This window comes from Salvelinus namaycush, chromosome 5 (assembly GCF_016432855.1).
Source record: "Salvelinus namaycush isolate Seneca chromosome 5, SaNama_1.0, whole genome shotgun sequence".
Classification (NCBI taxonomy): domain Eukaryota; kingdom Metazoa; phylum Chordata; class Actinopteri; order Salmoniformes; family Salmonidae; genus Salvelinus; species Salvelinus namaycush.
Genome location: NC_052311.1, coordinates 48052269 through 48183578, shown reverse-complemented (window position 1 = coordinate 48183578; position 131310 = coordinate 48052269). Strand labels below are relative to the sequence as shown.

The following is a 131310-nucleotide window of genomic DNA, read 5'->3' as shown; positions in this document are numbered from 1 at the left end:
TGTACAGGTAATTACACAAATATTGTAAAGTTCATTTTTAAAACGAAGGTTTTGAGAAAAATTGGTCCAATCCTTACAATACATCGATGACGTTATTGGCTGAAAGTACAGTCGATAGACATCATTGGACCAATGACTAATGTTACTGTATAATTTAGCTGTCCAACCACAGGATCAAAATTAAAGAGTGCAGCCCGCCCAGGTTTATCAGCCAGTAGTCTTGCGGATACAACTGTCATTTACAGTGGACATGGGGACGGTAGAGAAGCGCCAAAGATTAGGGAATATGTTTAGCTAACTGTATAAATTAAGTTTGTAAAACAACATATTTAAAGTTATCGACAAACATGCACAAAGAAGACTTGTTTTAGTGTTCTTCAGGTAAGTTATTGCAGTAGAATTCGCCTTTTCAAGATGCAAGATAACTGCGAGATTGCTGCAAAATGAGCTCGAGCAGCATACAAGCTAAAATTAAAGGAAGTTTATCCTCTGTTTTCCAGAAGCGGATATCTTGGCGATTTTTTCCCTGAAAGTGATACGAAGCAGCAGAATGTCAGTTCCCACCAACTCGCTTCAACAACAGTCCACAGTCAGACGTAGTAATGCAGGGTCCCCCAGTTTATCCAACAGCTGCCGTTTGCACCCCATCCGTGCTACCGTGCCCTACCAGCTCCTACGCGGGGGCCAGAGCAGCCCGACACGCTCTCTGCCTCTCTCGGTTGGAGGCAACAATGGACCGACAAATAGCCGCGGGTCATCTCCCCCAAGTGCGACACTGAATCTTGGAGTAAATTGCACTGGCGCCACGAGACAGAGACTGTCTCCTGAAAATAGGGTCTCGCACTCACCTGACCGGAGTCCAAACTCACCCGTTTGTAGAGGTAAAATATTTTTATATTACCCAGCTACCACATGCTACAATATAGATGTATTCAGGATAAATGCACCATTTTGCTTGCTCTTGGTGATGGTCAAGAGATTGCAGGCCTTTTGTATTCCTGTAATACAGTGTTTGCTATGCATTTTATAGCCTAATACATTTTTTAAATATTGATGGATTAATGAGACTGACTGGGCCCTATTCAGTCACCTTGCCATGGAAAAGGGCCCTAGGTTTCTAAGGTAAGTCAAACACATGATTTGTCTTTTTTCTGATTTAGGATTCATATAATCAATCATTTGTTAACCAACTCACTAGCATATTGGGTTTTGATTGAATATATGGCCCCAGAGTTACACAAAAGGGGAAGTAGGCCCATATGAAGGCCTACTACAGTACATCACATCACTAATAAGGAAGCTTATAGTGTCCTCTCCTCTTACACGCCTGCTGCTTCTGGACTATTGACAGAAAAGTGGAGGAGAGCATTGGCAGCAAGACATGCTGAAGGGTTGTAAAGGGGCCGTAGACCCTGAGAATCGTTGTTGAACAAACAGTCAGGTTACAGGTGTATGACCTACTCCCTTTCAACTGTACTGTATTGTACACATCGGGAACATATTGTGAGCCCTATGTTATGGAGAATGGAAGTGAGTGGTGTGACATTTCATGTCTATTGGTTCAGCCTGAGCCGTTGTTCCTTTCAGGTGATAAGGAGATGGAGGGTGGACTGAAGGGGGAGATGGAAGACTAGACCACTCTAAATCCTGTATCGGAGACAGGCTCTCCTGCCAAATATTGATGTTGCCGCAGGATGTTGCCGCGGGATGCTGGCCTTCTAGGCAGAGTTCCTCTGTCCAGTGTCTGTGTTCTTTTGCCCGTTTTAATATTTAATTTTTATTGGCTAGTCTGAGATATGGCTTTTTCTTTGCAACTCTTCCTAGAAGGCCAGCATCCCGGAGTCACCTCTTCACTGTTGACGTTGAGACTGGTGTTTTGTGGGTACTATTTAATGAAGCTGCCAGTTGAGGACTTGTGAGGCATCTGTTTCTCAAACTAGACACTCTAATGTACTTGTCCTCTTGCTCAGTTGTGCACCGGGGCCTCCCGCTCCTCTTTCTATTCTGGTTAGAGCCAGTTTGCGCTGTTCTGTGACGGGAATAGTACACAGCGTTGTACGAGATCTTCAGTTTCTTGTCAATTTCTCGCATGGAATAGCCTTCATTTCTCAGAACAAGAATAGACTGACGAGTTTCAAAAGAAAGTTCTTTGCTTCAGGCCATTTTGAGCCTGTAATCGAACCCACAAATGCTGATGCTCCAGATACTCAACTAGTCTAAAGAAGGCCAGTTGTATTGCTTCTTTAATCAGAACAACAGTTTTCAGCTGTGCTAACATAATTGCAAAAGGGTTTTCTAATGATCAATTAGCCTTTTAAAATGGTAAATTTGGATAAGCTAACACAACGTGCCATTGGAAAACAGGAGTGATGATTGCTGATAATGGGCCTCTGTTCGCCTATGTAGATATTCCATTCAAAATCATCCGTTTCCAGCTGCAATAGTCAATTACAACATTGACAATGTCTACACTGTATTTCTGATCAATTTGATGTTATCTAAATGGACAAAACATGTGCTTTTCTTTCAAAAACAAGGACATTTCTAAGTGACCCCAAACTTTTGAACGGTAGTGTAGATGTATTGTATCTTTCATTGTCAAACGGAAATATGGAGCTATTTTTATTTGACCGTTTCCTCAGAATTGTAGGCTATTTGCAGAAAACACACTGGAGGGAATTTGTGGTGAATTTGTGGTTTTATCCTTCGAGGCATCTGACAAATTAAGGTTAAACATTAAAGTGGACAATACATTGTGTCCTAGTCAGCCATGCAGCTTTGTGATTGGAACATTGGAGAAGTTAACTAGTGGGCATCTTCATTTCAGTCAGTCATCGTGTTCATTCGCATCACTCATCTCATCTGAGCTAGGTGGTGGGGGAAGGGTCGCAAGAACTACGGGCCAGGGTGAAGGCCATGGAAAAGGGTGACATTCCACCACATGATCTTTAGGTTCACACTATGACATCAGCCCCACACCAGGCCTTCCCAATGGTCTCAACAAAGAAACTCCCCCTCCCTGTCAAAGTGCCAGCTGTGCTGAAATGGCCTGCCTCATTGTCACACGTCCCCAAACTGCAGAGTAAGAGTAAATTGGAAAACAAGCTTGTTGTTAAACCTAGAACCCAGCTCAAAATCTGTCAACTTTGGTAGAAAGTTCACTATTTTTTGAAAAGGTTGATTAGAAAATAGTGAGAGTATGCATACTAAAAGCCAGGAAATTATCTGACTTTATTTTGCTCTTGAGAGCCTAAATTTTGCAAAGTGGAGAGACAGTGGAAAATCACTTGGGCAAAATTTGCATGCTGTGTTTGGAGAACTTTGGCTAGAACAATATTGATGGAAATCCACTCCCCTTTCCTCAGATATTTTACCCTAGGTCATTGGGTTTACTTTCTTAGCCAACATATTTTGGTTGATATGCTCAGACTTGGCTGATCATCTAGGCTTTAGAGCCTAGGTGGTGTGTAGTGGTATCGAAAATGAACACTGCATATGCACTTAGACAAGGAAAAGATTGAATGAAGAATGTGTACCCTGGTCACCTGCTTCACCCCTCAGGAGCTCTTTGATATGGAAAGCAAGGAGCTCTCATTGACTTTCAACAATCACAAAGCATAATACTGCTTACTAGCCTATGCTTTCACCCATTTCCTCCTTCATGTCTCCCTGCTTTAGAAAAACAGGGCATTTCTGTGTTTGGGTCTTTATTGTGAGTTACTGCAGGAGGAATGTTGAGTGAATGCAGGCCATATTGATGTTAATTATGGTGTGGTTGTTTATGAGTTCTTATGTGGGTGGTGTGTGTTTAACTACTTTGGCTGAGAGAAGGCAGCTCCCATGACATCAGACCGAGCTTCAACACAGCCAGATTAGTTAGGCCTAGTATATATCACTGTAGAGCACTGATAGTCAATAAGGTTAGCAATAGAGCCGTTTATGGAAAACAACAAGACGTTCCGGGCCAATTGTTCAGTATGACAGTGTGGGTGTGTCCTATCCTGACCCTTGCTCTCCCCTCGCTCCTGTAGGAGAGAGGTCCAAACTGCAGGTGCGTAGCTCCAGTGCTATCCGGCGGACATCTTCCCTGGACGCCATTATGGGGCCGTACCTCACAGGCCAGTGGCCTCGTGACTCCCACGGACCCTACCCTTCCTGCATGAAAGACAAAGCCACACAGGTAACTGTAGGCCAAAGGACCCCTAAAAGCTAATGATGCACATCATAATCATTTCTTTAAAAGCATATGTTTTCTAAATAAAATTTATATTCAGAAAAACACATACTGGGTTTATTTTGACTACAATTTTCCTGGGTAGCAGCCCACACGTCAGCACTGACTATTCTGGTCAATGTGATTGATCGTTCAATGCAGTTTGAGAATGGGCAGATTTTTGTGGTTATGAACCCATATTGAATATGTATGATGATTGCAGGGCCATTGACCATGGCCGCGCTGTCCATCCTAATAGAATCCTTTCATGTGGCTGAATGAGCGCCGCCCAGCCTCATTTACATGGCTTCATCCTTTAACCCTTCATTCACCTTGGGGCTCTTTGTTTACTCTTTGGTATGGGAGTGGGCCTCCAGGTTCAAGTAGCTACATATAGAATCAATGTTCCCCTAATGATGGTGTGGACTGCTTCACTTAAACCACTTCGATTAGGAAAAGCACAAACTCCCCAAGTACAGTCACAGACTAGCTACTTCCTGTTAACAAGATCTCCCAATACCCCAAATCGCCTGTAAAACTGCATCAGCAAAAAACCTGGGACAAAAAGTCTTTGTTGTAGCACACAATCTAGAGACAGGCTCTTTTCAGAGCTGTAATGTAGCTCTCTGTGGAGGTGAAGTTGTTTGCACCTGTCCCTCAGGCGATGGTTGGGGCTAGGAGAGGAATCCCACTGCTTACCACCTGGCCCTCGTGGCTGGCCCGTCTGCCTTTGTGTGGGAGTGAGGAGCGGAGGGCCATACATATGCTAATCACTGTTCCGGGATAGATCTGTCTGCTCTAGACCCTGTGGTTACAGAACACAGAGAATGTCTGTATGAAGATTACACACACACACACACAGGCATACCCACAGGCACACATACACGGGCACACATACACGGGTACACAGACAGAGTGCAATGATTTAGTCTGGTGTGTGTGTGCGCACACATATACACACACACACACACACCAGACTAAAGACTGACTTAATCTTCGTTTTTAGAATTGTGTTACACAGGCAGGATGTGGACGGTCTATTATCGATGACAATCAACTCAGCATGTTTTACTTATGAGTTGTCTAAAGTGAGCAGTTATGCATTACAACTCTTTCCATGTTTTTCAAGCAGCTTGAATCCATAATAAGCGTTTAGTCAAAGATATTTATCTATTCTCGAAAATGTTCCTCATGTTTTAGACGTGCATACTGTAAGATGGCTGTAGATGAGAAGACCAACAAGGTCACAGAACCAGAACGTAATGCCCTCATCAACTCAAATCAGACCAAATGATAGCAGTGGCATTCTATACTCTTGCCTCAGCATGTAAACTAAACAGACCAACTTGAATGCCATTGTAAATCCATTGACGTTCAGTATCCCTGCTGGGAAATCAAACAGGATTTTAAGTGGGGTGAGAATCATTTAACATGGGCTGTAGACTGTGAAAGTAAATTACCAGAGTATTATCTGGCACGACACCTGGCACACAACCCCACAAAACACACAAGGCAGGCCGGGAAGTGCAACAACTAAGTCGATGAAAGAGCCTTGAGGTAAACATAGCTGGGAGCTCTGTGAACAAATCAAATCAAATGTTATTGGTCACATACACATGGTTAGCAGATGTTAATGCGAGTGTAGCGAAATGCTTGTGCTTCTAGTTCTGACCGTGCAGTAATATCGAGCAAGTAATCTAACAATTTCACAACAACTACCTTATACACACAAGTGTAAAGGAATGAATAAGAATATGTACATATAAATATATGGATGAGCGATGGCCGTGCGGCATAGGCAAGATGCAGTAGATGGTATAGAGTACAGTATATACATATGAGATGAGTAATGTAGGGTATGTAAACATTATATAAAGTGGCATTGTTTAAAGTGACTAGTGATACATTTATTACATCCAATTTTTAATTATTAAAGTGGCTAGAGATTTGAGTCAGTATGTTGGCAGCAGCCACTCAATGTTAGTGATGGCTGTTTAACAGTCTGATTGATGGCCTTGAGATAGAAGCTGTTTTTTAGTCTCTCGGTCCCTGGTTTGATGCACCTGTACTGACCTCGCCTTCTGGATAGCGGGGTGAACAGGCAGTAGCTCGGGTGGTTGTTGTCCTTGATGATCTTTTTGGCCTTCCTGTGACATCGGGTGGTGTAGGTGTCCTTTGTGAGTTTTTGGTGACAAGCCAAATTTCTTCAGCCTCCTGAGGTTGAAGAGGCGCTGTTGCGCCTTCTCCACCACGCTATCTGTGTGGGTGGACCGTTTCAGTTTGTCTGTGATGTGTACGCCGAGGAACTTACAACTTTCCACCTTCTCCACTACTGTCCCGTCGATGTGGATAGGGGGGTGCTCCCTCTGCTGTTTCCTGAAGTCCACAATCATCTCCTTTGTTTTGTTGACGATATTTACCTGACACCACATTCCGAGGGCCCTCACCTCTTCCCTGTAGGCCGTCTCGTCGTTGTTGGTAACCAAGCCTACCACTGTAGTGTCGTCTGCAAACTTGATGATTGAGTTGGAGGCGTGCATGGCCACGCAGTCATGGGTGAACAGGGAGTACAGGAGAGGGCTGAGGATGCACCCTTGTGGGGCCCCAGTGTTGAGGATCAGCGGGGTGGAGATGTTGTTTCCTACACTCACCACCTGGGGGCAGCCCATCAGAAAGTCCAGGACCCAGTTGCACAGGGCGGGGTCGAGACCCAGGGTCTCAAGCTTAATGACGAGTTTGGAGGGTACTATGGTGTTACATTTTTTAAAATTTTACCTTTATTTAACTAGGCAAGTAAGTTAAGAACACATTCTTATTTTCAATGACGGCCTAGGAAAAGTGGGTTAACTGCCTTGTTCATGGGCAGAACGACATATTTTTACCTTGTCAGCTTGGGGATTCCAATGCTCTAACCACTAGGCTACCTCCTGCCTAATGCTGAGCTGTAATCGATGAACAGCATTCTTACATAGGTATTCCTCTTGTCCAGATGGTTTAGGGTAGTGTGCAGTGTGATTGCGTCGTATGTGGACCCATTGGGGCGGTAAGCAAATTGGAGTGTTAAAATCCCCAGCTACAATAAATGCAGCCTCGGGATATGTGGTTTCCAGTTTACGTGAAGTCCAATGAAGTTCTTTCAGGGCCGTCACGGTTTTCTGTTTGGGGGGGGGGGGGATATACACGGCTGTGATTATAATCGAAGAGAATTCTCTTGGTAGATAATGCGGTCGGCATTTGATCATAAGGAATTCTAGGTCAGGTAAACAAAAGGACTTGAGTTCCTGTATGTTGTTATGATCACACCTTGACTCGTTAATCATAAGGCATACACCCCCGCCATTCTTCTTACCAGAGAGATGTTTGTTTCTGTCGGCGCGGTGCGTGAAGAAACCGGGTGGTTGTACCGACTCTGATAACGTATCCCGAGTGTGCCATGTTTCCGTGAAACAGAGAATGTTACAATCTCTGATGTCTCTCTGGAAGGCAACCCTTGCTCGAATTTCGTCTACCTTGTTGTCAAGAGACAGGACATTGGCGAGTAGTATACTTGGGAGGGGTGAGCGATGTGCCCGTCTACAGAGCCTGACCAGAAGGCCGCTCCATCTGCCCCTTCTGTTGCGCTGTTGTTTTGGGTCGCCTACTGAGATCCAATCCATTGTCCTGGGTGGTGGTCCAAACAGAGGATCCACTTTGGGAAAGTTGTATTCCTTGTTGTAATGTTGGGAAGTTGACGTTGCTCTTATGTCCAATAGTTCTTCCCGGCTGTATGTAATAAGACTTAAGATTTCCTGGGTTAACAGTGTAAGTAATTAATACATAAAAAAACAAAATACTGCATAGTTTCCTAAGAACGTGAAGCGAGGCGACCATCTCTGTCGGCGCCATTACACTGTTGCAGACACTTCATTTGTTATAAAAAAATAAACATTTCACTTGTTATTACAATGATGATGGAGATAAGTAGCCTATGGTGTAAGCATTGCTATGTTATTGTACCCGTTTAACTATTTGCTGAAGGGTAGGCTTTAGTAGAACCGGAGAACTAGGCAAAAATTTTATAATACCCATATTAATTAAAACATCTCAATATAACTTTTTGCAGTTAGCACTTAGCATTGGAAACATTCCTTTCACTATTCATTCAGCCGTCAATGTTTGGCTCTAGCATCAAACACCACAGCAATACCATAGCCATGTACAAAAACACATCTGCCATCCAGCATAGTGGCCTCTTTATTGGAGCACAAGCACCCGTTTAAACCGTTTGTCCTTTCTGAAGAGCAATGTGCCAGTAGCCATAATGCTTCACTAGTGTTCTTCATATTACATATCATAGAGTGGGTCTTTTGTGTAACGTTGTGCGTTTATAGAGGATGTTTTGTTTTTCGACAAGGGTCAAACGTAAGGCAGTACGAGGACATTGACATTTAAGATGCTTCACCACGACTCCTTGGAGGACCAATGTCACTGTTGATATGCATAAACGAGGGGAAGTGCATCATGGTTGCATACATGCTTTTGAAACATCCTGTCTCTTTTTTTGCATATGTTTTACATAAGTTAACCATTTCATTATTTATGTAAAGGTTGCATTCTTGTAGACACTAGAGCACTTTTCTTTATCCGCTGTAGTGGAGAAAGAGCAGCCATTTCCCACAGACTTACCAGCTAGTAGTTAGTATGTAGTATGTCAGTCACCAACCACAAAGTAGCCTTTGGCAGTCTGTCCTAATTTGGATTGTCATTAAAACGGTAAGGATACAACTTTAAGTAGTAGCTATCACACATGTTATTACTGTTTTGTGCTTCTGGTGAGATGCAGCCATCTTTATCCCGCAAATACAATTTTTGACTCATTTGATTGTTTCCAGATGTGTGCATCTCTGGCGAAGGCACAGGGGTGATGATTGCTGTCACCCACCTCTCTTGTCTCTCAGTCTTCCTGAATTCCATACAAATGATGGGGACTGATGTGGGTGTATTTGTTTATCCACTGCTTAGAGTATGCATATTTATATGTGTGTGTGTGTGTGTGTGTGTGTGTGTGTGATTCAGACACCTGGTCTGTGGATAGAGGAGGCTGGAGGGGAGCAGGGAAGCCCACACCAGCGGTCAGCCTCCTGGGGTAGTGCAGACCATCTGAAAGAGGTAGGTGCCACACTCAACCTTCCTAGCATATATAGCCTAGCCTACACACTCTCTGCATGACCTATGTCCCTAGCCAAAACAACTGTACGGAGCGCTATCCTATTATTTGTAATCCAATACTGTAACCAATGTCAACACCATAACTCTCTGAGGAGTTAAACGTTAGACCAGAATAGCTGGTCTGTCCCAAAACATCCAGCGAGAGTTGTATTGTTGACATTATTGGATCTGCGCTGTATGTGCATAGTCAACTATACTTCCAACAAGTTTCTGTCAGGGCTTTGAGGTTCAGCCATTACTTGAAATGTGTTTTATTTGTCAGGATACGAGGTTCAGTTAAATATTATTCTCCTGAAGGTCGGTTTCCTTGCGCGTAGCCTGGCTGAATTAGTGGCTAGTTGGAGACCACATTGAGCTATTAGTTCTCTAGCTCTTCCAGACCACAGTCTTTATTTAACCTTCCTTTCCCTCTGTAGTCTAGTCCGTCGCATCTCGTTGGGCCTGGTTGTTTTGAGAGGGGGAGCAGGCACTGAACTTGTCTGCAGGGTGTAACAGCCATATCATTTCTCTCTCAGCTTGGCCCTGTTGATACTCTAGTGACAAGGATAAACCTTATCTAACTCCATAAAGGCCTAGTCCTCCTGCAAACAACCCATATATAAGCGTGTTACAGTCTGCTGGCTTTTGTTCAAGAGCAACAGAGCAAAACAGTTGTATTGAGGCTTTTGAAGTGGACTGACTTACATAAGATAGGCCTGTTGTTAGATGAGCGATAAACACTAAATGGATGGAATGTTCTTTCACTATGTTGAGATGTTTATTTTTGTTCTTGACATGATTATGATGATATGCTACTGTATTGTATGTACATGTAGTAACATATTGCAACATATAGTACATGTTTCTAAAGATACTAATAATCTAAGTTGATCTAAGTCACCCATTGTAGCATATAAAAGTAGCAATAGGTACATTTGGATTTGACATATGGTCTTACATATTGTCAATGAAATGTATTATTTTAGCTGACCCAGTCATATATAGCCAAAGGCCAAATCCTCCCACCCAACAGTGAGTGGTAGTATACAGTAGAGATGGGGGGGAGGGGGAATCAATACAGTAAGAAGGTGTATTAAAGTCTTATCCTACAAGGTCTGGATTTTCTGTTCTTCCTGATAATGAATTGCACCCATCTGATGTCCCAGGTCTAAATCAGTCCTTGATTATAGGGGAACAAAAAAACACATTGGAACTGGCTTCAAGGTCCAGAGTTTAGTTTCAATGCAGTAGAGTATCGCAACATTGTTTTTGGTGATTTTATATCGATACTGTTGACTCGAAGTATTGATTAAAAAAATACAAAATACAAGATAGCGTTAGCTAGCGCTAGTCAGGTGTACCTGCCCCAAAACTCTGGTATTTATCATCCTATAGCTAGTTCTTCATCTTTTTCATTGTTTTAAATGGTGAGCCAACATGTTTTGAGCACTTTTAACTCCAAAACGAATTTTGTCATGGCTTTCTCTTATCCGTTTGCAGCAGACATATCGTATCGCTCACCTAAGTATCGTCCTAAGTATCGTGATAATATCATATTGTGAGGTCCAGCCCTTTAATACACTAAGCTTTACACTACCCTGTTCTTTCTCATCTTCAGAAACCTCATATGCATTGCCTTGTCACTATTGACTCCTATCATGTACTCTCAAAGCAAGTCAATCCAGGCGAACCACACTGTACTGTTCTATAATAACCTCTATGTATGACATGCTACTGTTCTATAATAACCTCTATGGATGACTTGGTACTGTACTATAATAACCTGTATGGATGACTTGGTACTGTTCTATAATAACCTATATGGATGACATGGTACTGTTCTATAATAACCTGTATGTATGACATGGTACTGTTCTATAATAACCTGTATGGATGACATGGTACTGTTCTATAATAACCTATATGGATGACTTGGTACTGTACTGTAATAACCTGTATGGATGACATGGTACTGTTCTATAATAACCTGTATGGATGACATGGTACTGTTGTATAATAACCTGTATGGATGACATGGTACTGTTGTATAATAACCTGTATGGATGACATGGTACTGTTCTATAATAACCTGTATGTATGACATGGTACTGTTCTATAATAACCTGTATGGATGACATGGTACTGTTCTATAATAACCTCTATGGATGACTTGGTACTGTACTGTAATAACCTGTATGGATGACATGGTACTGTTCTATAATAACCTGTATGGATGACATGGTACTGTTCTATAATAACCTGTATGGATGACATGGTACTGTTCTATAATAACCTGTATGGATGACATGGTACTGTTCTATAATAACCTGTATGGATGACATGGTACTGTACTATAATAACCTCTATGGATGGATGACTTGTTACTGTTCTATAATAACCTCTATGGATGGATGACTTGTTACTGTTCTATAATAACCTCTATGGATGACTTGGTACTGTTCTATAATAACCTATATGGATGACATGGTACTGTTCTATAATAACCTGTATGGATGACATGGTACTGTTCTATAATAACCTGTATGGATGACATGGTACTGTACTATAATAACCTGTATGGATGACATGGTACTGTTCTATAATAACCTATATGGATGACTTGGTACTGTTCTATAATAACCTATATGGATGACATGGTACTGTTCTATAATAACCTGTATGTATGACATGGTACTGTTCTATAATAACCTGTATGGATGACATGGTACTGTTCTATAATAACCTGTATGGATGACATGGTACTGTTCTATAATAACCTGTATGGATGACATGGTACTGTACTATAATAACCTGTATGGATGACTTGGTACTGTTCTATAATAACCTATATGGATGACTTGGTACTGTTCTATAATAACCTGTATGGATGACATGGTACTGTTCTATAATAACTTGTATGGATGACATGGTACTGTTCTATAATAACCTACATGGATATAATGGTACTGTACTATAATAACCTGTATGGATGACATGGTACTGTTCTATAATAACTTGTATGGATGACATGGTACTGTTCTATAATAACCTACATGGATATAATGGTACTGTACTATAATAACCTGTATGGATGACATGGTACTGTTCTATAATAACCTGTATGGATGACATGGTACTGTACTATAATAACCTGTATGGATGACATGGTACTGTTCTATAATAACCTCTATGGATGACATGGTACTGTTCTATAATAACTTGTATGGATGACATGGTACTGTTCTATAATAACCTACATGGATGACATGGTACTGTACTATAGGAACCTGTATGGATGACATGCAGGGAAGGGCATCCTATAGAGTAGACATACTCTTTCTGTGTACTGTATAGCCAGGATTATAAGATCAGCATTAAAAGACCTCGCCTTAGTCTGCATTATAGAGCTGATTATGTTATGATTATATAACCAGTACGGAAACATAATAACCCTTTGACTTCACCTATGATTATCCCTTACTTATTGCTTTGTACCTTTTCTAAAGGCATATTCTATTGAATTATACCTCAAATATAGCCTGGTGGTCCAGTCTATTTGTGCTTTAGCCAACTCCTCTCTGCCATGTATGGCATGAAACAATAGAAGTGTTGGCTACACAGCACATGCAGTACATTCAAGGCTACCTTGAATGTCCATTGAGAACCATTCATTTTCCCTGAGGTAAACCCCTTGTCTTTCTCCAGCAGATTGCTAAACTCAGGCTGCAGCTCCAGCGCAGTAAACAGGTCAGCCGCCAGAGCAAAGACCGAGATCAACAGCTGGGACTACACACCAGCACCACATGCCATCCCCAGGTGAGTTATACCTTATTGCTGCCTCCCTGTGTCTGCCACCCAGATCACAGGGCATGGTACTAGTATGGTATCTGCCCCAATGCTATATTCACAGTGGCAGTGTCACCGTACCATGTACAACCTTAAATAAATACAGTACTTATTATGGATAATACTTGATTGTAAATGTATAGACTAGGGTTTTGGTAGCCTGGGTGCCAGGCTGTTTCTGCTTCAGGCAACATGTCCTTCCAAAACAACAATGTGGGTTTGCTGTAATGCAGAATTGTGCAGCACAATTCAAGCAATTGTTCAGGCATGTTTCCTGTCATATGAATGTGGTCAGACCACTTGTGTCTTGTGTTTATATATATAAACATAAGTGATCTGAGCACATTCATATGACAGGAAACATGCCTGAACAATATATATATATATATATATATATATATATATACATGTATATATATATATATATACGTGTGTATATATATATATATACACATACGTGTATATACACGTGTGTGTGTGTGTGTGTGTGTGTATATATACGTGTATATATATATATATATATATATACGTGTGTGTGTGTGTGTATGTATGTATATATATATGTATATATATACATACACACACACACGTATATATACACACGTACAGTGGGGCAAAAAGGTATTTAGTCAGCCACCAATTGTGCAAGTTCTCCCACTTAAAAAGATGAGAGGCCTGTAATTTTCATCTTAGGTACACTTCAACTATGACAGACAAAATGAGGAAAAAAAATCCAGAAAATCACATTGTAGGATTTTTAATGAATTTATTTCAAATTATGGTGGAAAATAAGTATTTGGTCAATAACAAAAGTTTATCTCAATACTTTGTTATATACCCTTTGTTGGCAATGACAGAGGTTAAACGTTTTCTGTAAGTCTTCACAAGGTTTTCACACACTGTTGCTGGTATTTTGGCCCATTCCTCCATGCAGATCTCCTCTAGAGCAGTGATGTTTTGGGGCTGTTGCTGGGCAACACGGACTTTCAACTCCCTCCAAAGATTTTCTATGGGGTTGAGATCTGGAGACTGGCTAGGCCACTCCAGGACCTTGAAATGCTTCTTACGAAGCCACTCCTTCGTTGCCCGGGCGGTGTGTTTGGGATCATTGTCATGCTGAAAGACCCAGCCACGTTTCATCTTCAATGCCCTTGCTGATGGAAGGAGGTTTTCACTCAAAATCTCACGATACATGGCCCCATTCATTCTTTCCTTTACACGGATCAGTCGTCCTGGTCCTTTTGCAGAAAAACAGCCCCAAAGCATGATGTTTCCACCCCCATGCTTCACAGTAGGTATGGTGTTCTTTGGATGCAACTCAGCATTCTTTGTCCTCCAAACACGACGAGTTGAGTTTTTACCAAAAAGTTATATTTTGGTTTCATCTGACCATATGACATTCTCCCAATCTTCTTCTGGATCATCCAAATGCTCTCTAGCAAACTTCAGACGGGCCTGGACATGTACTGGCTTAAGCAGGGGGACATGTCTGGCACTGCAGGATTTGAGTCCCTGGCGGCGTAGTGTGTTACTGATGGTAGGCTTTGTTACTTTGGTCCCAGCTCTCTGCAGGTCATTCACTAGGTCCCCCTGTGTGGTTCTGGGATTTTTGCTCACTGTTTTTGTGATCATTTTGACCCCACGGGGTGAGATCTTGCGTGGAGCCCCAGATCGAGGGAGATTATCAGTGGTCTTGTACGTCTTCCATTTCCTAATAATTGCTCCCACAGTTGATTTTTTCAAACCAAGCTGCTTACCTATTGCAGATTCAGTCTTCCCAGCCTGGTGCAGGTCTACAATTTTGTTTCTGGTGTCCTTTGACAGCTCTTTGGTCTTGGCCATCGTGGAGTTTGGAGTGTGACTGTTTGAGGTTGTGGACAGGTGTCTTTTATACTGATAACAAGTTCAAACAGGTGCCATTAATACAGGTAACAAGTGGAGGACAGAGGAGCCTCTTAAAGAAGAAGTTACAGGTCTGTGAGAGCCAGAAATCTTGCTTGTTTGTAGATGACCAAATACTTATTTTCCACCATAATTTGCAAATAAATTCATAAAAAATCCTACAATGTGATATTTTGGAATTGTTTTTCTCATTTTGTCTGTCATAGTTGAAGTGTACCTATGATGAAAATTACAGGCCTCTCTCATCTTTTTAAGTGGGAGAACTTGCACAATTGGTGGCTGACTAAATACTTTTTTGCCCCACTGTATATATATATATATATATATATATACACGTGTGTGTATATATATATATATATATGTGTATATATATACACAATCATAACAATTAATGAATATGCACCTGTGGAACGGTCGTTAAGACACTAACAGCTTACAGACGGTAGGCAATTAAGGTCACAGTTATGAAAACTTAGGACACTAAAGAGCCCTTTCTACTGACTCTGAAAAACACCAAAAGAAAGATGTCCAGGGTCCCTGCTCATCTGCGTGAACGTGCCATTAGGCATGCTGCAAGGAGGCATGAGGACTGCAGATGTGGCCAGGGCAATAAATTGCAATGTCCGTACTGTGAGACGCCTAAGACGGGGAGACAGGAGGAACAGCTGATCATCCTCGCAGTGGCAGACCACGTGTAACAACACCTGCACAGGATTGGTACATCCGAACATCACACCTGCGAGTCAGGTACAGGATGGCAACAACAACTGCCCGAGTTACATCAGGAACGCACAATCCCTCCATCAGTGCTCAGACTGTCCGCAATAGGCTGAGAGAGGCTGGACTGAGGGCTTGTAGGCAGGTCCTCACCAGACATCACCGGCAACAATGTTGCCTATTGGCACAAACCCACCGTCGCTGAACCAGACAGGACTGGCAAAAAGTGCTCTTCACTGACGAGTTGCGGTTTTGTCTCATTCACGGATTCACGGTTATCGTCGAAGGAATGAGCGTTACACCGAGGCCTGTACTCTGGAACGTGATCGATTTGGAGGTGGAGGATCAGTCATGGTCTGGAGTGGTGTGTCACAGAATCATTGGACTGAGCTTGTTGTCATTGCAGGCAATCTCAACGCTGTGTGTTACAGGGAAGACATCCTCCTCCCTCATGTGGTACTGTTCCTCCAGGCTCATCCTGATATGACCCTCCAGCATGACAATGCCACCAGCCATACTGCTCGTTCTGTGCGTGATTTCCTACAAGACAGCAATGTCAGTGTTTTGCCATGGCCAGCGAAGAGCCCGGATCTCAATCCCATTGAGCACGTCTGGGACCTATTGAATCGGGAGTGTGAGGGCTAGGGCCATTCCCCCCAAATGTCCGGGAACTTGCAGGTGCCTTGGTGGAAGAGTGGGGTAACATCTCACAGCAAGAACTGGCAAATCTGGTGCAGTCCATGAGGAGATGATGCACTGCAGTACTTAATGCAGCTGGTGGCCACACCGGATACTGACTGTTACTTTTGATTTTGACCCCCCTTTGGTCAGGGACACATTATTCCATTTCTGTTAGTCACATGTCTGTGGAACTTGTTCAGTTTAGAATCTCAGTTGTTGAATCTTGATATGTTCATACAAATATTTACACGTTAAGTTTGCTGAAAATAAACACAGTTGACAGTGAGAGGACATTTTCTTTTTTTGCTGAGTTTATATACAGTATATATATATATATATATACACAGATGTGTTCAAATTTGTTTGCACCCTTACAACTCATTGAAATATTGCTTAGTTCCTCCTGAAAAGTGATGAAATTAAAATCTATTTTATCATATATACTTGCATGCCTTTTGGTATGTCATAGAATAAAGCAAAGAAGCTGTGAAAAGAGATGAATTATTGCTTATTCTACAAAGATATTCTAAAATGGCCTGGACACATTTGTTGGTACCCCTTAGAAAAGATAATAAATAATTGGATTATAGTTATATTTCAAACAAATTTGTTTATTTAATTAGAATCACACGTCTCCAATCTTGTAATTAGTCATTCTGCCTATTTAAATGGAGAAAAGTAGTCAATGTGCTGTTTGGTATCATTGTGTGCACCACACTGAACATGGACCAGAGAAAGCAAAGGAGAGATTTGTCTGAGGAGATCAGAAAGAAAATAATAGACAAGCATGGTAAAGGTAAAGGCTACAAGACCATCTCCAAGCAGCTTGATGTTCCTGTGACAACAGTTGCAAATATTATTAAGAAGTTTAAGGTCCATGGAACTGTAGCCAACCTCCCTGGGTGCGGCCGCAAGAGGAAAATCAACCCCAGATTGAACAGAAGGAGAGTGCGAATGGTAGAAAAAGAACCAAGGATAACTGCCAAAGAGATACAAGCTGAACTCTAAGGTGAGGGTACTTCAGTTTCTGATTGCACCATCCGTCGCTTTTTGAGCAAAAGTGAGCTCCATGAAAGAAGACCCAGTAGGACTCCACTTTTGAAAGAAAAACATAAAAAAGCCAGATTGGAATTTGGTAAAATACATAGTGACAAGCCACAATACTTCTGGGAGAAATGTCCTTTAGACAGATGAGTCAAAACTGGAGCTTTTTGGCAAGTCACATCAGCTCTATGTTCACAGACGAAAAAGTGAAGCTTTCAAAGAGAAGAACACCATACCTACAGTGAAACATGGAGGCTTGGTTATGTTTTGGGGCTTCTTTGCTGCACCTGGCACAGGGTGCCTTGAATCTGTACAGGACACAATGAAATCTCAAGACTATCAAGGCATTCTGGAGCAAAACGTACTGCCCAGTGTCAGAAAGCTCTGTCTCAGTCGCAGGTCATGTGTCCTCCAACAGGATAATGACCCCAAACACACAGCTAAAAGCACCCAAGAATGGATAAGAACAAAACATTGGACTTTTCTGAAGTGGCCTTCTATGATTCCTGATCTGAATCCTATCGAACATCTATGGAGCTGAAACTTGCTGTCTGGAGAAGGCACCCATCAAACCTGAGACAGCTGGAGCAGTTTGCTCAGGAAGAGTGGGCCAAACTACCCGTTAACATGTGCAGAAGTCTCATTGAGAGCTATAGAAAACGTTTGATTGTAGTGATTGCCTCTAAAGGTTGTATTAGGTTAAATGTCCCATCATTTTTGTCCATGCCATTTTCATTTGTTTTATTATTTACAATATTATGTTGAATAAAAAATCTGAAGCAAAGTCTGATTTCTATTAAATATCTAATAAACAATGGTGGACGCCAATTACTTTTGTCAGTTTCAAGTTATTTCAGAGAAAATTGTGCATTCATCGTTTTTTGTGGAGGGGTACCAACAAATTTGAGCACGTCTGCATATATATATATATATATATATATATGTGTGTGTTTTATGGAGTGTTATATTTGATTTAAAGAGCTCTAGTTCATGAGTCCCTATTCTGACCAGAGACAGAGATGAAAAAGAGGAGGAGACATGTCTGGGCATGCCCAGTTCCCAGTACTTTCTGTGTTTGTGGTTCATTCATTAACAGATACTGAGCAACTGTAAACAAAGCACTGGGAAAAATAACATAAACTAACTTTAACATGGCATGACTTTCACCTGTCGTAGATCACAATCTAGCCTATATTATTGTTAACCTCACTTTAATGTCATTTAACTTGAAATTTAACCTCACATATCACATTCTATAGCGATACCATACACTGAAATACTGGGGAGAGCATACAATTGACAAGATGTCTGTTTAAAATGATCATAGAAAAGCTACAAAACATTTCTACCACTTAACAAAATATAACTGAACCCTTGGTTTGCCATGTTTTCCAGAATAAGGTGGTTTCCACAGCCCTATCGAACATCCCAGTGCCAAAGTCCCTCATATCGAGAGTGCCTAGCAGTGTGGAGGGCATCAACCACGAGCTGGAGAATGTGTTCATCAGAGAGGACTGGAAGCAGGGAATACAGGTGGACACACACACACACACACACACACACACACACACACACACTCTGATTTAAATTGCTGCGAGTTGAGTAGAGCCGTAAATTGTGTGTGAAGTAGGGCAGTAAACCTTGACAGGTTAGCGAAATGGGTCTCCCTGAAGCGTGTGCGTGAGTGCCCGCACGCACGCGCACACACACACACATATTTACGACCTGCAGCACAGCAAGCCTTCCTCTGCTCAGAATCAGCTGTACCCTACAGCACAAGCAGAAGGGCTCTGAACATTTTCATACAGTATCATACATTATCATCTGCTCTGGTATTCGCTTTTCTGCTTGTCATTCAAATACATCCATACATACTGGAGTTTACACGAAATTTACTGAAATTAACTGAATGCATTGAATTGACTTATGTATGATGATCAATAACAACTGTGAATTATATAGTGCCCTGCTGTGGTTCTCGCACTCCCCTCATCCCTTCATCCTTTCCCTCCATCTCCACCTCTGACCTCTCAGGCTTTGGACGTGTTGGACGGCCGCCGCGCCCCCTTTCAGCCTCATCGCTACGGCACTGGCGGTGACACACGGGACACGGACACCCAGGCCCCCTCTAGTGGCGGTTCCAGCCCCTGGCCCTTCACCCCTGACCCCCCCCACTCCCCAGAAGGCAGCCCCTGCTCTGCAGAAGAGCTTGACAAAGGTACTCCATTCAGATGTATTTTCTGGCTTGCACGATCTATTACTGTAGTTCAAGGCACACATTCAACAGTCTCCAGCCATTGCATGTCTCAGGAGCAGAGTATGTGAGGGTAGTTGAGCGGTTGGAAATCCCGCTCACCGCTCCATGTCCTTTCCAACCGCTCTGCTAAAAACCGTTCTACGCTCACGGGGAAAAAACTCCAGTTCCAAATTCGCGCCGTTCATTAAAATCAGATTTTAACCAACACCCATCTATTTTTGTGATTAACTGGACCTACCAATGGGTTTTTAAGTGTTGAAACCAAACCATATGGATTTGAATGTTAAACAGCATATAAACACTCTAAATAGGTCAGGAGCCAGACAGGGAGCCTAAGAAGGAACAAATGATTTAGGCTATATTATTTCAAGGCTATAGCCTACAAAGAAGTACGTTGTGAAGCATTTGTGAATTCGACACGATAGGCTGGTAGGGACATAAAGCGCGCAGCATTTAAACAACATTTTGTTGTATTAAGTCATTATAGTCTATAAATTGTGCATTTAGGCTGTGACTTACTTCGAATGAAATACAAATTAAAGGAAAAATGACTTGTTAGTGCTTTTGAATTCATTTTTAGAAACACGAGTTTGGCCAGTCTGTGGGTTCAGACTCATGCGATGGTGTCTGGAGAGCCAGCCGGCCGGCAGCGGAGAATATCCTCTCCACACTTGCAGAGCCACTGGGGATGCTAAACACCCTTTTGGCCACTCTTGCCAAGCTGGGCAGAGATGCAGAGTTGTCTTTACATTTATTTTTATAGGTAGGCCTCAAGGTTTTTAGGCAAAATAACCCAATCAAAACGGAAAGCTCCTTGAACGTGGGAATATGCCAGGCCTATTGGGCCAAAATCAATGATGGCCTATTGTATAGATAATAGAACAAAAATGAACGAAACTTTTAAGAGATCTGATTTTTAGTTTAGAAATACTTTCTACAATGATGCACTTAGTTATCTACCCACTTCATTCCTTTTTTTTAGCATGTTTACGTAGTAAGTACACATCACACTTTTGGGATAAGTGTCTTTTCATATTCCACAATGATTATTTAGTTGTGGACACTACAGCACCGCACTCCTTCTCTTGCTATTGGTCCTCATCTTTGTAAGTCACCTTGATTTAGAACCTGTGTGTTATCAGTTTTTTATGAAAATATTTAGTGAACTCCATGACAGTAGCTGAAGCATGGGGTTATTAGCAGCATACAAGTAGACTACAAATGCATGCAGGGGCGGGCATGCCCTGAGCTCGTGAAGTGAGCGCTACTGGAGCGATTTGGAGCGGGCGAGAAGGCCAGTGCTCCAGCCTTTGGGGAATCTTGCTCCACGCTCCAATCAAATTGGGCATGCTCCACTGACATACTCTGCTCAGGAGCCTAGTGATCAGGATTTGGTTAATGATAAATGGCTCACGCTATATTAATACTGTGCCGTATTATGTGAATCACCTTATTGTCTTCCACAGGCAACAGATCTCTAACACACGTTCCTTTATAGGGACATAAGATCACCACACTGACCTGCTTACATGTTTCATTCTGTTTTCAGACAGCGGCTGCGGCTCTCCCCTTCCCAAGTTTGCCACCTCTCCCAAACCCAACAACAGCTACATGTTCAAACGGGAGCCTCCGGAGGGGTGTGAGAGGGTCAAAGTGTTTGAAGAGATGGTGTAAGTCGTCTTCACTACGTTGAGGGGTGTTTCTAATTCGAATGCTTCTCAACTTGTTTATTTTTTAAATTGGTCTGATACTGTCCTTATGCTACTGTACAGATGTAGGATCTTCATTTAGTTCTCCTGCAACGGAATGATCAAATTAAGACCCTACATCTGTAGGACATTCTCACTGTAGGTGTTTCATATACACACTTTGGTATGTGATGATAAAAAGATGAAGACATTCTCCCTCACTTTTCCTCCCCAGGTCTGGTGTCTCCAGAGGCTTCCCTCTTTTTTCATGCCCAGACAAAAACAAGGTGAACTTCATCCCCAGGGGCTCCGCCTTCTGTCCCGTCAAACTCCTCTGCTCCTCCCACTTCACCACAACCTCGCCCAGCCCTGGTCTCCATGGAAGAAGCAGCACATGGCCCGAGGACGCCATGACACCCGCTAGTTCCACTACTCTGGCCTCCACTAACTGGAGCTCGTCTATAGGCACAGACATGGTCAGTAGCTCAGACACAGGCGTAGGCACCGACACAAGCACAGAGAACAGCACAGACAGTCTGAGCCCAGACACTAACACAGACACAGGTGAACTGACAAGCACAGCAGTGGTCCCAGGTGGCCTGTCTACAGATCCCTGCTCCACTACACACATCCTTCTTACCAGCTAGTTCTCAGGTACAGTCCAGCTTATGAGCATTAGCCTGGTCCCAGATCAGTTTGAGCTGTCTTGCTAACTCCTATGGTCGCAATGACCATAGAAGGTAGCAAAAGTAGCACAACAGCACAACAGATCTGGAACCAGGCTAGCTGAGTATGGCTCTTTAACGCAACATTAGCCAGCAAGGAGGGCCTATCCTTACTAACCTAGCCTTCTCTTCTGAAAGGTGTGGCAGGCAACATCCTCCAGAAAGACTTGTTTTCTATTCAGAGATTAGATTCGATTGTTTCATGTATTGTTCTTTAGCAATCAGCTTTATCAAAATCAATTCAAGAAATTGAGAAAAAAATAAGGGAATTAAGCAATGGGCAAGAGAAACATATTTTATTGAATTTTGAAAATGTTTATCTAACCAGCTTATTTAGCTGTTCTGTGTTGCTAGCCAATATTACAGCATGGATAAGCGTTTTAATATAAAATAAAATATCATGCCTGTTTATATTAAAAACCCTATTGGGATGTCCTACAGTTACAATACAATGCTCCAATTTTTCCTGAATGTTTACACTTATTTCAGGTCTCAATCCAGTTTATGTAAACACATGACGAAAAGCTAAAGAAAGACGATCTGAAAGTGACCAAACAGCCAGCTACAAAGCACAGTGTCCCCACATAGCCTTGTTTCAGGTCCCCTGAATAACCAATGAACTCAGGTCATTTGGAATGTACTACAACTCATGCATGAACTTTGACGGTTGTCTTTTATGGTTAATTCATGATATTACTCCTAAGACATTCCATAGTCTTTATACAAGTGCTGATTCTAATCTTTCAACACGACATATTAAAGGATTGCCATCAATAGAAATGATAACTTGGTGCACGGGAAATCTGTAAAGATAGTTTCAAGTGCTTAAAGAGACATTCCAGAGGACATATTAAAGGATTGCCATCGATAGAAATGATAACTTGGTGCATGGGAAATTTGTAAAGATAGTTTCAAGTGCTTAAGAGACATTCCAGAGGTTATTATATTGTAGCTCCACGATATCAGCAGTATTAGCTTTCAGAGCCTGTTCAAACTCCCTAGTGATGAAATTGATAAATATGAGCTATGACATTTTACCAAAATAAGGCCTAGATTCAATCGGATTAAGTGTTAACCAGCGGTGTCTTGCGTTTTGGTGGCGTCAGGTGTTACTGCATTGGAGCTGTCAAATCGGTGAACAAACGCACCTGTGATCAATTTCACGAAGCCACACCCATCTCACTCGCGATAGAAGTTCAGAAAGTGTAGGCTATATAGAAATAATGATGCTCAAATTGAAAATCACTAAACAAAGTAATGAGAACTTCTATCAGCCTAATCGTTTAGATTACATCTCACATTCCAGTGTTCGAACTTGTAAACAAGGTACATGGGATTTCTCTCAATGCGTCTCCATGCAGCCAATGGCAATGTCCGCTTTAGGTATAACGCCGGGAGCCGCTTGTGGATTTGACAGCTCTAATGCGGGTGTTGACTAGTGCGCATCTGATAGAATCTAGCCCTAAAAAAAATGTTTTATGCATCAACAACAAAAAAATTAGCAAAAAAGCAAAGCTGAAAGTTACTTAAAAAAAAAAACTAAATAGATAAGCAATCAACAAACACTTATAATTCTGTCAAAATCAGAATTAACATTGAGGCTAATGAGATATTTTCAAAGCACTTAATTCCAGGCGGGATAATATTCACCATATAATATTTTACACAGTACTATATAAAATGTAAAGCAAATCAGATAATGTTAAGCGTGCATCTTAGTGTTGATTTGACGTTCAGTATGGAGTAAAATATTTCATGAAACTGGATTTAATCCTTTAAAAAACGTCGCCTTTAAATATAAATCGAGCTATAACGTGGACCTCCCCCGATTACTTCTACGATACGGATTGAATCCAGTCCCTAAGTATCTTCAGTACATTACGTTAAAACCCCCTAATATAAAAATAAAACAATTCAAGGAAAAACAAGCAAAACAATCCACTCAAACCTGATGTATATTTTGTCGGTAAAGATGACCGCTGCTCGATGACTAGTTTGAATCATACTAACATTTTTTCCGAAGTTCCGCAAGGCTTGCCATGTTCGGCACTAATATTCCATGCCTGTGTATTTCATGTTTTATATGTAGACCTTGTGTTTTTACAATAAAGTAAGCGTTAAAATCACACTTGATGTTTGTCTCAATTTTTTAAAGCACTAGCTTCACATTATTTTAGATGTTAGTATTTGAACCACTTTAGCTTATTAAGCCCAGGCTTCCAACAAGACAGGATTTTGGAAGGCTGGCCACGTGAGACTAGGCGTTCGATTCAATCCGTATCTCTGAAGTTCAGCACTATAGCACAAATTTAATTTAAAGGCAATGTTCCTGCGTTCGCAGAGACGGCATTCACCATCTCAATCAGAAATGTTATTTTAAGCATGCTATAGCGCTGAACTTCTGCGATACGGATTGAATTGAGCCCTAGAACCCCTTAAAACCTGGCTTATTAGTTTAGTTTCATGGTTCAGAGGAAGCCTACAGTGACAGCATATGCCTCAGGGATTCAGTGGGATGTGTGCATTCTCTATCTATTCAAAGCTAATTAACCAAAGAGGAAGAATACAGTCTTGTGGTAGTTGTAACCTGACAATAGAGGAACAGCATAGCTTTGCAGCATTCAAATAAAGCAACAATACATAAGATAACAGGAATAAACAAGGCTTTAATGTAAATAAGGGCAATAGTTTAATTCTAATAAGTTAGTCTCATTTAGCAACATTTTTACTGACAATCAAAATGCACGCTTCTTCAGCACTCAATTAATAAAATGTAAATATCATTCTCTAATAATTTTGTTTACACACTTAAAACCAGTCACCAATTACAACATATGTATTCTCGCCCTTCCACAGGTTGCTCTCCAAGCAATATAATACAGATTGTGTACTTGAAAAGGTGCAGCTAGTTAATAAATGTACACCTAGGCTGGGATTTAATCTGAGGCGTGCTATAGAACAGACTAAGGTCATTTACGCTTGAGCCGACATGTGCAGTGGTTACCGTGAATAGGATTTCTGCAAACGTCTGAGAAAATCTCTTAAAAGGGTACATTGTCGGCTGTCTAGTGTGCTGCTCTATAACGCGCCTTAAATTTATTCCAGGCCCTAAAGACCGGGTATCTCAAATAAATCAAATGTTAGATATGTTATTGTCAACAGTAACATATTATGAGTACAATCACACACACAACTAAATAAGGAATACACAAAACATGCAATAAATGTATGATCTATCAGACAAAACTGATACTTATTTTACCCTTTCATACTGATTTTCCTATTGTCGAGATGGGTGTAAAGGCCTCATCATTGTCACCACCAGAAAGCTTACAGGTATACCCGAATGACAAGTCAATAATTCTGAAAAAGCTCATCCTGAATCCTTCGTACATATTTTGGTTGTTGAAAGCATCTACCCTCTGACAACTTAACGTATAAACATTGATAAATCATGTCAAACATAAAAAGACATAACATTTGTTTTCTTTTGGAATTCATGATTTCAAGCTCAATTGATTGATACAGTAAATGCATCCTTAACAGCTGGTCCAGGGTCAATTTGTTGTTTAACTCAATGGTAAGGAGTAGGACAGGGGTTGAGAGAGATGACCCTAGAACAGATGTTAACAGCAAAATAACCATAACCTTGTTGTGCATTATGCTAACTTATAGCGTAGAATCCCTAGACGCGAATCAGGTCGCAGGTCTATGCGTTGTGAAGCTCATGCTCCTGACCACTCCTGCCTACTGCGTCTGGGTTCGACAGAGGGTCCAAGTCGGCGAACAGGTTAAACCAGGCTGAAAGGTCTTTGGCGGTCTCTGGCGTCTCTGTACAATCAGAACCAAAGGTAAACCATCTCACACTGTAAACTTTGATGTTGAATAGTAATGTCTTGTTTAATACAGGGCTTCATTTGACTCAGACATTGTGCTATTCCTGGTAATATTTATACCCAACAAGTACTCCGAAAGCACTCAAACACAGGTTCTTGCTGGAAACAGATTTTTTTATGAGCTAAACCCTTTCTTTCAATTCTATTCATATGTTTTACTCGTTTGGCCCAATCCTACCTCTCATTGCTGTTGGCCTAGAGGGGTTCTGATTGGCTCCAGATGATTGCTCTGTTGCCTGGGAGATGGGCTGTGGAATGCTCGTGGCCCAATCTGGAAGGGAGATGCAGATTTAGACCCATCTTGAGGGGATACACATCGTTGCTTGATCCAGGAGACAATAAATTACTTTCACACAGAACTTTTGTATGAACAGGACTTTGTGCAATAGACAAGAATATTGCAATTATTGAACACTGCATGTCTTTACAAAATCTATGCATGTTCTCCAAAATACAATTTTGTCAGTCCATAACCATTTCAAAGGTCAAATAAGGGGTACTTATTTATATTTGTCCAGTTTCACGCACGTACAAGTATGTATGTACAAGTGGTGTGAAATGGAAACTTATTTAATAATACATTTAGATCCACATGAGGTTTAAAGATTATATTTCAGTATGACTGTTCACTTCACTAGCCCCCACAGTGAATATAGACAAACACAAAAACAGATGATGGACTAGTATTCGTTGCCCAGACCCAGAGAGAAATGGAATGGAAAGAGATTAGCAATTAGCTATGGGTAAGCAAATCAAATAGCCAGTGCCTATTACTTATATAGCTGTAGTTTAAAAAATAATAATTTTAGTGCCACTTCTCTCAGTGTGGAAATAGTTACGCATGGTGAAAAAAAAGGTTTATTTGTTGAAGTACTTATTCAGAGAGAAGAAAAACTGTCAAGGCTGACTGCACAGCCCTAATTATGTCATTTCTGGGCTCATTCATAAAATCTAACCAACCACAGGGTTTAATTTAATTACGCCAATAATACAAATTGATTCAATTGTCGCATGCTTCATACTCTGGTCAGGGATTTCTCCTCAATTTAATCAAGGATGATCTTTTACATGCTTTCTCTCCACAACATCCTGTGTTTTGGAAGAATAATACGGTGATGCTTCACATGGTTTGTTTTTCAATGAAGAGCAATGCAATCTGACCAATGAATAAATATGCACAACAGTGTTGTATGATCTACAGTATTTGACCTCTGACCTGAGAGCGAAGATTGGAGATTGTTCCTGTTCCTGTTCTGGTCCAGGAGGTGAGATGGGAGGAAGATGGAAGAGTCTTCCTCCTGCTGGGGTTCCACTAGGCCCCCTCTACTAGTGGCTCTGCTCCCCTGGTCCCCCTTACCAAACACCTCCTGCCACTCCTGTGAGAACTCGCCCTCATCCAGAGACGTGCTGCCCAGAATCTCATTCAACAAGGCCATGCTGTCCCTCTCTCCACCCTCTTCCTGCTCCTGACGAGAGAAGGCTGAGAGAAGATCCTCAGGCCCTGGAATTACCAATCAAATACTGTGTTATTTAGAGGTGGGCAGTAGGGCCTAATAATGGGTAGTTGATTATATGTTTTTTAGGGTGAAATAATTTCACATGATCTGTTCATATATTTTTCTCTGGTATTCATTTAGGACACATACATTGAGGTGGTGCTTCTGTACATTACCTGTCATTTGTCTATTAAGGTCGATTTCTTCAAAGAATTGTCCAGAAGGTGTCTTAGTTTGAGCTGCACAGGATGAGAGTGAAAAGTGCATGGTAACTTGGTTTAAGGCCTAGATTCAATCTAATTAAGCGTTAACCCGGATTCCATGCAGCCAATGGCAATGTCCGGAATAGGCATAATACTTGTGGATTTGACAGCTCTAACAGAATTCCACCTCAGACACTGTCAACACAACAGCTATGCGGGTGTCGGGAATGTGATTTAATCTAGTCCTAAATCCATCAATATAGAACAAGTGTGCGTTACAATGGCTTGTTAATTAGTTGAAATATTCACAAATAAACTGTTGTCCGTTACCTTCTTCATTGGACTCTTCATTGGGATCTATTGAGATAAGTCTAAGGACAACAAAAAACATGTTACATGTAGTGTACAGTATAGGATCCTGTGTAGCCTAATGTAAGACTTTAAATTAATTCTGTCATGTTGTATGGATTTCACTTACTGGTCATCTGCAGTCTCCTCAAGATCGGTCTTTGTTATGACTTTCTTCTCCCTCTTTTTCTTTGATCCCTGAGATGACAGTTTATCCATGGGGTCTTGGAGGCTCTGGAAGTAGAAGAATGACATACTGACAACGTCACAAGACATGACACTGACAACACCACCTTGTGCTGTCATCTAAGTGAGGCCTTATGGTGAAACACACTGTTCTTCGTTATTGTAAAGTAAAACACTGTACGGACACCTTTTGAGTATATCATAGATATAAAAACGGACTGTTCACCGTTTCCAAAATCCTGACAAAGATGATACAGCTTACAGAGGGATAGGGCTCCCGAGTGGCGATGCGGTCTAAGGCACTGCACCTCAGTGCAGAGGTGTCACTACAGACCCTGGTTCGATTCCAGGCTGTATCACAGCCGGGTTAAGGTTTAGCCGGGGTAGGCAGTCATTTTAAATAAGAATTTGTTCTTAGCTGACTTAGTTAAAGGTTAAATAAAATAAAAAATATGATAGAGGCCTCCCTCACCTTGATTGTAGAGAACTCATATTGCTGGCAGCCCTTAAAGCTCTCATGAATGGCAGCCATAGTGTGAGACGTCTTCTCCCAGAAGTGCAACAGGGTGGTCTGAAACACACAAATACATATTAGCACAAGGCTGTAGCCAACAATTACTATTATGCAATAATTGTTATTTTACTTTCTGTGCATGCACCACTCCTTGATATTCTGGCGTACCTGGTATGTGGTTAAAACATGAGAAAGCAGATTGCAGCGGCTGGCTCCTAATAAATCGACTTTCTGGCAGACATCATTCTTCAGTTTGTCAAAGCTTGTTTTAGTGGTTCGCACCTGCACTTGAACCTGAGAGGAGAGATTAAATATTACTCAACAGAAGGAAGACAGGATCATAACATAGGCACAACATTGCATGGAATAAAGATCACACATGAGAATACACAGATGTTGCAAGTGTAACTGAAGTCTTTCTCACTCAAGATAACCCTTGAGTGTAACCAACACAAAACAGAAGCAAACATGCCTTTCCCCTAGTTTCCATGAATCAGCTCCATACTGAAGTACACAATCACACACAACAAATTTACAGTAAATTGCACCATCTAGTGGTAAATATAACAATTTCCATTTTGTTTGATTCTATGAAATTCTGATTTAAATTCGCTCTAAAGAAACTGGTACAAATGCTTAATCAATCTGGCCAACCGACTTCATTCTTACTGTTTAAACAGTCCTTCATCCTGATATGATTGAGACCTATATCTAAAGAGATTATGCTAACCTTGCGGAATTTCTCCATCTGTTTGTGTGTGTCTGGATCGAGCTCCTGGGATACATCCTTCATCCAGAGCAGTGCTCCACGGTATTCCGTCCTGGACTGTTCCATGCGGTTCACCGTCAGCCAGGTGTCAGAGATGGCCCGGTATCGGAAAGTCTCCACCTCCTGGTAGAGGCGAGACAAAGGACTACGCAGAGACAGCCTGAGGGGGACAAAAGACTGTCATCAACAGAGAACAAATCCACTCATCCAAATGAAGTGCAGCTGACAATGTGGATGAGTGAGTGAAGAGCAGCAGCTGGACGAAAATGTACATTTAGAAAGAAGATGATTGTCTGTTCACCTTTTTTCTGTTGTTAACCTTTTTTCTGCTCCTGAATCTTTTGACTGGGTCATTGTCACTAAAGCTTAAAGATGGAGCGGCAAACAGTAAGTAAAAATGAACTGATAAACCTTTACCTAAACAACATGGATTATCGTAGCACTCTCAATTATGAGTCATCAGTTTCTATTCAAACACTCTGGGTACTGTGTTGATACAGTACAGGCCTATGTCTGTCGGAATACAAAGCTGTCACTGTATGCCATTTTCTTTCTCTTTTTGTCTCTACACACAGCAGACTCCTAGCCTGTCCCTTAGGAGCCAATTGACGCAATCTTCTATCTCATGTCTCTCTACACTGGTAGTCTATCTTCTCCTCTGTAAGAGGGAGACTACTATCATAGGTGAGTTTCAAGTTCATTTTAATCCCCCAAAAATGTAAAATATAGCATTCTATGCATCATCACATTTGCAGACTTATGTAAGATAGCCTACTATTCATAATGTGATGAGTAGATTGGATAGTCATGATTTAGGCTAATAATATAACTCAATCACTGTTCGCAAAAAAAGACAGTTCAATGCACGGCGGAGCGTGTAGAGCTATATCAGATATGTTACTTCTTTCTTTGCACGGGAAAAAATGTGGCCTTTCATAAACACATTTCATGCAATTCTACTACACTTTATAAGCAGAATATTTTTTTATAAATACGACAAAAATGACAGGGTAACCTACTCTGCTGAGAATGACAAACAGATCAATAAAAATTGAAAGAGACACAAATACTTACGATATGACGTCCATCTAACCCGGAAGAGGAAATGATTGTCCAAAAACAAACTTTCAAGTGGCACTGATCAGTGAACACTCACCGGGGATATATAGTGGATGATCTCGGATGGTGCTGATAAGTTTGTTCGCTCAATTATGTTGAGAATTTTGATAACTAAAAGACAGTATTTTCATCGTCTTCTCTTTACAGCAACAGCCATTTGCTTTCAAAACTATGTATTCCCGCAATTGGATTTTGAAATATTGCAATATGCCTGGCTGGGCCTCTGCTTTTCACTGACAGTCGCAACTCAACAATCATCTATTTGGTATTTGCCGCGCACGCTGCAGAAATTGCGGGCCCTTCCGACTGTAGGCAATGCGATTTAAAACAATTCACAGCAAATCTTTTTTTACATTTAGAAGATGCTTTTATCCAAATCGACTTACAGGTACAATTAGGGTAAAGTGTCTTGCTCAAGGGCAGTAAACACATTTTTCACCTAGTCGGCTCAAAGATTCAAACCAGCGACCTTTCAGTTACTGGCCCAACACTCTTAACAGCTAGGCTACCTGCCACCCATTTTAAAATAAGCTAATGATCCTCTGTGGCCAAATCATGCTTTCTGGTGTAGTAGCCTATTTTGAATGATTACATTTTTTTGTATCGACAGGAGTAGGCTAATTAGGCTATACAATTTTGCCAATTTAATTCCCCTAGCCTTATGGACACACCGCCTATGACTACTATCCTACATGTCCGTCTCACTACACTAGTAGTCTGTCTCGTTTCCTCTAGTAGAGGGAGACAGACATGCAGGATAGTAGTCTGTCTCCCTACCTTGTAATGTGAGCCCCCTATTCTGTCTGTCTATCTATCTACATTGCAATATCCAGTGTGTCTGTCTGTCCTCTGGTAGTGTGGTCCAGGTACAAACCTCTGCTGGGAGGAGAAGCAGAGGGCCTTCCCGGTAGCCTGCATGATCTTTCCAGCCCTGGTCCGGTCCTGGGAGCCCTGTGAGCGCAGGAACCGCCCCAACTCATTCTCCTCCTGGGATAGAACTGAAGAGGGATAGAACCACATGGTAGAACTCAGTGGATTGAACAGGGCTTTAGAATCCGGGTCCAGAAGAACCTTGGGTATCCAGATGTAACTGGGTCCGACATGGAAGCGGGTGCCAGATGTGAGGGTGAAAAGACTCACAGCAGATTCTTCTCTGGTACTGCTCGATCACCTTCAATAGCTCCATGCACGTTCTCTGGACAGAGTGAAACACCTACAATGCCATGGAAAAATGACTTATGCCAGTCAACAAATATATATGCATTTTATGCAAATCTTTAACAATCATCTGCCTATGTTATGTGAGATGAACAGAGGTTGATACTTGATATTGTCAGGTCTTTGGTAATTGGCACAACAGTTCTCTGTATCTATGACAATGTATCCATGACACAGTAACAAAACGGATTTGAAGCATTTGATCTGTGAAGCTAACCTCCAGCTTGCCATCCAGGTCTGCGTCTGACGCCACGACATGTTCGTCCTCTTTCTTTCCCGTGACCTTGATGATCTTCTGTTTGGTTTTCCAGTATTTTTGCTGGAACTTGTTCACAACAGACGAGTCTTGGCTTTCAATAAAGCGGTCAAAACACTCCCGCGAGTAGCCACCACTGCAATGACATCCGAAACAGTCAGTCTTGTTACTTTATCAACCATATGGCAAAGAACAAATACATTTGTGATGTTAATTAAAAGATGGTGAGTGTTTGTGTACTCACTAATTCCCCCTCTCCATTTTGTCAGGTTACCTGTAACGTAGGTTACGTGTTATGTCATGGCTTTGCAGGCCAACTTCAACTCCATTCACCAGGTAGGTCTGAACCAAAGGTGTTGACAGTGGACTAAAACTGTATGAGTTTCTACCTGCCCATTGGTTGAGGTCAAATATTAACCAAAAGTAGCTACTGTGAAAACAAAGTTGACATCCAACACCATTTTGAAAAGGGCACCTGCTGCCCCGCTTGTTATCCTTGACAGTCATGGGCAAATGATTGGGAGAATGGTAAATGTATTATCCCAATCCTTCTGTTATTTTCATGCATGAATGGATAATTTTTTTATATACCTTTAAAAAAAAACATTTATATAAAATGTATTATGTTAGTGGACTCATTTTCTTGCTCGATAGACAGTTGAAAACAAACAACAACAATTCATTGAGAAATAGGTAGGAGATATATATATATTCAATAACCATTTACAAAATTAAACAAGGCTCAACCTATCATGCTAGTCTAGTCTGTAGGCTAACAGTGCAGACCCGAAAGGGCCTGGCAATACTCTGTCACGATTCAGCAGCCTCTGATAATAAGGTACCTGGTTTTAGGCCTATCGCTGACAAGGCAAACACTCACCTTGTTCAAGACATTATCATTATCAGATGGCCAAGGATAATGCCATAACAGAAGATTTATAATAAGACGATTCCTGCATATGAATGAATGCAATGTCCGGTTTACTCGGCCGCCGTACCAGAATAAACACAGAACGCTTTACATCATCAGCGTATGTGAACCAGACTGCCCTCTCCATATTCTTATAGCCGCCAAAACACCTTTTGACCAAAAGAAAATTAATTTACATTGAAAATCAAAATCACATACCTTGCTGTGTTGATAGCCTACCATTCAGCAATAGCCAACGTCCATACATGTATTCTACTATTATTGACTAGGCTATACAGCGTAACCAGCATCTCATTCTGTTGAATACAATCCTTGCGCTGAATGATCGATGACGTCATGTAACAACGCACCAAACTCGCTCCCATAAAAAAGGGTGCAGTCGCAGTTTGTTGATCAAATATTTGGGATTAGCAAATAAAGCGGAAGGCGATAGGTTTGCATGAATTTCCTCCCTGCATTACATATGTGTTCGTCGTGAAAAAAACACACGTTACAAGTAATGTTTTGGGAGAAAAAAAATAGTATACATTTTTTATTGTAGGCCTATGTGAACTGTAGTGGCCTTGAGGACAAGGTTGATAGTAAATATGAGAAATTACATTAAATGGGGACAGTAGGTAAACATTGCTTGATGCCCACTACAGAGGACATTTACTAACAAGCTCCTATTTAATGTGGAAAAATAATAATATCACACTGCTCTGAAAACTCACCTCACTATTCCTAAAATATGTACCTGTTAAGCTCTGTTTATACCTGGTTCTAACTTGCATCCTTTGTCTTGTCCACATTCTGATTGTGCCCTCATCTTCAGACAGGTGCAGACGATTAAAAGATGCATTGTGATCTGATCTTCCAGACCTCGGAGGTAGTGTTTGCTAGCACAGACTGGAATATGTTCCGGGATTCATCCAATGGCATTGAGGAATACACCACCTCAGTCACCGGATTCATCAATAAGTGCATTGATGACGTCGTCCCCACAGTGACTATATGTACATATCCCAACCAGAAGCCATGGATTACAGGCAACATCCGCATCGAGCTAAAGGCTAGAGCAGCCGCTTTCAAGGAGCGGGAGACTAATCCGGACGCTTATAAGAAATCCCGCTATGCCCTCAGACGAACCATCAAACAAACAAAGCGTCAATACAGGATTAAGATTGAATCCTACTACACCGGCTCTGACACTCGTCAGATGTGGCAGAGCTTGAAAACTATTACGGACCACAAAGGGAAACAGAGACGCAAGCTGCCCAGTGACGCGAGCCTGCCAAACGAGCTAAATGCCTTTTATGTTCGCTTCGAGGCAAGCAACACTGAAGCATGCACGAGAGCACAGCTGTTCTGAATGACTGTGTGATAACGCTCTCGGTAGCCGATGTGAACAAAACCTTTAAACAGGTCAACATTCATGAAGCCGCTGGGCTAGATGGACTACCAGGACGTGTACTCAAAGCATGCGCGGACCAACTGTCAAGTGTCTTCACTGACATTTTCAACCTCTCCCTGACCAAGTCTGTAATACCTACATGTTTCAAGCAGACCACCATAGTTCCTGTGCCCAAGGAAGCAAAGGTAACCTGATTAAATGATTTCCGCCCCGTGGCACTCATGTCGGTAGCCCTGAAGTGCTTTGAAAGGCTGGTCATGGCTCACATCAACAGCATCCTCCCGGACACCCTGAACCACTCCAATTCGCATACTGCCCCAACAGATCCACAGATGACGCAATCTCAATCGCACTCCACTCTGCTCTTTCTCACCTGGACAAAAGGAACATCTATGTGAGAATGCTGTTCATCAACTACAGCTCAGCGTTTAACACCATAGGGCCCACGAAGCCTAGGGCCCACGTAGGGCCCACGATCACTAAGCTAAGGACTCTGGGACTAAACATCTCCCTCTGCAACTGGATCCTGGACTTCCTGACGGGCCGCCCCCAGGTGGTAAGAGTAGGCAGCAACACGTCTGCCACGCTGATCCTTAACACTGGGGCCCCTCAGGGGTGTGGACTTAGTCCCCTCCTGTATTCCCTGTTCACCCACGACTGCGTGGCCAAACACGACTCCAACACCATTATTAAGTTTACTGACGACACAACAGTGGTAGGCCTGATCACCGACAACGATGAGACAGCCTAAAGGGAGGAGGTCAGAAAACTGGCAGTGTGGTGTCAGGACAACAACCTCTCCTTCAACGTGAGCAAGACAAAGGAGCTTATCGTGGACTACAGGAAAAGGCGGCCCGAACAGGCCCCCATTAACATCGACAGGGCTGTAGTGGAGCGGGTCGAGAGTTTGAAGTTTCTTGGTGTCCACATCACCAACGAACTATCATGGTCCAAACATACCAAGACAGTCGTGAAGAGGGCACGACAAAACCTTTTCCCCCTCAGGAGACTGAAAAGATTTGGCATGGGTCCCCAGATCCTCAAAAGGTTCTACAGCTGCACCATCGAGAGCATCCTGACCGGTTGCATCACCGCCTGGTATGGCAACTGCTTGGCACCTGACCGTAAGGTGCTACAGAGGGTAGTGCGAACGGCCCAGTACATCACTGGGGCCAAGCTTCCTGCCATCTAGGACCTATATAATAGGCGGTGTCAGAGGGAAGCCCATAAAATTGTCAGAGACTCCAGTCACCCAAGTTTTGGCTGTTTTCTCTGCTACCGCACGGCAAGCAGTACCGGAGTGCCAAGTCTAGGACCAAAAGGCTCCTCAACAGCTTCTATCCCCAAGCCATTAGACTGCTGAACAATTCATAAAAATTGCCACCGGACAATTTACATCCCATATCTATTAGGCGGAATATCGCAATGTGCAATCACAACAGCAAGCATTGTGGCCAGTTGCCATAAGAAAAGGGCAACTAGTGGAGCACAAACAACATTGTAAATACTTATTTATCTTCCCCCACTATTCGCACTACAACTATTTGCACATTGTTAAAAACACTGTACATAGCTGATAATATAACACTTGAAATGTCTTTATCTTTTAGAAATTATTTTGAGTGCAATTTTTACTGTTCATTTCTAATCGTTTAATTTTGATTTTGTAATTTTTTTTTGTCTCACATATGTTTATTGTTTATTTAACTTGCTCTGGCAATGTAAACATAACCAATAAAGAAGAACCATTGAATGGAGAGAGTGAGAGAGAGAAGGGAGAGAGAGTGAGAGAGAGAAGGGAGAGAGAGTGAGAGCATCAAATTATAACAGAATGTGTCTTTGAATTACTAGCGCACACTGTTTTCATAATAAAGACACATTTGTACGAGGCAACATCTGTACTGCGATAACATGGTTTCCATCAGCATACTACTGTACAGTAACAGACTATGGACTATCAAGGAAATACAGAGCATATATGATGTGGTAACAGTTACGACCATGGGATGGCAGCAAAACATCAAGGAAAGGAGAAAGAAATGTCCCTCCCTTTCCATTGAAGCACTGACCAATAGATGTGATTGTCTCATCATGACAGAAGTCCGTTCAAGTATAGTTCCTTGCATTGCATGCTATTATGGAGATGATGCCTCATCAATTCAATGACAAAGATACAATGAATAACAGTTTGTTGAATCCTCATTGTGAGTTTCAACATCCTGAGCCTACCAAAAGGCTGATGACTGAACCAAATAACCTTTTTTATGTCTGTATCGATGTAATGTATATTTGTGTGCATCTATATCTATGTAATGTATCTTTGTGTGTATCTACTGTACATCTATGTAATCTATCTTTGATATAGATACACACAAAGATACATTACATAGATATAGATTACATTGATATAGATACACACAAAGATGCATTACATAGATACACACAAAGATAGATTACATAGATATAGATATACACAAAGATAGATTTCATAGATATCTTTGTGTGTAAACTACCGTTTAAAAGTTTGGGGTCACTTAGAAATGTCCTTGTTTTTTAAAGAAAATCAAATTTTTTGTCAATTAAAATAACATCAAGTTGATCAGAAATGCAGTGTAGACATTGTTAATATTGTAAATGACTATTGTAGCTGGAAACGGCAGATTTTTTTTTGAATATCTACATAGGCGTACAGAGGCCCATCCTCAGCAACCATCACTCCTGTGTTCCAATGGCACGTTGTGTTAGCTAATCCAAGTTTACAATTTTAAAAGGCTAATTGATCATTAGAAAACCCTTTTGCAATTATGTTAGCACAGCTGAAAACTGTTGTTCTGATTAAAGAAGCAATACAACTGGCCTTCTTTAGACTAGTTGAGTATCTGGAGCATCAGCATTTGTGGGTTCGATTACAGGCTCAAAATGGCCAGAAACAAAGACCTTTCTTCTGAAACTCATCAGTCTATTCTTGAAGAGGTGACTCCAGGATGCTGGCCTTCTAGGCAGAGTTGCAAAGAAAAAGCCATATCTCAGACTGGCCAATAAAAATAAAAGATTAAGATGGGCAAAAAAACACAGACAGTAGTCAGAGGAACTCTGCCTAGAAGGCCAGCACCCCAGAGTAGCCTCTTCACTGTTGACATTGAGACTGGTGTTTTGCGGGTACTATTTAATGAAGCTGCCAGTTGAAGACTTGTGAGGCGTCTGTTTCTCAAACTAGACACTCTAATGTACTTGTCCTCTTGCTCAGTTGTGCACCGGGGCCTCCCACTCCTCTTTCTATTCTGGTTAGAGCCAGTTTGCACTGTTCTTTGAAGGGAGTAGTACACAGCGTTGTACGAGATCTTCAGTTTCTTGGCAATTTCTCGCATGGAATAGCCTTCATTTCTCAGAACAAGAATAGACTGACAAGTTTCAGAAGAAAATTCTTTGTTTCCATTTTGAGCCTGTAATCGAACCCACAAATGCTGATGCCCCAGATACTCAACTAGTCTAAAGAAGGCCAGTTGTATTGCTTCTTTAATCAGAACAACAGTTTTCAGCTGTGCTAACATAATTGCATAGCCGTTTCCAGCTACAATAGTCATTTACAATATTAACAATGTCTACACTGTATTTCTGATCAATTTGATGTTATTTTAATGGACAAATAATGTGTTTTTCTTTAAAAAAAATGACGTTTCTAAGTGACCCCAACCTTTTGAATGGTAGTGTATCTCTTTAATGCATCTTTGTGTGTATATAGAGTATGTAATGTTTGGCACCATGCACTTTAAGGGACCACAATTTATTTCACTAGGCAAGAACAAATTCTTATTTACAATGACGGCTTGTGGGTTAACTGCCTTGTTCAGGGGCAGAAAGACAGATTCTTACCTTGTCAGCTCAGGGATTTGATTCAGCAACTTTTCGGTTACTGGCCCAATGCTCTAACCACTAGGCTACCCGCCACCCCAATGGAAAGAACTCATTAACTTTTTGTTGTGGTATCCCTGTCAGGTGTTTAATATGTACTGTATGTACTGTGTGTACAGTATATGTCTTTTTTTAAACTGGCAAATAAAATCAATCAATAAATTATCAATGGATTTATAACAATTAGATGTGTTTAATCACTTATTTGCTTTTATGTAAAGAGGTCATTCTCATTAAGATGTAAAAACTTTGTGTTATGTGAATCTATGCAAAGTATAATCTACGAACACAGAACCAAATCTACCTGAAGCGCTACTCTGTCATACTCTTCACACAAATCATAATATGTCTCCTTTCCACTTAATTTAAACTTCCCTTTTCTCTGAGAAGTTCATAGCTTGACCTCTGACTTCACTGGAGGGCTCGAGGCCAGGCTTGGGCTAATCTAGTAGTGTCTCATTTTAATCTTTATCTCCATAATTTCCATACTTACTGATGTCCTCCACCCTATCTGTTCCCCCAACTGGTCTTATCTCAACGTTCTGGATCTTATCAAACCAATTGGTTCTACTTAAACTACACAAGAAAATAGAGCATCTTAAAATAGTTTTTTTTTTAAAGAATTCAATCAGGATAGACTCTCAGAGAATGGTTATCGATTTATGAAGATCTCAATCAGACCGGAGGCTTCCTAACTGATTGATTCTTTCTGTCTGACAAGTGCCATTCTCTGACTGCAGCTTCTGTCCCCACACTTGAGGATAATCTCCATTAAGATCTTGTGTCTTCCTTGTCACGGTCTTGTTCTTTGTTAAAATACTTCCCTCTACCCTCTCACAGTCTCTGCTACATTAGCAAATGTCACAATTAACAAATAATTGAGCAAATTGGTTTGTTTCTGCAACCAACAAACGCTGTATTATTTCCCAGTACACTGGGTCAACATGAAAATGAAAAAAGCTGTTTGTCACTAGAGAGGTTTCCACTCCTCCAGATACCCTGACCCCCAAATGGCCTATTCCTGCCTTGATACATCACTAACAATTGCCCAACTGACTTTTCTCTCTGCAGTTAAGCTTGATAATAAGGAACCATGGCATTTACTGAGAACCACAATGCACTGCTCTTATCTCTGTATCTGCTGTACAGTAAAGCTATGTCCGGATTTGATGGGAAACAATTCTAGATTGTTTGTATAGATTGGTCGTTTTTATTAATCCATTGGTAGGGAGTCACCATTCCACTCTCCATCCTTATCATGGTGGACCTAGGCTTTATGCCAAATGAAAACAATACAAATGAGATGTATAAAAACCTAGGTCCATATTTTACACAGCACACTTAACCACAAGACTCTCCTGACCATTCTTGTAAGCATTATGTTCACTTTACCAGCCTTGTATCTCGACTCTTACAGATGGAGAGAGAAGACCTGATAAAGGCTTTGTGCCAAAACCCAGTGCTTTTCCAACATTTCTTTCTCTCTAGAGTGATGACCAGTTAAACCACTTTTTAAAAACCTAAACTTCTCTGCCCATCTTTGTTACAAAGTAGTGCCTGTTTCTCTCTACCTTTCCTCAGTTTGTCACTAGAACATGATCCAGACTCCAAGCCGAACTCCTCAGTGCCAAGTCATGATTCATCACTTCTTCTGCTTGTGTTTGAAGATTAGTCTGTAGCACAGATACATCCTCACTGGGCATCCAGGCAGCTTAGAGGCCAAAATCCATAATCCCTTTCCCTTCATGGGAATTGTCCATGCACTTTACTATACTGCAATATGGTCCCATTTTCAGCAGGCTTTCAAGTCCCAGCCACTGACCACCAGTGATGTGTATGTTGTGTGTTTCACCAAGAGTTGATTTTGGAGGGTTAGATTGGGATATTGTATTTTGGATCCCCTACGCATCAACAGTTAATTGTTGTCAGTTACTCTCGGAACAGATGTGACAAGCCCTCTTATTGTTCAAACTACTCAATACTATTTGCTTTTAATAGGCTGAATGACATTGAAATCGAGTCTTGTTTTTATAGTTTCTCTGAATTTCACTGTACAACAAATAGCATAAGCCTTTGTCAGGGAAAGTAAAGTACTATTTGTTAATGCCAGTGCCTGGCTAGTTCCATCCCCACACTGTTCGGCATGCTATGTGGCACTGAGGACAGAATTCACGTTACTGTGTTGGCACAGAGTTTGACTCATTCAAGGTTATGCCTTGAGTTAATGGTGATGCATTTTTTTTAAGTGCATCATCTCTCTCTCTCTGCGTAGCACCTAGTCCATCTCTGTCACAAACACTGCCTTTCCATCTCACCTTTAGCGGTAGAGTTAGGAGGAGTGGTTCTAGAGATATAAATCAATTGAAAATGAACCCCCAGCTCAAAAACATGCCGACTCTGATTGTTTCATTGCCAGAATATCCAAGGCGGGGTAGCAGCAGAGTAGCTAAAAAAAAAAGTAAACATGGCACTGTATACATCAGCTGGTCATGAATCATAATTACCTTTATTTACATGTTTAGATATGTTTTTTTTCCTGTAATTGAAATGGGGCCAAACATATTCAGACAAGGGAGCTGGGCTCAGCCTCTTCTCCTCTCGCTGGCAATGCATAACGGTAGCAGGGAAATACAGCTACATTGTCCCTGCTGATTGGAGGGCTTGATAACACAGACGATGGGTAGAGGAATGTGTGAGAGGCATGTAATCCGCTTAAGCCTCATGTAACTTACAGGAGCTAATGGATCCTTAACTTAAAAACGTCAATACTTAGGTGTCTGCTTTGGGTCATACAATTTCACACTTACTTTTGATGCTACATCAGAACAATTCAGCCCTACTTAGTGTAATGTGTAAATATAATAGTGCATAGCCAGCTGTGCAACTATTACGCTAAATTGGGCCATTATCCCTATGATCAGAATGTGAATTTGATTAATATGGTCAAAATGTCCAATTGAAAATGCTTCCTCAAGTCACATTTAGATATCCCTCTATGGAACATTTGATTCATGGCTTGATTCTCTTTATTCTATTGAAACAATAGGTTGAGTAATAGCTGACCTGCTTTGAGATACAGTGAAAGCTGTTGGAAATTTCCATACAGAGTTTGAAAAGTGTACCAGCTGACAACATGAGCATGTAAAAAAAGCTTCAGAAACTGTCTTAATGAATATCATGTGAGAATTTGTAGGTGTAGAAGCCTACTGTTCCAGAGAGTAGCACAGACAGATGTTCATGTGGGGGTCCAATTGCACTCAAATTATGTCAAATATGAATGCTCTTCATACAGTTAAACGTGGAATAGAATTACGTCCTTCACCAAATGGCAACAATTTGCCTGGAACTGAGTGACAAAAGTTTAGCATGTCAAATATTGCTGCACGAGCAGTTTGACAGGATTAATAGAGCGTAAACTTAATTGGATGTCGCCACAATTCATTCTATTCATATGGGCTAAATAGTATTGTTCATTTTGCAGCATATTTAGGGGCGAAGTGTTCATACCTAGTTCTGCCCAGGGGCATTAATCCAGACTAATGAAATGATCCTATCCTCTGTGGCTTTTTAATCTATTCACTGGGAAAGTAATTGACAAGCCACAGTATGTGCATTAGGATAGCTCCATCACCAAAGGACAGCTGTCACTGAAGCAATTAAAATGACAAAGTTTAATTAATTCTCTCTAGTTTTACCTGGTATGAGACATTCACAATGAGTGAGCTTTCATTTCCAGGATAGTAATACTGTTTGGACAAGAGCAGTTAATTTGTAATTCAAAAACCACAAGCCGTTGTCTGATAGTGCTTTAATATGTCAGCATTTCACACAGAAATTAACACCACAGATTGAAAGCAAAACATAACATGAATTCTGCAATAACATAACAAGATACGAAATTACATTAATGAATTACTCTGGAATTAGATGCCAATTGCACATACTCAGATAAGTCATTTGACATCCCATCTGATTATCTGTTTATGAGTGATATGCTATTTGGTCACTAATATAGATGTCATATCAGATAAAGAGCTAGGCTAACCAAGTGTACCTAGCCCTACATACAGTAAGTGAAGGACTGCAACAAGCATGATACTTAGCAGGCTTTTAGCTTAGCTTCTTGAAAAAAGACCAAGACACAATGAATTACGGAGCCAACTACCTCTGACACCAGGAGAGCCGGATCCCAATAACTTTTTAATCCACCTAAATGTCAAGGCAATGTTTACAGGTCTCCTCCTCCTCCCCTCCTCTCAAATGGCTGCCAAAAGGCCAGTGGTTAGTCATCTGTTTACTCCTGCAGCTGCTGGGTGTCATTGGGAGTCTGAAGGAGAAATCCCCTGATTCTTATCTGCCATTTGTGACAGTTCCCCAGACCACATTAATCAGGAAGGTATCTGAGAGCAGGAGGAGACCAGAGGCTTGGTGTACGGCTATGGCCCAGGACAACTGCACCAACGGACTGGATCTGAGGTGGGGGATAATTCACTCATCAAAAGCCTTGCATTAATCATGCAGTAGTATATTACAGGTAGAGGGTTTCATTCATAGAAATGGTACCAGATAGAGCTTAGACTCAGAACCAAGCGCAACTATCGGACATGGCCCATCTAAAAGAGTGCAATTGAATTCATACATATATTTCAAAGAAATAATAATTAGCCATAACTCAAGTACAATATAGTGGATTCCACAAAATGAAGACAAGAGTGTCCAGTTTGGCAACATATTTAACTGATCTTATACAGAAAATGGCACTTTATAAAAATGGAAGACCCACTCAAATAAAATAATCTGAAACATTTGTCATCCAGTAGCCATGATGACAGATAACTGCTCTCAATTTACGAGTCAAATGTTAATGCTTATTTCTGTCAGCTTTGTTCATTCACATCATAAATCCCCTGTTCACACTCTCTTATCACATAGGCCCCTCTCTTCACAGGAAACAAACCCTATTTCTTATGAAGTACCTTGTCAAATCTTCCATTCCACTTTTTCAGTTGTGTCAACAACAAACGAGTCTGTGTGCAAGTGTACAGTACTAAAAGACCCGGTAGTAGTTGACTAGTTAGATGTACAATGCAAACCGCATAAAGAACTACACCTCAAGGTGCCTATCAACCTCATAAAGGACTTCTATTCCCGTTGTGTATCAGTGTAATTCCCAGACATTATTCTCTCACACAGGGATGACAATCACAGTGATGGTTCTCAGAGATGTTTCACAATCAGCTACAAGCATCACATTTGCATAATGAAAGCTTAATGGCCAAATCGAATATCCAGTATCATTATCGTATAGTGTTATTACATCATCATCATCCAGAATTTGCGTTATTGATGTCAGAAGTGGTTGTTATAATGTGTGGAGAGATGCCCCTGCAGTTTAATACATGTCATCTGGCAAGCAGCTCATTTTATGCTGTAACTTCCTGGTTTCATGTTTTATAGCGAACAGAGTGGGGACTCTTTACTGTGTTTTTTCTCATGGGGCAAACATAAACGGTTCTTTTTTTATAATATTGAAATACACTTAGATCCATAATGAATGAAAGTCCTTCGTTGAGCTGATTTACTCCACATTAACTTGTGTCGGATAGGATATAACTGATGGCAAGAGATTGCTATCAACATGGCATCCATGTCAGAGCTGAAAACCATTGCTAGCATTTTTTTTCCTTTATCTCCCGAAAACAATGTACACTGAGCATACAACACATTAAGAACACCTGCTCTTTCCATGATATAGACTGACCAGGTGAAAGCTATGACTCCTCATTGAATCAGTGTAGATGAAGGGGAGGAGACCGGTTAAAGAAGTATTTTTAAGCCTTGAAACAATTGAGACATGGATTGTGAATGTGTGCCATTCAGAGAGTGAATGGGCAAGACAAACGATTTAAGTGCCTTTGAACGGGGTATGGTAGTAGGTGCCAGGTGCACCGGTTTGTGTCAAGAACTGCAGCGCTGCTGGGTTTTTCACACTCAACAGTTTCCCGTTTGTATCAAGCATGGTTCACCCTCCAAAGGACATCCAGCCAACTTGACACAATTGTGGGAAGCATTAGAGTCAACATGGGCCAGCATATCTGTGGAACGCATTGACACCTTGTAGAGTCCATGCCCTGATGAATTGAGGTTGTTCTGAAGGCAAAAGGGGGTGCAAGTCAATATTATGAAGGTGTTCCTAATGTTAGGTATACTCAGTGTATATCTTTAGGAAATGTTTAAAAATATTTTTTTTTTTAGAGTTGCTCTTATTAAATGGGATGTTGATGTTTCAATAATTCACTGAGACTGAAAAAGAAATGATTTTGAAAGGATCTGTATTTCTGGCTGTCATACAGATACAAACACGTAATGAAATAGATGGCACGTCTTAATGCATTCTGACACTTTCCTTCACAGTAAGTCGACATCTACCTATTTCATTTCCCGCTTTGTAATCACCAGTGACACACAGAAATGGACAATGAGAGAAAATGAAAAATGCTATTCCATCAACACACAGAGTTCAATTAGAAGATCGAAACAGTATCTAATAGAATAAAGTGGGCTTTATCAGTTATTATTTACATAATGACAAATCTTCAGCGAGGGCTCCGGCTGAGTACTTTCTTATAGCTACTATAGAGGGTCAAAATACACGAGGAAAAAGTATGCCAAGCCAGGAAATGTTGCGTCCTAAATGCTCGTACAATAGCCATAGGGAAGGTCTGTTCAGTGTAGCGATCTCACAAGCAGCAGGGAAGCATTAGCTTTAATAATACCTTTTAACAGTTCTGTTCCGACAGTAAAGCATCCCCCCCTGTTCTATTGAGGGCCGTGCCAGCCTAGCTCAAATCAACTGACACCTCTCAGGAGCGAATGCCCTGTCTGTCTCTGTTCCTTTCCCTTAGCCGCTCAGCCAATCACCCGGTGGGGAGGTAGGGAGTATCGCTGTGGTAGTTGTAATCCGGACACACTTTCTGCACCAGCTTGTAGTCGGTGCTGTAGAAGGAGATGTAGATGCAGATGACTTTGAAGGGCTTGGAGCACAGCCAGGACACATGGCTCTGGGTCTGCTCCTGAGGGCAGCTCTGCGAGGGGTCGTGGGAACACAGCGACTTCCTGGTGCCCTTCTCCACCTTCTCGTACTCCACCCTGCAGTTGAACAGCCTGGTGTCTTTGGGCTCGAGGACTGTTGACTGCTGCAGCTGGAACTCCACGGCCTTTGTGGGCGGCACCAGACCCACCGACACGTTGCCTTGGCCCGTCGCGTTGTGGCGGAAGTAGACGCTGAACGTGCCGTTGCCGTGGTCTACGATCTTCCCGGTGATCAGCAGGTTGAACTTCACTGTCTTGATGTTGGAGTGGAAGTCGCCCCAGCCGAACATCTTCTTGAACTTTCCTGTCTTGACGATGGGTCTCCTCTTGGATCGGGAGCGGGGGTCATGAAGGCTAGAGGTGTTGTGGAGCCAGTCCCAGAGCTCCTGTTTAGAGTACGGTTCCAACTTGTCATAGTTCAGATCCAGGCCAGACAGGTTCTTGTCATAAAAGGTCTGGGAGAGCCGGCGACTGATGGATAAGTCCTTGCTGGTGTCTGTTGTCCAGAGGTCCTTAGCTCTTGACTTTGGGCTCTCTGACTTCAGAACGTCTGAACTTCCAGAAGCAGATGAATGGGCGCTTGTAACCTGTGGAAAACAAAGAGACAATACAATCCTATTTCAATGATGAAACACAACAGGCATGCCGTGAATGGCTTAAACCATTAATAAGCCTGCTGTGTAGGATAAAAAGTGATATGTCCTTGATATGCCATTGTTTTGTTTTATACCAATAGATCATACATGAACTGTAGATCTGAAATGGCAATAAAGTCAATACCCATTTGAAATTCAGTGATGCTGAAGGTCGTGACTAATGGATATAGAAAGAATATGAGACACATTCAGTGCATTACACAATTGCCTTATATGAACAGTGTCTTTTATCAAGAGTAAGGACATTCCAATCCTGCCATACATATAGATGAATGAAGCGTTTATTCAGTAGCCTACAGACGTGACGCAACACCAGACTATTACCCGCTGAATGTACCCTGAACGGTTGATTGATGATTCCTTTACTCCGTCCCTCATAATAATACAGATGAGAGGGCTAAGATTCCCACTGCACTTCACGAAGAATGGTGACAGTGATGGCCTAACCCCATCTGTGGAACGTGACAGCAGATCTATCTGGGCAAAGTCTTACATGTTGTACCTTTACCTCAGATCAATACTTGGAGAATAAGGTCTTCTCTCTTTCACAAAGTTCACAGGATGATATTGCGGTAGGGTAGTCTGTATATTGCAACAGTTATAGTGCAAATGCATGTTGGATTTGGACATAGAATACTTAATTAGAAAAATATTAAATCTTCTTATTTTTGGTGCTCAAGCCGAATTTCAATCTCATCTTTGTTTTGGGCCAAATTTGACTTCATATCCATGAACAGTGCAAAATAATTGTGCAAAAACCTAATTATAAATCTGCCAACTTGATTTAATTAGACATTTTTCTTCAACAATGTGTTATAAAGGGGGCACTATTTATGTATTGCTCACTTTAGTAAACTCTGGTTAAATAATCGCCTCATTATAACGCACATTGTTGAAGAAAAGTTTTAAATTAAATCACACTGCGAGAATATAATGACGTTTATGGTATTTCTTTGCACTAAGAAAAAGTCGCTGCAATGTCCTTTAACTTGTACATTTGCGTTCTCCATCTGAAAATAAATAGGGAAGGTTGAGTGGTTCAGTTTCATTGAATAGGAAGTATGAACCATCATTCAAATAAGACCAATTTATTTCCCAAGGCTTTCTCTTTCCTGATTCATTAGCAGTGGGCTCTCCAATGACCAAATGAAATATAGCTTTCATATAACTGTAATTACCTGTGCTGCTAAATGACTGAAGCTCAATCTCAATGGATTCCCCCTACTCGGAAGGACTGCCAACCATTTTTTCCCCTCGTTTAACCTTTATTTAACTAGGAAAGACTCAAGGTTAAAAGCATATTTTGCGAGGGCGACCTGGAAAATACAATATTTTGGTTTCCCTTTAAGGATCTCACAACATATATCCCATTTAGTTGATTCAGACATGTTTCTCCTAAGCAATCATATGCACAATTCAATTTCAAAATGTTTCTTGAGAGCTAGCTTGGTCCTTGCCGGCTTGTCATGACGGTTATTATACTGGGTTCAACACTGACATGCAATTAGCTTTCATCTGAAGCACCTGACAGCCTGTGCAAACTGTCATGGTCGGGATTAGAGGGCTCCGTGTCACATTCGCAGAGACCCCAATTCCCGGATTATAACCAACCTGTAATCCACACTACAGAGATTAGGCAAATCAAGGCACTCCTGACTAAACCAACATTTACATCAAGGCAGCCTTGTCTGAGGAAACAGAGGAAAGGCCAAGATTACCTCGCTCTGTTTGAGAGCATGTGAGACAGAGAAGACAGAAAAGTATTTTTTTTTTCCGCTGGTGTTAAATGGAGGTGGAGAAACAGGTTGTCACCAACAGCTATAATGGGGTGAATTTGATAAGTTTGAGGCATTGCTCATCAGACAGTTCTAAATCTCACCTGTGGCCTCAAACAAACCAGAATTCCTGCACATGATTACACAAATACTGGGATGATTTTATCATGGAGGACATACCCTGTTAAATACCCTACTGAGTCCTATTGAAAACACCCATAGACATAATGTGGTATACACAGTAGATGGATGTACCTGAATGTTATCTCTTCCTGTTAAGGAATCCTTTCCCTAGAGAGAGGAAGATACAGTCTGGTACTGTACAGTAGCTTCCCTTGTGATAAGGAGGATATGCTATAGGTTAAAACCCCAATATAGCAAAAATGTCTTGTTCTGATAAGACAACCTAGGTAGCTAAAAAACACCTAGGAAAGACTATTAAAAATGTGTGAGCTTTCATTCACTGAAATGGTACTGCAGCTGGGGGGGGGGGGGGGGGGGGGTTGGGGAATACTTGTCTCTTCCGACAGACTGTTACCATTTTAGCAACTAAATTGAGTGAATTCTGGGTGCTGCGATTAGCCGGCACTCCCGGTTAAACAGTCATTAGAGCTGGAATGGTTGGAACCGGCTATCTCTATTCCTATTCAAAGCAACAATGTCGTCCATCTTGTTTGGGTGGTTTGGAGTTGTTTGTTGACCATAGCTTGTCTCAGTATTTGGTGTTATAGTGGAACAAAATTGCACCATGTTGATGAATCTACATGAATCCAAGAATCATGGCCAATCCACCCATTGTATTTAGCATATAAAGGATCTTCACTGACATGACATACTTCCCTTTCAACTCTCAGCTACCATATATAACAAAATTAATCTCAGAGAGCACCTTACAGCACTGGTCAATCAGAACCATTCAGAATCTGTGAGTCCGCAGGGACATGATTCCATCGTTCAGTGAGCAGAACGGAATTGGATCTAAGCGCAGTAAGACTGTACACATCTCCAGGGATATGTTTTAGGCCAGATGTGGCCTACTCTTCTCCTGGAGAGCTACTCCCCGCAGGGTTTTGTTCTAGCCCTAATCTAACACTTGATTATGCTAATCAGTAGCTCTCCTGGGGGAGCTGGCCATCACTCCTTTAGGGGATCGTTTGGTTGTGCTAATATCCAAATTGATCTTGGAAAATGTAGGATTTTCTTTCTCTGGTGTTTTCATGGATCTGCTATAGCATTCTCAGAGATGAACAGAGATCAAAGTGAAATCACCAGAAAGCTCGGTCTCCATGTTACCCCCACTGTTACCTGAGGGGGTCAAAGATCATGGGCTTTAGAGTGAGGCATCTCAAGACATCTCAAATAGGTGTGAAATAGAATGGTAGACTATCAAACGTTGCAAACACAGGGCAGTATTATCGCCATGAGTTCTGTAGAGGATGAAAACGGTCAGCAGTTGGATTGAGGGTATTACCGTGGCAACAAAAAAATAGCCACTATTTTCTCCAACTCACCCAGAGGATAAACACATAATCACATTATTTCACACACGAGTTGGTTCAAAGGCGTCCAAAATAAGTTTGCGAGGTTCCCATGGGTCTGTCAATCTGTCGAAGGAGCTCGAGGCTTGAGCTTAGGATGCGCCGAGCACGAAACAATTATGAGCACCCCATTAAAGCATGGCGAAGCAATTTGGAGGCGAAGCCTGGAAAAACATTCCCATCAAGTGGTACAATTGAGAGTAAACACTTTCTGTACATCCAACACTTCATGTTTACAGTACTGTAGTGACATTTTACAGTAATATAGTATTAGTTTAATATAATTGCATCATAATCCACTGAATAAAAGTGTTCCTTAAAAAAAGGAAAGGCTTCCTTAGTTCAAGGGATAAAATGATTAGTGAGCCTAGTGAAGTGTGAAATTGAGTTTATAATTTTCAAGACTGCGAATTCAATTCGATAATGGGAATTGTATAAATAATTATTAATAATTAACTTATTTCAATCACTATGCAAATGAAGTGCCGATAACCCAAGGTAACTATTGAAGATTAGTCAACTTTGTGGGATTAAGTTCAAATAATGTGTAAGAGCCAATTGGGCCTGTTTCTCTTGCTTGTCTGTTGACAGATTTACCTCATGCAGGGTTACTACGTACCAGAAGATTAACACAATTGGGATGTCAGAAACTGTGATGGCATAACAACGAAGATATTATGTCAAACTTATCAAAAGGTGAAATGTCAAGCGTTATTACTTTTCAACTGAATTGAGTGACTCAAATGGGAGATTCATCTGAGTCGATTGATTAAATTTAGATCTACAACAAATCGGAATGTGAATGACAAAATGTTTCCCTCTGCACACAACACAATAGTACATCTACTAAAACAATAGATGAGTAAGTAAAGATGTAAAGGGAAATTTCACAATTGTTCATCTTCATGTTCATCATCTCCAGCACCACCCCAACATCAACATATGTGAAAATGGCGCGTTTCTATGTTTTGTAGTAAAAAAAGATAGAGGAAGATAAGTGTTTTCAATGACATTATCGGTGTGCATCGTGTGATTTTAACCAATTATTAGTATGCATTGCCCGCTAATTGTCTACTAATTGGTTGATGTCATTGGAAAGACTTATCTTCCTATATCTTTTTTACTACAAAACATAGAAACGCGCCATTTTCACATATGTTGATGTTGAGGTGGTGCTGGAGATGATGAATATGAAGTTGAAATATGGTGACATTTCCCTTTAAGAGTAAAAGCAAAGACTGGTGCTCTCCAATGTGCTGAAAAGTACACTCAAAATATATATGCAGCATATACATTTACCAAACACTTGTGAGTAAAGAAGTCTTTGGAAAAATGCTATGGCACAGGCAACATCTGTACATTTAGCTGGTAGCTTTGAACAAAAGATTTAAAAAGAGAGAAAATTACATTTTTACTAGATAATTGACAACAAAAACTCAACTTACCATAGAAATGAGTGACAGGAGAACAGCGCACCAACATGTGGACTTCATTCCTCTTGGTAGACCTTCACTTTTCATGCCTACCTGTACGCAAAACCCTTTCTTGAAAAAAAATCTAATTGACTATGTAAAAATGCCACAACTAGAGATAAATGACAAAGAGAAACCCGAAAAAGACCCTGGAGAAAATAGCAGGGATCAATCTTCAGATTGACTGAGGGCTGAAAATCAAATGCTCTGTCTATGTTTTGTCTATTGGAAGATGTGAATGATACGTTCTTTGTTGCGGGATTAGTGGCGGTGTTGCGTGAATGGTAGTGCTTGTAGGTCTGATTGTCAGTGTTATGTGATCTTTTATAGAGCGAGAGAAAGATGCAGAGAGAGAGAGAGGGATAGAGAGAGGCAGGAAGAGGGAGAGAGAGAGAGGGGTGAGAAAGAGTGAGAGAGAGGCAGGAAGAGAGAGAGAAAGACAGAGAGAGGGGCGAGAAAGAGTGAGAGAGAGAGGCAGGAAGAGTGAGAGAGAGAGAGAGAGAGAGAGAGAGAAAGACTGAAGAGCGAGGGCGGGATAGAGAGAGGCAGGAAGAGGGAGAGAGAGAGAGGGGCTAGAAAGAGAGATAGAGGGAAAGAAGAGACTTCAAGAGAGCCTTGCAATATAACTTTTCATTTGTGTCTAGAGAGACATCTAGTGGTACATCTAACATAATGACAGTACACTAGAAATGCATCAATCAACATTTTCACTGTAACTTAGTATGTTTAGAACACTTTCTTCATTTATTTTTAGTAATACTTCCGATACAATCTCTACAAAATGACGGAGTCTTATCTTTTTGTACAACACACAACTTGCCTCAAGAGAACCAGCATCAGTAATATCATACACCCACTTTGCAATATTCAAACTAAACATTTGTGTGCAATACAAAATAAACGTACATATATGTTGATCTTTTTTTTCTCTCCAAAAATTCAAAAATGTTATTATTTAAAAGGAAAACTGACAAAAAAGTAAACATTCTCCTCATCAGCTGCTCTTCTAGCGATCAGGCAGACCGGTCGAATTCTGCCACTGTAGAACAGCGGCGTCATATTGCCTCTGTATTCATATACTGTAATGAAGGCTGCTTAGATGGACCTCGATATATACAGAATATATGATGTGATATTGTACGCCGAGAGAACGAACTGCATCATTATCATATGTCTAAGGGCACCTATGATATGGGTCATTGTGAAAAAGGACATTTAAATAGTCTGAAGTCAGAACTGAAAACCACTGTCGTGTTCCTAGAGCCTTTTGTCCTAGAAAATGGTACTGTTTAACTTCTATCTAAATTCATCAATCACCAAATTCATCAGTCCTTCATCCCATGAATCAAGTTTAAACCTGACATACAGTTTAAACCTGTGCTGCACCCATTATAAAATATGTTGGTTTCATGAATGTATATGGTACTGTAGATAGCTGATTATTGACAATAAGGCAGAAGTTAGGGTTGCGTGACATTAGAAATTAGATAAAAAATACAATAGTAGTCACACACATCGTTTTAGCTTTAGAAGGGTTTTGTTTTTTGCGAAACAAGTTATCTAAAAAATAAGAAAATCCATTTACCCATTTATCTTCCATGTACATATGGGCTATGTTTCATATTTAGAACATTTAAACCATTGGAAATATCTCATTGTAAGCAAGAACAGAATCAATGGTCCTCATTTAAGTAGTCTATTCGATTTCATTCGGGAATAGAGAGGGACAATACCAAACAAACTACAGTATATAGACCACAAAAGATACTGGACCAAAAACAAAACGAGTTGTGACAAAATAAAATCTATACATATTTACTATTGATTCACACCCCCTGTGTTATAGAATGTGGACATCATCTGCAGTTATCATGTATCCATGGCCTTGAAAATGCCTATTATTTTCACATTTTGTTTCCAACTGCATATGGTTGTGTCTTAAGAGAGGCAATGTTCTATGGCAATACAACGTATAACTCATCATGTGCATATCATGCTGCACTAATATAGTGCAATAATAGTGCCTGAAACAAAGCAAAAGGGAGACAGGCAATAGATCCAGTAACCAGGGATTGTTTCTCATCTTGTGTTCTCTGTCTGTATATGTTTATCCTTCAAGATAGGCCTCTGTCTAGGAATCAACCGGAAACCAAAAGTATCTCTTTGTTTGCGACCGAAGAAAGAGATGTCAGTCAAAATCCAGAAAGGAAATGAATCCAAGCCTTTTCATGGAGATTTTCTCCCCTTCCCTGCAGTGACTTTTGGCAACGTGCGAACCGTCAGTGCATCCTAAGCCTCCAGCTACTCAACGTTTCAGTGACAAGCAGAAAAACACGGCAAAGAAATGAGCTTGTGCTGTTTGTGTTCAAAGACAGAAAAGTTTGTCTCTTCGCAGCAGCCCTTCCATTTGAAAGCAAAAAAGGGCAAACATAAAAAGGCATTTTCCTCGTAGTGAGTGGAGGCTGTGAAGGCTTTTGTTTAAGGAAATATCACAAAAGAAAATGGAAAAGGAGAACTGCTGCTTGAAATGGACTAAACCCAAATATGTCTAAGTGGAGAAATGTTTCCTCAATTCCAATCTCCATTTAACTCATGAGGACCCAAAATGGATTCAAGATGGCCGTTGGTCTTTTTCTTCTGATCTGCAGATGAAAACATCTCTGTCCTTCCTATGATGGGATATGTCTCTTTGTTTTTACGGCAGGTGTGGCAGGTCTCTGGAGGACTAGGCTATCCCAGAGTCCTACATGTCAGCGTCCCCATCATAGGCTAGGGTGAGAGGTTTCAATCGGTTGTTCATTTGCCTCTGTCTCTTTGGTTTCTTTGGCTTTTTGCTAAGAGGAAGAGTAGACAACATGTTACTACCCTGCTTTATAATCTGTACACTACAGTGCAAGTAAAACACCACCAGCACTAGAAAGTGGCTATTACTATAATGTCAGTTCTAACATATCGCTGCGATTGTTCCAAATGAATGACATCTCTATAAAATGGACATTTCGGAAGACATGGGCATATCAAAAAGATAAAAAGCAAGTTAAAAGGTATTAGTATGTTAATTTGCATTAATATCTGTGGCCATGCTTCACTTGACTTCCATGGCTCTGAGCTATGAAGTACCTTTTGTATTGGCTCTGACAGTGCAAGAATATTACAGAGCTATTTAGCAAACATCACCATCCGAGGAAAAGAGAAGCACTATTGTTGTCCTGCAATCGTTAATGCCTCAAAAGATGCATGTGTAAACACTTACTTCTACTGCATTTGTCCATATTTCTTGATGGTAACGTGAACGTGATCATCCTCAACAATTGGTGTTCCGTGCATAACAAACGTGAGCAACATAATAAATGTGTGTGACAATGTATGGTAAATAGAGGATAAACAGGGATGAGATGGCAGAGGGGATTTGATAAAAGCAGGGGAATGTTGCTCCTGCTCTAAAATATAGTAGCTATCTGTCATGGCCACCAGAGGGCAGTATGACATCATCATTGTGCGATTTTACGTTCAAGAAAACAAATACATCTACAGGAAAAGGCCAGAATTTGTCTTAACAGGGGTTGAATAAGTCAATGGTGGTCACATTAGTTGTCACTAAGCCTGGTCACAGATTTTGTTCCAGGCCAAAACTAACACTTCTGAGTTAACTAATCTTCATCTTGAGATGTTGATTAGTAATTGGGTGTGTTAGGGTCTGGAGACCACTGCCCTAATGGTTTAGGTTAATTATTTGGTGAAGGTAAGCTCATCCTAAAGTCGGAAGCCTACTTACGACCAGGTTCTATCCGGAGCCTACCACCTACAGTATGAGGGACCCATAGAAGGTGATTTCCTGGGACTTCACGCAGCTGGTCAAGCGGGACATGTCATGTGACACTGGTGGAGGGGTCACAGGTCAGCGGTCAACGATTGGCACTGCAGCTACTCGTAGGACTGCCTCTTTTGCCTCTTTAGCCGCTGCCTTGGCCGCTGCTTTGGCTACTGCTTTGGCCCAACTCTTGGCAATCGGGGCAGGTATAAGTCAACTCATGTGCATTTTGACCCATCCAGACCACCGTCCCATTGGCGTTGGACTCAGTGGCCTGAAGACGGCAGCGGAGGACACTGTAACTGCTGCTGGCGACAGATGGCATGAAGAAAACAAAACAAACAACAACAAAACAATAAATAAACCAAAAAGATGGGGGGGGATGAACCGACTAACGACTAAATGAAAAGGTTCAAAATCTAAAATCTAATCGGACCCCCCAAAAAAAATCACTACGGGGATTTTTAATGAATGATGAAGGGATGGATGAGTAAAAAAGGACAAGATCAGAGCGGACTCACCAAGCTAGGTATATCATAGACATTATGAACATGAGCAGTACCAGGGCTCCCACTGCTACACCATATACCCACATCTTCAGCTTGCCATCTGTGGAGGAGGGAGAGCTGTCAGTTCAGATGGCTACGCGGCTGACTGTGTCCGTAACACAATCAGAATTGGGAAGAACAATTCATTTGTCAAGCACTTTGCCCACGCATCAAGCAGAACTGGATTCTGGAAGGAACACAAGGTTGATGATGGCATCCTTTTGAAAGAAGTCTTCAGACCTTCCACTTAGTTCCGTAATTTACAAAATGGACACGTTTTGTAGATTAGCAATGCAAGGCAACATATGCCAGTTTCCATTCATTTCTGGCTTTGTAAATGTTGATCTGAGTTGTGCTTTGAAGGACATGTCTAGACAGTCTCAATCTGTCGAAAATGGTAAGAGCCCAAGTTCCACTTACTGCCTCAGTGACATGCAGCAGTCTAACCAGAAAGCACTATGGGGTTAACCAAGCATTTTGGTCTTTAGAAATGTTAAAGCAGTTAATATTAGCTAAGAGCATACAATAAATTAGCATAATACATAGTATCTCCTGCATTGGCTACAATCCTGCTGCAGCATCTAACCAATCATCAGTCAAGTGCTTCCTTTTCATTTCATGCAATTATTTAGCAATGATGAAAGAGTAGCAGAGAAATTTTTTCCTCTGATCCAAACTGGTCCTCCCATCACTTTACATTCTTGCTATATCTACTATTGTCAGAAGTGTGTGCAGAAATGTAACTCTCATAAACCAAAAGCCGTAAAAGCTATTTACTGTGGTAAAGAAATAATGCCCCCACAGCATCTATCTAATTTTCATGGGTTTACTTTTTGTACCCTGCACCTGCAAGTTACTGAACGTGTGTTCACTACTTCTAGGCTAGTCACATAGCTGGTTCACCTGATCCAAAGGGTTGCAGGTACCAGGTGCGTCCAGGCTGTATGGTGCCAGGCAGGGTGGGGTTGATGGCACGGCTGGTCTTCACGTCAGTCTTCTTGTCCCCGGCTGTGGGGATCTCCAGAATGGGTATGGGGGTGCAGTGGTCCAGCTGGTCACTGGAGGACATCACCTCTGTGTAGCCCTCCTCGCACATACACACGTCAGCCTGAAGAGGGCAGTGTTACACAAATACAGTTCACTGCTGTGTTTGAATATGCTAATATCTGTCAAATCCTTGCTTCCTCTGTCCTTGTTTCCTCAATTCCTTTCAAAGCTAATTGGAGGAGGAGGTCAGAGGGAGGGACCTTGGATCCTCTCCTTTGATGCACTTTGAAAGGAATTGAGGAGACAAGGATGGCGGAAGCAAGGATTTGACAGGTATTAATGCTTTCAGACACAACCACGGTTGTCAGCTTGTCACTATCTGGCCATGCTAGAATGGACTGAAGTGCAATGCGTTCAGAGCACAAACCTAATCTGAACCACTCTCACTCAACATAGATTGACTACCCGTGAACAACTCACCTCAGTGCAGAAGGACATTGGCATTTGACACGGCGGGTCACAGGAGTTGTTGTCGTTCCCTTGAGGATTGATAGGGGGGCATCCTCCTGTAGGTCAAAGGTCACCAAAGAAGGATCAGATGGCATGTGATTGGTCAGATCTTTAGGCTTTGATGTCAACTCTAATAAGGCATATGGAAAGAAGTGCATTAAGGCACCATTGAAGGTTTAGTAGTGCCTACCTGTGACGTTGAGTCCATCAGAGCGCTGACACCAGGTGACGCGAGAGGAGCCTGACCACGTGCTGCTCATCCACTTGTACTCAAAACACTCCCCATCTGTAAGAGCACAAGACATAATGATATCGATGAGCCATTAAGCCAGGTACAGAACAGAGCCAAATTTAATTCAGATCAGTTCTACTGAATTAAACGGAACTTAATTGAACAGAGGGGTGTGGTTCGATTTTTACATTCTGGATGAAAGGCTCAGGCTTTTGCTAGATGGCTTAGCATGAACGCTGTTAATGTTTTATCAATATCTCCATCTGTGCTCCAAGTGACGCATAGTCTTTAGGGAGCCCTCTGTAACTAATCACCTGCACAACCAGTTCAACTCTATCGTAAATGAGCAATCTAACTAAAACATTTAGATTTTTCTCTCAGTGCTCGCTGGCTACAGTATCATCGCTTCAATCAATACAATAGATTTTTTATCATCTGTCAGGGTATAATGATCTGGGCTGTTTATCTCTTTCTCCCCCTCCCTCTCTCTATTCCCTATATTGCTTCCTCTAGCTCTCCCCTCTCTCTCTTTCACTCCTCTCTCTCCTGTTTTTCCTCTCCATCCCATGTCTCGCTCCATCTCCCCCTGTCTCCCCTTCTTCTCCTTGTTAAAGAGCGCTGGGCCACCCCATCCCCTCTCCCTCATGGGCCCATAGTGATGCTTATAAACCAGGTCATCCCAGCGATGGCTGCCGTGGGGCGGCCGCAGCAGTGTGTGAGAAAATGAGGGACTCCCCAGCCAGAGCCCAGGGGAACGTAGTGGGGGGTTGGGGATTCACATAACACTGTATGCTCTAGTCTAGTTCAACCCATGAATAAAATGCCTGAGGGACCACTGTATAAAAACATGAGAAATTTGTTTTGCCATATTTTGACCTGGTAAAATAAATTCCTCATGGGGAATGTTATTTGACTTCGGTGAAAACATAAAACCTGGGTTGTATTCATTAGGCACCAAATGGAAGAAAACGGACTGAAGCGGGACGGGACTACCTTAGTTGTCGAATAAAAAAAATAACATAAATTTTCATCTTCCGTTGCTCGTGTGCCCTAATGAATACAACCCTGTTTTCCCAGTCTCACCAGTGCAGGGTCGGGACTCCCAATCCTGGTCAGGACACAGCTGGACGTTCTCGGGCTCCTGGGCCATGACGGCTCGTGAGCGCACCTGGACAGAGCCAAAGTCCACGCCGGCCCCTTTGGCACACACACTCAGACACGGGCTCCAGTCAGACCACTCCATCAGGTAGCATTCCCCTACAGAGAGAGAGAGATGAGAGAGAGAGGAGAGAGAGAACCACACAGCTGTTAGCTTCTTTGTTCCATTTGGAGTCATATGCCTAGAGGAACAGAGCAAGAAACACAACTAAAGCTAACCAAGTCAGGCTTATTAAACTCTTGGGGTTGAAGAACGTCTATTACAGCTCAAAGCAGATTGTTGTTGAAGTAATGTATGTGTATATCTGCATATAAAGGAGATGTTATGAATTCACAGCGTGTTGTGCTGTTTTGTCTCTACGCTTTTCTTGTACAGGAATAGGTTTAATCTAGATCTATGCTGCCACCTACACTGTACCATGATGCACAATATATTAAAAAAACAACACACCTACATAAGACAGGAGTGCTGTATACTGTTAGCTGGTTGTTTACCTGGACAGGGCAGAACACAGGTCTCCTTCAGTATGATCAGTTTGTCTCTGTTGACAGCCAGCTCCAGACCCCCACACAGCTCCTCCTCCACCATGCTGCCCTCTCCTTCTCCGGAGCCGTCCGACACGAAGCACGACAGGTTCCGGTAGCGAAGTCCCGCTCCACATACCACCTCCTGGGGGAGACAGACACACACACACACACACAAACATACACACATACACACATGGAAAAGTCAGATCATATCCTCTGTGTAGGTTAACTGAGTAAAAGGGTCAACGAGAGAATAAGACAGTGTGTGGTGTAGCCTACCTCCACTCTGCACTCAGACCAGGGACTGTACTGCCACCTGTAACAGGGTCTGACAGGACAAGGTTTCCACTGCTCCAGCTGAGAGGGACAGGGACGCCCGTCTCCCTGGGACCCCTGCACCACCACCCTGCTACGCCACATCCTCCCTGGAACACAAAAATGCAGTGACATCATTAATGTGAGACACTCACTGGACAATTAGTCTTGTACAGATGTAGGATCTTAATTTGATCACCCTGTTGCAGGACAACTTTCTGGCAATGCAGTGTAGTGTATTTGAGGTTTAGAAGGCTCCTGAAGTTTGTAATTTTCACTTTGAAATAATCCAGATAATAATTCACATTTCCTGTTGGATGAGGATTATTTTCTTGCTATAGCTAAACTGACTCAAATGAAGATTCTACATCTGTAGTAGTTACAGTATCGCATCTACCTAAAGACATGTAGAAAGTCAGCAGACGTTGGGACTATTTCATTCATTCAGAAAGCTTTGACTGGGATTTACATCAACGTATGACTGATGTCTGAATAGGGAGATGCGTGAGCTCGGGCTACAAACCAAACACAGCAGTGATCTCCGTCTAGACAAAGGCAAGTCAATGATGTGTTGTTCCCTCCAGTATTCTTTTCCTTTCTTTTGAATGGAACAGTCTGCTAAAGTTCATCCTTTGTTTTAATGTCAGGTCATTCACCATTCAGTGCATTCAATTCAATTGGCAAAGAAATGTAATTACAGTATGGGCCTACAAACAGTTATTGTGTGTATTTATGTACATGTGTATTCGTGTGTACTCCTGTGCGTCTTTGCGTGTGTGTTACTATATTATTTATAGGTTACTGTATTAGTCGTCCCTAACTACTTGACAAAGGCAGCTCTTGAAAAAGCCTGCTACACCGTTCTGTGCTCCAGCCGTATTGATTACCTCTCTACTTCCACTCCTCCACTTGAGCAAAATGACTTTTCCTTTCTGTTCTGACAACTACTGCCTTCCTTTTATATAACTCCAGTACAGGACCATATGAGGTGGTGAAGTCTCTTATGTGTAATGGATCGGGTGTGCTGCAGTTTGAGTATTTTGTAATCCTTCTTGATTCTAAAGGGCTTTGCAATGTGATGTATACAGTAGATATACTAAGAGTGCATCATCTCAGATGAAGTATAGGCATTACGTGAGCTGACACACACACACACACACACACACACACACACACACACACACACACACACACACACACACACACACACACACACACACACACACACACACACACACACACACACACACACACACACACACACACACGGATTGTAATTTGCTGGAACACACTGGTACTTCAAGTACTGCAGACTCAATTTCCACCTCTCCCTCGCATTCATTCCTCTTTCCACCGCTCTCGTAGAAATCCATCTCACTGCTTCCACGCCACATGCTCTTTCAAACCCCTTACCCTTTCTCCGTCTCTGTTTTGCAATTGGTCACACATAACAGCTCATTTTCCAACACAGAGCCAGCAATCCTCTCCCTCAACCAAACAACAAAGAACACCTGCTACACTTATCAGACAGTAAAATACAGCATTCTCTCTCAGACATAATTCTACCTCACACCCTGTTCTAGCCAACAGAACATCCTCTATAGATGAGGTGAGGATCCCCATTGCACCTTTAGCCACTATTAAGACACTTATCTCTTGCCTGTGATTTAGCTGCAGGTACTAGAGGCTACAGGCTGGCTGTTACTTCAAAGGGCTCCCCACAGGGCCGCTAGCAGACAGACATAATAGGACAGAATCAATTGTCTGATGCCGCGCAACAAACATACAACAAAGGACAGAGCAGTCACTTTACAGGGCGACGTATGAGGCAATCTCTCAGTTCAGTGAGCAGTCTTGCGATTTTTTTTTGGGGGGGGGGAGTTCTCCCAACACATTAAGAGTGTGATGTGTCTCAAATGGGCCGATGTTGTTTTTTTGGTGCAGACGGAGATCCCTGTGATCGTTTGGTCATCTGACAGCGTAGAGGAGCTGTTGATTTAACATGGGTTGATAGCACAGCGAACGTAGGGAGATGTGCATTCTATTATGTAAGGCCATTGGTTGAACGGAATAGAGTGAGATTGAAGACACTGTATGACTGTGTTAAATGCCGTTTGTCTTGTTTGTAATCTTAGTTTTTTTCCCAAACCATGGCTGCCTGAGATATTCTGGGATTTCAGCTTGAATTGGATATTTGTGGCAAACAAAGCATTCAATTGCAGAACATTCAAACGTTCCTTCTCTAAATCATGCACTGTATCTCATATTGAAGCAATATTCATATATCCACCAAGATGAGTCTGGTTTGATGACCCTCAGGAGAAGTTAACCCATTAAGTGTCCTTCACTTCTTCTTCTTGATCATCTCAGACGTTCATCTAGGAGCCATTGACAGAATAAGGATATAGGAGGAGGATCAGGTCTTACCATCCAGTCCACACGTGTGTGAGCATTCCGACCAGGCCGACCAATCAGACAGCTGGCAGTTGACGGGACACTCCACCACACAGGAAATGTTCATTTGCCACTTCCTCTCCAGGCTCAGCTATGAAAGAGCGGGATCATTATCACTCAGTAACAGTATCAGTCACAACACCTATCATAGTGGGGTTTTGCAACAGACTGTTACAGCCAGCCCAGACCCATTACTTCTTACTTCTGTCTGACCCCTAGGTAAACAGCCTATAATTCCCAGGAGCTGCTGGTTCTGTTCTGGCACAAGATGGGCACCCGGCTTGTTTAAACCCTATTATCCCTGATTGAGCCGGACTGAAACTGGGCCATGGGTTCAATAGCAGTGAGGTTAGTTTTTCCACTGCAGCCTGCAAGGGACAATTTGAGAGTGTCTGACTGGATTATGAATGAACTGAGTTGAATCTGATGGGGCTACAGCAATCCTCATGTGTAAACACTTCTAAATGTTTTATGGAGATGCTGTACATGCCTGTCATTTTATTTGCCTAGAATCACTTGTGGCTGATACTGATCCAAAGAGATAATATATTATGTTACTGCTGCTCTGCTGAGCTAAATTAGTAATACTCCAAGGACACACAACTTCAAAATATTGACAGTACAGATGGTTCAGTTACTCTGGAAACAGTCCAATTTCAATATCACTAGTATTGACTCAGTATTGACTTTCATCATAGTGGACCTGAATTAGGGCAAGGATTGTAATCAGGATTTGGGGATAGAACGTTTAAGAGGGTCTCACCTCCTTACAGAACTTGAGGTCAACAGACTTGCCGTCGCTGCGTACACAATCCAGCATCCGCGTCTTGATGCCATTCCCACACACAGCATTGGCACTTAGCTGACATGTGCTCCAGTCTGAGGGGAAAAGGCAGACCAGTATGAAAATCACACTCAAATTCAAGACAAACTCATAAACATACACTGAGTATACTAAACATTAGGAACACCTTCCTAATATTGAGTTGCACTCCCTTTTGCCCTCAGAACAGCCTCAATTCGTCGGGGCACAGACTCTACAAGGTGTCGAAAGCGTTCCACAGGGATGCTGGCCCATGTTGACTCCAATGCTTCCCACAGCTGTGTCAAGTTGGCTGGATGTCCTTTGGGTGGTGGACCATTCTTGATACACACAGGAAACTGTTGAGCGTGAAGAACCCAGCAGCGTTTCAGTTGACACAAATCGGTGTGCCTGGCATCTACCACTATACCCCGTTCAAAGGCACAATTTTTTTTTGTCTTGCCCATTCACCCTCTGAATGGCACACATACACAATCCATGTCTCAATTGTCTCAAGGCTTGATTATCCTTCTTTAACTTGTCTCCTCTCCTTCATCTACATTGATTGAATTGGATTTAACAAGTGACATCAATAAAGAGTCATAGCTTTCACCTGGTCAGTCTATGTCATGGAAAGAACAGGTGTTCTAAAATGTTTTCTATACTCAGTGTACAGTAGGGCCCGAACCAATGATTTATATATACACTAGATGGCTAATAGGTGACACTGATTTGAAGCCACCACACCACCATTTTACTACCCTGCCCACCGTTGTAAAAATAAGCTATAGAAATTCATTTGAATTCTACATTCATTTTTACCAAATTGGTTCTATTACAGACACCTTAATGCATACTTTGAAATTATTATTATGTGAGCTAAACATACAAATAATAATAAAATAAATATGTAAAAACATTTTCCTTAAAGTATAATTTTTTGATATTAAAGTGTTGCTGTCCCAACTACAATATTTAAATACTTAAATCCATGTAATTTTGTCCTTGAAACATTTAATAGAAATACTGTAAAGAGTTCCCTTATATTCATACGGAGGACTCATTCTTCTGGGGAGTACCAATATGTCCGACCGGTACCTTCAAAGCCTTTCATTTAGCCAATAAACAACATTCGTTATCTAGTGTTTATATACATCATTGCCCTAAACTAGACTTGAGATACACGTGCAAAGCTTCAATCATTAGGCAAAGGGTACATTGGATGTCAAAGCCTGTTTAAGGCAGTGCCAACCCCAAGCCCTTTTCTAAAGTTAGGATATTTACTCAGTTGAGTATGATGGCAGTTGATTAGTTTGGCAACAGATGCATAGAGAACACCTCTAACACTTGAACTCATTAACTGAACAGAGTCATGACCGCTTGTAACACCTGCTCTGCCATGCTTTTGACAGCTGAACTAGGACACGTGACGGAGGAGCACGTAAAAAGATCAAGAGAAATGGTGGAACTGTCATACTTGCATAAAAATAAAGATACCTTAATAGAAAATGACTCCAGTAAAAGTAAAAAGTCACCCAGTAAAATACTACTTGAGTGAAAGTCTAAAAGTATTTGATTTTAAATATACTTAAGTATCAAAAGTAAATGTAATTGATGAAATATCAAAAGTAAAAGTATATTATATTAAGCAAACCAAATGGAACAATTTTCTTGTTTTTTAAATGTATGTATAGCAAGGGGCACACTCCAACACTCAGACGCCATTTACAAATAAAGCGTTTATGTTTAGTGAGTCCGCCTGTCATGCCCTGATCTGTTTCACCTGTCCTTATGATTGTTTCCACCCCCTCCAGGTGTCGCTTATTTCCCCTGGTGTATTTATCCCTGTGTTTCCTGTCTCTCTGTGCAAATTCGTCTTGTATGTTCAAGTCAACCAGTGTGGTTTTTCCTGTGCGCCTGAGTTTCTATTCTCTTTTACTAGTCCTCCCGGTTTTGACCTTTGCCTGTTTTTCTGGACTCCATTCCCACCTGCCTGACCATTCTGCCTGCCCTGACCTCGAGCCTGCTTGCCATTCTGTACCTCTGGAACTCTGAACTGGTTTTTGCCTGTCCATGATCCATTCTCTTGCCTACCTCTTTTGGATTGTTAATAAACATCTTGGACTCTAACCATCTGCCTCCTGTGTCTGCATCTGGGTCTCGCCTTGTGCCCTTATACCGCCAGATCAGAGGCAGTAGAGATGACCAGGGACGTTCTCTTGATAAGTGTGTGAATTGGACCATTTTCCTGTCCTGCTAAGCATTCAAAATGTAAGGAGTACTTTTGGTTGTCAGGGAAAGTATATGGAGTAAAAAGTACATACTTTTCTTTAGGAATGTAGTGAAGTAAAAGTAATCAAAAATATAAATAGTAAAGTACAGATACTCAAACTTTCCACCAAAACGTAAGTACGTTGCACCACTGTTCAAGAGAGACATCAAGTTGTGTGTTGTGCCCCTTTCACATCTCCCATCACTAATTTTTTCAGACACCACCTTGACTTTGCAGTTCAACCTGTTTAATACAGACCCAAAATAAACGAGCCTCTGAAGTGAAGCATATCATTTGAATCCAGAGAAGTTGGGAGTCCCAGAGCCCCCAGTCAAATAACCATGTGGCTCTAGTTAAAGCCAGGAAGGCTGTCTACCGCTGAGGGGCCCGGGGATCACTCAAACGCCTGCAACACTCTGACAAAGATGAGTGGCTGTTTTTAAGCGGCTCTTTTGAGAACTCAACTCCTGCTGCAAAGCTTTGTGGCACTCGGGGGAGTCGAAGAGGGAGATTGTGGAGAGCGAGAGAGAGAACGATTCAGACAAGCAGAGGCAAGATGGTTCCTGGCAACATGAAATAGAGCATTTCCAGTAATGATCTCTACTGGTATTATATTTACATAGTTACTGTGTGGCCCTGAAAGGCCTTGGTGCCGCCGGGAGCAGAGCGCTACAGATTAGCAGTGAAGTGAGCAACAAACAGAGAGAGTGGAGAGGGAGAGAGAGCTACGATATTGAAGATAACACTACAACTCTCTGGAATCACAGAGGAGCCACCAAAAAAGACTGTGCAGTTTAATTGGAGCAAGTAGTTTTGGAGTAGCACTAGATAGAGTATGCTGCACCAAGAGTGTGCAATATTAATACACTACCTTATAGTGTGTATATAGATTTTTTTTAACTGCATTGGTTGGGTAAAGTTATTTCAGTATGAGTAAAATTAGAACACTTATAGGCCCAGTGCAGTCAAAAACATGATTTTCCTGTGTTTTATATATATTTCCACCATATGAGGTTGGAATAATACTAGGAAATTGTGAAAATGATTATATATTTTTTATTTAACCTTTATTTAACCAGGTAGGCAAGTTGAGAACAAGTTCTCATTTACAATTGCGACCTGGCCAAGATAAAGCAAAGCAGTTCGACACATACAACAACACAGAGTTACACATGGAGTAAAACAAACATACAGTCAATAATACAGTAGAAAAATAAGTATATTTAAAATGTGAGCAAATGAGGTGAGATAAGGGAGGTAAAGGCAAAAAATAAAAGGCCATGGTGGCGGAGTAAATACAATATAGCAAGTAAAACACTGGAATGGTAGATTTGCATTGGAAGAATGTGCAAAGTAGAGATAGAAATAATGGGGTGCAAAGGAGCTAAATAAATAAATAAATTCAGTAAGGGGAGAGGTAGTTGTTTGGGCTAAATTATAGATGGGCTATGTACAGGTGCAGTAATCTGTGAGCTGCTCTGACAGCTGGTGCTAAAAGCTAGTGAGGGAGATAAGTGTTTCCAGTTTCAGAGATTTTTGTAGTTCATTCCAGTCATTGGCAGCAGAGAACTGGAAGGAGAGGTGGCCAAAGGAAGAATTGGTTTTGGGGGTGACCAGAGAGATATACCTGCTGGAGCGTGTGCTACAGGTGGGTGCTGCTATGGTGACCAGCGAGCTGAGATAAGGGGGGACTTTACCTAGCAGGGTCTTGTAGATGACCTGGAGCCAGTGGGTTTGGCGACGAGTATGAAGCGAGGGCCAGCCAACGAGAGCGTACAGGTCGCAGTGGTGGGTAGTATATGAGGCTTTGGTGACAAAACGCATGGCACTGTATTGGAGGCTATTATGTAAATGACATCGCCGAAGTCGAGGATCGGTAGGATGGTCAGTTTTACAAGGGTATGTTTGGCAGCATGAGTGAAGGATGCTTTGTTGCGAAATAGGAAGCCAATTCTAGATTTAACTTTGGATTGGAGATGTTTGATGTGAGTCTGGAAAGAGAGTTTACAGTCTAACCAGACACCTAGGTATTTGTAGTTGTCCACATATTCTAAGTCAGAACCGTCCAGAGTAGTGATGTTGGACAGGCGGGCAGGTGCAGGCAGCGATCAGTTGAAGAGCATGCATTTAGTTTTACTTGTATTTAAGAGCAATTGGAGGCCACGGAAGGAGAGTTGTATGGCATTGAAGCTCGTCTGGAGGGTTGTTAACACAGTGTCCAAAGAAGGGCCAGAAGTATACAGAATGGTGTCGTCTGCGTAGAGGTGGATCAGAGACTCACCAGCAGCAAGAGCGACATCATTGATGTATACAGAGAAGAGAGTCGGTCCAAGAATTGAACCCTGTGGCACCCCCATAGAGACTGCCAGAGGCCCGGACAACAGGCCCTCCGATTTGACACACTGAATTCTATCAGAGAAATAGTTGGTGAACCAGGCGAGGCAATCATTTGAGAAACCAAGGCTATCGAGTCTGCCGATGAGGATGTGGTGATTGACAGAGTCGAAAGCCTTGGCCAGGTCAATGAATACGGCTGCACAGTATTGTTTCTTATCGATGGCGGTTAGGATATCGTTTAGGACCTTGAGCGTGGCTGAGGTGCACCCATGACCAGCTCTGAAACCATATTGCATAGCGGAGAATGTATGGTGGGATTCGAAATGGTCAGTAATCTGTTTGTTGACTTGGCTTTCGAAGACCTTAGAAAGGCGGGGTAGGATAGATATAGGTCTGTAGCAGTTTGGGTCAAGAGTGTCCCCCTCTTTGAAGAGGGGGATGACCGCAGCTGCTTTCCAATCTTTGGGAATCTCAGACGACACGAAAGAGAGGTTGAACAGGCTAGTAATAGGGGTTGCAACAATTTCGGCAGATAATTTTAGAAAGAAAGGGTTCAGATTGTCTAGCCCAGCTGATTTGTAGGGGTCCAGATTATGCCCTTTTGGTGTAAGAGCTGTTTAAAAAGACCACCTGAAATTTCTGCTTCTTTTGGTGGGATGGAGTCACCAGGTGGCTAATAAGTTAATATACCAAGAAATTGCTCATGCTAAGAATCTAGGTTTGTTTATTTTTGACCATTTTGATTGAAAACAGTCACATTAAGGTACTTAATTGTTACCCAGAAATGATTTGATATTGAGGTAAAAACAGCTGCATTGGGCCTTTAAGTAACAGTGTAAGTGTAGATAGCCACTGATGAGGGAAAGTAGCTACTTATAGACAAACTAAATGGAAAATGTCAAAGTGAGATGTTCTGCGATTCATTTTTTTTTTTTTACCTGTGATGTTGTAGAAATAGTGAAAGCAGTTCAGGTTCAGACTACATGGCTCCTTCTCTGTGGTTTCCGGACATTGTCTCCCTGCTCCAGGTGACCGGATGGCGTAGGCTGTCCGTTTCCTGCTGTTGTTGTAACTGCATGGCTGAAAGGTAGGCACAATTTCACGTCAACATGGAGGGGTTGAGCAAAAGGGGGGAGGGTTGTGCATTTTTCTTATAGCGTAAATGATATACAAGTCCATATTGCAGCAAGTGATAAGAATTCTACGTAGACTGATCACTGAGCTGGAACTAAGCCCTTTTTCAATGGAGAGCCCTTGCCGCCGTGATGCCCATATTTATTGAACATAAAAGTTGATTCAACTGTGTGAATTTGCGGCTTCTGGATTATTTCCCAGTTCTTTCTCCATATTTAATTGTCCTAAATAAAAGTGGATTAAAATTCCATGTTCTGATGTCATGCCATTCCCAATTCCCAGGGCTGCCAACTTTTCCATATCCTCTCCACTAGCATTCTGGGAATATGGAACTCTTAGGAATTTTGTGGAAAAACGTTGAGGATGCTTCTCGAATAGATTTTCCATCCTAACATTCCTTCCATTCCATGTACACAGTGTGAGAGTGGGAAAAACACTGCCTCTGGAATATCTCCATCGCTGTAATGTTTTATTCGTCATGAATAAAACATGGAACAAGTCCCACTGGTACCAGCGCGACTCCATGTTGAGATTGGAATTGTGGGAAGTCAGCATGTCAAGCACTTAAAGAGAATGGGGTGTGATTAACAATGGCTGGTGCCCTTTCAGGAAAACAGCAGGTGACATCAAAACAGTTCAATCGCTCTTTTACAACCAATGAAATGTGTCAGAGGGGGAGGAGTGGACAAAGGCAGTATCCCCCGTTACTGTGGTTAACTACTGGACTACTTGACGCCTGACAAGTCCTCAACTGGCAGCTTCATTAAATAGTACCAGCAAAACACCAGTCTCAACGTTAACAGTGAAGAGGCGATTCCGGGATGCTGGCCTTCTTAGGCCCTGAAGCAAGGATATGCATATTCTTGGTACCATTTCAAAGGAAACACTTTGAAGTTTGTGGAAATGTGAAAGGAATGTAGGAGAATATAACACAATAGATCTGGTAAAAGATAATACAAATAAAAAAACGTTATTTGTATTTTTTTTGTACCATCATCTTAGAAATGCAAGAGAAAGGCCATAATGTATTATTCCAGCCCAGGTGCAATTTAGATGTTGGCCACTAGATGGCATCAGTGTTTGTGCAAAATGTTAGACTGATCCAATGAACCATTGCATTACTGTTCCAAATTTTGTATCAAGACTGCCTAAATGTGCCTAATTTGTTTATTAATAACTGTTCATGTTCAAAATTGTGCACTCTCCTCAGACAATAGTATGGTATTATTTCACTGTAATAGCTACTGTAAATTGGACAGTGCAGTTAGATGAACAAGAATTTAAGCTTTCTGCCAATATCAGATATGGCTATGTCCTGTGAAATTTTCTTGTTACTTACAACCTCATGCTAATCGCATTAGCCTATGTTAGCTCAACCGTCCAGTGGAAGGGACACCAATCCCAAAGAAGTTTTAATCAGAACAACAGTTTTCAGCTGTGCTAACATAATTGTAAAATAGTTTTCTAATGATCAATTAGCCTTTTAAAATGCTAAACTTGGATTAGCTAACACAACGTGCCATTGGGACACAGGAGTGATGGTTGCTGATAATGGGCCTCTGTACGCCTATGTAGATATTCCATAAAGAATCTGTTGTTTCCTGCTACAATAGTCATTTACAACATTAACAATGTCTACACTGTATTTCTGATCAATTTGATGTTATTTGAATGGACAAAAAATGTGGTTTAATTTAAAAAACAAGGACGTTTCTAAGTGAACCCAAACTTTTGAACTGTAGTGTATTTCTTTTTTATTCTTTTTCTGCTTCCGGGGAGGAAGAAATATCATACTGTGAAAGATTCACAATCCATTTATACTAAGACAAACAAACTCCTTATGTTAGGTTCCAGTCTCTTTCAAAAAGTGAGAAATGTGTACCACAGTTTCAATCCCAGGACTTCATACCACAGAATCAATGGGTGAATTTAAAAAAACGATCCTACAGATCCAGGGTCAGTTCTTACCACAGACGTGTACTAGTGGTTCTTAGCAGGCTGCAGCGACTCCAGAGAGGCCAACCATTTTGTACATATCCAGGATACCTCTTACCACAGCCATCACATACACATCATACATATATGAATAAAGATGACTGGTCTCAGACCAGTTATTCTTACCAGGCTGCAGCGGTTCCAGCTGCTCCAGTCAGAGAGGACACAGTCCTCGGGGCAGGGCAGCCGGCTTCCCCGCGTCCCCAAGGGCATGTCCTCCGGGTCACACAGGTAGTCCTCCACAGACTCAGATGGACCGTCAATAGTGTTCAGCATACACCTAAGGGATTGGCCCAGAGATGTGTTCATATGACCTTACATAGCCAAAACATTTTCCATTAAAATCAGCTGTCAATCAAATGCAATATATACAGCATATTTACATGCATATGTTGAGGACCATGGATTTGTACTGTGTGTGACACAACGGTCTTCCTATGAGGGAGTAGAACATTGCTTGGGATGGTTTTATTTAGTGTAAAGTAGTGTGATGTAGTGAAATGGTATAGTACCTGACTTTGCGGGTCTGGACGCCCTCTCCACAGTTCTCCTTCAGGTCCAAGTTGCTGACCTTCCATACACTCCAGGGTTCAGCCACCCACACATACTGACTACAGTCACTAATACATGGCACAACCTCATACACCTGGGGGAAGGCACCAGGCAAGGGATTTGACATGAATATGTCTATGGTTATTACCTCCGTTATCATTGAGTTTGGGTGACAAGAATAGCGTCAATGATATTACTGTGTTGAGATGATCAAGACATTACCAGAGGTGTTTTGTTAGTGCTTATGTCATCCTTTTTGATCTTACCTCGCTACATATATGAATGTTCTGTACAGTATTATGCAGAAAAAGAGATATTCTGTATGTGGGACATTGTTGACAATATGAATTCATAATACTGAAAAGGGTCTTACCTGGGCCTATTGTGTTCATCCGTATCCAGTGTGCATTGTGGAATGAAAGTGGCATAGATTTGGTATAATTGGTATAAATGCAAATATTTTGTATAATTTTGTATAAATGCAAATATTGAACTGCTACGATCAAACATTTGATTAATGTGACATTGTAAATAAAGGCTTCCTCTGTGGAGTCCCCTTTAGAGAATTGAAACACTGAGAAACAGATCAACATGGCTTGAATTTAATCCGCTTCTCTGAATCTATTTCTATTCATATTGAAGGTAAAATATTTCCCTTCTCAAATCAGGAATCAGCCAGCTCACAGAGGCATTAGTGTGGATAGATCCATTTATAGCATCCATTCCTCTGGCTCTCTATTCTACCCAGCAAAAAGCAATTTGGCAATCTAGAGAGAAAGTAACGGAAGGTAATGCAAACTGAATATTTTCATGAATATTTAATTTGTTTCTCTCTCTCCTATGTGTTTGTAATAATGTGTTTCTAACACAAAAACGGTTTTATTTATCACAAACAGTGCCTGAAAAAACAATATTTATATTAGGAAAAAATGGCATCCTTATTAGGAAGTCCCTCAGCTGTCAGACAACATTCTTACAAGTAAACATTAACTCATTTCTACATTAGACAGTCTTGTGAGTGTTTATCGTGCTGTACCTGGTTGATGTGGTCCAGTTTGGGGCAGGGTCGCCCTCCGTTGTACGGTTTCTCCCGGAGCCACTTGGAACGCACTTTGACCCCGCTACCACATGACTTACTGCAGCGGGACCAGTTGGACCACTCGCTGAGCTTACAGTCTGACGGACAGGGGATGATGCACGCCTCCTCAATGTAGCCTGCATGGAGGAGAGAGAGAGTGGTGTGAGAAGGGCCAGGAAAAGATAGGGGCCCATAGAGGCCCTCAGGAGCCCTTCCTTTCCATGGTATAGCATCTATTTTGGTCGGATTGCGATAAGGTTATGACATGTTATAAAACTTAATGGCGTGTTCATGACATTTTCACGAAGGAATTAAAAGCACTGAGCAAAAATAAAGTGTTACCCATTATGTTTTTGTTTTCTATAATAAACAATAATATAATAATAAACTCGTGTGTCTTGAAAATATTGTATGTGCATTTTGGAGAAAATCCAAGGTGTTCCGTTATCACATGACCAGAAAACCGATACTAGCACCAACAACATGAGCAAATAATGACTCATCTGTTGATTCACAGAGACGGTCGCTTTTGTGCTAAAACAATAGAGCAACACTCCAGGGTCTCATATGAAGCTGATGTATAAAGTCGGGAAAATACACTTGAGCAGTGGTTTGGGTCGACTGTAAGCTTTTTCATGCAATCTATGTTTCCTCAAGTGGCTGATAGGGTCATGACATGGTAACTGGGTCTGGCTGGCTTAAGCATCTCACTCTGCGTATTACTCCTGTTTATCTGGATCCCTACATCCCCAAGCCTGATATCCTGTGTCTGTCTCGACAAACACACAGAGGTCGCAGGCTAATTCACTGGAAGAGGTTATCCATGTGAACCACTGGCTACATTTCAGTGGAGAACTACACATTTCTTCTCTATGCTTTCACGAGACGGTTGTTAATGAACTGGAATGTACAGTGTATTGTATAAGTTTGAGGGCTGGGTCTGAACCAAAGCTTCAGGGTTGAAGGCCTGAGGCTGTACTATTGTGTAACAGCATTTCCCTGTGGTCCCATCCAAATGTAATTGGAAAACATCTAAATCAACGAAGTGAACACGCACGGAGACACAATGAAGTGTTTGTGCATAAAATGCACTTTTTGACAACATTCTGTCTTCCTGAAGACTCTCTAGGTGCTGGATGTGTGATTGATTGGAAGCCCTGGCTACTAAACTGCTACCATTGTCAGCAGTATTTAACCCTGGAATCCTGTTCAAACATAGGAGCTCCCTGAGTGATGGGACAGACCACGTGACAGGAAGACGGGGTGGCAGGGAAAGAAGCCTCTCCGATCCCAACAAGGGTGACCCTAGTGGGCCAGTGACACGTCTTACTGTCATGTGACATCACATACACCAGTGGAGGCTGGTGGGAGGAGCTATAGGAGGACAGACTCATTGTGATGGCTGGAATGGATGAATGGAACGCTATCAAACACATCAAATCCATATGGAAACCACATGTTTAAGTCCATTCCATTTATTCCATTTCACAATGTAAATGGGACAACATTTTAATGTTGCACATCTTTCAGTTGTCTCATTAAACACTTTCAATATTTCTATATGAATTTCTCTAATTTATAGTTGGTTAGAGATTTTTAATTTATAGAAATTTGGAGCTATTGACATTTTAAAATATTGTAACATGCGTGATCTAGTGATGGTCCCTAACTAGCCCCTTACGGATAACGAATGTCAAACCAAATTGACCATGGGCATTACGATTGGTCACGTGCAGCCGCGCGTTCCTGAGTTGATGATTACTTGGGTGCTGCCGGCTGTGGGCAGGATTGAAATAAACCCAACACAAGGAAAACGTATATGCTACCCTTCATTCCGTGACGTACCATTGTTTTCCTAATTATCTCTCAAATCTCAGTTTGGACGTGACTGACTTTATGAGCAAAATTATCCTACTTACACTTCGCAGTAAATTTTGACACTAGACCAAATGTTTCTGACTAATATCGATGCTACATAGGCTATTTTCTACCAGAGAAGTTGTTTATTGCCTTCAATTTCTCTTTAAGCCAGCCCAATGATCTGAAATCATCCCTTAAGCCATCTAGTTCATGGACCTTCACAAATGTGTTCATCCCCTATACATCTACATTAACCCCCTGCTACAGTTCTGCTCCTACACTGCCAATTCCAATCAGTGGTATTAGACCAGAGGTAAACATACAGAGAATGTCTATAAATGTCTGATTAGTACTACAGCCACAGTGTAAAGACAGTTTCAAACCAAAACACATTTTGATGTGTAGTTGTCCGCTGTGTGTATGCAGGGGTGTGGTCGAATGGGAGGATATGAAGTGGGAGAAACACTGCATATTGTATCACATTTCTTGAGGGATCCATAGAAAGGATGTGTTGCTATTTAATCAGAACTTTTCTGTTCCACAGCACAGCTTAGATTTAGCACAACCCATTGCGTTCACCAGATTTTTTTGCTGCATCATTTCAGCAGTTTGGAAGTGCCCCAATCATCTCTTAATACCATGGCAGCCCCTCCTCCTCCCACTACGTTAGCTAACCCTAATCCTCAACAGCACTCTCCTGCTCATGTAGAGAAGTTCACTAGCCCTTACGAATACGTCGGCCCCCAATCGCCTCCAACTAAACCACATCACAACCTCACACACTGCTAGAGGTCACTGGTCCTTACCAACATGTCCGCCTTACTACAAGCCTTCACCTGTAGCGCAGATTCCCACAGTGACTTCATTCCCTCTTAACCACCCAATTCCTGTCAAGTCAAGGCCAAGCATCTCAGAGCCATCCCCATAGTATATAATCATAGAAAAGGGCATGGCCGAGTTACAAAGTACAGAATCCATACTAGGAACGTTGTCAAGGTGAGGCGTGAAGTCTAAGGAGGAGGAATGGCAAGGTTCCTAATATGGATTCTGTACACATGGTCACTAGTCAGTATCCCAACCAACACCTTTCAACCCACCATGGAGACTTGAACAACTCACATGTGAAACGTTAACCCCAAAAGAAGAATGGGGACAACTCCATAGACTCCAACAAATAGCAGTAGATGATCTTGTTACGTCAAAGCATCACCGCTTGAGTCCAAGACTTTAAAAAAGGTGAACAGTAAAAGGACTGTGCATGTCGTCGCTGTGAGCAACACAGCCTTTTAGCGTTAACCCTCGCCTCTATTGATATCTGGGGGGAATAGAGATAACTACATTCGATGATCTCTATCACAGCCTGGGGAAATATGTCACCATACACACAGTGATGGAGAGGACAGTGTTTCCTCTTCTATTCATATTAACCCTGATAATGGGAGGAAGATCGAGGGAGAGAGAGGGAGAGAGAGGGAGAGAGAGGGAGAGATATAGAGAGAGAAAAAGAGAGAGGGAGATGACCACTGTGACTGACCCAAACTTAAGGAAAGCTTTGACTATGTACAGACTCAGTTAGCATAGCCTTGCTATTGAGAAAGACCTGGCTCTCAAGAGAAGACAGGCTATGTGCCCACAAAATGAGGTGGAAACTGAGCTGCACTTCCTAACCTCCTGCCCAATGTATGACCATATTAGACACACATATTTACCTCAGATTACACAGATTCACAAAGAATTCGAAAACAAACCCGATTTTGATAAACTCCCATATCTACTGGATGAAATACCACAGTGTCCCATCACAGCAGCAATATTTGTGAGCTGTTGCCACGAGAAAAGGTCAACCAGTGAAGAACAAACACTACTGTAAATACAACCCATATTTATGCTTATTTATTTTCCCTTTTGTACTTGAACCATTTGTACTCTGTACTTTTACCATCACTACAACACTGTATATATACATAATATGACATTTGAAATGTCTTTATTCTTTTGGAACTTCTGTGAGTGAAATGTTTACTGTTCATTTTTTATGTTTATTTCTGTCACGCCCTGACCTTAGAGAGCTTTTTATGTCTCTATTTTGGTTTGGTCAGGGTGTGATTTGGGTGGGCATTCTATGTTCATTTTTCTATGTGTTGTATTTCTTTGGTTTTGCCGGCTATGGTTCTCAATCAGGGACAGCTGTCTATCGTTGTCTCTGATTGGGAACCATACTTAGGTAGCATTTTCCCACCTGTGTTTTGTGGGTAGTTATTTTCTGTTTAGTGTTTTTCTGCACCTGACAGGACTGTTTTGGTTTCGTTTCTCACTTTGTTATTTTGTTCTAGTGTTCAGTGTAAATAAAAATCATGAACACTTACTACGCTGCGCTTTGGTCCGATCCTTCTTCATGCAACGATGACCGTTACAGAACTACCCACCACCAAAGGACCAAGCAGCGTGGTAAGAAGGAGGACTGGACATGGGAGGACATTTTAAATGGCAAGGGATCCTGGACGTGGGAGGAGATCCTGGCCGGGAAGGATCGCCTGCCCTGGGAGCAGGTAAAAGCAGAGAGGAAGGCGAAGGCAGCAGCTAAAGCGCAGCGGCAATGTTATGAGGGAACACGGCTGGCAAGGAAGGCCGAGAGGCAGCCCCCAATTTTTTTGGGGGGTGGCACATGGGGAGTGTGGCAGAGTCAGGTTGGAGACTTGAGCCAACTCCCCGTGCTTACCGTGGCGAGCATGTGACTGGTCAGGCCCCGTGCTATGCGGTGATGCGCACTGTGTCTCGGCCGAGCATTCACAGGCCGGTGTGCTCAGTGCCAGCGTCCCGCATTTGCCGGGTGGAAGTGGGCATCCAGCCAGAACAAGTGGTGCCAGCTCTGCGCTCGAGACCGCCAGTGCGCCTCCACGGCCCAGTGTATCCGGTGCCTCGGCCAAGGAAGAGGCCTCCTGTATGTCTCCCCAGCCTGGTGAGTCCTGTGCCTGCTCCTAGACCCAGGTCTCCTGTGTGTCTACCCAGCCTGGTGAGTCCTGTGCCTGTGCCCAGCCCGGAGCCTCCAGAGACGGCCTCCAGCCCGGAGCCTCCAGAGACGGCCTCCAGCCCGGCGCCTCCAGAGACGGCCTCCAGCCCGGCGCCTCCAGAGACGGCCTCCAGCCCGGCGCCTCCAGAGACGGCCTCCAGCCCGGCGCCTCCAGAGACGGCCTCCAGCCCGGCGCCTCCAGAGACGGCCTCCAGCCCGGCGCCTCCAGAGATGGCCTCCAGCCCGGGGCCTCCAGCAACGGCCTCCAGCCCGGAGCCTCCAGCGACGTCCTCCAGTCCGGAGCCTCCGACTTCCTTCGTTGGAGGCCTCATGCCATGGATCCTCACCGGAGGCTTCGTGCCATGGATCCTCACCGGAGGCTTCGTGCCATGGATCCTCACAGGAGGCTTCGTGCCATGGATCCTCACAGGAGGCTTCGTGCCATGGATCATCAATGGAGGCTTCGTGCCATGGATCATCAATGGAGGCTTCGTGCCATGGATCATCACTGGAGGCTTCGTGCCATGGATCATCACTGGAGGCTTCTTGCCATGGATCATCACTGGAGGCTTTGTGCCATGGATCATCACTGGAGGCTTCGTGCCATGGATCATCACTGGAGGCTTCGTGCCATGGATTATCACTGGAGGCTTCGTGCCATGGATTATCACTGGAGGCTTTGTGCCATGGATTATCACTGGAGGCTTCTTGCCATGGATTATCACTGGAGGCTTCTTGCCATGGATTATCACTGGATTGGAGAGACACACAGAAGGCCTGGCTCTGGTTGAAAGCACAGGACTCACCAAGCTGGGGAGACATGCAGGAGGGTTAGTGCATAGCACAGACACAGAACTCACCAGGCTGGGGAGACATGCAGGAGGCCTTGTCCTTGGCCGAGGCACCGGATGCACTGGACCGTGGAGGCGCACTGGACCGTGGAGGCGCACTGGCGGTCTCGAGCGCAGAGCTAGCACCACTCGTCCTGGCTGGATCCCCCCTGTAGCCCGGCAAGTGCGGGGAGTTGGAATAGGCCGCACTGGGATGTGCTGTCGAACTGGAGACACCGTGCGTAGGGCTGGTGCAGAATACCCCGGACCGAGGAGACGCACAGGAGACCAGATGCGCTGAGCCGGCATCATCCTTCCTGGCTCGAGGCCCACTCTAGCCCGGCCGATTCGAGGAGCTGCGATGTAACGTACCGGGCTAAGCACACGTACTGGAGACACCGTGCGCTCCACCGCATAACACGGTGCCTGACCAGTACGACGCTCGCCACGGTAAGCACGGGGAGTTGGCTCAGGTCTCCTACCTGAGTCAGCCAATCTACCCGTGTGCCCCCCCCCCCCCCCCCCCCCAAAAGATTCTGGGGCTGCCTCTCGTGCCCGTTACCTCGCGCCAATTCCTCGTAGTGGTGCCCGGCTGTGCCTAGGGTCCTTTGCCGTCCAAGATTTCCTCCCATGTCCAGAAGTCCATGTCCCTCTGCTACTGGTTACCATGCTGCTTGGTCCTTTTTTGGTGGATGGTTCTGTAACGGATCTCCTCTTCGTCTGAGGAGGAGTAGCAAGGATCGGACCAATGTGCAGCGTGGTAAGTGTCCATAATGAGATATTTAATAATAATTCAACAGAACACTGAACACAATTACAAACAAACAACCGAAACAGTCCCGTATGGTACTAACACAGGAAACAACCACCCACAAAATACAATAGAAAACAGGGTACCTAAATATGGCTCCCAATCAGAGACAACGACTGACACCGGCCTCTGATTGAGAACCATACTAGGCCAAACACATAGAAATATAACAACAGAACAAAACATAGAAAAACAACATAGATTGCCCACCCCAACTCACGCCCTGACCAACTAAAATAAAGACATAAAAAAGGTCAGAACGTGACATTTGGCTCTGTTCAGAAATGCATGACACTGATGTGTTCATTTCTACACCTCGCTCTGTGCTACTGCTTATATCAGTGCATGTCTTCAAAATTCAACTATTCTAAAAGCAATTTGTCTGCATGTGTCAAATTAGAGATGGTATCGAGTGTTCCTTTGCGCTTCATGTTTTAAGAACATGGAGATAAGAGCGATTCAGATAAGAAAAGTTCAGACAAGAATGTTAGAGAAACGAAATCATGTCAAATTCAGTTTGAAAAAAAATATATGTTTTTAAAAATAGTAATATTCATGAGTCAGAGAACTTTGAAAGTGGTGAAACAACTTCAATTCTAATACAGATATTGCAACGTTTTGTACACACAGTGCTTACTGAATCACTGAAATCATCACTGGAGAGAAACCTAACAACCCAGTCGACCCACATCCCCGCCCTTGGCATCAAACCAAGCACTGTGGCTGTGATTTGGGGCAGATTTGGTGCTGGCAGTCATTATCAGAGATCAGGGGTCATGGTTAACGGAGCAATGCATGATGCCATTAGGTTGCACTCTCTCTGTGTGTGTATTAGTGTGTGAGTATTAATGTGTGTGTATTAGTGTGTGTGTATTAGTGTGTGAGGGGCTCAGGGGGGATTACGGCTAGTCAACTTCCCCCTGGGGGGTACACACACACACACACACACACACACACACACACACACACACACACACACACACACACACACACACACACACACACACACACACACACACACACACACACACACACACACACACACACACACACACACACACACACACACACACACACAACAACTCCACCCCACCGTGGCTGTTGCATCGTGAGGTCTCCACCAGTCTGTTGTCCTGGTCGTAACACACCATGGCCTGGTAACGGTAGCCCTGGCCACACTCCTTGACGTTCCCCTGGACCTTCATGCCCAGGAGGCTCTCCACCCGGTCTCCCCCGGCCAGGATGCAGTCGGACCAGTTGCCCACGGGCTGGGCGTTGTACTTGTCACACGGGCAGTACTGGGTCTCGCTCAGAGGGTACATCTGGGTGTTCTTACACTTGTCCTTCTTCTTGCTTCTCCCTGGGGTGGAGAGAGGATAGGGGTTAGTACATTTAAGTCATTTAGCATTTAGTAGGTATGACGTTTGTGTTTGTGTGTGTCTGTCTGACTTCCTGTCTGTCATGTGCAATTTAAAAGCCGAACTCCATCCTGTCACTAGGCATTAATATGCATCATTATGTTCTCATTGAGTAACATGTAAATATTCCACATCCAGATTAATTGGACCAGACCTCGTTAAAATTCTCAGGCTGCTCCCCAGAACAAGAGACTTGATCTAATAGTTGCTAATAGCATCTATGCTGCACTCTAGCAGGCTACATGCTACTTACCCTTCTCGCAAGGTCATAGCGTAAACTGAATCACTCATGCTGCTTATAAGCTATAGAGCTTCCTTAATGGACTGCCACTGTGCAAAGGTGCGATACTGCCAAAAGTCCACACATTTTGTTACTATTCCTCACCTACAAGTAACCTCTTCCTGGTTCGGACCCCCACACAGTCAGCTGTGCAGGACGAGAACTTGGACCAGTTGGTGAGCTGGCAATCGTCCTGGCATGGGAGCTGGCACCGCTGAGTGATGGGGGGCATGGTGTTGGCAAACTTCAGACACTCTCCAATGTCTGCCTGCACTCCGTCCAGTTGGCGACAGGACACGGCTGTGGGGGGATATCAAAGGCACAGTGTCCCTTACAGGGTTGGTGGCCATTTTGTCTGGGTCACAGAGATTTAGCAGGAATGGAGACATTGATTGGTTCGGTAGGGTTGCAGAAAAGGTGTACTATATAATACAGGGTGGTTGTCAGTTGAACACAGCCTCAGGCAGACAGTTTTTTTATACTGCCAGTAACAACTCCGAAGGAAGAATTAAGGTAAAATATAAATAACAATCAATACAGGTTCAATGTTAATATGTCAAATATGTTGTGTTTTGATTAAAAGGACATTACTGGAGATATTGCAATACGTGCTTTTCGTTATGCTGTAGACACTCAAGATAATATTATTTTTCTACCCCAAAGTAACCTACAAGCAGAGTTCTGCTCAAACTCCCTTGGGCCTCTGTTGACTCTGTACGTTTGGATTGCTGTAGTCTGTTGATATGTGTGGGGTTGTTTGTGGTGGCATGTGTGTTGACAGTGAGTGTGACTGGCGGTCAGGAGTGTTCCAGGTCCCTCCAGGTACACAGCAGTGAGACGCTGTGATAAGCTGTGAGACGCCCCAGGGGTAAAGAGGCACTATGTCTCAGCATGTCTCAGAGAATGACAAACAGTGACCTGGATTCTTTAGAACCCAGGGATGTTAACGTCTACTATCACAGGCTATGAGAGTCAGCCCAACACTACAGGAGGATTGTGGATGTCAGATCGTTTCTATGAAGAAAAGGAAATTGTAATGTGTCTCTTTCCATTTATGCATATTAGCACTTAACAAGTGGCAATTTACAACATTGCCACTGACAATAGTTCTCCATTGAAGCTATACAACAATGGAATTATTGTGACCTGAAAAAACACTTTTACAATACTTTGTAGTACAGCTTCTGTTATCTACAGTAGGCGAACCGTTCCTGTACGCAAGTAAAAAGTATGCTTCAATATGCTGTCATATGGTGTTTGCTTACAATTGAAACATATTTACAGGTTGTAGTTAGCCAGAGGGGGAATGTAGCAGCTCTCCCAAATGGAGCTGTGATTAAAGCTGCATGAAAAGAGCCTAAGGTACCTGGGTACTAAGAAACACCAACTGTCTCAAGCAAGGTGGATGCCTAGTCATGAACACATTGACATCCTAAATTCACTGAGGGATGACAAATGGTGTCCTCAGTGCTGTGGGGAGTGTCAACCCCAGTTCACGTCTTCGTCTAAAGAGGGGAATTTGACAAGTGGCTTAAGAAGCACAATTTGCCTCTCCTAACCTTGCCAAATCCATCTGTTTTCTCCTGGCTGAGATTCAGAGGCCACAAAGAATGTCAATTTCATTGTGGATGTTCAAATTGGATAGAAGAGAAGGTAATAGAAGGGGATTTGTGAAGGAAAAAAGAGACGGTTAAAGGATGTCATTTCACCTCTTGTTTGAAGACCTGGTCCACATGTCTCCTGAGCCCCTGGGCTGTCCTCCCTGATGTACCATGGCACCAATTGACACCTTCTCCATTTGTGTGACTTCCACCTGCATTAGAGGAAGTATTGTGATGATGATGATTGTGATAATGATAGTGATGTTGAACGTGATTATGATCATCAAGTCAATGTCAACATAATCATTAAAATCATCATATTCAACATTAACATTATCAGCAGACAGTAGAGGTAATTAGTGTATAATACCAATACACTTTATGAGTAAGAGTTGCTAACGATAGTAGCAATAGTATCACCATTGGTGTAATCATATCCATGTACAGTGACTTCCGAAAGTATTCATACCCCTTGACTTATTCCACATATTGTTGTGTTACATCCTGAATTCAGAATAGAGTATATAAAAAAAAATCTCACACATCTGCACACAATACCCCATAATGACAAAGTGAAAACATATTTGTAGACATTTTTGTACATTTATTGAAAATTAAATGAGAGAAATATCTCATTGACATAAGTATTCACACCCCAATATATGTCAGAATCACCTTAGGAAGCGATTACAGCTGTGAGTCTTTCTGGGTAAGTCTCTAAGAGCTTTGGACACCTGGATTGTACAATATTTGCACATTATTCTTTTTTTTAAATATCCAAGCTCTGTCAAGTTGGTTGTTGATCATTGCTAGACAGCAATTTTCAAGTCTTGCCATAGATTTTCTAGCCGATTTAAGTCAAAACTGTAACTTGGCCACAAAGGAACATTCCATGTTGTCTTGGTAAGCAACTCCAGTGTATATTTGACCTTGTGTTTTAGGTTAACGTCTTCTTGCTGGGTCCATGCAACTTATTATGTGACTTGTTAAGCATGTTTTTACTCATGAACTTAGGCTTGCCATAACAAAGGGGTTGAATACTTATTGACTCAAGACATTTTAGCTTTCATTTTTTATTCATTTGTAAAATAGTCTAAAAACATAGTTCCACGTTGACATTATGGGGTATTGTGTGTAGATCAGTGACGCACAGTCTAAATGTAATAAATTTTAAAATTCAGGCTGTAAAACAACAAAATATGGGAAAAGTCAAGGGGTGTGAATACGTTCTGAAGGCACTGTAGAACTGTCAGTGTTCTTGGTACTGTGCTGTACCTGTAACCAGGGCAGACTTTAGGAGCCTCACAGTCTTTCTCCTCCTCCAGCACCTCAGGACAGTCTTGGCCCCCGTTGGCTGGCAGCTGGAGGATGACGCGATTTCTTGACTGCTTCTTCTTCTGAATGTTACCAGCTGCCAAAGCAAATGGAGCATTACTTTAATTCTATATTATAATTAGATTTTCAAACACCGGAAATGTGTCACAGTCCCTAAACCTGTCTGGCTCAGTGTTGGACTGTCTGTCACAGTGTACACCTCTCTCACTCATGGAGAGTGAAGTAGAGCTAGAGCTAGTTCACAAGGTTATGCAACTTTCCCCCTCACTACGGCGCTAGATAGAACTTTGTGGAATAACGCAGATCTATGAAAAAAATATATATGTTCTTTGACAGAGAACAAGCTTTATCGGGAAGCCCAATCGATTGTGAGATAAATTTGGGTCGTGGGATCACAATTCTTACCTTTTCTAAGATCTCTGCCAAGCAGGGAGGAAAAATCTACCCAGGACTTACTGCACATGCAACAACACATGCACGAGGGAACTCCTCATAAACACTACACTGTCACCGGCAGTTTTCCAAATACATTAGGACATCATCCTTTTACTATATTGTCAGAAGCATCATCAGACCTTGGTAGTAGCCTATTTCATATCTCTCTTTCAATGCATTTCTCTGGAAACCAAGCAGACGCTTGAGAAACATGGATAAATGTCTAATTCTGATGTGAGACTGTGAGAGCTGGTAGCTTTTATGAGCTCGAGAAATGTAGCAAACTTTCCAGCACCTTTTAGATAAGAAAATATTTGTCTACCATTCTGTCATGTCAACCATCCATCCAAATCAAATAATTCCATGTGTCCGCCTTTGTCTTTCTAAACATTCACTCACGTAGCCTATTCCATGATATGGGATAATCCAAAGAGCAACACAACAGCTGTTGATAGCCTTTGCTATATATAATCAACACACAATTTTCAAAGACTAGAGGTATTTTATGCAAACATATAAAAATACTTTTGCATTTGATTAAATCACATCACATTCTCTTGTTCGCTCAAGGAAGGCAATTTGGCCCTGGCTTGCAAATGAAATATGCAATTTCGTTGTCATTACAGCACGTTGATTATTTTTGTAGATCTGCATTATTCCACAAAGTTCTATCTAGCGCTGCAGTGAGGGGGAGGGACGCATAACCTTGTGACCTAGCTCTAGCTCTACTTCACTCTCCCTGTGTGAGAGAGGTGTACACTGTGACAGACAGTCCAACACTGAGCCAGACAGGATGAGGTACTTTGACAAATTTCAGAAATTTGCCGTTGTTCCCCTTTAAATTACTTTGAGACATTCCATGTCAAACTGACATATTCAGGGCAGAGTGGGCGAATGTTGACTGCTTTATAGTTGCAGTAAAATCAACATAGTCGTCAAGTCCAAATCTAATGATGAAGTAACATGAACAAGATGGATGCTTTCCCCACGATCAGCGGTATTCCCAATAGACACACCCGTTGAATAAACACAATTAAGAACTATAATGTTCTGCCAGAGCTCTGACTATAGAGCAGTGGTTCTCAATCCTGGTCCTGGGGACCCAAAGGGGTGTACATTTTTTTTATTTTTTTTGCCCTAGCAACTACACACCTGATTAAAATAATCTACTCATAATCAGACTTGGATGAATTAAATCCGGTGTGTATTGCTAGGGCAAAAACAAAAATGTGCACCCCTTTGGGTCCCCAGGACCAGGATTTGAGAACCACTGATCTAGACTGATTAAGATGTAGTTTTATGGTCCAGGACTGGCGAATCATATTATATGAGTGCATTACAGGACTCTGTATATCCCTGACCTTTAGTTTCAACCAGTGTGGGTAGGAGGCGGGTCATCCTATACAGCAGGAGAACATCAGCACTGCTATCAAAATATACGACTGCGACTGTGTGTGGCGAGGGCCAAAGATTTATGCTCTCATGCCAAATAAAGAGGTAATCAAAATCTGAACGATGATGATTTCATCCCATAAATCAATGTAATGCATTCAACAATGTCCTCCAGCTGTGGCCATGGCTGTCTGACAAAGGTGACCTGGTCTGAAGGCGTTTTTATTACAGCATGAAAACAACAATAACAACAACAACATGACACCCTGTCACTTGTAGCCACAGGCTAGTACGTTTTCTGGGTTGCACTAAATTAGGTCATCTTAAGGTCATCCTACATGTCAATGTGTCAAATGAAATATCCGTAATGAAACGAGAGTAATACAATTTAAGGAAACTGTAATGAGTCGTTTACATTGCATGCATCACCCAATTGGTGCCAGTTTCCTTACTCGTCCCAGTTTTACATTGGTTTATAATATAAATGACCTCCAAATGATGCTTCATGATAACAGCTGACATGCATAATATTCATCCAACTAGTTGGATAAGCAAGACATTCCTTTTAGGAGAGCATTTTTGGTCCATAGTTCTTAGTTCCCAAGAGACTTACAATGAACAGGTACAGATGTATGATATTAATTTGAGCCAGTTTGCTACAGCAGGAAAACAATCCTGCAGCAACAGAAAATGTGAATTATTATTATGTGAATTATAATTAATAGACATTTTTTGTAGGGGTTGATATGTTTTTCGTAATGGAAAATGAAGTCTGAAATTTCAGTGGAAATGATAAACTTTCGAAGCCTTTTAAGCCTCAAATACACTTCGCATTTCGCTCCGCAGGTAGTATTACATTTCAATACAGTACAACGGTACAACGGTTTGACTTGTCTGATCTTAGCTAGCTACATAGCCGTCTTTGTATCAAAGATAATTGTGTAGTTTAGAGTAATTATCGTAATTACCGAGGTTAGCTAGTCAGCTATTTTCGTCCTAGTCAACACTGCTAGCTAGCCAGCAGCTAGCCAACGTCTACCGTCTACCGAATAGCAGCACTGTTGGAGCGAGTGGTCGCATTTCGCTCCGCAGGTAGTATTACATTTCATTACAGTACAACGGTTTGACTTGTCTGATCTTAGCTAGCTACATAGCCGTCTTTGTATCAAAGATAATTGTGTAGTTTAGAGTAATTATCGTAATTACCGAGGTTAGCTAGTCAGCTATTTTCGTCCTAGTCAACACTGCTAGCTAGCCAGCAGCTAGCAGCTAGCCAACGTCTACCGTCTACCGAATAGCAGCACTGTAGAAACTATTACATTAGTTTCTACATTACAACGGAACGACTTGATTAGTGTAGTGTTAGCTAGCTACATAGTTGTCGTTGCTGTCTTAGTATCCAAGGTAATTGTGTAGTTTAGAGTAATTATCGTAATTACCGAGGTTAGCTAGCCAGCTATTTTCGTCCTAACGTAGGCAACACTGCTAGCAAGCCAGCAGCTAGCCAACGTCTACCGTCTACCGAATTGCAGCACTGTAGAAACTATTACATTACAACGGAACGACTTGATTAGTGTAGTGTTAGCTAGCTACATAGTTGTCTTTGCTGTCTTTGTATCCAAGATAATTGTGTAGTTTAGAGTAATTGTCAAGGTTACCTAGCCAGTTATCGAGGCTACCTAGCCAGCTACACTTTCAAACTAAGTCAACAACGCAGCCACTGCTAGCTAGCCTACTTCACCAGTCAGCAGTACTGTATCATTTTAGTCAATAAGATTTTTTGCAACGTAAGCTTAACTTTCTGAACATTCGAGACGTGTAGTCCACTTGTCATTCCAATCTCCTTTGCATTAGCGTAGCCTCTTCTGTAGCCTGTCAACTATGTGTCTGTCTATCCCTCTTCTCTCCTCTCTGCACAGACCATACAAACGCTTCACACCGCGTGGCCGCCGCCACTCTAACCTGGTGGTCCCAGCGCGCACGACCCACGTGGAGTTCCAGGTCTCCGGCAGCCTCTGGAACTGCCGATCTGCGGCCAACAAGGCAGAGTTCATCTCAGCCTATGCTTCCCTCCAGTCCCTCGACTTCTTGGCACTGACGGAAACATGGATTACCACAGATAACACTGCTACTCCTACTGCTCTCTCCTCGTCTGCCCACGTGTTCTCGCACACCCCGAGAGCTTCTGGTCAGCGGGGTGGTGGCACTGGGATCCTCATCTCTCCCAAGTGGACATTCTCTCTTTCTCCCCTGACCCATCTGTCTATCGCCTCCTTTGAATTCCATGCTGTCACAGTTACCAGCCCTTTCAAGCTTAACATCCTTATCATTTATCGCCCCCCAGGTTCCCTTGGAGAGTTCATCAATGAGCTTGACGCCTTGATAAGTTCCTTTCCTGAGGATGGCTCACCTCTCACAGTTCTGGGTGACTTTAACCTCCCCACGTCTACCTTTGACTCATTCCTCTCTGCCTCCTTCTTTCCACTCCTCTCCTCTTTTGACCTCACCCTCTCACCTTCCCCCCCTACTCACAAGGCAGGCAATACGCTTGACCTCATCTTTACTAGATGCTGTTCTTCCACTAATCTCATTGCAACTCCCCTCCAAGTCTCCGACCACTACCTTGTATCCTTTTCCCTCTCGCTCTCATCCAACACTTCCCACACTGCCCCTACTCGGATGGTATCGCGCCGTCCCAACCTTCGCTCTCTCTCCCCCGCTACTCTCTCCTCTTCCATCCTATCATCTCTTCCCTCTGCTCAAACCTTCTCCAACCTATCTCCTGATTCTGCCTCCTCAACCCTCCTCTCCTCCCTTTCTGCATCCTTTAACTCTCTATGTCCCCTATCCTCCAGGCCGGCTCGGTCCTCCCCTCCTGCTCCGTGGCTCGACGACTCATTGCGAGCTCACAGAACAGGGCTCCGGGCAGCCGAGCGGAAATGGAGGAAAACTCGCCTCCCTGCGGACCTGGCATCCTTTCACTCCCTCCTCTCTACATTCTCCTCTTCTGTCTCTGCTGCTAAAGCCACTTTCTACCACTCTAAATTCCAAGCATCTGCCTCTAACCCTAGGAAGCTCTTTGCCACCTTCTCCTCCCTCCTGAATCCTCCTCCCCCTCCCCTCTCCTCCTCCCTCTCTGCGGATGACTTCGTCAACCATTTTGAAAAGAAGGTCGACGACATCCGATCCTCGTTTGCTAAGTCAAACGACACCGCTGGTTCTGCTCACACTGCCCTACCCTGTGCTTTGACCTCTTTCTCCCCTCTCTCTCCAGATGAAATCTCGCGTCTTGTGACGGCCGGCCGCCCAACAACCTGCCCGCTTGACCTTATCCCCTCCTCTCTTCTCCAGGCCATTTCCGGAGACCTTCTCCCTTACCTCACCTCGCTCATCAACTCATCCTTGACCGCTGGCTACGTCCCTTCCGCCTTCAAGAGAGCGAGAGTTGCACCCCTGCTGAAAAAACCTACACTCGATCCCTCCGATGTCAACAACTACAGACCAGTATCCCTTCTTTCTTTTCTCTCCAAAACTCTTGAACGTGCCGTCCTTGGCCAGCTCTCCTGCTATCTCTCTCAGAATGACCTTCTTGATCCAAATCAGTCAGGTTTCAAGACTAGTCATTCAACTGAGACTGCTCTTCTCTGTGTCACGGAGGCGCTCCGCACTGCTAAAGCTAACTCTCTCTCCTCTGCTCTCATCCTTCTAGACCTATCGGCTGCCTTTGATACAGTGAACCATCAGATCCTCCTCTCCACCCTCTCCGAGTTGGGCATCTCCGGCGCGGCCCACGCTTGGATTGCGTCCTACCTGACAGGTCGCTCCTACCAGGTGGCGTGGCGAGAATCTGTCTCCGCACCACGTGCTCTCACCACTGGTGTCCCCCAGGGCTCTGTTCTAGGCCCTCTCCTATTCTCGCTATACACCAAGTCACTTGGCTCTGTCATATCCTCACATGGTCTCTCCTATCATTGCTATGCAGACGACACACAATTAATCTTCTCCTTTCCCCCTTCTGATAACCAGGTGGCGAATCGCATCTCTGCATGTCTGGCAGACATATCAGTGTGGATAACGGATCACCACCTCAAGCTGAACCTCGGCAAGACGGAGCTGCTCTTCCTCCCGGGGAAGGACTGCCCGTTCCATGATCTCGCCATCACGGTTGACAACTCCATTGTGTCCTCCTCCCAGAGTGCTAAGAACCTTGGCGTGATCCTGGACAACACGCTGTCGTTCTCAACTAACATCAAGGCGGTGACCCGTTCCTGTAGGTTCATGCTCTACAACATTCGCAGAGTACGACCCTGCCTCACACAGGAAGCGGCGCAGGTCCTAATCCAGGCACTTGTCATCTCCCGTCTGGACTACTGCAACTCGCTGTTGGCTGGGCTCCCTGCCTGTGCCATTAAACCCCTACAACTCATCCAGAACGCCGCAGCCCGTCTGGTGTTCAACCTTCCCAAGTTCTCTCACGTCACCCCGCTCCTCCGCTCTCTCCACTGGCTTCCAGTTGAAGCTCGCATCCGCTACAAGACCATGGTGCTTGCCTACGGAGCTGTGAGGGGAACGGCACCTCCGTACCTTCAGGCTCTGATCAGGCCCTACACCCAAACAAGGGCACTGCGTTCATCCACCTCTGGCCTGCTCGCCTCCCTACCTCTGAGGAAGTACAGCTCCCGCTCAGCCCAGTCAAAACTGTTCGCTGCTCTGGCACCCCAATGGTGGAACAAACTCCCCCACGACGCCAGGTCAGCGGAGTCAATCACCACCTTCCGGAAACACCTGAAACACCACCTCTTTAAGGAATACCTAGGATAGGATAAAGTAATCCTTCTAACCCCCCCCCCCTTAAAAGAGTTAGATGCACTATTGTAAAGTGGTTGTTCCACTGGATATCATAAGGTGAATGCACCAACTTGTAAGTCGCTCTGGATAAGAGCGTCTGCTAAATGACTTAAATGTAATGTAAATGCATAGCAGGTAAGTTCTCCTGCAACAGGGCGATCAAATTAAGATCTTACATCTGTAGGGTTGTTATTTGTGTGGATGTCTTTGCACAGTAGCTTGAATTCTTCTTTCATACCTGCATCACAGCTGGGAGAGCACTGGGACCAGTCGCTGAAGGGGGTGACGATGCAGTCCTTCTTACAGGGCATTCGACAGGGTCGCACTGTGCCTGGACGAGGACTCTCAGGACACCTACATGGTAAACATACACACACTACTGGTAACACATGCAAACATATAGCTGGTAACACACAGACGCAGGCTTCTCACTTTGGCTGCAGGAATTCAAATGACTAATCCGATTAGCCAAGAGCCATGGAGCTATCGAGGGACAGTGGTAGATTCTTGGCTTGGAAGATAGTCCTCTCAGAAAGTACGTTAACCTGCTTGGTTTCCTACTATGCCGGGTTATTTTTGTAAAACCACTTGGCTTTTACAGAGAGAAATCCAGTGTTTCTGAAGCACAAACTAGGACAACAGGAAGCAACTGTCTGTTAAGAAGTCCTATGTCTAATGTCCATGTCAATCTATGGTACCACTGACAGATAAGGAAAGAGAAGATCATGTTATGTCTTATGTAGGGCAATGTAAACATTACCTACAGTATACGGCTTTGGCAGCCTTTGTTAATATTCATTCCTCTTAAATGGAGAATCTGCATATAATTCCTCCAGGCTAGATTCAGTTCACTATAGATAAGACCCTCCATGGGATCCCTTCCCGTTTTAAATTGATTCTATTACTGGACGATAATCCGTTAGATCGCTGGGATTGTGGTTGGAGCTGGTCTTCATATTTAACGGACAAAGGGTTATATGTAATCTTCAGCCTATAGTTATAAGTACCTCTGATCCCCAGTGAATGGCCACTGGATGAAGATAAACGGGGGAAAATTGTCCGTCTACATCAAGTAATCGGATTTTTCGGAACATGGGCTCTCCTGGGGCTTTTTAAGTGATGTTCCGGCTCTATTTCCTCATCCTATTGCTGAGATAACATAGATAGCCGAGCTAGCGCTGATCATCTGGCTCAGGTTTACACACTGGGAGTAGGAGCACTGTCTTCTTCTGGGGTTGCTCCACTCGTTAGCACCGTGTCGTCAGGGAGAAATAGGGTGCCTCACACGCACAATGTAATAGTGCAGCAGGCAGCCATGCGAAGAGAGGAGAGATTTATGTTTAATACCAATAGAGAGAGAGCTAAATCCCTCTTTAGTGAGACAAATCCTCTGGCACGTTCGTACACTGTTTCTACACTCCAAAGCAGTGCTCAGGGATGGAGAATAGAGAGCTGCTGATGATGATAAATATGGGTCAGGCTTGGATCAAATCAGTTTCTTATTTCCTCTTCAGGTTTAAAGAGTTTACACAGATTAACTGCATTAGCAACAGGTGCAAAGGTCATGGGAACCTGTTTAAGGACAAGCTACTTCAAAGACTTCAAAAGAGAAGCCCACAGGTAGCAATCATGTAGGCAAAACAATAGAAGATGAGACACAACAAGATGACCCAGATTGAGCTTTTGAGCTGAGCAATATGCACCTCACTACACCTCACAGAACGAATTCTGAACTAATGCTCGAGCAGACAGAAACATCCCTACTGTTCCCTTTCAGTTTTAACGACGTTCCAGACGAAACACGGTCAAATACGAGACACAGCAACATGACCCCAGATTGAGTGGTTGACCCGAGCACTTAACTACCTCACGTAACTAATGCTTAACTAATGCTGAACTAATGCTCCAGCAGACAGAAACATTCCTACTGTTCCCTGTTACTTTAATTGTATTTTAGGCCAGGTGTAATGGTAGGTATTATGCGAATTTGGATGCTAAAAATGTAATTACATTCTCATAAAAAAAACAGGCCATGTTCATTGCCAGAACACGACACCGACGCCACAGAAAACTCCGTCTTCACTGCTATTGAAGTATGCAGACTTTTCGACTAGTCATTAGATTATCCAATTAAAGCATCCTCTGGTTTAAGCCGACTTGTTTTCCCTGCTAGTGTTAATGATCTTTAAATGTAATGATTTGTAGTGAGGCAAGAAACACAACATTTACTCTGAGTCTGTCCCACAGCACATCATTAAGAAGAGTCTGCCAGGGTAATGTTTTTGTTCTGCTATTTTCCATTATCGCTTCAATAATCTGTTCGGCGAGAGGTTCTTCAAAATGAGCATGCTGTATGGTTGAACAGAGAGTGAAGAAACATTGCAACCCACAACATTTTAAGAGACTGCAAAAGCACACAAAGCCTGGCACAAAATGGTAAGCACTAATTAAATTCATTATTAAAAAGTACAACAGCAAATAAAACATGATTTGTTTAATATTCGGGGAGAAAACGGCTCCGGCTTTGCGCACGTTTCTTTGGCCTCTGTCTCGACAGCTTTCAACCATCTGTCACTGTCATCCACAGTGACTTAACACAGTTGTCGTTAGGACACATCCACGTAATTGACTATGACTGTCAAACACTATCACAATTATTCATCCCAACTCCTTTTCCGACAGTCCAAGTAAGCATCGGTGCGATCACACAAAAGCATCGGACGTCAATCCCCATGCAAATTGTCACAATCAATAAACCAAGATGTTTTAGTTCCAAATCCCCCTGCAGTACTCTGTATATAGACTGATAGAAGCGTATGCCTGAGGGAGTGACATATTTGTCTCTGAGAGACTCTCTTCTCTATTGGGCTTTGACAGTGTGTGTGTGGTGACACTGTGTGAGGTTCACTGCCTCGGGGTGTGTGAAGACAGCGCTGAGCCCTCTGTGAGTGAACTGGAGCACATCTGCATACACACCAGCGAGGCAGACGTGTGTTCGTTTGCTCTGCCAGGTTCCTGGGGGAGCGCTAATCAAACCTACCTGCCAAGTATGATGGTGGGAAGAGAAGACACAGGTGGAAAAATAACAACTAGAGACCATGTCAAGTTACAATGCAGCGCACTGAGTGCAGGCAGGGTGAAACCACCTCTACACTTAAGCTAGATAGCTGGTGGGCTTAGTGGTTCAGTTTCGAGATGATTCCACACCATCTCTCCTAAGCAAATGGAAAAGATTGGCACCAATTGGACATGGACGCACCCTGACATAAGACCACTTTTGAAGTCTTCCAATGACTGACAAATATTGATTTTAGAATGAACTATCCCTTCACAACAAAGGACTTAAAGACAAAGCACTGAGAGAAGGCACTTTTGGAGCTTTGCCAGCTTTAGCGGTCTTAACCTAATCCACCATGACAGGGGAAAGCCTCTTTAAGAGCAATAGTGGCTTGAAAGAATGCAAAACATGCAGGAAAGTTATTTCATAACAAAGGCAAAATACAATGGCCTTAAAATGATATGTACTCCATAGTAAAGCCTAAAATGGCTCAGCACCTTGGACTGGGAGGTTTTATCCTGCCAGGTGGAAATTACTTCAGGACCTTGGATAGCAGATCTGTAAACTGTAGACTTACAGTTAAGATTTCTGGATCTTAAATACAGCAGGTTAATTAGTTAAATAATCATAACATCCCACATAGATAAGCCTAGCAAAGAAAATCAGCACCCCGTGCAAGAGCACAACTTTAAGCTAACTGTAAACTAAACTTATTGATGCATTTTGAGGTTGCGGTGTATGTTCTGCATTGCAAACCATAGACATCCTGCATCTCTCATCTTGTGGTGATTTAATTGCCTTAAAGAATCAAAGCCACGTAATTACTGTCATTATCATCAGTGGGAAATTACACAGGCCTAAATGAACAGGGCTAATTAGCCTGTTTGGGACGGCATATATTTATTTATCTGGGTTTGCCTGTGGAGTAGAGACAGGGCTTGAGAGCTGCTCTTCATACTGTATGACTTCTTGTCTCACTCACTCACTCACTCACTCACTCACTCACTCACTCACTCACTCACTCACTCACTCACTCACTCACACACAGACACACACACTCGTACACACCTAGGGCCTAAATGTTCTTACTTCTTGGGCGGCACCTGTCCCACGTTGACCCGTACACAGATGACCTTGCGTGTCTGCATGCCCTGGGAACAAGGGCCCTGCCCACTGGTGTTGGGGCCGGCAGCAGACCTGGGGCCAGTGGTGGTGTTGAGGGCTGAGGCTGAGGGGTCTTCAGTACAGGGGCCCCAGGGGCCAGTCTGCCAGTGGTACACCGTACATGCATGCTCATTGCAGTTACGCACCTCCTGCAGGGAACTGCTGTTGGGGCACATGCCACCACCTAGGAACATGCACGCACACACGCACACACAAACGCACAAACAAACGCACACAGATAGAAAGGGCGAGTTGAAAAGTTACTTTATAGAGGTTCGGCATTGTGCACAATGACAGTGCAGCATATAAAAAGCAATAAGTTCAAATTCTCTACCACACCACACACATATACAGGTTAGTCTCAATGTCATCAGTCAAGGAGGCTCTGGCTTATACATGAAGCCCTTAAATAATGACAGATTCTGCCATGACAAAGTCTGAAAGATTCAGCCAGTTATTGATAGTGACAGTCCATGATGGTGTTGAAAGGCTTGACCTCCCCCGGTGATTGACAATGCATTTTAATCCTCCAGCCCACTTTGAGGCTCAGACGATTCATCTCCTCCTACTGCTAGTTGCAAGTCTGATTACCAACCCACTTCTCCACCTCTGTTGGATTTACAACATCCAACACATCCAACATCACTCTGTCCCTTCCTCACCTCTCTCTCATGCGCTCTCTCTCTCTCCTGTCTGTCAGTCACTATCTCTCTGTCTCTCTCATCTCTGCTCAGTGGAGGCAGGTGGGGCGATTCGGAGCCCTTAGTGCTTCGGAGTAATTGCAGACACTTACAGGTTTGGGCAGTGATGAAGGGGGCATTGTGGGACTGTAAGTCCTCCACACCTGCAACATCCTGAGATGAAAGCCAACCTGTTCCATAATGAGCAGCAGTGGTGTTGTTCACAGGCCAGTCAATGTGGAATGCCAACTCAGACTAATCTAAACCTGATGGCAAATGAACAGACCTCTTCCTCCTTCCTTTCTGCTGACTGCTACCTGCTTACATCGCTGACTAACCATGTCGGTTTGCTGGATCTGCCAATAGTGTAAACTAACCGGACAAGTAAGCCACAGATGGTGCCCAGACTGACCTAGAAAAGTGGTTTGGTTGGGCAGAGGTAAAGTCTATGTCGATTCTACAGGGAGTTGTAGTGGATGATTTATGAATGGTGAAGCAACTTCAGTCCAGTCTTAATGTGACAAGTGGGTTTAATGCTTTAATGCTACTCAAAGGATGCCGCTCATTGAATATGGGTTCATTCATGTTTGCGGTATGAATTTCATCACTTTTCTGACTTATTCATAAAATGTACTCGGAAAGACATCCATAATGTATTGGGTGTCTGAGCTAGCGCGGTTACATTTAGTATGCGGCTTATGACACACTGGAGCTTGGGATCACCTAACAGACGGCACACTTGACTGCTAAAATATCTATCTTTTGGGAGATATTCTTCGACAGTAAAAGGCAAAAAAAATATTGAAGTAGCATACATAATGATGTGAAGACTTTCCACATTGGTGGGGAAGAACTCCAATCAGAAAAACTTTAAAGGGCCAATATGCAGTGTCTGTATACATTTTTGGACTTATAAATGAATGATATGTACCTACTAGAAGAATATAACTTAAAACATGCCTAATAAACTTATTTTAACTGTCGTACCCCATCAGAACCTAAATTATAACCTTGTTTTACTCCAATGTTTCTAAACAAAGTAAATGTAAACAAACACTGTACAGCCTCAAAACAGGTTTTAAACCATAATTTTGATATAATGGATAATTAATCCTTGCATCCATAGCTCTGTCTATACATTTTAGAGTGGTTACATTTCTCCAGCCTCATCCTGCAGCGTTTTACTGAAACAGTGACGGGTAGTACACTTTTTTATTGTTTCAACAATGATTTGCCCCTTTAAATCATCTACCCAACTCTCTACGCTAACAATATCTACTACTCATCACCTGCTACTACTACTACTACTGTTACTACTACTACTACTACTACTACTGCTACTACTACTACCACTACTAGTACTATTACTAATTTTAAAGATAAAAATAGAATGTACCAAAAAGCTTTGGAAACTTTGGCACCCTTGAAAGACCTTTGGAAAACATTGATATAGAATGTTAAAATTCTCCCATCAAGATATGAGAATGTGTAAATACATTTGAAGAATGAGTTATACTTACTTACTGTACAACAACAACAAAACCAAAAGCAACTACTTATTTCACTACATCTAGTGCTACGAGGATTTTAAATCAAACCCATGGTGCCCAAAGGCTGTTGAGGTATACAGTTGAAATACACCTTAGCCAAACATATTTAAACTCAGTTTTTCACAATTCCTGACATTTAATCAGAGTACCAATTCCCTGTCTTAGGTCAGTTAGGATCACCACTTGATTTTAATCATGTGAAATGTCAGAATAATAGTAGAGAGAATGATTTATTTCAGCTTTAATTTCTTTCATCACATTCCCAGTGGGCCAGAAGTTTACATACACTCAATTAGTATTTGGTAGCATTGTCTTTAAATTGTTTAACTTGGGTCAAACGTTTTGGGTAGCCTTCCACAAGCTTCCCACAATAAGTTGGGTGAATTTTGGCCCATTCCTCCTGACAGAGCTGGTGTAAATGAGTCAGGTTTGTAGGCCTCCTTGCTCGCACACGCTTTTTAAGTTCTGCCCACAAATTTTCTATAGGATTGAGGTCAGGGCTTTGTATTGGCCACTCCAATACCTTGACTTTGTTGTCCTTAAGCCATTTTGCCACAACATTGGAAGTATGCTTGGGGTCATTGTCCATTTGGAAGACCCATTTGCGACCAAGCTTTAACTTCCTGACTGATGTCTTGAGATGTTGCTTCAATATATCCACATCATTTTTCTGCCTCATGATGCCATCTATTTTGTGAAGTGCACCAGTCCCTCCTGCAGCAAAGCACCCCCACAACATGATGTTGCCACCCCCGTGCTTCACGGTTGGGATGGTGTTCTTCGGCTTGCAAGCCTCCCCCTTTTTCCTCCAAACATAACGATGGTCATTATGGCCAAACAGTTCTTGTTTAATCAGACTAGAGGACATTTCTCCAAAAAGTACGATCTTTGTCCCCATGTGCAGTTGCAAACCGTAATCTGGCTTTTTATGGCGGTTTTGGAGCAGTGGCTTCTTCCTTGCTGAGCAGCCTTTCAGGTTATGTCGATATAGGACTCGTTTTACTCTGGAAATAGATACTTTTGTACATGTTTCCTACAGCATCTTCACAAGGTCCTTTGCTGTTGTTCTGCGATTGATTTGCACTTTTCGCACCAAAGTACGTTCATCTCTAGGAGACAAAACGCGTCTCCTTCCTGAGCGGTATGACAGCTGCATGGTCCCATGGTGTTTATACTTGCGTACTATTGTTTGTACAGATGAACGTGGTACCTTCAGGCATTTGGAAATTGCTCCCAAGGATGAACCAGACTTGTGAAGGTCTACAATTATTTTTCTGAGGTGGGTGATTGATTTGGGTGATTTCTTTCGATTTTCCCACGATGTCAAGCAAAGAGGCACTGTGTTTGAAGGTATGCCTTGAAATACATCCACAGGTACACCTCCAATTGACTCAAATTATGTCAATTAGCCTAACAGAACCTTCTAAAGCCATGACATAATTTTCTGGAATTTTCCAAGCTGTTTAAAGGCACAGTCAACTTAGGGTATGTAAACGTCTGACCCACTGGAATTGTGATACAGTGAATTATAAGTGAAATAATCTGTCTGTAAACAATTGTTGGAAAAATTACTTGTGTCATGCACAAAGTAGATGTCCTAACCGACTTGCCAAAACTATAGTTTGTTAACAAGAAATTTGTGGAGTTGTTGAAAAACTAGTTTAAATGACTCCAACCTAAGTGTATGTAAACTTCCGACTTCAACTGTAACTACAGTAAAGTCTAAAAACATTGACAGAAATCCTATTATTTTGTCATTTGTCAACATATCGCTAAGGTTAAATGTAGCTAACAGCTAGTTTCAATCACAAGTGTTACCCTCCATCACTGTGATCCATGCCACTACCATTGCAGTTACTGTGGGGAGGTAAACAACATGCAGATCAACTTTTAGCCAAATGTTTCAATGAAAACAAAAAATCATAGTTACAGACAGAGGTACAGACAGACAGAGGTACATAGGTACATAGGTACAGACAGACAGACAGACAGACAGACAGACAGACAGACAGACAGACAGACAGACAGACAGACAGACAGACAGACAGACAGACAGACAGACAGTAACAGACAGACAGACAGTAACAGACAGTGTGATAGACAGATAGTGACAGTAACAGACAGAGAGACAGACAGCAACAGACAGTAACATACAGCAACAGACAGCACCAGACAGTAACATACAGTAACAGACAGAGTGACAGACAGACAGGCAGTAACAGACAGTAACAAACAGAGCGACATACAGTAACAGACAGTAACAGAAAGAGTGATAGACAGACAGTAACAGACAGTAACAGACAGTAACAGACAGAGGGACAGACACTTTGAAGGTCAGTGTGACTTGAAAGCTATACAAAGAGAAAGACCCCCTTAACATGATATATTATATATTAACACTACAGTAGTACAACACAGACCGTACAGAATGGTACATCATCTACAGTACATAGTCTCATAGTCACCTTCGCCAGCGTTGTAGGCCAGTATGGAGCGGGTCCTTAGCTGCTTGCCCTCGATGGTTTTGCTGGAACAGGTTTGGGAGCAGGAGGACCAGGAGGTCCAGTCGCTGAGGACACAGTCCTTAGGGCAAGGCACATCACAGGCGATGGGCTCAGGGGCAGAGGCTCCCCCACACAGCTCCTTGTCCACCATGTCACCTGGGTGGCACAAAGAACGGTACGGTCAAGGAATGCACACCATTGTAACAATAGAGAAAAAATAATTGATTGAACTTTTATAAACCTTTTCAATACAGAAAAAAATCTCTAAACAACAACCAACAGAATCTGTAATTGTACTACACTTTATATAACTTAGCAGACTCTTATCCAGAGCTATTTACAGGAGCAATTAGGGTTAAGTGCCTTGCTCAAGGCACATGGACAGATTCTTTCACCTAGTCAGCTCGGGGAGTCAAACCACTAGGTTACCCACCCCCATTATAATGTCTACAATATGATAAACCACACCACAATTTCATGGTCTATTGGTGGGCTTGTTAATATATACTGTATATTGTTTCCTTAGTGTCATTGAATGCTAATCAATTTCAACCCACACAATTCATTAACATAGACATTCAATTTAATCTGTTGTCTTCCTTTTGACTTCAGAGTTGGATCAAATGTTTGGTAACTGTTTAATAGCGTGCGAGGATAATCTCTACAATATATTAATAATGATGTCGCTATTCTCAACGCAACTCGATCTGAATACAGAATTAGCTTTGGACAAAGTAAGTACAAACTCACATGGGACTTAAACATTTTACACTTACATATTTGTGATTCATGACCGCTTAAGTGAGTTACACTATTAAGCCACGTAATTTGCATGTGCTTTTAACAGGTTAACCTTTTACTGTAGTGGGCTAAATCAGGGTCACAGAAACAAATCCACTTTGAAAGAAAAGTATATTCCTCACACACATGGTTATGAGCTTACAGCCACCTGTACCATGTCAGATATAGAGTTCAAATGTATATATCCCAATATTACACTTCATATACATCACAGAAGACTGAAACACAGAAGACTGAAATAGCAAAACCGTTTGACCTAGATACACCGGGTTTTCTGTTGTTTAAAAAAAAAGAAGATGTTGATTAATTATGAAATGATGAAAAATATTAGGTAATATTGTTGCAATGAACTTGAATTCAAAACATTTCTCAGCACTCCAAATGAGCAACACAATGGCTCTGCATTGTATCTTGTATCTTCCGACGGTTGGTTTTTGCAATTTCAGGCTGAGGATGAGTTGAGCTTCAAACCCTCCTACCGGCCTGCCTTTACATTAAGATGACACTTTGAGGAGTATTCAGTGAACCAATCGTGACTGAACCGAGACAGTGTGGAAATGCGAAGTGACAGGGAAACCCAGTGGCTCTCACGGTGGCGAAAACATGAACAAACAGAACACCCTTCACCAGAAAAACTCCAGGCTCAGTGAACTGAGAAAAACGGTTCTTTTTAAATGAGTCAGAACAGTTCATATCAGTATAGATCAGACACGCTCAGTATCGACAGTGGAGTTTCAATGACATTTGTATAGACTTTTGTCTGCGGTGTGGCTGTTTGTTGTTGGTGTGGCAGTATCATGAAATTCAGCCTCGGTATGGCAGGAGACATTGAGCCCAAAGTCTCTAGGGCAAAAAGTAGCACGAAATCATAACACAACAAATCAATTTCCATCAGCGGAGACAGAAGGAATCGGTCAACGCCAGTCAAGATAGGCAGAAAAACACAAAGAGATTGTGCCTCTCACAAAGCTACTAGGAAGATATCACCTGACAATAACCCTGAATGACACTAGTGGATGTACATGTACAGTATGTGTCCTGCATAAGGTGAGATGACAATGTAACGTAGGATGAGGAACTTTATAAATATTTAAGTTTTTCAGAATTAGGAGGATGACAAGAGGTCATTGTCATCGTAGGAGTATGATTTGGACTCATATCCATGACGGTGCCTGTGTCTATGTCTGTGTGTCTCTTTGATATCACTCTATATCTCTTAGTTAACACTCAAACTAGGAACGATGAGTATACTTGGGATTGGTAACATAGCATCTTTGTCAATTACACCCACATTCTGAAACCTGCTCAAAAACCCAGACGGCATCTCTCTGCAACGACTGCCATTGTCTTCAGTCAAACATTCTTCAGTAATAAATTGGAACAGTAAATCCACGTAGCTGCAAAGTTAAGGGAGTCCCCGAGACTCAGGGCCAGAGAGAATTGATTTGATTTAGTGCGAGCAGGGTTTAATTGCTCTGGCTGAGAAACTGAAAAGGAGGGAGGGCAATATGTGGCTATGTTGAGCTTGGGAAGCGTTAAAGGAGACGGGGAGGGGGATGTGAGGTGGGGGAGGGCGTCAGGAGAGAACACCATGATAAATGGCAGCCATGATAAATGGCAGGGCGGCTAAACACCATTCTCTCTCTAGTCGTCTCCAGCTCTTCACTCACTTACAGTATAGCCATAAGTTAGAGAGTTGGTAGAGAGGTCACCTTGAGCAACATGATTTTTCATCCAGAGGGTGAGACCCTGACTAAAAGCGTCAGCATGCTTCAGTTCGGCTGGTGCCTGTGCTCGCATACTCCCTTAAAAGAACTTTGCTTGAAAAACAAGAAAAAAGCGGCAATAGTACTGTTTGTCCATTTTGAGATGCCATAGCCAGTATACATTTCCTCAAAATAATCAGAATTAATCTAAAATAACTCAAGAAATCTGCCATTCATTTTGCCATTTTTGCCAAGGAGATCTTAGCCGTTCAATTTTACATCTAACTAAGACGTTTGGTGCAGTATTTCTCAATCAAACAAATGTGCTTGAAAACGAGTCTCCTTTATTGAAGACTCTCTACTGTTGACCAATCACCGACGAAGGGGCGTAGACTTCGGCTCCGAACTTGCCTCCAGAAAAAATTGTATGGGCCCGAACCGCCGAAAAAGACATAAAATGTCGTCATAATATACAATGCATTCAGAAAGTATTCAGACCCCTCAAATTTTTCCACATTTTGTTACGTTACAGCCTTATTCTAAAATGTATTAAATATTTTTTTTTGCACTCATCAATCTACACACAATAACCCATAACGACAAAGCAAAAACAGTAAATGTTTTATTTTTGCAAATGTACATAAAAAAATTCATGAAATATCACATTTATATAAGTATTTACTTTGTTGAAGTACCTTTGGAAGCGATTACAGCCTCGAGTCTTCTTGGGTATGACGCTACAATTTTGGCACACATGTATTTGGGGAGTTTCTCCCATTCTTCTCTGCAGATCCTCTCAAGCTCTGTCAGGTTGCTTGGGGAGCATTGATGCACAGCTATTTTTAGGTCTCTGCAGATATGTTCGATCGGGTTCAAGTCTTGGCTCTGGCTGGGCCACTTGAGGACATTCAGAGACTTGTCCCGATGCCACTCTTGCATTGTCTTGGCTGTGTGCTTAGGAACCTTCGCCCCAGTCTGAGGTCCTGAGCGCTCTGGAGCAGGTTTTCATCAAGGATCTCTCTCTACCTTGCTCCGTTCGTCTTTCCCTCGATTCTGATTTGTCTCCCAGTCCCTGCCACTGAAAAACATCCCCACAGCATGATAATTCCACCACCATGCTTCACCGTAGGGATGGTGCCAAGTTTCCTCCAGACATGGCATTCAGGCCAAAAAGTTGAATCTTGTTTTCATCAGACAGAGAATCTTGTTTCTCATGGTCTGAGTGTCTTTAGGAGCCTTTTGGCAAACTCCAAGCAAGATGTCATGTGCCTTTTACTGAGGAGTAGCTTCCATCTGGCCACTCTACCATAAAGGTCTGATTGGTGGGGTGCTGCAGAGATGGTTGTCCATCTGGAAGGTCCTCCCATCTCCACAGAGGAACTCTAGAGCTCTGTCAGACCAACCATCAGGTTCTTGGTCACCTCCCTCACAAAGGCACTTCATCCTCAATTGCTCAGTTTGGCCAGGCGGACAGCTCTAGGAAGAGTCTTGGTGGTTCCAAACTTCTTCCATTTAAGAATGACAGAGGCCACTGTGTTCAGAGGCCACTGTGTTCTTGACTGACCTTCAATGCTGCAGACATTTTTTGGTACCCTTCCCCAGATCCAGATCTGTGCTGCGACACAATCCTGTCTCGGAGCTCTACGGACAATTCCTTTGACCTCATGGCTTGGTTTTTGCTCTGACATGCACTGTCAACTGCGGGACCTTATATAGACAGGTGTGTGCCTTTCCAAATCATGTCCATTCAATTGAATTTTCCACAGGTGGACTCCAATCAAGTTGTAGAAACATCACAAGGTTAATCAATGGAAACAGGATGCAACTGAGCTCAATTTCGAGTCTCATAGCAAAGGGTCTGAATACTTATGTAAATAAGGTATTTTTGTTTTTTATTTTTAAGAAATTTGAAAACTTCACTTTGTCATTATGGGGTATTGTTGTAGATTGATGAGGACACATTTTTATTTAATCAATTTGAGATTATTTAATCAATTTGAAATCAAAGGGTCTGAATATTTTCTGAATGCACTGTATATTATGACGACATTTTATGACGTTTTTGTTTATTTTGGACTTCGGTGAGGGTTTTTTGCTGAATGCACTGTATGCACAATCTTCTACGAACTGTTTCGGCTGGGAAGCATGCGGACACCTTTATTCATCACAAATGTAAATATTTAATCTGGAAGTGGTGGGCTACTCTTGGGGGGATCAGGGAGCTGAGCTAACAATGTGGTGAATTCTGAGCATAATAATAAGTCAGAATACTATAGTACAGTTTTATTGTACTATGCTAGCTTAGCAGGCAATACTGGTTGAAATAACTTCTTAATGACAACATTTCAACCAGTTTCTGTCTGCAACGACGCCATTTCAATCAGTTTTGCCTGTTGGCAGTCTTCTACATTAATTAGTCAAGCAAACGTCCACTGAAAATAAAGGACTCTATAATGTGCATTAACCGAATCAATAAACCTATAGACTGCAATCACAGAGCTTTATCTACAATCACACAGCAACGATTATGGAGACTAAGTTTAATGGAATTAACGAGGGAAAAATCCAATTGAATAATCTTTTTCCGATAATTGGTTATTACTATGATTTTCCTCACCAGTGCTGTTGACACACTGGACCTGAGGTATCTGTGCCCCGGGGCCACACGGCAGCTCCCCGTCGGGGATACACTCATCCAGTCTGACCAGGCGCCAGTCCCAGCAGCTGGGTTCGTCACATGGGACAGCCTCCACCAGGTGAGGACAGTTCCCTGGTCCACCTGTTGGCTCATTGCTGATCTCCCGTTTCCTCAGTTTAAAACCTGCCGAAGGGAAAAATACAAAAATATAGAATGAAAAATACATAAAACCATATGAAAAAATATATAAAAACGCTGAAAAAATACATAATATGCCTAATTGTCCTCCTTTGGAATTGATCTCTTCAACAGCTCTCTCGAAATGGAATAATAGGATATGCTACTATGATAAGATTAGGATTAGTGTACAAGTGCAAGCAAATAATTGCCCAGTTAATTGTTGGCACTTTACCATCTGTGGGTGTTGGACCACCCACAGATGTTAGATACTACCTTTATACCAGAATATGTTTATTCAAGAGGACCTTACAATGGCTACAATAACACCAACTACTATATATGCACAGATAATTACTGTATAATCTTCTGAAACAACGCCATGTTCTGTAAATTCCATAACACCATGCATACCTGATGGCAAATACTAATCATATAACAATCATATGACATACCGTATGGCAAGTTAACACTTAACTATTTTTCAACTGTTTATGCTTCATAACAGTGGTATGGCAGTTGACATTAGTTTGATAAGAGGAACATACAATGTATATTAAAAAACATAATACCACATGTGTGTTCTGAAAGCATGATGCTAGCATTACGACATCAAATGTATCCACAGTCACCTGGAACATTCCAACCCGTACCCATTAAGGCCTTGTAGCTGACATACAGGCAACACTTCATTTGGATAGTCCCAAGTAGATGGTTTATAGGTGTTCAATAACTCTCAACAACATTTCAACTATCTATCAGTGGATAGTAACCCTGGCCCTAACCTTAACCCGTATCCTAACCCTGAACTTAACTTTTACGGAACCCTTATTCTAAACCTAATCCTAACCCTAACCGTAGCAAGCATTTGTTTATCAACAGAGAGTTTGTTAATAATACGACCATCCGTAGATCATCTACATGGGACTATCCAAATAAAGTGTGATTGGCATACGATAGTCCCACCCGAAGTCTTATCCACACACCTTTCTTCCCTTCTTGGACGTCACAGTTCTCATAGGTGCAGGGTCCCCAGGCCCCCCATGGGGACACTTCACACTCGATGGGACAGAGGATGTGACACAGCTGGGACGTGTTGGGGACGGGACCCCCACATAGCTTGCTGTCCACAGGACGGGACGCTTGGGACATGGAAATAAGGTACATTCAAATATACTTACATTATAGTCAGAAATATACTGATATACTCAGAAATATATGTACACACCCCTATGTATTTATTTGTACAGTGAAGCTAAAACATTAAATTTGGCTCTATACTCCATCATTTTGGATTTGAGATTTTTAAAAATGTTTCATATGAGGCGACAGTACAGAATGTCACCTTTAATTTGAGGGTATTTTCATTTTCATACAAATTAAAATAGCCTCAAAATAAAGGTGCCATTCTGTACAGTCGCCTCATATGAAATGTATGTAGTCCCCCCATTTGAGTGACAAAGTTACAGAAGGCACACATATCATACCCCCAAGACATGCTAACCTCTCACCATTAGCATTTTTGGGGGGGTATGATATTTACGCCTCTGTAACTTTCTCACTCGTCATTGTTCGTGATTATCCGTAATCAGGGTACACATTAAATCAAATAAATTTGTATTTGTTGAATGCTTCATAAACAACAGGTGTAGACTAACAGAAGAATAACGAGGCCTTTTCCAACAATGCAGAGTTAAAGATAAAGATACATTATTTATCATTCATTTCTATTGGGCACAACATAATCTGAGACACAACCAAAACAAACTGCAAAAGCTTGATGTAATTACTGCATGCTAGAAATATATATATATATTTTTACTACACATAAGTGAATTTGTTCAAATACTTGACACCTTCAAATGGGGAGACTAGATACATAAAAGTATTTTTAATTTCTTAACGGTAAAACAGATATGTATGGAAATACCCTCAAACAAAAAGTGACATTCTGTATGAAACATTTGATCTCAAATCCAAAATGCTGGAGCATGGAGCCAAATTAAACGTTTTAGCTTCACTGTCCAAACAAATACTTTGGGGAGTGTACATACCAATATCTCATCCCGTACTTGTCTTCATGCAGAATGTTTACTAGTGTGCTTGGTTATGACAATGCAGAGGAAAATGCCAACAAAATGCAAAACATTGGCTTTTCCTTTTAAGCACGCCTGCACGGTACATAAGGTCCCAGAAGAGAGCACATGAAACCCACAGTAGAGGTCTAGTGTGTGAAGTGCTGCCATATTCCTTCCAATTTCCTTTTGTTATAATCGCCCCACTGCTAGCATACCGTTAGCATTTCAGGGTGATAAATGAACTCTAATGAACCTTTCAGTGCTATCTAACAGTTGAAACAACATGAAGCACGGCATTATGCTCTCACTGAAGACACATGAAGGCTGTACCGAAGGTGTGAGAGAGCTGCATTGTCTCCTCTCAGACATATTCTCTGAAGAATAATCCAGTGCTATGATTCCCCTGTTGTAAGCGCTTCAGATTTAGAAGCTGTACACACAATGCGTATATACCCGCAGAGGAACTTCACTTCACGCAAAGGAACAAAAGAGAGGTTGTTTTTCTCGGCAGGAGAATAAGTGAAGCCGACTGTGAGACACCATTTTCTGGATGTTTCTTAAATGCACTTGAATAAATGGGTTTGTTTGGAGTTGGAGTGGAACGTTTGGTGGGTGGTTTTGTGTGTCTGTCACATCAAAGCTGTTTTGGAACGCAGCAAAGCGCTGGATGTTCTGGTTGATGCAACCAAGGCTCTTGATCACCTGACAGATTGTCCAAAGCAAAATCCACTACCATTGGCCTCACTGTCTAATTGACACCTCTCTGCCACCGCATATGAACACACACGCGCACAGATGCAATGTGCAGAGGCACGTGGGCACACATGTGGACACAAACAGACGTACACACACACATGCACAAATGCACGTACGCACACATGTAGACACATACACCTGTAAATATGCACATACACGTACAGACACTCAATCTATGATCCCAACACTGCATCAACGGTTGCAACACTTTCAATCAATTACACTTGTACACAAACACACTTTCTCACTAAGCCGGAGGTGAAGATCAAGATGTCCTCGAATGTCTCTCTCCCTAACTCTGACAGCTCCAACAATACATTCAGCGCTTCAAGTCTTATCAAGTCAAGAGAGCTGAAAAATAATTCTACCGAACGTACAGCGAAAAGCAAGCGCAGCCTTGAAATTGATACGCAAAAGGCATTGTTCCCTCACAAATAGTCAAATACTGCATTTGGTAAGCCTGATAATCCTTGTATTATTAGTGTGTAGAACAGACTTAAATCTAAGTACATCAATCCATTCTGAATAGAAATTGTCGACCAATAGATTAGTGGTGATTGTGATAAAGAAAAACTCAGCATCTTCATTACACGACTCATACAACGTGCTTGTATTTCCTGCATTGCATTGAAACTACAATGGCAAATGTCCCCTAGTGCCACTAATGTCAGTGCTGCTTATTGTGTGCCAGAGTAGAAAAACAGGAGGAAAAACATCTCACAGATGCTTTGCATATTCCATTTGGAAAAACAACACTGAGTTATTTCACCATTCCCGCAAAAGCTTAAAAATTCGTCCCGACGTGCCAGGCAAATACTTTGTTGTCCTTTTTCCATACCACTTCTTGAAAGCGTTTATGCTCAAACTTAGTTGAAAACACATGTTGGGGTTTCAGAAAACGACACCACTTGAGACGCAAAATCTGCGGAGAGGCCAACCTATCAAAACACCGCCATAGTATCATCCGTCAAAACAGAAATGCATGCATACAGTACATACTGCAACTGAGACACATTATCAGGAATGGAAAGGGAAAAAGTAGAAGACAGAAGCAGCAAGGAGGAGAAGAATGCAGAGAGAGGAGGTTCGGATTGGTGTAAAGCACCTACAAGGCAGAGAGGGGAGGTTCGGATTGGTCTAAAGCACCTACAAGGCAGAGAGAGGAGGTTCGGATTGGTCTAAAGCACCTACCTGTAACTTCAAAGCTGATGGATAGAAGAGGGGGAACACTAGGCTTCTGCTGGTTTGAGGTCTGACCCTCTGCGGGCACAGGGAGATACAACTATTAGCAACACAGTCACTGGAAAGGGAGAGGGTTTTGGAAGTTGAGGGATACATTAAGTGCTATTACAGGAGTCTAGCCGTTTTCCAATATGAGAATGAGGCTTGTAGAAAAAATAAGGATGGGAAGCGCTGCAAACATTTTTAAAGCTTGTCGATCTTTAAAAATGTAGATTGAAGGTGCTCTAATAAGATCAGTCTAGTTACCCCTAGAAACTGATCAACAGTCAGTTTTGGATTTTCCCCTCTAGAATGGTTAAGGTTTGGATTTAGGGAGGGTAAGGTGATCCTGGACCTATGCTTAAGGATGTGTTCTTCTAAGAGCGTGGTGATTTAGTTAATGCATGCAATGGTGGTTGCTGCAGACTTCATTGAGGCACTGTCTGCCTGTGTCTGTCTCTATCTATGTGGCAGCTGGGGAGATTACCCCCCTGATGGGGGAAGAGGAATCCTGCGCCAGGAAGATAAGAACACTCTCCCTTCTAACTCCCACACACACACATGCACACACACTCAGACGGACACACACGGGAACGCATGCACGTGCACGCACACAACGCACGCACACACACACACGTGGGAACACAAACATACACATACATTTCAACCAAATCGTTAGTACATTCTCCTTTAATGTCAGTCAATCTTTAACTGCATACTAAAGCAATGTGTTTGTCAACATGCACGAGGAAATTATGTGGTTTCAGTATAGAAAGAGAGAGAAACTGTTGTCAATGCAAAGAAGCCCAAATTGACATAAAGACATATAACAGTAGCGACAGAGTATAGACAAACATTTATTCAGAAAGTATTCACACCCCTTGACTTTTTCCAAATGTTGTTGTGTGACAGCCTGAATTGAAGATTGATTAAATTGGGATTTTGTGTCACTGATCTACACACAATACCCCATAACGTCAAAGTGGAACCGTGTTTTTAGAAATGTTAATATATTAATTCAAAATGTAAAGCTGAAATGTCTTGAGTCAATAAGTCTCCAACCCCTTTGTCACGGAAAGCCTAACTCAGTTCAGGAGTAAAAGTTTGCTTAACAAGTCACATAATAAGTTGCATGGACTGCAATAATAGTGTTTAAACAGATTTTTTAATGACTATCTCATCTCTGTTCTTCACACATGCAGTTATCTGCAAGGTCACTCAGTTGAGCAGTGAATTTCAAGCACAGATTCAACCACAAAGACAAGGGAGGTTTTCCAAATTTCGCAAAGAAGCATGATGCAGTTATTAATCACACTTTGGATGGTGTATCAATACACCCAGTCACTACAAAGATGCCGGCACCTTTCCAAACTCAGTTGCCGGCGAGGAAGGAAACCGCTTAGGGATTTCACCATGAGGCCAATGGTGATTTTAAAACCGTTAAAGAGTTTAATAGCTGTGATAGGAGAAAACTGAGGAGGGATCAACAAAATTGCAGTTACTCCAAAATACTAACATAAATGACAGAGTGAAAAGAAGGAAGCCTGTACAGAATACAAATATTCCAAAACATGCATCCTGTTTCCAATAAGGCACTAAAGTAATAACTTTTTGTCCTGAATACAAAGCGTTATGTTTGAGGCAAATCCAACACAACACACCACTGAGTACCACTCTTCATATTTTCAAGCATGGTGGTGGCTGCATCATGTTATGGGTATGATTGGCATTGGCAAAGACTAGGGAGTTTTTGTTGGGGATAAAAATAAACTAAATAGAGCTAAACACAGGCAAAAACCTGCAGGAAAAGTTAGTTCAGTCTGCTGTCCAACAGACACTGGGAGACAAAGTCACCTATCCGCTGGACAACTACCTAAAACACAAGGCCAAATCTACACTGAAGTTGCTTACCAAGACAACATTGAATGTTCTTGCGTGGCCTAGTTATAGTTTTGATTTAAATCGGCTTGAAAATCTATGGCAACACTTAAGAATGGCTGTCTAGCAATGATCAACAACCAACTTGACAGAGAGTAAATCATTTAAAAAAGAATAATGGGCAAATATTGTACAATCCAGGTGTACAAAGCTCTTAGCTACTTACTCAGAAAGACTCACAGCTGTAATTGCTGCCAAAGGTGATTCTAACATGTATTGAATACTTATCTAATCAAGACATATTAGTGCTTTATTTTCCATTACATTTAAAAAATATGTATAATTTTTCTGCCACTTTGACATTAGAGTATTTCGTGGAGATAGCTGACAAAAAAATACACTTACATCAATTTTAATCACACTTTATAACCCAACAAAATGTGAAAAAAGTCAAGGGGTGTAAATATATTGCTGAAGGCACTTTAGATGTCACTGCTGTTTGTACTGTGTATGATATGACACACAGAGTTTGTGTGTGTGTTTGTGTCTTGTGGTGTATCGGTCACAACAGGAGAGATCTTCATCATACTTAAACGGGCAATATGTGATTTCTACATAGGTTTTTGGACTTTTAAATGAATAATATATACACATTGATCCTTGAAGAATATAACTTAGAAATGCCTCATGAACTGTTTACCCCATGAGAACCCGAAAATATAAACTTGTTTTACTTCATTGTTTGTAAAGACTGTAATTGTAAAAAAAAAAAAAAAAAAAAACACTGTATAGCCTCAAAACATGGTTGAAACTAAAGCTATTGTAGTCCTTGCATCGAATTTGAAAGTGATTACATTTCTCCAGCCCCATCCCTCAGCTGTTTACCAAATCAGTGACGGGGTGGACACTTTGTTGTTGTTTGAACTGCAGATTGCCCCCTTCAAGCTCAAGTTAGCACTTTCTCCTGTGCACTAAAAATACTGTCTGAATAAAATTATCACTCCACCAACAATTACCGTTCCAGCGACAGGAACACCTCCTGATATAATAATTGTGCTTCTCGCGTAATGGAAATGCTTTTTGTTTGTCTCACACCATCTCCACTGGTGGTGCTTAGCCTTAGAATCCTTGCTAATATAATTACCAGTGCAGCATTGACTTAAACTGGGCTTGACGGGTCTGAGTGTCGAAGCCGGAGTGTTCTCACTTCTCTAAGGCTTAAGAGTCACACCAGGACAGTTGACGATGCACAAACCAGGTTATGTTATGAATGCAGCCCCACTTCCCTTGTTGCCTCTCCCTGTAGTATGCAGTGTTCAAGAGTTGCTATGGTAATTCTGTAATGGCTACACTAATTGTAGAGCACAAAGCGTGTTTTTAATGGTGTTATTCAGATACTGCTGTTGTTAGGAAATGTCGGAATGGACACAAGGTATGGAACTGTGAATACTGTACATGACAATATGTGTTACTGAATTTGTTTGACACAAGACAATGACGTGTCTCTGATGCTGAAATAGTTTGGTGTGCCAACATGTAACAATTTTGTCTTTGTTGTTGTGAAATATTTGGGACTGTTTTGTACAACCTTTGCAGACTTGAGACATGCAACAATATCAGATGTGGGACTACATTTGTCATGTTATAGCAAAGTCTTCTTTGATGTTGATTATTACACATGAGATGGCTGGATGGTTTATGAACATAACACCATCAGATATGCATCCGTGTTTTGGTATTGGGACAGTTTTACATAGGAAAGACTTTGTTATAGGAACGTGTTAGGGACAGATCAAAATTTACTTGGGGGAGGCATGGTCCAAAACGGGGGAAGGGTGTGTGTTTTTTTATTGGGCACAGGGAAGGTCAGTGTGTTTTTCCCTGATTTACATTCGCTCTTCTGCTTGTATTTTCCCTATAAACAATGACTTGACTTACTTTTGACATTACCCTAATAAAATGTTGAAACATTTGTGAAGCTTTGTTATGGTGTGGCTATTATTTATCTTTAGCTACTGAAGGCCTATGATGTTAAGGCAATGCGCTCCAATCGGACTCTGACAGTTGAACTTGAGGTGAGGAAGACTTGTTTCAGGCCTACCAGAGTTACTTCTATAATCTAACAATATAATGCTTATCTTTATACAAAATATTCAGATTGAAAATGAACAAATTACCCTCCTGCATTCTATATCTGTATTGCAGACGCAGTAGCCATCTGACATAAAGAAATGCATGTAGGTGTCGTAGCATGCCACTGGCATATCTCTCTCTATCGCTCTAGGGTTAGGTCTAAGCTTCTCTGCCTTTATATAGGCTATATGTATTTATTAAAATGTTAATATCGCACAGTGGACACCTAAGCCCATAGGCCTATGCATGCAATGCCCTGATACATGTAGTGCTCACATTTCTGACAGCTGAACCGTGAGGTGGACAATTATTGTTTTAGGAAAGTAGCCTAAAAACCAATAAAAAAAATAGGCTATAAAGTTTTACATATGATACACATCAAAACATAAGGAATAGTGTTTTTGTAATTTGTTATAGGCTGTTTAAGGACACGCAAATGTGGCTCATTGGGCCAATATCTCTTGTTTATTGATGGAGCTGGATGCATATGGATGCCTTGTACATTTCTTAAATGTCCAGTAAATTAAGATCTCACCTGTCATGTTGTTTCCTAAAGAAAACTCTGAAATGGCATATTGTTTTCATGAAGATTTTAGAATATTGGCAGAAAAATCTGTCACCAATTGGATGGAAACCTAGCTAGTGCGCTAGTCCCGTGTGGCTTTGATTATGCCTGCACCTCACGGTTCACCAGCAGCCCTAAACATCTAAAGAATACACTACTAGCCAAACAAGCTGGTACGAATTGTACTTAAACTCCTCCCTCATACTCATCTGGAGGTTGAGGAGTTTTTCGTCTCTATCTCTGTAATGTGTCTGTATCTATGTAATTGTATATGTAGAAAATAGGGACCACAATGGAAATAAGTCCCAGACTTATTTAAAAAATCTTTGTGTATATATATATATATTATTTTTTTACTGACAAATAAAATCTATATATCAATTCAAACTGTGCAGCGACCAATTGATGAACGGAAAGAGTCATCTGTTACAAAACACCAAAAAGTTGAATGTCATTCAGAGATTGTCAAGCCTTCTTTACTGGGTAGGCCTACAAGGTAGGGGGGGAAGTATTTTCTGTTTGTGGAGATTGACATAGTCTATTTATTGTGGTGTTGAAAACACAAACCATGATATGGAAGTGCCAGAAGTCGGTATGCTTTGTTTATTGGTCGTGGTGGTGCACTGGCACAGAAAGCTGTTAGTGGAAAACTCTTTGCACATGTTTTATATAATTAGAAATATGGCTCGTCTGGGGTGGTCGGCAAACCCCCAACCTTTTGGCCCATCGACTGTGAAACAAAAGTATGCTGAAGTCGATATCCATGTTTATAAACACAGGGTTGTAAACATGATATTTAGTTCATTCTACGAGAGGGGAGGGTGTTCCATTTATTTTAATGTGGGTCAGGTGAAAATATTTTTTACGCTGGGGAGGGGGGTGCATATTTTTTTACGACACCTTGAGTTGGACCAGGCCCCCCCCCCCCCCCCAGTACATTTTGGTTTGTCCCTTATATATAGGAAAGACTTTGTTATGAGAAAGTGCTATATATACACTGCTCAAAAAAATAAAGGGAACACTTAAACAACACAATGTAACTCCAAGTCAATCACACTTCTGTGAAATCAAACTGTCCACTTAGGAAGCAACACTGATTGACAATAAATTTCACATGCTGTTGTGCAAATGGAATAGACAAAAGGTGGAAATTATAGGCAGTTAGCAAGACACCCCCAAAAAAGGAGTGATTCTGCAGGTGGTGACCACAGACCACTTCTCAGTTCCTATGCTTCCTGGCTGATGTTTTGGTCACTTTTGAATGCTGGCGGTGCTCTCACTCTAGTGGTAGCATGAGACGGAGTCTACAATCCACACAAGTGGCTCAGGTAGTGCAGTTCATCCAGGATGGCACATCAATGCGAGCTGTGGCAAAAAGGTTTGCTGTGTCTGTCAGCGTAGTGTCCAGAGCATGGAGGTGCTACCAGGAGACAGGCCAGTACATCAGGAGACGTGGTGGAGGCCGTAGGAGGGCAACAACCCAGCAGCAGGACCGCTACCTCCGTCTTTGTGCAAGGAGGTGCACTGCCAGAGCCCTGCAAAATGACCTCCAGCAGGCCACAAATGTGCATGTGTCAGCATATGGTCTCACAAGGGGTCTGAGGATCTCATCTCGGTACCTATTGGCAGTCAGGCTACCTCTGGCGAGCACATGGAGGGCTGTGCGGCCCCACAAAGAAATGCCACCCCACACCATGACTGACCCATCGCCAAACCGGTCATGCTGGAGGATGTTGCAGGCAGCAGAACGTTCTCCACGGCGTCTCCAGACTCTGCCACGTCTGTCACATGTGCTCATGTGCTCAGTGTGAACCTGCTTTCATCTGTGAAGAGCACAGGGCGCCAGTGGCGAATTTGCCAATCTTGGTGTTCTCTGGCAAATGCCAAACGTCCTGCACGGTGTTGGGCTGTAAGCACAACCCCCACCTGTGGACGTCGGGCCCTCATACCACCCTCATGGAGTCTGTTTCTGACCGTTTGAGCAGACACATGCACATTTGTGGCCTGCTGGAGGTCATTTTGCAGGGCGCTGGCAGTGCACCTCCTTGCACAAAGGCGGAGGTAGCGGTCCTGCTGCTGGGTTGTTGCCCTCCTGCGGCCTCCTCCACGTCTCCTGATGTACTGGCCTGTCTCCTGGTAGCGCCTCCATGCTCTGGACACTACGCTGACAGACACAGCAAACCTTTTTGCCACAGCTCGCATTGATGTGCCATCCTGGATGAACTGCACTACCTGAGCCACTTGTGTGGGTTGTAGACTCCGTCTCATGCTACCACTAGAGTGAGAGCACCGCCAGCATTCAAAAGTGACCAAAACATCAGCCAGGAAGCATAGGAACTGAGAAGTGGTCTGTGATCACCACCTGCAGAATCACTCCTTTTTTGGGGGTGTCTTGCTAATTGCCTATAATTTCCACCTTTTGTCTATTCCATTTGCACAACAGCATGTGAAATTTATTGTCAATCAGTGTTGCTTCCTAAGTGGACAGTTTGATTTCACAGAAGTGTGATTGACTTGGAGTTACATTGTGTTGTTTAAGTGTTCCCTTTATTTTTTTGAGCAGTGTATATAGAAAAGCCTCATTACCATCTTTGTCTTTGAGGTTGTTGAGGTAGGTCAGTAGTTCGGCGTTGGCCTGGACACAGTACACCTCTCGATTCTGGAGCCCTCCCCCACACAGGCCGGTCTGGTTGCTACGCCGACGGTCCTGTTGGCTTAGCAACGAGTCCACTCTACAGTCGCTCCACTCTGTAGTCCTCCAGGTGTAACTGTGACAGTGACAGAGATGGGTGTGTGGGTGTTATGCTGTCAAAACACATTTAAAATCTGACAGAGGTTTCTTTAGCTAATGAAATCCCTGACCTGGTCTGTGCTATAAAAACACATTTGTCAATTGTGTGTTGATCTGTTCTACCTGTATCTGGGGCTGCAGCTGCCAAACTTGAATATCTATCAGCTCCATGTTTGGCTAATTGCTTCCAATCCATGTAACACATGAGTAATATGAAAAGATACATTTTAGTCATAAAAATAATACATTTTAAAGGATATGTCACGACTGATAGTTTTATAGATGGTGTGGTTTTGAAGTATTTTGCAGAATCGGAACAGGAAAGCTCAAGTGTTATTGGAATGATTGTGTAAAGACGGGATACGATGTCAATAAGGCCAATCTGTGTGTGTGTGTGTGTGTGTGTGTGTGTGTGTGTGTGTGTGTGTGTGTGTGTGTGTGTGTGTGTGTGTGTGTGTGTGTGTGTGTGTGTGTTTGCGTGGCAGGTTACAGGAGAGACAATATTGTCATAGACTCCATTTGAGTCTGTGTCTGGCAAAAGCTCAAACACACCAATCTTTTTCCATATGCTCTCTCCTCCACCACACACACACAGGCCCACACAAACCAACTCCGACGGGACACCCAGGAGAGCAAATTAGCTAGATGAAGTAGCTAATGGGAAATCAACAGGAGGAATGTATCACCTCTGTCAGTGAGAATACAGTAGACTTTGGAAAGTTAGTGCACTAAGTGGTTCCAATTTGTTGAAAACTTCCTGGAGGCCCGTCAGGTTCCTGAACTATGTACGGTAGTATTTTTCGACACACTGATACTACTCTGTAAATCATTACATTTGGACACGACATTTTATAATTTTAAATTCCACTAATACAACATTGACTTAACCCACTTTCAAGCTCTAGTCCTTCCATAAATGTTCAGTATATTTCTTACCATATATTTACTGTAAAACTACACACACATACAGCCACACATCCTCATGACACTAAGTGACACTCACGTGGCGCAGGGCAGTACTCCATCCCCCTGGGGGTCACATGGCTCCGTCTCCTCCAGCGGTGGGCAGTCCTCCCCCTCCCCCACGGAGAACTGGTGCACTCGTCTGGTCCTGGAGCGTTGACCCCTGGAGGACTCAGGGTCTGGGTCTAGACAGGCCTTGGAGCAGGGGCCCCAGTCTGCCCACTCGCTCAGCTTACAGTCCTTAGCAAGGATGCAGGACTGGACCGTCAGAGGGAGGTCCCAGGGCAGACAAAGACTGGAACACAGAGGTAACGCGAGAGCAGAAGTGGCAAGGTCAGTAATCTGAGATCTGTCTGCGATCTGCTTGCAATTTGCAACAGTGGATGTGAAAGCTGGTGCTGAGGGAGCCCTGTGTGTGTTGGTGGTCCTAGAACAAGTGGCCAGCGGGTTTCGAAGTCAGCTGAGGTAAATTTTGAGGTAGAATTTGACGTATGTTGGTTGAATTTGTGGAATGGTGGTTTTTGTCCTGTCTATTGCAGTGTATCACTCATCAAGGAGCATTGTCTTACGTCAGATAGATGGTTGTGTAGGATTGACACCACTACCTATCAGAAGACAATGGGAAGCCATCAATGAGCTGGATGTAAGTACATGATACTAATACTATCATGTACTATAATGTACTAATACTTGTACTATAGTAGAATGTACACTACCATTCAAAAGTTTGGGGTCACTTAGAAATGTCCTTGTTTTTGAAAGAAAAGCAAAAAAAAGCAAAAAAACACCAGTCTCAACGTCAACAGTGAAGAGGCGACTCCGGGATGCTGGCCTTCTAGGCAGAGTTGCAAAGAAAAAGCCATATCTCAGACTGGCCAATAAAAATAAAATATTAAAATGGGCAAAAGAACACAGACACTGGACAGAGGAACTTTGCCTAGAAGGCCAGCATCCCGGAGTCACCTCTTCAGTGTTGACGTTGAGACTGGTGTTTTGTGGGTACTATTTAATGAAGCTGCAAGTTGAGGACTTGTGAGGCATCTGTTTCTCAAACTAGACACTCTAATGTACTTGTCCTCTTGCTCAGTTGTGCACCGGGGCCTCCCACTCCACTTTCTATTCTGGTTAGAGCCAGTTTGCGCTGTTCTGTGAAGGGAGTAGTACACAGCGGTGTACGAGATCTTCACTTTCTTGACAATTTCTCGCATGGAATAGCCTTCATTTCTCAGAAAAAGATTAGACTGACGAGTTTCAGAAGAAAGTTATTTGTTTCAGGCCATTTTGAGCCTGTAATCAAACCCACAAATTCTGATGCTCCAGATACTCAACTAGTCTAAAGAAGGCCAGTTGTATTGCTTCTTTAATCAGAACAACAGTTTGCAGATGTCCTAACATCATTTCAAAAGGGTTTTCTAATGATCAATTAGCCTTTTAAAATGATACACTTGGATTAGCTAACACAACGTGCCATTGGAACACAGGAGTGATGGTTACTGATAATGGGCCTCTGTACACCTACTGTATGTAGATATTCCATTCAAAATCAGCCATTTCCAGCTACAATAGTCATTTATAACATGAACAATGTCTACACTGTATTTCTGATCAATTTGATGTTATTTTAATGGACAAAACAAGGACATTTCTATGTGACCCCAAACTTTTGAACGGTAATGTACATTATACTAAGCATGTTGTAATAAGCTGTATTCAAGAGTCCTTAGGGAACTGACTGGCATTGAACCCTAGTACTCAACCCTTCATTCAGAATCATCACACCTTAATAAACAATGCAGAAAAAAATCTGGGAAGCCCCCACATTTAGGTAGTGAATTGGTTGCTGGTTCAAATCCGGCTCAAAGGACCATGAGACGAGGGGTTTTGTACATGTAATGCAATACAATACATAAAGTCTGAAGGGTTGTGCCTCAAAAGCATCAGAATAGTAACCACAACTGATCAATCACCAAAAAGCATCACTCTGTAATCATTCAACTTGCAATTAGAGCTAATGAATAAACGCTGCCTCTTTAAGCTCCTTCAAATGATTAGGAATTAAATCAGACTATTTTCTGTTCCTTGCACCGCAGTGTGCATCGCCTTTCCCCTGAGGCGCTGCAGCTGACGATCTTTTACTGCTAATTACAGCTCTTCTTCATTTAGAACCCTCTAATTTAGACTACGCCGATGCCACACTTCACCTCTAGCTTCTCACACTTCTGCTAGAAACGAGTGCAACTGGTTGGAAAAACGCTTGAAAAAGAGTCTGAGTTGTGTTTTTAACCCCTCTGTCTCCACAGATTAAGATACCTTTGAATTGTTTGATGTGGTGGGCCTGCAGGTGTGACGTCACGACAAAGATTCGTTGTGCTGCCAACAAGGCACGCAGGTAGAGTTCTTTCTCAGTGAAAAACATTCAGGAATTAAAACAAAGGTTTTGTGACTCAGTGAGGATAATGGCTCGCTTCCTGACTCAGATGAAGCTTCACACATGCTTAAAAAGCCTTACAGCATCCATTGACCCTTTTCACGGCAACTCGATCTCTTTCAGTATTTGATGTTTTTGTTGTGTCAACTTTTTATTATATTCTGCATTGTTGTGGGGGTTTTGAAGTCTTGAAAGTAGTCATCATTTTTTTTATATCTGCGTCAGTCAGACAGAACGGGGACAGACAAACAATTTCACTTGAAATAAGAGAGTAATAATATTTAAAAAACACTCAAACTCTCATTTTAAAACCAATAAAGGTTATACAACAAACAACAAGAAATTCCATGAAGTTCCACAAAAAAGTTTGGTTTCTGGAGAATATCCACATTGAACACAAGCATGCTCATTACACGAGGCTTTGGCTCAGAAACATGTGGTACAATTGAAGCCTACAACACAGGCGGTACTATGTGGGTCAGGGAATGTGAAACCCTGGGAGAAATCTTTTAACCATCTTTTTTAGCGCCTTGATGAAAACACAGTTTGGAAAACAGAGTGGAATGGTTGGAAGGCCTGTGAGGCCAGTGAAGAGAAACATAAGCATGGGAGACTCAAATATGGGAGACTCAAATATGAACTAAAAGATGTAAAGTGATACTTTCTAGAAGTGCTTCTGGTGGTAAATGGAAACCTCAGAGGCCACCATGCAAGCTGGAACCTACAGTAAATAGCCTACACATGCATGCTGTTTTCATTTGATTACATGTAAAGCCAGCCACTATTCTACAACCAGACTAAAACAAAGTCTAATGAGTCAAGAGAAAGCTGTGGCCCAACGATGACAGATGTACATCAAACAAAATGGGAAATGAAGTCAGCAAGATGTTCGGGAGGACGACTGCCTAGATTCATTGGATATCGCTTCAGAGAGAACCCAGCAAACCGGGAACATTCCCAGAACATTAGCTAAGATTCTCATTAAGTTCCAGTTGGGTTTTATCTAACATTCGGATGATGACATCCCAAAAATATACGAAGAATGTTTTTGATAACAAAATGTTTATTTTATTCAGAAAAAGTTTTAAAGGAAATATTCTTGGAATGTTTTCTTAACATTCATGAAAATGTTGTGCACAACATCTGTTACAACCACCACAGAACATTCCCCCAAATGTTTTCATTAGGTTTCCAGGTAATGTAATAACACAATGTACCAGTAATGTTTTTAGAACATACTGCCACAACATTCTGGGAATGTTCTTGCAACATCAGGCAAATGTTTTATACAAACATTGTATAATTATCATCGCAACTGGACAGTTTTTGTGTTATGAGAACATTGCCGCAACCAAACTAATGTTCTGGGAACTTTCACAGAAACATTTTTGGTTTGCTGGGAAGTTTGTTCCACTTTTCTGAAGTGGCAAAAACAACGATGAATATTTCAGAACCAGAAATAAACAAGTCAAAGATTAGTATTTACCTTCCTAAGGGCATAAGATTTGTTTTCACGGTTCTTTTGAAATATTTGATCCCAGCCACTGCTGAGAAGTTGGCACCAACAGCGCATTAATGAATAGATTTAGTACATAATTGATCACATCTGTGGCATGTAACACATACACAATGTGGATATAAGGCTATGTAACGGAGACTGTAGCTCTCCTTGCTAGAGATGAAAGACCTCATGGATTCTAAGATGAGAGATACCGTGCTGACATTTGAAGTTATTGTCACTCAGCATAAAACAAAGACATCATTCAATGCAAAAGAAAGAGCTTCAAGGCAAGACAGGGTTAGGGACTTGCCTCAAGCCAAGACAGGGCCCAAGGAAATGTCAGTTTACTTGAAGGGTACGCATGCAGTCTTGTCTACTGTATATAAGATATAGTATGCGAAGAACCTGAATCATTGATAACCTGAACCATACTCCTAATGAGAAAGATTATCATAAAAACTATTTGGTCAACAGCATTTAAAAAATAAATGACTGTACTTTTTTTTAGTTGAACTGAAATTACTGTTAGTAATCAATCTTTTTGATTTTATCTTTCCTCACCTGCACACGTAACAATACCAACACAATGATGTACATTGTGCAACTCATCCTGCTCTTTTACGGTCGAAGATCACAGAGGACTTTTCAAAGTGCTTTACAAAGTGCTGGCTAAGATTCAATCCCTGTCACGGAATGAGCACCAGTGAATATAGAGTTGTCATCTCCACCGTTGAAAGTAGACACCAGAAAGTGGGAGTGCTCCATTGCTTTGACAGCAAAGCAGAGACAAATAACCATTCCCCTACCTGTCATCCACTGTACATCAGTACAGTACATCACATCACAACATAATACTGTGCTTACAGTTCTGCAGAAGATAAAAACAACCCCTTGCAAAGGCCTGTTTAGACATGTGGCAGGTGTGTGCCTATTTTAAGATTGAGCCAAGAGATAACTCACTATGATGAATTACAGTTCTGAAAGGACAAAAACACATGGTTTCCTATGACCAACCAAATATCATGGTTTGCCCATTTAGACTAAAAGTACAATTTTAAAGGAAAACCAGCACACAGACACAGACTAAGGCACTAGTATTACCCCAGACCCTGAAATACTGACGCTGAGCCACTTACCTGAGTCCCACCGTGCTCCCGTTCCTGTGTGCACAGGACACCGTGCGACTCTGGTATCCCACCTGGATGTCCCAGAAGGGGCTCTCCTGCCTGTTGAGCCGGTTCCTGGTCCGTTTCTTCTGGATCAGCTCCCTAGTATCAGGGTCTTTGACCCCAGGCCTCTCCCTGGCCCCCCCTTTACCCTTCCTATGCTTGGCCTGCCGCACCGGCCGGGAAATGGGGAGAGAACAGGGCATCCAGGGCCCCACCCTGAGGCTGTACACCCCCTCAGGCCCCTTACAAGACCCTGGCTTACAGGTCTGGAATTCGGTTAGGTTTGGGCAGGCTGAACCCCCGAAGAGTGGAGGCACCAGGACACTGCGCACCCGGTTCTTTAGGCCGGTTCCACAGGTTTTTGAGCAGGATGTCCAGGGGGTGAATTCAGACACTACACAATCCTGAGGGCAGGGGATGAGGCAGGCCTGCTCTAGTCGAGGCTTGGGCTCAAAGTACTCACAGATGGTGTCGTCTCCGAGAGATTCGTCTGACTTTAGTATGCAGCCCACCTCCCGGGTCTGAATGCCCTCCTCACCCCCATTGCATACGTATGGCCGCATGCCCCCAAAGGTTCTTGCTGACACGGACACACACTGGTTCCAGGCACCGAGTTTCCAGTCGTAAAGGTCCTTGTGCCAGTCGCACACACGGAAGCAGTTCTGCTGGTTGGAAGGCCGCTGGGACTGGTCACAGTTGGTGTGGAGGGTGGTCCAGCCGTCCACGTGGGCACACCACACAGCCCGACTCTGGCTGCCACCTGGGCCACAGTCACTGCCCATACATCTGCCCCATGGCCCTTGGGAACACAACACAGACAGCGTTAAAATAACTATGAAATAGGCAAGAATTTGGCTTTTTAATTTTTTACATCAAATGGTAAAGTGGATACAGTGTATGCTATACAGTATGTCAATTGATGGCAAATTGATTATTTTAGGGGCGGTAGTTTATTGATCCTTTGGAAAAAGCAAACCATACAAATATCAACCAGGACGTAGAATTAACCCACATCAGCAGGCGCAGTGGACGGATCGATGGAGACCAATAATGTCATAGAGAACCCAGACCGCGCCTTCATACCCGGAGACATACAGCATATTTACAATTCATGCACTGAAAGATTAGTGCATCAGCTATTCTACTATAGCTCCTCTTTCAGCTCCACGTTTTACTCTGAATGAAGTCTCCTTTGCAGCCGTAACACAAGAGCTTTCTCTGACTTTGATCCCCACACCAAACCTCATCACAGTAATAAAAATCTGCGGCTTAATAGCAGTGTTGTTCATTGAGTCATTCAGCTCAACCTAATCCGTGACCATGTTGTGCTCTGCCGCTGTTATCCACATGCTAGTGACAGCACAGGACAACCGAGAAAGAAGAGGAGACTAATGTACAGCTTCACCTCAGACCAACCCCTTCCATCTACAGCCAATTGATTGTGTTACATGATGGCCTCTGGCTGAGTGGTATCCGGGTGAGGGGGCCTTGTGTTTACCCATGTTGCACCCCTGAACCGATTGTCCCTCTGTGGAGGACGAAGAACCCTAGTCTGGCTGAAACAGGCTGAAATATTTCCTGCAATTATCAGACCCAAATGTCTCAGATGACAGCCTATTAGTGGGCTCATCTCCTCGCTCAGCTACTGATCTTGCTGGCAGGAACTGGCTTCAATCAGTGTGTCAGCATGTCGACAGAAGCCTCAAAGTACATCACACGGCTGTTTTATTTCCCCCTATATCAACACAAGATCAATGCCCTGTTGTCAGACTATACATGCATCATATATACAGTGGCAAGAAAAAGTATGTGAACCCTTTGGAATTACCTGGATTTCTGCATAAATTGGTCATCAAATTCGATCTGATCTTCATCTAAGTCACAACAATAGACCAAGATAGTGTGCTTAAACTAATAACACACAAATTATTGTATTTTTCTTGTCTATATTGAATACATCATTTAAACATTCACAGTAGGTTGGAAAACGTGTGTGAACCCCTAGGCTAACAACTTCTCCAAAAGCTAATTGGAGTCAGGAGTCAGCTAACCTGGAGTCCAATCAATGAGACGAGATTGGAGATGTTGGTTAGAGCTGCCTTGCCCTATAAAAAACACTCACAACATTTTTGTTTGCTATTCACAAGAAGCATTGCCTGATGTGAACCATGCCTCGAACAAAAGAGAGCTCAGAAGACCGAGTTGTTAACTTGCATAAAGCTGGAAAGGGTTACAAAAGTATCTCTAAAATACTTTATGTTCATCAGTCCACGGTAAGACACATTTTGCAGGAGAATGTTAGGCTATCTGTCCACCAATTGAAGCTCAACAGAAGTTGAGTGATGCAACAGGACAACGACCCAAAACACAGAAGTAAATCAACAACAAAATGGCTTCAACAGAAAAAAATACGCCTTCTGGAGTGGCACAGTCAGAGTCCTGACCTCAACCCAATTGAGATGATGTTGCATGACCTCAAGAGAGCAGTTCACACCAGATATCCCAAGAATATTGCTGTAATGAAAGAGTTTTTTTGTAAAGAGGAATGGTCCAAAATCCCTCCTGACCATTGTGCAGGTCTGATCAGCAACTACAGAAAACATTTGGTTGAGGTTATTGCTGTCAAAGGAGGGTCAACCAGTTATTAAATCCAAAGGTTCACATACTTTTTCCACCCTGCACTGTCAATGTTTACACGGTGTGTTCAATGGAGACATGAAAACCTATAATTGTTTGTGTGTTATTAGTTTAATTAAGCAGACTGTATTTGTCTATTGTTGTGACCTAGATGAAGATCATATCAAAATGTATGACCAATTTATGCAGAAATCCAGGTATTTCCAAAGGGTTCACATACTTTTTCTTGCCACTGTAGTTGTGATTCAGGGGATGTCTGGGCATCTGTTAGCTACCGATCAGATTGGGGTTCATTTAATAGCCTTTTGAAATGGGGTGTCTGGGGTATTCGGCACAAAAGAGGCAGGGGGTAAACTATCTGAAGCATTCCCAAGGCTTATCCCTATATGCTGTTTGCCTGAGTAAATGAAACCCTAGCAAAATGATTTCACCAATAGCAAAAGGAGCTTACTTTGAAGTTTTGTTAGACACATGGTGTGAGTGGTGGGATCTTAGCAGTGATTAGGTTGTTGGCACTCCATGATGAAGACAGTATGGCATGAAACACATTAATTTTGGAGCTGTAGCTACATGCCATGGAAGCCAAACTGACATCCTCTCATTGAATGCTGTTAAAAATGTGAAACAGCTCTTTAATCCCCAATCATTGTACGATAAGATCATCCATGTTGGTCTGAGTCATGGTGTTGTGCTTGATGAAAGAATGAAATATAAAACTAACATTTAGTATATCAACAGTCTGAATAGTATACTATAAATTACAAACTGGGTGGTTCAAGCCCTGAATGCTGATTGGCTGAAAGCTGTGGTATATCAGACCATATACCCCGGGTATGACAAAACATTTATTTTTACTGCTCTAATTACGTTGGTAACCAGTTTATAATAGCAATAAGACACCTCAGGTTTGTGGTATATTGCCAATGTACCCCGGCTAAGGGCTGTATCCATGCAATCCGTGTGGCGTTGTGCTTAAGAACAGCCCTTAGCCTTGGTACACTGGTCATATACAACACCCCCTCAGGCCTTAATGCTTGAATATATAACTCAGGGGGAGATTTTAACATTTTCACACAATGTCCAAGAGCCTTAACAGATCTCCCGTAGGCTCAAGTGCACATACTCCCTCTGTAAGCAACAGATTAGGCTGGAGTAAGAAGTGTAATATTCCAACTGTTGGATAGTCAGTCGGATCTCTCTGTCCCAATGTGTTCATTAATGAACAGACATGTTTTGGCTCCCACAGGGTCATCCTCACTAAGGATGGTGTCACACAGAGCTGTTCACTTGGTTGTGTTTGCTTGTTATTGATCCATCTAAGACAGGAACTACTTACTGCCAAGGTCAGGGATCATTTTGAGCTGTCCTTGCTGTCTGACAGATGCTAAAGTGGTGGTCCTATTGCCAAGAAATCCCTGTCGTTACTTCTGGTTCAGGTGTCTCAGAGCACTCAAAATGTCTGTCATTCTACAGACTGTCAGGACCAGGTTGGACAGGTGTTATTATGAGCAGATTATGTTTGCTTTATGAAAACCACTTAAAAGAAAGTGCAATCACATCTCAGATGGCCAAAGCTACAAAAAATAACTGTAAAATGAAAACGAGCCAAGGACCTTGTATCCCCTAACTACCATACCCAACTCCTAATAAAGTTCAGTTGCAGCACAGAGTGAAACGGAATACAAAAGGCCCTCTTAAATACAATTGCACATAACCCTCGGCAGAGATGAACGTCAACACATTGAACATGCCATGTCGAGTTCCTGTTAAACCCAGTAGAGCAATTAGTTAGCTAAAAGGCCAAAAAGCTTGCAAACAATGTGATGAGCATTACACAATTTCAAACTGTGTATCCCTTCAGAGAGACCACATAGTCCTAAGGGGTAGTACAGAAGTCTGCATTTGAAGAGAATGCATCATAAGTTCTTAAATGACTAAGTATGGTCAGACACTTCATTTCACCTCCAAATTTTTTTATTTTATTTTACTAGGCAAGTCAGTTAAGAACAAATTCTTATTTTCAATGACAGCCTAGGAACAGTGGGTTAACTTCCTTGTTCAGGGGCAGAGCGACAGATTTTTACCTTGTCAGCTCAGGGATTCAATCTTACAACCTTACAGTTACAAGTCCAACACACTAACCACTAGGCTACCCGACGCCGCAAATGAATGAACAAATGAACATTGCCTTTTTTTTAATAAACAACACCAAATTGTAAATCATGGGTTATAATAAAAAAGAGAAAAATATGTCTGAGGAGAAGGAATAGACCAGAGGCTACCACTTAATGTCTGCTGAAAAACTTTGAGCTGCTTAACATTCATGGATAATTACCAACCCTATGTTCAGTGTGATCTGTGCCCTTGGCCATGTTTCGCTAAGCTACAATCCATTGACTAAAGCTCTTCCTCTCACAATTGACCTGAATGTCATTAGCTGAAATACCACAATGACACTTCCATCATTTAAAGGGCTTTTTGATGATTCTGATTCATCAAGCACAACATATATCACTGCACATAACTCTAAGGCAGACTTTCGATTTATCCCATACAATGTGAAACAGTTTCTTCCATTTAATTATATTTTTCACAAATAGGAAACATTGTGCAGGCTCTGTGTCATTATTGATGCCACCTTTATGAACCAGTGTCATGGTTACCATCTGCTAGTCATCTCATTGGATTCAGCTAATTAAATCACTAACTTCAGTGATCAATAACAAATCGAAGGTGGAATACTGCACTACAGCTTATAGGAGACAGACTCATTTGTCACTCCTGCAGTGACAAGATATTTTTGGGCATTCTGCACAAACCACCCATTCATGTGTGTGTGTGTGTGTGTGTGTGTGTGTGTGTGTGTGTGTGTGTGTGTGTGTGTGTGTGTGTGTGTGTGTGTGTGTGTGTGTGTGTGTCAAAATCCAACTGTCAACGCATTCAACAGCAGATACATTTCAAAAGGTCAAACGCAATGGTCCATGCACCACTTGGAAACCTGTCCAAGCTGTCAATACCAGTAAGAACGCAATCAATAAAAGCTCATAATTTCCTTGACGCTCAAAATCCACCATCAATTCAGCAACCTGCCAGAGGCATAAAGGTTTCCCTATGCATGCTAACCAACGTCCTAGGATTTCACTAGCTGCCACTAAAGCACCAAACACCATAAAAACAACAAGTTTTACAGAAACACCTCATGCTCTACACTCTAACTAACACATGGATCTCTTATGTGTGTTGTGGGAGTTTATCTTGTTTCCCAAATGTTATTTTGCCCCAGTTTGAGGCAGGATGTTGTGGGAGGGGCAATCAGTGACCTTTAAATAATGGGATATGGATGGGAGTGTCCCTCCTGCTTTGCAGTGATATTCAACATGCCCATCATGCAGCTCTGACAGGCGTGCTTTATGAGAACACAGGAAAGGTAAACCAGATAGCCCACAGTAAATTCTACCACAATTAGTCACAATCCACTGAATCATATTTCAATGAAAGGGAGAGAGCTTTTTTCAGATAACGCGCGTCTGTTATCTATTGTAATGTGGTCTGACACAGTAATTGGACCAAATCAACAATCTACCATTCGTAAAATTGATATGTTGACATTTGAAGCTCAGGGGTTGGACATTTTGATTGATTACTTCCACGAATTCTAACGGATTCTGTGTCTTCATCTGGGAGCAGACTGCAGTGTTTTTCTTAAACAATAATTATAGAAAGGATAAATGGCGGGAGGACATAATGAACACATTCACAGCAGAATAGACTTCCATTATGCCAAGTAATAGAATGGAATGGGTTTTGATTTGTATATTTTTGACTTTCATCAACACAAGCGCTTATTGAACTGGGATAAAAAATAATCACATATGCCGCAATGTAGCATATGTGCTGATCACTTTACGAGATTTAACAAGTTGTTAAAAAAACAAAAAAAAAACAGGTATGTACTAACGTCATCTTTATTTATACCGAGACACAAAATGTAAACCACTAAAATATGAAATATAATCCAGGAAAGAATGAAATAGAGGGCATCGCCGCAGGTCTTAGTTAGATATCCTTTTCCATTTAAAACATTTGAAAGCCACTGCAATGCAAAAACAAAGCCCCTGAAAGTATTCCAGAAAAACTGCATTTCATGCAAAAAAGTCCAACATATTGAAAAAAGAGTAAGAATAAGACAAACCACACAGAGAGAATGTGCCCCTTGGTGCTTGGCACTGCAGTTAAATATTAATATGATGCCAGTTAGGAGCACATTGTTGACTCCAATCTAAAGAGGCACTTCCATGGAAGACTTCCTTGGTGTGGTAGAGGATGAGGGGTGAGAGATGGGGGTTTCATTGCCTATAATCTGCCCTTTAAAAAATCCAGCCATTAGTCTGCGAGGAAGAGCTGCACTGGCTGGCTTTACATGAAGTGAGCTGGGTTGTGAAAACAGTTGCATGTGTTGCTAGGAAGCTTGCACGGATACCATGAAAAGGGGCATACCATGAAAACCATAGTGTCGCTGTTATTCCTATAAAACCTGGGGACATATACAGTCTATACAGGCATATACAGAATATCATATGTCATATGTTATGCTAATGCTTTATGTGACTAACTCTTTGCTACCGTGTCTGCTATTGTTGTCTTAGCTCATTTTGTATACATCTTGGGGTTAAAGGTTCTTTTGGCATAAATGTGTGTGCCAGTACATCTTTGTTCATGTGAGTATGTTTCTGTTGTACGTGTGCACGTGTGTGCATGTGTGCGGACATGTGGGGGCATGCACAAGCGGGCGTGTCTGCATGCGCCGTGTTCCTGTGTGATTGCCTGCACGTGTGTGTGACAGTTGCTCCAGGGCCAGAGATTTGATAATGTACCTGCCACTTTATTGAGATAAATGGTCCAATCACACGGTGAGATCTCCCACCCTCTGGAGCGCCTCTGCCAAAAATTAGATTACTGCTTCCTACGATGCATCATTCTCTACATCTCAATTCAATAGTAAAGTAACACAACACTGGGAAACTTCATAGAATAAGGATTTGCAACTGGCACTGAGGAGGTGTCCGCCAAAACGAACACACATTTTCTAAAAGGCAGCCAAATGCAGCACAATTATGAGCAACATGAAGGTTTAACCTTATAAAGCTGACAGTCCACAGCAGGTCATGGATGAAAGTAGAAATAGAAAGTGAAATGATAATTATTGTTTTGTGGGCCCGGACTCTCAAATCAAATCAAATTGTATTAGTCACGTGCGCCGAATACAACAGGTGTAGACATTACAGTGAAATGTTTACTTACGAGCCCCTAACCGACAGTGCAGTTTAAAAAAAATACGGATAAGAATACGAGATAAAAGTAAAAGTTTTTTTCACCTATATTTAACCAGGTAGGCTAGTTGAGAACAAGTTCTCATTTACAACTGCAACCTGGCCAAGATAAAGCAAATCAGTGTGACACAAACAACAACACAGAGTTACACATTGAATAAACAATAAACAAGCCAATAACACAATAAACAAGTCAATGACACAGTAGAAAAAAAGAAAGTCTATATACAGTGTGTGCAAAAGGCATGAGGAGGTAGGCAATAAATAGGCCATAGGAGCGAATAATTACAATTTAGCAGATTAACACTGGAGGGATAAATGAACAGATGATGATGTGCAAGTAGAGATACTGGTGTGCAAAAGAGCAGAGAAGTAAATAAAAACAGTATGGGGGATGAGGTAGGTAGATTGGGTGGGCTATTTACAGATGGACTATGTACAGCTGCAGCGATTGGTTAGCTGCTCAGATAGCTGATGTTTAAAGTTGGTGAGGGAAATAAAAGTCTCCAACTTCAGCGATTTTTGCAATTCGTTCCAGTCACTGGCAGCAGAGAACTGAAAGGAAAGGCGGCCAAATGAGGTGTTGGCTTTGGGGATGATCAGTGAGATATACCTGCTGGAACGTGTGCTACAGGTGGGTGTTGTTATCGTGACCAGTGAACTGAGATAAGGCGGAGCTTTACCTAGCATAGACTTATAGATGACCTGGAGCCAGTGGGTCTGGCGACGAATATGTAGCGAGGGCCAGCCGACTAGAGCATACAGGTCGCAGTGGTGGGGGGTATAAGGTGATTTGGTAACAAAACGGATGGCACTGTGATAGACTGCATCCAGTTTGCTGAGTAGAGTATTGGAAGCTATTTTGTAGATGGCATCGCCGAAGTCGAGGATCGGTAGGATAGTCAGTTTTACTAGGGTAAGTTTGGCGGCGTGAGTGAAGGAGGCTTTGTTGCGAAATAGAAAGCCGATTCTAGATTTGATTTTGGATTGGAGATGTTTAATATGAGTCTGGAAGGAGAGTTTACAGTCTAACCAGACACCTATGTATTTATAGTTGTCCACATATTCTAGGTCGGAACCGTCCAGGGTGGTGATGCTAGTCGGGCGGGCGGGTGCGGGCAGCGAACGGTTGAAAAGCATGCATTTGGTTTTACTAGCGTTTAAAAACAGTTGGAGGCCACGGAAGGAGTGTTGTATGGCATTGAAGCTCGTTTGGAGGTTAGTTAGCACATGTCCAAGGAAGGGCCAGAAGTATACAGAATGGTGTTGTCTGCGTAGAGGTGGATCAGGGAATCGCCCGCAGCAAGAGCGACATCATTGATATATACAGAGAAAAGAGTCGGCCCGAGAATTGAACCCTGTGGTACCCCCATAGAGACTGCCAGAGGTCCGGACAACATGCCCTCCGATTTGACACACTGAACTCTGTCTGCAAAGTAGTTGGTGAACCAGGCGAGGCAATCATTAGAAAAACCAAGGCTATCGAGTCTGCCGATAAGAATTCAGTGATTGACTAAGTCGAAAGCCTTGGCCAGATCGATGAAGACGGCTGCACAGTACTGTCTTTTATCGATGGCGGTTATGATATCGTTTAGTACCTTGAGCGTGGCTGAGGTGCACACGGGACCGGCTCGGAAACCGGATTGCACAGCGGAGAAGGTACGGTGGGATGCGAAATGGTCAGTGATCTGTTTATTAACTTGGCTTTCGAAGACTTTAGATAGGCAGGGCAGGATGGATATAGGTCTGTAACAGTTTGGGTCTAGGGTGTCACCACCTTTGAAGAGGGGGATGACCGCGGCAGCTTTCCAATCTTTAGGGATCTCGGACGATATGAAAGAGAGGTTGAACAGGCTAGTAATAGGGGTTGCAACAATGGCGGCGGATAGTTTTAGAAAGAGAGGGTCCAGATTGTATAGCCCAGCTGATTTGTACGGGTCCAGGTTTTGCAACTCTTTCAGAACATCTGTTATCTGGATTTGGGTGAAGGAGAAGCTGGGAGGCTTGGGCGAGTA

At 42.4% G+C, this 131310-nt stretch overlaps 4 protein-coding genes across 5 annotated transcripts; 1 reads left to right on the top strand and 3 right to left on the bottom strand.

The window, feature by feature from the left end:
* Positions 1-252: 252 nt before the first annotated feature.
* LOC120048371 (glucocorticoid-induced transcript 1 protein-like) lies at positions 253-24386 on the top strand. Of its 2 annotated transcripts, none has more exons than XM_038994293.1 (9): positions 253-381; positions 501-881; positions 4032-4180; positions 9269-9361; positions 13109-13216; positions 18986-19123; positions 19625-19808; positions 21397-21517; positions 21771-24386. In XM_038994293.1, the coding sequence occupies exons 2-9, from the start codon at positions 551-553 to the stop codon at positions 22180-22182; spliced, it is 1536 nt and encodes a 511-aa protein (XP_038850221.1). In that variant the 5' UTR covers positions 253-381; positions 501-550; the 3' UTR covers positions 22183-24386. The 2 variants fall into 2 exon arrangements, with proteins under 2 accessions (XP_038850221.1, XP_038850220.1); XM_038994292.1 differs by having other exon boundaries at positions 13106-13216.
* A 520-nt stretch (positions 24387-24906) lies between these two features.
* Positions 24907-33505, bottom strand: LOC120047592 (islet cell autoantigen 1-like). The gene is made up of 14 exons (XM_038993131.1): positions 33395-33505; positions 32510-32539; positions 32227-32401; positions 31932-32004; positions 31666-31789; positions 29634-29832; positions 29072-29197; positions 28862-28960; positions 28334-28437; positions 28186-28226; positions 27829-27891; positions 27373-27657; positions 26335-26427; positions 24907-26091 (listed from the first exon to the last, which is right to left on the bottom strand). The coding sequence occupies exons 2-14, from the start codon at positions 32524-32526 to the stop codon at positions 25970-25972; spliced, it is 1521 nt and encodes a 506-aa protein (XP_038849059.1). The 5' UTR covers positions 32527-32539; positions 33395-33505; the 3' UTR covers positions 24907-25969.
* Positions 33506-45418: 11913 nt separating this feature from the next.
* On the bottom strand, positions 45419-52093 carry LOC120047150 (neurexophilin-1-like). The gene is made up of 2 exons (XM_038992684.1): positions 52007-52093; positions 45419-46180 (listed from the first exon to the last, which is right to left on the bottom strand). Exons 1-2 carry the CDS (start codon positions 52091-52093, stop codon positions 45419-45421), a joined length of 849 nt encoding a protein of 282 aa, XP_038848612.1.
* Positions 52094-53777: 1684 nt separating this feature from the next.
* Positions 53778-122830, bottom strand: LOC120047149 (thrombospondin type-1 domain-containing protein 7A-like). The gene is made up of 28 exons (XM_038992683.1): positions 122827-122830; positions 121296-122127; positions 116271-116525; positions 115063-115244; positions 104832-104987; positions 103648-103851; positions 98485-98679; positions 93715-93973; positions 89806-89921; positions 82833-82968; positions 81666-81769; positions 80062-80256; positions 79352-79618; positions 71706-71884; positions 71043-71048; positions 70630-70763; positions 70244-70397; positions 67927-68068; positions 62341-62456; positions 61551-61668; positions 59088-59233; positions 58776-58950; positions 58206-58379; positions 57081-57176; positions 56861-56946; positions 56297-56501; positions 55367-55454; positions 53778-53868 (listed from the first exon to the last, which is right to left on the bottom strand). The coding sequence occupies exons 1-28, from the start codon at positions 122828-122830 to the stop codon at positions 53778-53780; spliced, it is 4815 nt and encodes a 1604-aa protein (XP_038848611.1).
* Between the last annotated feature and the right edge of the window lie 8480 nt (positions 122831-131310).

What these genes read in the sequence shown, in the direction of transcription:
- LOC120048371 (XM_038994292.1), top strand. Translation starts at nt 551, where the DNA reads ATGTCAGTTCCCACCAACTCGCTTCAACAACAGTCCACAGTCAGACGT. An exon ending in TGCAGAAGAGCTTGACAAAG is followed by an intron (nt 19,809 to 21,396) that starts GTACTCCATTCA and finishes TTCTGTTTTCAG; the next exon opens with ACAGCGGCTGCGGCTCTCCC. An exon ending in AAAGTGTTTGAAGAGATGGT is followed by an intron (nt 21,518 to 21,770) that starts GTAAGTCGTCTT and finishes TTTCCTCCCCAG; the next exon opens with GTCTGGTGTCTCCAGAGGCT.
- LOC120047150 (XM_038992684.1), bottom strand. Translation starts at nt 52,093, where the DNA reads ATGACGCCGCTGTTCTACAGTGGCAGAATTCGACCGGTCTGCCTGATC. An exon ending in AGGAGAATGTTTACTTTTTT is followed by an intron (nt 46,181 to 52,006) that starts GTCAGTTTTCCT and finishes TGTTTTCCACAG; the next exon opens with GTTACAAGCGCCCATTCATC.
- LOC120047149 (XM_038992683.1), bottom strand. An exon ending in GGGAGCACGGTGGGACTCAG is followed by an intron (nt 116,526 to 121,295) that starts GTAAGTGGCTCA and finishes TCTGTGTTCCAG; the next exon opens with TCTTTGTCTGCCCTGGGACC. An exon ending in CTCTCCCAGCTGTGATGCAG is followed by an intron (nt 82,969 to 89,805) that starts GTATGAAAGAAG and finishes TTGCTTTGGCAG; the next exon opens with CTGGTAACATTCAGAAGAAG.
- LOC120047592 (XM_038993131.1), bottom strand. An exon ending in TGCTTCTCCTCCCAGCAGAG is followed by an intron (nt 29,833 to 31,665) that starts GTTTGTACCTGG and finishes TGTCCCCCTCAG; the next exon opens with GCTGTCTCTGCGTAGTCCTT. An exon ending in TGAAGAGTCCAATGAAGAAG is followed by an intron (nt 27,892 to 28,185) that starts GTAACGGACAAC and finishes CATCCTGTGCAG; the next exon opens with CTCAAACTAAGACACCTTCT.